Below are 134,106 nucleotides of genomic sequence, written 5' to 3' on the forward strand. Positions count from 1 at the left end.
AACAAGGTCTGTATTGCATGGGTTGATTCCTGGTGGGCCACCCTTGTTCTGGGGCCCTTGAGGGTCAGCCAGGAGAGGAGCCCCTCTGTGCCGGCCTGGTGAGACAGAGGCCTACACCAGGAAACCGGTCCCCAGCAGGTGCACCATAGCGGATGAGGCCTCCGAGGAGGGACCTTAATGGACTCAGAGGGAGCTTTCCAGGTTGAGGGGAAAGCATGTGCAAAGGCCCTGAGGCAGGGACAAGCTTGCCATTTTTGAGAAACAGAAGGAAGCAGCCCTGGGAGGAGGGGAGGCATTGAGTATCCTGAAAAGAAGTGGAGGTACAGCTGCAAGGTCCAGCCGTGAAGGGCCTGTGGCCTGGGGGCCGTGGGGACTTATTCCAGGTCAGATGAGGATGTGCTCTAGCCTCTGTGGGAGAAGGGTGGGGGGGCCGGGGCTGGGGAGGGTTGCAGGGCTGTGGTCCAGGTTGACTGCCCCCTTCTTGTCTCTATGGGTTAGAGGTCCTAGAGGGGGAGGCCAGCCCCTGTCCCCACGCTGCCTGTCACCTGAGGCTGATCGTCCCTGCGGCTTGGAAAACAGTTCAGAAAGACCACACGGCTGGTCAAAGCAGGAGCACAACTCTGGTGGCCGCCACACCCCCTCCCGGCCACGCCCACATCCTCGCCCTGCCCCCCGGGTAGACCTTCAGGGATGAGGCCAGCTGCCTCTGGTCTGGAGGGACCACCAGGCCAGGCCAGGTCGCTGAAGCACCGCCGAACCGCCTCCTTGGGGCCAGCATGACCTCACGAGCTCCTGCCTGTGATCTTGCCTGTGACCCTTGCTGGGTCCCCATGTCCACTTTAGGGTCACTGAGGAGAGGCAAGGAAGGAGGCGCACCCCTGAGCCCCTGTGCCTCCCGTCCCCGCGGCCTGCACCAGGCTGGCACCGTCTGGCCCTCTTGGTTGCCCCCACTGGGGGTGGGTCCTGGGGGGCAGGGCCTAGCAGGAGGGGCGGGGCTGGGCAGAGGGGAGGGGAGCACGAAGGCACCGGGCATTGGGCGGCAAGTGCCGTGGGTGGCAGAGCAGGGGCCACGGGAAGTGACAACCAGGGAGGGGTGGGACTGGAATTTGCAGTCCCAAGTCACCCTGGCTGAGGGCTCCCCCACCCCCACCCCCGCCCAGTGACAGCATTCACCGGTATGCTGCCCGCTGTCCCCTCTAAGGGTTCCAGGTACGTCTGGGGGAGGGAGACGGACCCACCCCCCTGCCTTCCACGTGAGTGCCGTGTGATGGCGCCTGAACTGCAGGACCTCACAGCTGGACGCAGGCGGGACCCAGGGAGCCCATCCTCTGTGGCCACAACCAGTGGCCAGGTGGGTGGCTGAGGGCAGGGCAGACAGCGAGCGGGCGCGGGCGGCCGCGGGGAGGCGGGAGTCCCCTGAGCACCTTCTGTGCACCAGGCACTGTTTCAAGCCCCGAAGCACACACGATAGTAAAATCCCACCTCTGTGCATTTTCTGCCGGTTTTCCTCCTGTTCCTGGGCTCCTCCCTGGGGTGTGCTCCCCGGGCCCAGCCCCTCCTCTCTGTGTGGGCTGCTCTGGGGGGGGGGGGCACTGAGGTGGGGGCGGGCACTGGGCCAGGCTGTAAGGAGGAGCAGAGAGCCACCAGCAGTCTACAAGGTCCCTTGGGCCCAGGAGTCCTGTTTGCTCACGGTCTTGGCCTTGAGGTCCCCACCACTAAGTGGCGTGGACCTCAAATAAGGCAAAGAAGATTGTGACCGGTGACCACATGGCCTGGCTGCATAGCCCAGCAGCTTGTGCTGAAGAGTTCACACCGGGGCAGAGGGCAGGCAAGGCAGGGTCCTGGTCTGTCCCTCACCCTGAGAGCACAAGCTGGCTGGTAGACTCAGGGTGGGCAGAGACTGACCCCTCACTCCTGAAACATGCACTGTCCCCGGCAGTGGGGAGGTCCCCGGGAGTGGGTGTGGTCCCGTCTGTGGGAGTAGGTGAGGTCCCCTGGAGTGGGTGTGGTCCCCTGGAGTGGGCGTGGTCCCCAGGAGAAGGCAAGTCCCCAGGAGTGGGCGTGGTCCTGTCCCCGGGAGTGGGTGAGGTCCCCTGGAATGGGCGTGGTCCTCTGGGTGGGCGTGGTCTCCCGGAGTGGGCGTGGTCCCCAGGAGAGGGCCTGTCCCCAGGAGTGGGCAGTTCCCGGGGCGGGGGCAGGCCAGGGTGTCTGTGGGGGTGAAGAAGGAGACAAGAAGTTGCCTCGGAGCACCAATGGCCCCAGTGTCAGGAGTCCAAGAGCCTAGGACACGCGGCATGAGGGTGTGCTTCTGGAAGCTGCTGCCAAGCATGGATAAGGAGGTGGTGTCTCCCTGCTTGAGTCCCTCCACAGATGTTCCCCTTGTCCTCTATTGTCTGGCCTGGGAGAGCCCCCTGCCTCTGCCCATGCTGCACCCCCACCTAGACTGCCCATCCCTCCTTGCCGCTGGCTTGTGGCCCTTTCCAGAGAGCCCTCAATGATGCCGCCCCTGCACATCACACGTGCCAGGTCCTAAGGCTCTAGAATGTTCTGGAATTGGCTGGTGACATATTTGTCACCCCCTTCAGATCATGGCCCCTCAAGTGGCCCCGGTGCCCAGGAATGGCACAAGGCGGACACAAATCCCCCGAGGAGGATGGGATGAACCAGCACGGGAGTGAGGGGACCAGAGAACCAGGTCAAGGGGACAGCAGACACCCCAAGAGAGGCCCCGTGCTGACTGCCCCCAGTTTCATGGGGTGACTCTGGATGGTAGAGTGAGGTCACCTTCCAGGGTGGCATCATGAGCCCCACCCACCAGCACTTCTGCACCAGGAAGTCTCAGTGCCCATCGGACGAGGCTGGAGCATAGGCCTTGGCACCTGTTTGGAATGGGGCACACTCGACTTGCCCACTCTGGTCCCACCACGTCCCCTCTGCCCACATTGCCGTGGTCACCTGGACACCGTGGCTGCTGATGGATGTTTCCATTTACCGTCTGGGCCTGGGGACCAAGGGCAGCTGATTCAGGGAGTGGGGCCAGGTCAAGTCCCTCATTGTGGCTTGGCATGCAAATGCCAGAAATTTCTGGGCTGTCTGAGGAGGTGAACAGCTCTATGGGAAGAAGTGGGTGATGACTGGCTGTGTGGATTTTTTACTAAAGACCCACACCCACCACCCCAAGGCTCCAGAGCCTTTTCTCCATCTCTGAGATTTTCTGGGCCATGATCTCTTGGTGGCCCAGGAGACGTTCAAGGGCAGTGGGTCAGCCATGGACATGACTTAGGATTTTGAAGGGCTGCCCCTGCTCCCAGTGGGTGCCCAGATGAGAGGACACAGGGCACCCGGCTCCTCTGGGCCTTAGGCTCCCCACCTGTAAAGGGGTGAGAATACTTTCATTCACTGGATGCAGCAAGATAAAGCGTGCCAGGGCCCAGCACATCCTGGTCCCCACAGGCAGCAGAGGAGAAGGCTAAGTGGAGGACATTCAAGAAGGTTCTGCACAGTCTGAGAAGAAGCCCAACACCTCAGCTGGGCTGATCTGTAGCCTGACAGCAATTTGCCCTTTCTCTCTGGGCCTCTGCTCCCATCTCTAAGGTAGGAACACCTACAAGGGGATTGTGAATGCAGGAGGTGACTGACAGGGAACACATTGTGGACTCTTGTTCTAAGTATGGGAAAGGCATGGGCCCAGTTGTTCCCAAGAGTAAAGGAGACCTAATGCAGTTAAGCTCTAGGAGTGAACAACATCACAGCAGGCTGCTCAGTGAAGGATGGACTGACGGATGGATGGATGGATGGATGGATTGATGGGTGGATGGATGTACGGATGGGTAGGTGGGTAGGTGGGTGGGTGGGCAGATGGATGGATGGATGGATGGATGGATGGATGGATGGACAGATAGGTAGGTGGGTGGGTAGGTGGGTGAGTGAATGAATTAATGTATAGGTGGTTGGCTGGGTAAGAGGCTAGATAAGTGGATAGAAGGGAGAGTAGATGATTAGGTGGATGGATGGGGGGGTTCATGGATGAGTGAATGAACGACTGACGTCAATGAATGAGAGAATGATTGTTTGCTGAGCCCAGGTGAGTGCCAGCTCTGTGGTGGACATGCTCCCACATATTATTTCACTTGGCCTCCCAGCTGTCCTGGAGGAAGACAGGTCTCAGGGCTCAGGTCCAGGGTCACATATGTGGCAGGGGTAAGACCGAGACCCAGGTCTCTGTGACTGCAAAGGCAGTGCGCTCTTGGCTGCACAAAGAGATTTATCAGGTCAAGGCCTCAAAACACCCAGGCACAAACCCGAGAAAGCAGGGCAAGACCGAGGTCCTGTCTGTGGGTGCCATGTCACTGGACAGCGGGGTCCTCACTCCTGGCTGATACCTCTTCCAGAAGGCTGCCTCTGACCCTCTTAGGCCCATGGCAAACGCGGTGAGAGCCACGGCCTCTCTCCTTGACTGTCTCCCCCTGGCCGGGAGCCCTGTGCCACAGGGGCCTGCCAGCACGCACAGCAGAGTCCCCGGGCTCTGTGCTCCCCGGGCTCCGAACATGTGATGAAAGGGACAGAGGAGGGATGTGGGGGTGGGCAGAGGCAGGCAGGCCCGGACGGCTTCCCAGAGCTCAGCCCGGGCTCACCCCGCCCAACTGGGCCGAGAGGGAGGACACGGCCCCCGGAGCCCTATCTCCCAGGGCCTCTTTCTGCTCTACCAGGGGTGGGGCAGGAGGGGTGTCTGACCTCCCAGCCCCTCCCGGTTTTTCCGGGGCCTAGACTGCCCATAGTAGGTGCTCAGTAAATGTTTGCTGACAGAAGGACTGAGCAAAAGACTCCCAGTGCTTCCCCACCGCCCCAGCCCTCCGCCCTCTGGCCGGTCCCTCCTGCGAGCTCAGCCACGTGCCCCCGTCTCTCCCAGACTTGCGTCCCTGGGAAAACAGTGGCACCGAAATCCCGACTCGGTTTCTACTCTGCTCCTCACCCCTCCTGACTCAGGGACACCCGCCCCCACCCAGTGCTGCCCAGCGGCGCCCAGAGTAGGGACAGAAAACGTGAATACTAATGAGAGAGAAGCCCGTAACAATTTATTACCTGGCAGACGGCAGGCTGAAGACAATTATGATGGTCTTTGATGGAGGTCAAGAAACAGGAAGGCTGTTTTATTAACTTAATTGTTTCAGCGGCAGTAAAACGGGCGCGGGGCCGTGAATCTCCCGTCCTTCCGGAGGTGGCGGGTGGGGAGCCGGCAATTCTCTTTGCAGGGCAGCCGGGGATGGGGGCAGCTCTCTTTGCAGGGCAGCATCCTCCACGCGGTCAGAAGCCTGTGGGTGGGCCAGAGCGGAGGGTCCTGCACAGGGCACGGCTGGCCCAGCCCAGGAGGCCACAGGGTCGGCACCTCCGAGGGCGCAGGGCGGGTGGGGTGGGGGTGGGGGTGGGGGAACGAACCGAACCCGCAGCACGTTCCCCGCAGCCCCGGGCTCCTCCCTCTGATACCTCCCCTCACCTGGAGCCCTGGCCCCACTCTGTTGTCTTAATATCTGTTTAATTAAATAATGAGGTACAGTGAGAGCCCATGACCTCATTTTTGGAGCCACAAATAAGAGATTTACGGGTGCCCTCGTTAGAGCTGCTGGCAACAGGCATCTTCCTGAGCTAAGAGGAAGCCTCACACTCTGGGCTCACAGAAAAAAAGCCGTTTATTAAAATTATTGCCCCAGAGAAAGGGCAAAATGACGTATTTGAGTGGGAAGCAGGCGCGTGCGGTGGTGGGCTTGCCAGAGGAGTGGGAGGCGGCCCCAGGGACCCACCAGCCCCCCCACCAGCCTCCTGCCGGGGAGGCCAGAGCTCCCCCAAAGACTGCGTGTCTCGCCATGTTTGTCACCCCCCTCCCCGTGTCCGGCCGGGACCCCCACCCTTGCCGCCCTGCAGCAGCGGGGCCCAAAGCAGAAAGCGGGACAGGGATGTGGCTGGCAGGGAAGGGGGAGGGAGAAGGGAAAGTGCCAGCCCACAACGACCAGGTGAGGGGGGCACTGATCCGGGGCCGATCAGTGGGCCGCCCCCACATGCTCATCTCCAGACTGGACTCCCCTCCTCCCGGCGGCCGAGTCCCTGCCTGCACAGATCAGGTCCCTCGAACTAGGTCTCGAAGTGTATCCGCCTCCCTCCGCAGCCACCTCAGTGTCACCACACACAGCACCTCCTCCACTGGCTTGGGGGCCACAGGGGCCCCCTCACTGGTGGGGGCTCACACTGACTTTGGGGGTCACGTGCTCAAAAGTCCCCTGCAGCCTCCCCGACGGGGTCTATGAGCCACTGTACCCTTCCGGACCAGCTGCAAACAGTGCCGGCCTCGGGCCCCCAGAGCAGCTGATGCCCCCACGGCAACACCATGCACCGGGCCCGCCCAGCCCAGCGAGCCCACGGTTCACGTTTCAAGGTGGACCTCGTGACGATGGTTCTCAACACACGGGCCAGGCCGAGGCTTGCCTCTGTAGCATGAGATGGCCTGGGTGCTTGACCGGGGGTGGGGGCATCACGTGAAGAGAGGGCCTCCGCGGGGTGTCCCCAGGAAATGTACTGTCCAAACTCAGACCCTGGAGAGTGAAGGGGTGTTACTGACGATTATACCCAGACAACAGGTGCCTACCAGCTCCACCCCCGGCAAACCAGGACATGGGGTCCCCTAAGGGCCCAGAAGCCTCTGAGGTGGAGGAGAGAGCCCCTCGCTGCCCGGGGCCGGCCGGAGAGGTGCTAACCCAGAAAAGCAGCAGGCAGGCTGTAGCCAGACAGGGACACCGCCTGGGACACGGCCTGGCCCACCTGGTAGCTTCCAGACGAGGGGACTGGCCCCAGCTGGGTAACCTCCCGACAAATGACAACAGCACAGTCCACCCCCTTTACTTCTCCCCTGAGCCCCCAGCCCATCACCTGTCTGCACTGGAGGGGGAGGGGGTCTGGCAGGCCCCAGACCTCTTACTTCCAACTGAACCTAAGGACCAGAGAAGGCCATGTCCGTCTTGGGTGGCCGGGCCCAGGCCGTCGGCCCTACTGTGGGGCTTCTCCCGAGCAGGCAGCCTGGTGACCTCTGTGCTCTGGTGTCCGGTTCTGGGGGGCCACGTCCACACAGGGGCCCTACATCAGTAGGTGGTCCCACAGTCAGATTCCCGAGGGCCTCGCCTTCCTGCCCAGGCTCCCTCTTGTCCATCTGAGGGTCCCTCAGTCAACTCAACTCAGGTTCCTAGGGTATCCAAAATCTCCCCGAGATTCTGCGTCTCCCAGAGATCCTGCTGCGGATCGGAGGTTTTCAGTCATCAGGAGTCACGGCCTGAAACAGTGAAGGGGTGTCACCTGCCCCCTGGACAAGGAGAGCCGCAGCACTGGGGGACGGGGGACGCGGCTCCCTGGCCGGCTGCCCTGATGGGGAGGGGCGAGGAAGGAGCCCAGACAGATGCCAGAGCAGTACTGGGAAGGGCAGGGTGGGAGGCAGCCCATGACCCCACCCGCTGGGCCTCAAGGGTCCTGTCCTGCTGGGTGGCCACCCCACCGGGGGGTCACTCCTGCCCTGCCACAGCCTCTTCACCCCTGGTCTGCCCACAGGGCACCGCTCCCAACTTCAGCGGGAGAACTCCTACACACCCTCCCAGGCCCCAGTTCTACGCCTGCCACTTCCACGAAGCCCTCTCTGTTCTCCAGGCTGCTTTCCCACAGGCCTCTCCTGCACCCCAATCCCCGCTCCGAGGCTGAGCACCCCCTGCCTCGGGCGACACCGTGGGCTCTCGGACCCCTCATCCCGATCACCTCTGTCCCAGTGGCCAGGCAGCCCCCAGGACCCGAAGAGCCTCGATAAAGACCTGAGAAATGAGTACGTGACCCACATCCTCAGCTACAGGCACTGGGAGAAGAGCCACCGTTCCCCACTTTGGGCACGTGAGACTGTCCTAGGCCCGCTGGCTCCCAAGTCCATGTTGGCTCTGTGATGCTGCCCGTCTTCTCTGCCGGGCGGTTAGCTGGGTCCCTAAACCTGGTCTGGCTCTTAGCTGTGCCCACTCGGCGTCCGCTCCTCGGAGCCGGCTCCCTCTCCCTCCTGCCACCCCGTGGGTCTCTGGGACTGGAGGGTGGGGTGCACACACAGCCTTGGGGACTGGGTGGCCAGAGCCGCACCTCCTGTCCTGTGGCTCCTAGCCAAGAACTTTCTTGGTTATGAGAACTGCTTCCCCATCCCCCCCGCCCTTGCCTCCCTGAATATCCCTCTGTGCCAGGCCCACACGGCGTCCAGTAAGAAGCTTGTCCCGGCCTCCCGGAAGTCCCCGGTCCAGATGGATAAGCACAGGTGTAGACATCCAGGACCCCAGTCCTCGAGCAGGGAGCACACCCAGCGTCAGGCTGGAGAGCGGGGAGTGGCCGGAGGAGGAGGCAATCCGCCCCTCCGGGGTCCTGCAGCACCGCGGGGAGCCACCCCACCCCGCGCCCCCTGCCCTGAAGCGCCCTTCCCTCCGTGGGAGACCGCTCATCTTGCTCCGTGTGCCTGACCCCCTGGAAACTGCTGGGGTGGGACAGAGGGGCACAGGTGGTGGGGGGCGCTGTCTGCGGAGGTGAGGACTTGGGCCCCCGCTGGGACAGGTGGCGGTAAGCGCACGCTGCCCCGTGTGGGTGCCTGCAGAACAGCAGCCTGTCTCACTCCATCACGAGACGCGCTTCGTCGCCAAAACGTAGAACACATTCTCTCAGGCGAGTTTACTGACAAAGGTCAATTTTAAATAAATCAGCGTGCCTGGAGGTTCCGCGCGGCCTGAAATGGCAGTGGCGGCACGGCGTCCTTCCTGGCTCCCAGAGGGACAAGCGGCCAGGAGCACAGCAGCGCTGGCCCTTGAGGCCACAAGCACGGCCACGGCTGGTGCACTCCGGGGCCCCCCTCTGCGGGATGACGGGTTCCAGGGGCCGCAGCAAGACCTCTGCCGTGGCGCGGACCAGCTCAGGGCCTCGACCCCTGCTCTGCACAACGGGGACCACGCTGTCACCTCAGCCAGGGCCAGGGAGGCTGGAAGGTCCCGCTGCTGAGGGTCCCGGGCCTTCCGGTCCCTCCAGCCCTCATCTGCTGCTTTTATGTTTTCTTCTAACGTAGCACTTTAATTCCTGTGATGCATCTGTCACTACTTTTGAGTTACCTCCTGGGCAGCCGCTCTCAGGCCGGCCAGAACGGACTTCAGATGTGCCCTCGCTCACTTCCTGCTGGAGACGGCAGCCCCACACCCCTTCCCGGTGTGACCATGAGACACAGCACACTGTAAACGCGATGAACTCAACAACACGGGGCCAAGACACCCACCTTGTGTGATGGCATGCTTTTAAAGAAGCTGCCAGAGGAAAGGGTAGCGGGGGGGGGGGGGGGGGCGGGCGCCCCAAACGCAGAGATGTCCGAGGGTTAACTGGACACGGTCTCCTAGGTCTCCCATCAGGACAGAACTGTCTTCCCCAAGCTTCTTTTTGTTCTGAGTGGATCTGAACTACTGTCGGGGTCACTTGCTTTGAGCCTGAGGAACTTCAGTGTTTCTCAGAAGGTGGGTCCACTGGTACCAAACTCTCTCGGGTTTTGTGTATCTGCAAACGTCGTTCTCTCTCTTTATTCGGAAAGACAGTTTTGGTGGACGCAGGAGTCTTGGCTGTGGGTTCTCTTCGAGCACTTGGACGATGCCGTCCCCGCGCCTGGGGTCAGCTGCCAGCCTCGTGGGGCGCTCTCGTGACCAGGGAGGGCTTTCCCGGACTCTGGATCGTAGCGTTGGTCCCACTGGAGCTCGCCGAGCCGGCTGGACTTGTCGGTGGACGTTTCCTGATAAATCTGGGGATTTTCAGCCACTGTTTCTTTGCGTATTCTTTCCCTTCTGTCTCCTGCCCTCCCCGTCCTGCGGCTCCGACGGTGCACCTGGGTGTCCCCGTTTCTCCGAGACTGTTTGCTCCTTTCCCGTCACTGTCTTTGCGTTGTGTGATCTGTAGGTCTCTAGGTCAAGATCGTGGATCTTCTTCTGTCAGCTCATGGCTACTGTTGAGCCCCTCTAGTGAACCTTCCATCGTGCTTGCTGTATTTTACAACTCCAGAATTTCCACTTGGTTCTTTTACTTTTTAGTTAATTCTGATCTTTTCATTGGTTCCATTAGTTGCGTCGCTGTGATGGCACCTTCCTTCACTACTTTCCCTTCCCTGTTTGATGCTGGTTTTCTTTCCTCTGACTGTATCTACGGCGGCCACTTTCAAGTCTCCTCCTGCTCAGTCTAATTCACACACTGCCAGTTCCAGGGCCTACTTTGTTTCCTGGGGTCTGGGCCACACGGGCTGTTTCCTTGCACGTCCAGGTAGGAGACTAGTCGCTTTAGGTAATGTGCTGTAGCAGTTCCGGGCACGGGTCACCCAGGCTGGATCGTGTTACCAGTCCCATCTCGGGGGCGGCGGGGCGGCCTCCCCCAACAGCTTCTGCTCCAGCCTCCCACTGCTGGCCAGGGGCGCAGCCCTGGGCTCACCCACAGTCACCCTGGGAGGACAGCGGCTCTGGCTGTCTTCCCGGCCCCTGAGCTCCTCTCCCTGCCGGCCGAGTGCTCTGCTGTCTTCATTACTGACGCCCTGGGCGTAAAGGGCTTCACTGACTAATCCAACCAAATTTGGCTCCTTTGAAAGAACAGCTCCTGAGATAGGTGTCTGAGATTGTCCCTGACCAGCCTACAGTTCAGCCTGTGTCCCCAGTCGGTCCACCGCTCCTCCCACGTGCTGTTCTCTGCGAGCTCCACTTTCCACAAGCACCCTTGAACCTCACCCTCTGTGCAAACACAGTCAGTCCTTTTGTGGAAGGCCTGGGCCCCAGGGGTGGGTGGGTGGGTGGGTGGGGACAGCAATTCCAGCCCTCTGGGCCTGCTGCAGTGCGGGGTCCCCGCCCCACGAGTGGAGGCCCACACACTGCCCGCCCCCATCCTCCACACCCCGGGCGCTCCTGACACACCAGCCCTCCATGGCCTTGGGGAGCAGGGCCGAGGCCCAGAGTGGGTGGCGGGGGTGGGGGTGGGGGTGAGGAGAACTGGCCCCGGCTTTCCCGGGCTGCTCCCCAGCATGGGCCCTGGCGTCCTCCACAGCTGCAGGCCCAGATGCCCCTGGGACCTGGCCCAAGGGACGGGAGCAGAAGGGATGCGTGCCAGCTGAGGGAATTCTTGGAGGAGGTGCTACACTTCCTGCTCCCGGCGGCTGGAAGCAGACGGAAGGACAGTCTTGACGCGAAACGGGAGCCACGTGTGACAAATGGCAGAGGAGCCTGGCTGCACGCACGCGGCCGCCTCGCTGCCCTGGATCCCCCTCCTGGACTTGCTGGGCGGGGCTGAAGCAGGCAGGACCTCTGTTCTCTTTACCGCCCTCATGGACCCCCTAAAGCCCCCACCGAGCCACCCTCCGCCCCTCACCTGTGTTCCGGCCTCCCCAACTTCCGGCCCTTCTCGGGAAACCTATGCTCTCTGAAGGCAGGGCAGGGGCCTTGTCTGATCACCCGCCGGCCCCCGGCTGAGCACGACACCCAGCACAGGGCGGGCACTTAACACACATCACGCCTGTGAATGGACCGTCAGCACACTCCCACGCCAAGAGAGCCCGCCACAGCTGGCACCCGGGGCACCTCCTCCCCAGAGATGCTCAGGAGGGCCCTCGGAGGCAGCACGGGTGGGTCCCGTTCGCCCCCAATTCTGCTTCCCCTGCGGCACGGGCTGCCGGGAAAGGACACGGTCTGCATCTCTGCGTACCCCCGCCTCCAACCCCATCCCTCCAGAACCACGTCTGACTGCCGTGGCCCCGGGCTGCCTTCTGGCCCAGGTGGGACTAAGCAGAAGAGGTGCAGGCTGGGCCAGCAGGAGAAGATGGCCAGGGCTCCGGGCCAGGGCTCGCAGGGGACGGGGAGCCCAGGCTTCCTGCCTCAGCAGAAGGAAGGGGGGACTGGTTCTACCCCGTTCCAATTTCCCATCCAGTCTCATAGGGTTCCACCCAGCAATGTTTGGGGAAAAAAGATTCTGAGGCTAAAACGTTCTGACCGCTGAGCCCGAAGCTGGGCAAGGAGGGATGGGCAAGCAGCTGGGAGGGCCCTCGGAGGACAGGTGGGCGTGGAGGCCTGTGCGAGCCCTCACACGTGGCCATGTACCTCGGTCTGCGGTCCAGGGAAGCTTGCTCGCCAGAGGCCTGCCTGTCCTGCTCCGCTCAGGACCTCTGAGCAGTGCGGCGCCGTGGGTGGTTCTGGAAGGAGCGCCTGGAGGACAGACACCCCCCCCCCCCAAAGGCCATCTGGTGACGAGCATTTATCGTTAGGTTCCAAAACGGCCAGGACGGGGGCAGGTGGTGAGGGCGCTGAGAGAATCCACGGCCTGGGGTCTAGGGTCTGACGGGGACAAGGCATCCACAGGAGACTTAGGAGGCGGCCAGGAACCCCATCTGCTCTCCCCTCCCTCACGACACCGCCCAGCAAAGTTAAGAACCACGCCAGGCTGTGCGGGGAGAGCTTCTCAGGACGTCCGTCCGCCTCTCCGCTGCCCGTCACCACCGCCGAGGGTCAGCGTTCCGGTGACTCCCGACACCTAATTTCCCTCCAGGCCGCAAGCAGCTGCGATTCGACAGCAGCGGCCCCGACACACACGAAGGAGAGGACGCGACAGCGACAGAGCCCTGCCTGGAGCCATCCGGCCCTAGGACTCGGCGACGAGACTCTTAAAAAGGCCCGTGCTTCGTTCACCATCTTCACACGTGCACAGAAAGCACGCACGGCCCACGTGCTGCCCCACGGCAGCAGCGGCCGCCTCCCGTGTTCAGAAAGATGTGACAGCACCGGTGGGACCGGCCGCACGCCAAGCACCGTTCCCGCGGCTCCCGGAGGGACACACGGCAAACGGAGGAAGGAAAACGTCGCGCCAGCTCGGCCACCAGGCCGTGAATCCAGGGGCACGGAGGTGAGGGGACACGTCGGGAGGGGAGCACGGCCGGCAAGGGGCCGCAGCGGTGCCGGCGAGGCCGGAAGCATCCGGGAGACACGGGAGGGACCGCGTCTTCCCCCGGCCAGGTGGTGCTGCCGGCTCCTGCCCGCACGCGGCACAGAGGTGGGAAGGGCCGACCGCAGGAGTTCAAGCATCGCTAGAGACCTAAGCAGCTGGTTCCAGCGCCGGGTCGCGTGTGCGCAAACCTCAGCCTCATCTCCGAGCGCCTCCTCAAGATTCGTCAGCGTGAAGGCGGGAAGCGCGGAATCCCTGGGAGCGAATGGTGAACTTGGAGCCCGGACACCAGACCTGCCGGCAGTGCGCCACGGGCCCCTCGGGGCAGCGGGCAGCCCGGAGGGACGGTCCTGTCCGCGCTGTGGGAAGTGACTCCGTCACGCCAGCGCAGCGTGCGGCCCCTACGCCCTGGGGTCCCAGGAGGAACGCGCGGGAGGCCGGGGCGGCTGAGTGAGCCCGCGGCTGAAGTAGGGACACGCGAGCAGGGTGACGACGTGTGCCTTCGAAGCCGCAGGCGAGGGCTCTGCCGACTCACGGTCAGAAGCGGAGTCCCAGGCGTCGCGCCCACCTGACGCAGGGATGGTGGCCACACGGCAGACCCGGGCCAAAGGGGACGGACGGGCAGGCCGTGGTTGACGCCGACCCGGTCCAGGGGCCGCAGGTACTGCCATCGCTTGGCCCGAGGACCGGCTTTTCTCCTCCCGGACGCACAGACGTCTCCACCCGCACACACAGCAGGGCTCAGCCAGCGCGCACGAGGCCAGAATCCGTCCGGCACGGTCCTGGGCTCCGGTCACAGGATGTTCCGCTAGGCTATCGGTCTGGCGGACCCTTCCAGAAGGGCTCCTCACGTTCACGCGCCAGAAAACACGACAGGCCCGCGACGAACCAGAACACGCGGGATGGGCCGCCCCAAGTCGCCGAGGCCCCACACCGGGCGCCCAGCCTCCTGGGCGAGCTCTGCCCGGCTCTGCAGCGCCCCCAGCCATCAGTCCTCGGCCGCCGCGGACGAGCAGGGCAGAGGGGAGAGCTCCTGGGGGGCCTCGAGCTTGACCGCGGCCCTGAGGGCCACGCGCCGCTGCTTCGCCTGCCGCTGCCTCGCGAACACCGAGCGCAGCGCGCGCAGCTGCCCCACCTCCTGCGCCGTGAAGCAGGGTTGTCCCTCGGCGAAGCGGACGACAGAGTCAAAGGCCGAGGCCGCCTGCTCCCAGGCCGCCTCGTCGCCATCCTTCTCCACCTGGTCCGGGCCCCCCGCGGACGGGGCCAGGCCCTCCCCGGCCTCGCATCCCAGCCCGTCTCCCTCGGCGGCCGCGCCCCGGTGAAGCCGGCTGCCGGGGCGGGCCGGGGCCTCTCTCCCGAGCTCCAGGATGTGCGCAAAAGTTTGGTCGTGAGGCTTCGTTGGGAGACGCTCCGGCTCCTCCTCGGAAGACGAGCCTTCGGCGAACGTGGCCGCGGGCCACAGCTTCCTCCAGGCCCGGCTGAAGACGTGGCGGGGCACCGCGCTCCAGGCGCAGGCCACGCTGACGATGGCCTCGTTCATGCTGTAACGGGGGTGACGGCCCTGCGGCGTGGCGGGGGGGTTGATGAAATTCCTCAGGAAATCTCTCCGAATGCCCTGGTCCATGGGCTGGATGGAAGCGGTGGCGCCCGCGGGCAGGAAGACGGTGAGGACGTTGTCGGAAACCAGCTGGGACTCCCGCGGGCGCGCCCGGGCGCCGTCCAGCAGGAGGATGGCCTTGCCGTCCTCGGGCAGGCCCACCGCTCGGAAGTGCTCCCTCACCGAGGGAACAAAGATGTGATGGAACCAGTCGGAAAAGATCTCCTTGTCCACCCAGGCGTTGCCCTGGGCCTTGTATGCCACCGGCAGGTGCTGGATGCCCCGGAAGGCCCTGGGGCCGCCGCGCTTCCCGATCACCAGGGGTTTGATCTTGTGCGAGCCGGTGGCGTTGGCGCACACGAGGACGGTCAGCCTGTCCTTGTTCTGCTTGACGCCGGGCGCCGTCCCGCCTTCCGGGCTGGCGGTCGGCGGGCACCGCCAGAGAAGTCCGGTCTCGTCAGCATTGTACACCTGCTCCGGGGACAGGCCGTGCTCGGCGGTCAGGCTCCGGAAAAAGCCACAGAACTGCTCTGCCGCCCGGTGGTCGGCCGCCTGCTTTTCGCCGGACGCGTCCAGCTTCTTGATGCCGTGCCTGGCCTTGAAACGCCACAGCCACCCGCCGGAGAACACGCAGGGCTCCGTCAGGCACATCTGCTCGTAGAAGTCCTTGGCCTTCTCGATGAGCATGGGGCCCGACACGGGCACGCCCTCGGCGCGCTTCCCCAGGAACCACTCGTACAGGACGCGGTCCAGGTGCTCCAGCTTGGGCGTGTGCAGGGTGCGTCGCTGCTCCAGGGCCTTGTTGGAATCCGAGTTGGCAAAGAACCGAAGCAGCTGCGCCTTGTGGGCCTTGATGTCGTACAGGGTGGACATGCCCACGTTGTACTCCTGCATCAGGACCTTCCTGCTCTCCCCCTTCTCCAGGCGCGTGCAGATGTCGATCTTCTCCTTCAGGGTCAGCACCACCCTCTTGCGCTTCTCCCCCGGGCTCCTGCCGGCAGCCTGCTTGGAGGCCATGCGGAGGCTGGCTTGTCCCCGGTGGGTGGGGAGACACTCGCCGTGGGGCCTGGCCGACTTCTTGCCCCTCCCGCCCCTTTCCTCTGCTCCCGCCCCTCTGACCCTGGGGCCACCGTGAGCCTCCGCCGCTCCTCTGTTCCTCCCTGCGGAGTCAGCTGCGCCTCGGCTTCCGGGCTCCTAGCGACGCTGGCGGCTCCCGGTGCTCTCCGCAGGAGACGACCGGTGTCACAGCGCCCCTACTCGTCCACACTGTTGGAACCTGTGGCCTTCTCTCAGGGGGACAACGGCAGCCCCTCCCTTCAAACATGGACCACAGAGTAGAGAGGGGTCCTTGGAGCCGGTTTCTGCTTAATCGAGGCTGTACCGCCTGTGCTGGGGACACCCCTCTGGGCTCATGGCACGGTCCCACATGCCTCGCTTTAGGAACTGGAAAGCAGAACAAGGGGAGAAAGAACGTTACTGACCACGCGCCTGGGCCACCTGCACACACGCCCCCGTTAGTTTAGACCCGCTGGGAAGCTGCAGCGGAAACCAAAGTGTGGTAGGGGAGACCAGCACGTGAGCTGGCCCAGGTGGGGTGGCACCGGGAAGGGCGCTGGCTCTTCCCAGCCCTACCAAGCGACAAGTGACCTCCCGGCCATCACAGCTCCTTCAGGACAGACAACTCCACTCTTTCCTAACATCTGCCCAAACACCCCAGCCCTCCCTGCCTCGCGGAGCAGACTGGCGGGGCAGAGTAGAGGCATCCCTGCTGGACCCTTCGAGATTACCCACCATACTTCACCTGCGAAGACACTGACATCCTCCAGCCTGTGAGGAGTAGAGAGCTGGTGCCCTGATACCGACCGGCCCGCTGGCTGACGCAGCGCAGTGTCTGCCGGGAGGGTCCCCTCACTTCCTTCATGACTTGGTCACGTGGCCCTCACTCCCCTCCCCAGCTACAGCCTGCTCGCTGTCCCGCGACGAAAGACAGGCAGTACTCACCACGGGCTTCTAGCAACTCCCCACCCCACCTCTCACCCAAGCCCTTATTTTGGCCGTGTCTTCCCACAGATATGCAGACCGTGAGGCCAAAGACTAGCCTATGCGGAGCATAAAAACATAGCCCTTTGAGCTCAAACTCTAGGCACATCACCAGCCAGCTCTGGGTGTGTCCCTTCCCCCTTCTGGGTCAGTCTCCTGGTCTGCAAAGTGAGGGTGCTGCTCCTTTACGGATCCTACCTTTATCCTAGTTACTGGGAATGACAGTGTCAGAGCAGATTGCTTGGACCTAGACGGGGGGAAGTAAAAGGCCACTACCCACCCCTAAGAGGGTTCCATATGACAGCACCCCAGGAAGGAGGGGCCTGGAACCTGACAGGAACTAACTCTAAGCACAGCAGGGAGAAGAGGGGGGAGGAGGAGGAGGAGGAGGAGGAGGAGGAGGGGGAGGGGGAGGAGGAGGGGGAGGAGGAGGGGGAGGAGGAGGAGGAGGAGGAGGGGGAGGGGGAGGGGGAGGGGGAGGGGGAGGGGGAGGAGGAGGGGGAGGAGGAGGGGGAGGAGGAGGGGGAGGAGGAGGAGGAGGAGGAGGAGGAGGAGGAGGAGGAGGAGCTGGGACTGTGGAAAAGGCCTCCTGGAGGAGGCTCAGCGCCTGAAATGGGGCCATTAGGGACGTTTCCTGTTGTGCACATGCAGGTGTGTGCAGAGTAACATAAGGCAGCTGAGGACACTGTGGACCAGCCTGCGAGGCAAAACTCCCTTTACAATTGAAAGGCAGATACTCCGATATTCTGAAACAACTTCTCAAACCAAAGGGTAACCTAATACGGAGAGAGAATGGGGTGGGGTGGGGGTGTAGCCTTGTGAATTCAAAGTAAGCACACGAACGTGCACGTAAACATCTTATCCTCCTGGGCCCAAAGGGTAGAGAAGAAGCTGGGGAGAGGGCATAAGGGGCCAGAGACGGGGCCGCGGGGAGGGGGGAAGCACCTGTCCTTAGAAAAGAGCCGCAGAGATTCGGGAGAAAAAGCGAGCAACCGCCTTCCCCTGGGAGCAGCCGTAGCGTGCAGGGGCAGGAAGGGCCGGGACCGCAGAAACGCGGGGCGCGGCGCGGGGTTGGGGGTGGGGGGTCTGCGCGGCGCAGGGGCCACACCCGGGGCGCCCGCGGGAACCCGGAGCCGAGGGGCAGTCGGGTCTGAGGACACGCCTGCTTTGAGAGCGTCTCTCTCCCGGGACCACGTTTGGGGTGGAAGCTCAGTCCCGGGCACGGGAACAACCCAAACAGGGAAAACCGAAAAAAGTGCAAGTCTGCGCCGGGGGGCGGGGCGCCCGTGGCCGATGCTTTCCTCGAGCGGGGTCCCGGGGATCTGCGAGGGGCGGCCCCGCGGCGGGGCTGGGACGGGAGGAGCCTCCGCCCGGGGAGCACGAACTGCGCGGCGCCCCCACCCGCCTCCCGGCCCCCCGGCCCCCCGGCCCCCGGGTCCCGCTCACCTGCAAACCCTGGCCGCCGCCACCGCCGGAAGTGCCGCCTCTCCCCGCGCCGCCGGTCCGCGCCTGGCCGCCTTCCCCCAGCCACTTCCGGGACGCTCTAGGCAGCCTGGAGGACTGACTGGGCCTCTCGCTGGCCTTGCGGGCCGGTGCGGAGCCGGTGGGTGGGGCGCGAGGCGGCCTCTCCCCGGGCACCCGTGGGGCGGGCGCGGGGGCGTTGGAGGCTCGAGTTTCGCGCGAGTGGAGCCCTGCGCTGAAGGACGTGGGGGCCCTTGCAGTCCCGGCCAGGGTTGGCAGGAGGACGGTGACGCAGCCCCCCCCTCCCTCGGTGAAATCCAGGGGCCGGCGAGGTTTCCTTCCCACTCGGCCTCTTGCTGAGCTGGCGCCTCATCCGCACCTAATTTGCAGGGGTTGCGTGTTGATGTTTGAGACTTTAGAGCTGATGAGACTCACACTTGACCTGATGCAGTCAGAGGAGTTGAGACTTTGGGGGGCCCTTGGGATGGGGTGAATGTGCTCTGCATGCGGGACAAATGTGAGCCTTTGGGGACCAGAGGGCAGCCGTGGCGGCTGAATAAAGCACCGCCCCAGCCACCACCACCCCCACCGCCGCCCCTTGCCCCACACCCTCATCCCCCACCCCATGAGCACGTGACCTCAGGGGCTTTGCTTATGCGATTAAGATTCTTGAGATGGGGAGATTATCCTGATTATCGCAGGGACTGGGGAGGGGGACTGGGGGAGGGGTGCAGTGTAATCACAGGGTCCCTATAAGAGGGAGGAAGGAGGGACAGAGTGGGGAAGACAATGTGATTCAGGAAGAAGAGGGAGAAAAGGCAATGTGACAACAGACACAGGTCGGAGTGTGTGCTTTGTAGACCCAGGAGGGGCTGCCAGCTACGGGTGCATATTCTTTCCTGGATCCTCAGGGAGGATCCAGCTGCTGACAACTTGTGTCCTATTTTAAGCCTGCGAATGTAAGGTTATTTGTCACAGCAGCCACAGCGAGCCTAGACGGATGTCCATAGCTCTCTCCGGCTTCATTCACTTTCTCCCCTGGGCTTCCAGGATGCTGTAGCCCCAGGCCCTCCTTCCTCGCCTCCCCCCCCCCCCCCAAGGATCCCTGACCTGCGGGGTTCACTCCTGGGTTCTCCCCTTCTACCCACACCCACTCCCTCCGCGATCTCCACTCCCGTGACAATACCAGCAGGGGCTGGCCGCTTCCACATCCCTGTCTCCTTGCCGGGACGCCTCTTGAGAATTCTAGACGCCTGTGCCCTTCCCGGCATCCCCACGTGGACCTCTGTGAGGACCTCATGCCCAGCATTTCTAAACCTGAGCTCCTGACGCTGCGCAGCCTTTTCCACCCACACAGTCCCCATCTCAGTGAGTGGCAGGGTCCTTTTTCCATTCACTCGGGCCAAAAATTCAGTCACGCTGGACTCGCCTGTCCCTTATGCCCCACACCCAGATAGACCAGGGGCTCTGCCTGGCTCTGCCCTCCCCATCCATGCCACGTCGGACCTCCTCACTCCCACCAACTGCTCTCTCCCTGGCCCAAGCCCCCCTGGTCCCCTCGCATCTGTCTTCGCCCCCATATCAGCCATCTACTGCTGCACGATGAAGCACCCCAAAACTCGGGCTTGAAACAGTAGCCGTTTTGCTGCACATGGTTCTGTGGGTGAGGAATTTGGGCGTGCTAGAGGCAGACGTGTTTGATAGAGGAGAAAACCGGAGCACTGAGCAGAACTCGAACGTGAGGGGGACCGAGCAGGGTCTCCTGGGGCAGCCAGGTGCCCCCCCCCCCCCCCAGGAAGGCTGGCTCCATCCCTGTGTTGTGACACTGTGCTGCCACCTCATGGACACGGGCTCACACGCAGCACACCTCCCCCCCCCCACCCCACCCCCGCCCCGGGCATGGGGCTGGCAGGGGCCTGGGTTTGATCCCCAAGATGTATGGGGTTCCCCCAGATGCTCCCACCAACACTCCGGGGCCCTCGGGGCCCATCTCAGGGACGGAGCCAACTCTGGCCGAGGAGAAAGGGTCCTAAAGAGAGGAGGGGAAAGAACTGGTGTCTCCTGGGAGCTGGCGCTGAGGGCCCCACTCCCCCGAGCACCCCCAGTGCACAGGATCGGGCCCCCAGACCACCCCCGATCACCACCGCAGCGCCCCCCCATCACCGTTCACAGCCAGAGTGGCCTCGAGAGGGTCAGTCTGAGCAGGTCACCCCCTGCCCCACCCCTGGCTTCCCAGTGGGCTCCACACAAGGGTCCCCACCAGGCCCTGCTCTCACTGCTTCCTCTGAGCCCATAGCGTTTCACCTGCATACATTGTACTCAGCCTGGAGGCTCTGGAGTCCTCGGGTGAGGAAACCAGTCAGTCCCCAGAGGGAGGGTCTTGGGGTGACAAGTCTCTTAACAGCAACAGAGGGGGGCTTTGGCTCCAGGCTGAGGGTGTTTGTGAATTCCACGCCCTCTGGCAGGGGGGCGGTGCTGCCTGAGGTGGGCCTGGTCTCCTGGGCTCATTGACTGCACTCCTGGAGGGAGAAGAGGAGAACCAGCAGGGGGCTGAGGCTGGGACAGCAGGAGGGGGCAGGTTGGGGCAGAGACACTGAGGGTGCCTAGGACACCTTTGTGAGAACCAGGAAGAGGCACCTCCCCTGGGGTGCAAGACCTTTCAGAGAATTAGAGACCGACTGGCGCCCGGGGTGGCGGGATGCCCTGGGAGCCTGGCCCTGGTGGGCTGGGGGTGAGAAGCGGGCTCCCAGGGCCCCTGATGGGACTCGGTGCCCCCAGTACACAAACACACATGCACGCACGCACACACACACACACACACACACACACACACACACACACACACGGAACTTGTGAGACATGGCCTTAATTTCCAGAACCCACAACGGGAGGCCTGGCACGGAGCATGCATCCCCCGACCGTCAGTGGCCTGGTAGCAAGTAGCATTACCCTCTCGAGTTACGGATGCATTTATCTAAAGGAAAAGGTCTATAAAAGTAGAAGGCAAAATCAACTGTGGTTTTGTAATTCACATAACATCTTAATTTTTCTAATTAATTCTGCATAGAATATAAGATTCATCCAAAAAAAAAAAAAAAAAGGCATCCATTCAAGTGTGGGACAGGGTGGCAGCCATAGGAGGTCACGGTCTGTCTGCAAAGGACTCCACAGGAGTGGGGGGGGGGGTCAGTGATCCTGTCTCCTCCCAGGGTCTGGCCCTGCTCCGGTCCCACCAGCCCCCCATCCTGGTGGTGGGGTGGGGGGCAATGCAGGCAGGCAGGATCTCCAGGGAACCCAACTGGTTGGGCAGGTAGGTGGAAAGCCAAAAGAGAACAGGAAAATCTGGAGCCCAGGGAGGTGACACCAGAACAGACGAAACGGGCTAAGGGTGAGTCATGTCAAAGCCACACCCTGACCCCCGTCCACTGCAGGGAGTCCCATCCCTTTGTGACAGGTTTTCCAGGCTCAGTCTAGGCTGAGGGGCTGTATTCAGTGTGTGCCCAAAGCATGGATGACAGGACGGGGCACAGTCAGTGACCAGGGTCAGGGCTCAGGGTACGGTCAGGGTCAGGGCTTACTCGGTGAGCAGGGTCAGGATTCAGGCTGTGACCCTAGTGAGGACTTAGTTTGGGGCTGACAGGGTCAAAGGTGGAGTCGAGGACTCTATCTAGGGCATCGTGCCATGGGCTTCAATATTCAGTCAGCTGCCCTAACACAGCACCACAGACCAGGAGCTGTAAACAACACACGTTTGTTTCTCGCAGCTCTGGAGGCTGGGAGTCTGAGAGCGGGGCGTCGGCACGGTCGGGTGAGGGGGAGGCCCCCTTCCTGGCGTGCAGACGGCCGCCTCCCCGCTGTGGGCTCAGGGGGTGGGGGGAGCTCTGGTGTCTGATCTTATGAGGGCACTTAGCCCGTCGGGGGGGACCCCACCCTCATGACCTCGTCTGAACCCAATCACCTCCCAAGAGCCCCGCCTCCAAGTACCATCCCATTGGGGTTATGGCTTCAATGTGGGAATTTGGGGGGGACAATTCAGACCGTAGCATTTGACTACGGCACCCCAAACCCGACGTCCTTCTCACAGGCAAGGTGCACTCGTTCCTTCCCGACAGCCCCGAAGTCTTAACTCATGCCAGCATCGGCTCCAACATCAGGTCTGGGGGAGACGATGATTCCTTCCAGAATGCAGCGACAAGACAGACACGGGATAGACCTTCCCACCAAGAAGGAGCAGTCGGAAGGAAGGAAGCGGGGGTGGGTCCCAGGCAAGTCCCAAGCCCAGCAGAGCTCATTGGCTCCTTAGACTCAAGGCGATCCTGTTTGGTCTAATTCTCTGCCGCCCGTACGCTGGGACAGCAGCCTCGTGCCCACGGCCCTGGGCAGGCCTCCTGCCCCCGCGGTTCTGCCGACCTCAGGCTGGAAGCATCTCTGTGGTGGGGGCGTCCTGTGCAGGATGACCCCCCTGTTGGGACAACCGACCATGTCTTCAGGCATTAGGCCAAACGTGCCCCGGGGCGCAGAAGCACCCTGCTTGAGACCACGGCCAGAGAGTAATCGCCTCGTATCAAATCAGATTAACAAACATTCATGTACCTGTCAATATTTGAGGACTGAATGTCCCAGGCTGGTGCTAGGTGCCGGGTGCCTTGAGTAAAAAGAGACAGATAAGAAGGGCTCCAGTCCGGGGCACCCCCAGTCCCGGTCAGCTGAGGGTGGGCAGACAGGCAGACGGCCAGGCGCAGTGAAGTCACAAACACTTTACCTTCCAAGGCACCTGAGCTGGTGGGATCGCGGGCTGGAGGTGGGGGGTGGGGGGGGGGTGTTCAGGGAGAAAGTTCGGAGCAGGCAGAAAGACGAGGAAGGCAGCTGGAATGGGGGGACCGCGCTCACCTCCGTGGGAAAAGCGGGGAAACTCCCGGAGAAAGCGTGCAAACTGGCGGGCGCCAGGTGGCTGGGCAGGAAAGACCCCAGAGGTGCAGCGAGTGCTGGGGAGGTGTGGGTCTCACCCTGGGCCCATGTCACTGTGTCATCTTGATCCAGGACTCAGGGTGAGAGGATGGAAGCTGTCCCCACCGGGAAGGGTCGCTCTGCTCTCGCCCCCCCACCCCCACCCCCACCCCTGTCCCTGTCCCAGAGGGCTGGGAGATGACACATCCCCGGGAGCGACCTGCCAGCACCACGGCACGGCCCCTGCTCTATCCTGGGGCTTCCTCCCAGGGAGGAGCCCAAGGGCATGAGGTCAGATGGTAAAGTGAGGTCAGAGATGCCATCTTTGGGCCAGGAGGGCATCAGGAAGTGAAAGGTCCTCTCCCCTCATGGGAGGGGCCCCTCACCGCCCCCCCCCCAGACACACTGGGGTCAGCAGGCAGTGGGCATGGCTTGTACCTGCCGGCACCTGAGGGACATTCCAAGGAGTCACAGGGAGACTGTTTACAAAGGGAGGGGCAAGTTTGGAGGGACAATGGGGACCGAGAATGGGCCCCAGGCCAACAGCAGCAGGAAGCCACTGGGCCCCTGGGCTTGGAGGGGTGAGGGCACAGAACAGTCAGCACAGGCCAGGCAGGGCTAGCAGGAGGGGAGCAGGCTGGCCCATGGGGATGCAGCCACTCACTGCACAGAGCACCCCTCGGTCAGGGCACAGCAGGAGAGATGGCCTGGCCTCTGAACCTCCCGCCCTCACGTCACTAGCCAGGGGAAGCCCTTGGGACCCTTGTGGGACCCCAGGACACAGACAGGGGGAGAGTGGGTCTGGCGTGCAGGCAATGTCCTGCCTTCTGCCACCCCCCTCCTCCTCCTACTGCGTTTCCCCGCCTCTCTTGCAGCTAAAGCTCCATGTTGTATGGGGATTAAGTAAGGTCACGAGGGGTGAGCCTGCACCCAGCCCGATGCAGCACGACAGTGCACTTTGGCCGTGCCAGCCCCCCACCCCCAAGCCTCCGGGGCACTTCCCAGAGCGGCCCTCTCCCGAGGCACTTCTTGTTTGCACCCATCCAAGGTCTGTCGCTCCTGTGGGACCAGGAGTCCTAGGAGCACCACAGGCCCAGGGAGGTCGCCCTCCACCTTGGACAAGGTGGTCACACCCTTCTCTGGCTTCACCGCTTGGTGTGAGGTGGGCAGAGGCTTAGCCTGGCACCTCGCCCTGGGGTGGCTAAGAAATGGCCACAGGTGGGGAGGGCGGCCCCTGCCCTGGGCAGGCTCTGCCTTCCGGAAGCAGACGGGAGGACAGAGGGAGTGGCGGGGTGTAGCCTGGCTGGGCGGGTGGAGATTGGGATCTACCCGTGGTGCTTGCTGGCCGCGGGGAACCCGTCCGTGTTGACAGTGGGCAGTGGAGCCTCCGCCTTGCCAGCCGAAGCGATATAAAGCCACCCCGAGGTCCACGCCACCGCTGCCCGCTGGTGACCATGAAGGCTGTCGTCCTCACCCTGCTGGCCATCGGCCTGGCCCTGCAGCCAAGTGAGAACTCCCCCAGCCCGGGACAGGGCCACGGAAACAGGGCTGGGGTGGGGGCAATCCAGGGAGACCGGGGGGCCCTCAGAGAGAGCACCCACTTGGAAGGACAGAGAGAGAGGAGGTGGAGGAGGGGGACAGGGAGCAGGGAGGTCAGGTGGAAGGAAGCGGAGGCGGCGGCAGGAAGAAGGGACTTTTGTCCTTGCCCGCGTCCCCCTCTGGGGCGGCTCGCGGTGCAGCCAGGATGGAGTAATGGCTCACCCAGAGCGGGCAGGGCACGCGGGGCTCTTCTCCTGACTGCGGTGCGCAGGGCCTGGCGCTCGGAGGGCAGATGGACAAGGGAGGCACTGAGAGCCTGGAGAGTAGAGAGGAAGCACAGGGGCAAAAAGCCTCAAGTTAGGAAGTGCCGCAGAGGCAGGAGGGAAGAGTGAACCGGGAGAGGGCTGAGGTTTGTCCTCAGAGGACCTAGGTCCCCTCCCCAGGCCCAGCCCTGGGGTCCACTGTGGGCAGCAAGGACAGGAGACACCCGGGGGGGGGGCAGGTGTGGGCCTTCGCTGCTCTGGTGTGGACTCCAGGCCTAGCTCGGTCTCTTCCCATCCTGGGTAATCGCTAAACCTCTCAGAGCCTCAGCTTCCTCTGCTAGAGAGTGGGGATCATGACAGTGGCCCGACAGGCTGCTGGAGGTCCGCTGGTGTGTGTGGTGCCCGAGCACAGGGCTGGCAGCACGGGGCCTGCTTGCAGTTGGGTGACTTGGATCCCAGCTCCACCATTGTTTTGATCGGAGGAAACATCGTGTGACAGCTGGGGCCGCTACTCCCAGGGACAGAGCAGGACCCAGCCCGGGGCCCATGCCGATCACACAGCACCAGGGAGGCCTGGGAGGCTGGGTGGGGTTTGCACAGGCTATTAGGGACAGCGATGGAAGGACGTGAGCAGGTCTGCCCACCCTGCACCCACCTGCCCCGTGCCCAGCTGGGCTGGCTGCCAAGTGGGGTGAGCCAGCTCCCACCCCGGGGTGCGTCACCCCCTTCCCTCTTGGGCCATAGGCTTTTTTTTTTTTTTAAGAAAGGTGGTTTTAGGGGCGCCTGGGTGGCGCAGTCGGTTAAGCGTCCGACTTCAGCCAGGTCACGATCTCACGGTCCGTGAGTTCGAGCCCCGCGTCGGGCTCTGGGCTGACGGCTCGGAGCCTGGAGCCTGTTTCCGATTCTGTGTCTCCCTCTCTCTCTGCCCCTCCCCCGTTCATGCTCTGTCTCTCTCTGTCCCAAAAATAAATAAAAAACATTAAAAAAAAATTAAAAAAAAAAAAAAAAGAAAGGTGGCTTAAAATTTTTTTTTTTAACGTTTATTTATTTTTGAGACAGAGAGAGACCGAGCATGAACGGGGGAGGGTCAGAGAGAGGGAAACACGGAATCTGAAACAAGCTCCAGGCTCCGAGCCATCAGCACAGAGCCCGACGCGGGGCTCGAACTCACGGACCCGCGAGATCATGACCTGAGCCGAAGTCGGCCGCCCAACCGACTGAGCCACCCAGGCGCCCCATGAACCATAGGCTTTTTAACAGGGCTTTAAAACCCGGAGGGGTGGGCTGGGGCACTACTGGTGGATTCCAGACGCCATGACAGGAAGCGGGCACTGGAGCCTTCCCGGGTGGGCTTTGATGAGCGTAGTGCCCTCCCCGTGAGGATGTCCCAGTTTGCGGCAGCCTCTTGTGCTCCTGCACGTTCCCAGCAGCCTGGAACGTGTGACAGACCAGACAAGAAAATGAGGCTCCTTCCCGCTCTGTGGGAGGGCAGCCTCTGAGCACACCCCCACCCCCCAGGCGGTGCCCTGCAGTGCTACTCCTGCGAGGCCCAGGTGAGCAACCAGAACTGCCTGCACGTGGAGAATTGCACCGGCTCTGATACCCAATGCTGGACCGAGCGCATCCGTGAGTGGCCCTGCCGCCCCCGCTCCGAGTCCTCCGCGCGGCCTTGCCCAGATTCCCTCCCACCGTCCCACCCCGCCCCGGGCTGGGTGTGGCTCTGCCCCGCCTTTTGCCCTCTCCTTCCCTGCCTTGCTAGGGACTCAAAGCACCTGGGTTTAGGTCTCCACCACTGAACTGCTCATCCTCTGTGCACCTGGCCACTTGTTCATCTATCCACCCGTGGATACAGCTGCTCTGTCTCCCATCTGTTCATCCCCCCCCACCTATCCCTTGTCTGTCTGTCCACACATCACCCTTCATCTGTCCATCTACCATCCATCCACCCATCCATCCATCCATCCATCCATCCATCCCCCTGTATCACCTACCCATCTATCATTCATCCATCCATCCATCCATCCATCCCTGCATTCATCCATCCATCATCCATCCATCCATCCATCCATCCATCCATCCCCCTGTATCACCTACCCATCCATCATCCATCCATCCATCCATCCATCCATCCATCCATCCATCCACCCATCCATCTGCCTGTATCACCTACCCATTCATCATTCATCCATCCATCCACCCATCCATCCATCCATCCATCCATCCATCCATCCATCCATCCATCAATCCATCCATCCATCCCTGCATTCACCCATTCATTAGGCATGTCTAGTGCCCAGCAGAAGGTCTGGCTGCCTTGGGCATGTGGATACAGATGAGCCCAAGCGCCTGCCCTCGCACTGCTGGTAGTCTTGAGGCAGTCACCGGGATGACTCTAGAGTTTCAGTCAGGACAGGAAGAGGGCCATGGGAGCTGAGACAAGGCCGGGTGGGTGAACACCCAGGACCCAGCCCTAGCTGAGCGGCCCCCACCCCCAGGTGCTGTTGGCTTCCTGACCGTCATTAGCAAGGGCTGCACCTCGCACTGTGTGGAGGACTCCCAGAACTACTACTTGGGCAAGAAGAACATCACGTGTTGCTCCAGTGACCTGTGCAATGCCAACGGGGCCCATGCCCTGCAGCCAACTCTTGTCACCCTGGCGCTGCTCACTGCTCTCGGTGGCCTGCTGCTCTGGGGCCCTAGCCGGATGTAGGAGGCAGGAGGACCCCACTGTGTCCCAGGGGCCTCAGGGCACTCTTCACACACACCTGGCCCAGTCGAGGCCCCTCCTGGACCCTAACTCGGGTCGGGCCATGCCCCTCTGCCCTTTCTAGCCTTCCATGGCTCCCTAGGACTCCTGCCCAGCTCCCACTGCCCAGCAGGCTGGGCTGTATTGATGCGCGACAGCCTGCACACGGCCCACACAACCCCCACATTCCAACCCACTCCTTAATCCTCGCTTAGGCATACTCTTCCTCCAGGAAGCCTTCCCTGACTGCTCCCTCCACCTCTATCTGCTGAGCCATGTCCCACTCATAGGGTCACCTGTAACCAGCAAGGAGCAGGCACTCAGGAGGGCCCCACAAAGGCTGAGATGAAATGTACTGAGTAGAATTAGGGGCAGGGAGTGAGAGGTCCTGGGAGCCCCAAGAGATGGGGTGTGGAGGGGGTTCAGCTCCCAATGTCCCTGGGAGTCCTGGAGCAGTAACCCCAGCACCCAGTAGGCCCTTAATAAAGTCCCATTGACTTAGCTGCAGAGAGCTCTGTTCTTGCGTGCCCCTGGGTGGGAGTCAGGGTTGGGGTCCAGGGGCTCTGTGGGCTGTGGCCATGTCTGCAGCCAGCCACATGGAGTGGAGCCCAAGCCTGGGCAGAAACAGATGTCAGACACCGGGAAGGGAGGACACAGCTGCAGAAGGTAGGGCGGCATCCCTGGGGACCCCGTCTCTTGCTGTGTGGCCTCACTCAGATCACTCGACCTCTCTGAGCCTCAGATACTTACCTGGGACCCCCCTCTGCTGCGAGCATTGAGGATCCACAGGACTCGGCGGTTTCTGGGTGGGAGGGGCTGCTACTGTGTGAGGCCCCCTCAGCGTCCCCGCCCTGTCCTTTCCCTCTGCCTGTTTCCTAAATGTTTTGTTTTGTCCGCTGTAAGTTCTCCACACCCACGGTGAAAAATTCAAACTATGCAAAAGGGTCCCCAGCGAAGCTGCCCCCTGCCCCCTGACCTCAGGTCCCTCCTGTCCGGGAGCAGGGGTCCTTTCACAGTGCTTGTGAGCCTAGGGTCCCCGCCTCGCCTTTTCAATTCCTGGGAAAGCCCCTTGGGAAACGCAGGGGCTGCCTCCCTGCCCCTGGGGGCTCCAGCGCCAGGACCCTGTGGGCCACGTGGGGTGGACTGTGTGAGCGCAGCCAGGGCGGGAACCTGCACAGGAGGGCACTTCTGGCCAAGACCCCTACTGAGTGGTGGGTGAAGCAGGATTAGAGCCCGGCTTCTGGAGCTCTGGGGTGGGCTGGGGCAGGGCTACACTGACCAACAAGTCCAGGCCGGAGGCCCAGACTCTCCCTGTGCGGGTCCCGAGTGACCTCCAGTGCTGGTCCTCCTCGCTTCTTCCTCGCCTCCGGGGCCCAGCTCAGGCTCGGCTCCGTGCAGGCTCTGGCCTCTCCCACGCCCTTCCCTCTGGGGCCCCAGGCACACTCAGCACATAGACCTGGCTTGGCTCCGGTCCAGGGTCCAGGGTCCAGGGTCCAGGGTCCAGGGTCCAGGGCTGGGGCTTTGTTTCCTGAGAGGGCACCATAGAACTGGGTCGGGGCGGGGGCGGGGGGGCTCAGGCAGAGCTTCAGGCCCATGAGGGTGTGGCCCGGGCTGGAGTTTGGGCTTGTCCACCTTGGCCAGGTGACCGTAGAGGACACTGGTGCATCTGTCTTGCCAGTGGTTGTGGAGCGCCTACTACGTTCCAGGCGCTGTTCCAGGCACGCCAGAATCAGCGGTCTCCCACGCTGGGATGCATTTTCCCCAACCTCCCTCCACGCCCTAGAGACACCCCCGCTCACCGAGCTTACCGGACGGGGTCGGGGGGGGGGGGTGGTCAGGTGAACAGGGTAAATACAGAAATATGTGCCATGTTAGCAGGTGGAGCTCGAAAAGGAATAAAGCACAGAGAGGATCTCAAACACCAGTGTGACCGGGGCCACGGCAGGGCCTGGAAGTCCAGAGGGACAGGCCTCCGTCCACCGAGCAGGGAAGGGAGCCCACGGCGACCCACACGTCAGCCACACCCTCAGGCAGGGGTCCTCCTCTGGGGTGAGGCTCCGGGAAGTGAGGCAGTGCCCCGGACCCCCAGACCCTGTCCCGGGCTTCTGGGTTTGAAATATTTGGGCCAGGGTGAGGGGAGAGGGACGGCGGGCCCTGAGAAGTGGGAGACCTCGCTGGGTCCTCCGTTCCCCGGACCGGGGACTCCTCTGACCTCCTGAGCCATTCCCAAGTTCGTGTGGCCTCAAACTGAGAGCCCGAGGGGGCCAGCCTTGCCCCTCCCTCACTCCAGGCAGAGGGAAGGGCAGGAGTCCCTCCGCACACGCAGCGCGTTGGGGCCTCCTCCTGCTCCCCTGGGTGGGGACGGCAGGGGGTCCACCTGCAGAGGCCCAGGGCCCCTCAGCTGCGGGCCCACGGCAGGGTCTGGCCGGGACCCCCACCTCCCTCTCCCCACACCGCCTCATCTTCTCAAACTAGGGAACGGCGAGAAAGAAGAGCGTACAGGACTCGGCTCCCCAAACCCTAGGATAACGTGGGTCACCGTTTTCCGTCTTCATGACGCGTCGCGTGCAAACACGCGCAGATGCACACTGTGAATCTGTGCCCGGGTCATGCTGCGCACGCTCCCCGGCAAACTGCTTTCTAAACATGTATCTTTCCATAGTAAGGAACGGAGACCCTCACGGCTGCACCTGTGGCTGAGGTGGTCCCCTGGACAGACAGACTTACGTTAGTTTTTAAGATGCCATTTCCCAAGGGGCGCCCGGGGAGCTCAGTTGGTTAAGCGTCTGACTTCTGCTCAGGTCATGATCTCGCGGTTCGTGGGTTCGAGCCCCGCGTCGGGCTCTGTGCCGACAGCTTGGAGCCTGGAGTCTGCTTTGGATTCTGTGTCTCCCTCTCTCTCTGCCCCTCCCCTGCTTGCACTCTCTTTCTCAAAATTAGATAAAAAACATAAAAAAAAAAAAAAGGTGCCATTTCCCGAGCACTCTCCGTGTTAGGGACACTGTCCGAGCCTTCTGCGGCTGTCACAGTAGGAGATAATATAGCACACAACCCCGTTACCAGAGGCCAGGTGTGCTCTCATGGGTCTCCCATGCAGTCACTCATTGATTCTCACCACCACCCGGTGAGGCAGGGCACAGAGACGTGAAGGAACTGACCTGAGGCCACACAGCTGGCACCTAGCCATCCTCCCCTGTGCGCTCGGTCACCTAGGTCAGGCCTCCAAGGGCGCTCCCTGAGCGGTCATCTCTGACCCTAGCAGCACACTCAGCCCCAGGCTGGAGGTGGTCTGGCGCAGCCCTCCCTTCCCCGGAAGGCCAGTCCCAGGCCCGTCTGCCTGGCCCCTCTCGGGCTGGGATTGACGCCCCCAGACCAGGTTGCTGATGTCTCCACCCTCGGCCACTCAGGTGTCCGTAAAGACAGTACTGGGTGGGCAGGGCGCGGTGTCTGTCAGCGGCCTGGGCGCTGCTCTGTGAGCCCTGCTCCTCCCTGGCTGGACTTGGGGTGCAGTAGGGGCTCTACTGGAGGGGGTGCAGGGGTCACATGTCAGACCCTCTGGCAGCGGGGGAGTGGGGGCCCCACCTTTGTCAGCTGTCTCCCAGCCCCTCCTCCCTCTTTGCCTCTCAGATACGAAGCCAGAGCAGAGGGGTTCCAGGTCTGATGCCCAGGAGTCCCTGACCTGCCCGAGACCCCCAACAATCTGCCATGACCACCACAGCACGCCCACATCTGGTGCTGATGCAGCCGGACGTGGGCGGCTAAGAAGAAGTTGGTTCCTGGGGAGCCTCTGGCTGGCATCGATTGTGCTGGCCCTGGGTTTGGGCCATCAAAGTGACCTCCTGGCCTCGGGGTCCAGCGGGGAGGTGGCAGTCCCTGCTGACATAATCGAGCGTGTGTAAAGGCACGGTGAGACCAGGGTTCTGGGCATCTAGACTGTCTGGGGGTCAGGGAAGGGGAAGATGGAAGGGGAGGGTCCCTGGCAGAGGGAGCCCCGGCTGTCAGAGGATGGGGGCAGGGGTCTTCTCTTCTGGTTGACTTCCCAAGCGGGGGGGACGCCAGCTCCCCCCCGGCCGGCATTCCTAATTTCGCACACGTCGGGTGGCTGTCCGCGAGACTGCGACCGCCCCCGCCCCCCACCAGGGGGCGCGCGTTGTAAGCATCCCCCCCCATTCTATTGTTTACCAACCTTCACTGACATTTCCAGAACAGGCTTCTAGAAGCAGGCCCCCGCTGTGGGGGTGGGACAAGGGGGTGACCAGGCTGCATTCACAGAGCAGCTGCCCAGGGGGCTTGAAGGACACCTTCATCCCGAGAAGCTGTCCCGCCTCAGGGACAGATGGTGTGGAGCTGAGCCAGGGCAGGGACAAGGCTGAACAATGCGTGGGGAAGGCCTTTCCTACCCCCAGGCTTTCCTGGGGCAGCTGGGTCCGCCCTGAGAATGAACTTCCTGTCCGCGGAGTATCCAAGCAGATCCAAGGACCCAGGAAAACCCAGATCCCATTCTGCCCAACTACTGGCCCCAGAAGCAAAGCCAGAAAAGCAAAGAATTCTGCCCTGAATGGTGCCCGAGGGAAGGGAAGCCACCTGCCATTGTGGCACTGGCGGTCGACCGGAGCCCAGCCTGGTGTGGACTGGACCAAAGTCCTTTCAGTGTGGCCGCTGGGGGGTGCTGTTCTCAGAGCCGCCTCCACCTCTCCAGGGCCCCAGTGCGGACCTAAGGAGGTGGCCTCCCAGGTCACTGGCAAGCTGGGGGCGGGCTGGGAAAGCTGGGTGGACCTCTTCCGGGCTTTCCTGCCCAGTGTTGCCGAGAAGGGGACAGAGAGGACGCTGGAGTGCCTGCTGCACACTGCTGGGTCCGCATCCCATGTGCTCGTGACACCTATGAGGCCCCTGTCGAGCCCTTTACATTTGCAGAGTCCTCTCCCCCCATTGCGGGCGTTATATGCTCCCTTTCTGAACGGGCCAAGGATGGGAATGCTTGGGAATGAGTTTGAGATTGCCAGGACCTGGGGGTGGGAGTGGTGCTGGTGGGGGTAATGAGGTTACAAGCTGGGACTGAAAAGGCTTAGGAGCCAGACTGTGATGCGCCCTGAATCGGCCGCATGCGCGCTGGGGCTGGGGCGCCCTGCAAAGGTGGAGAGCCCCCGGATGTTTTGGAGCGTCGGAGGGTCGGTTTCCAGGACAGTCTTGAAGCAGTGCCGTTGCGGACGGCTGCGTCCACTTCTTTTGCAAAGTCCTGCAACTTGGGCCGGGAGGTACTGGAGCCTTTGCCTCTGCTCAGATCAGGGACCGAATCTTCGACGGCTGGGGAGAGACAAGAGGGCTCGCAGCGAGCTGGGGGGGGGGGGGGGGCGGGGGGAGACGCGGCGGACCAGCTCGCCCCCTCCTGCGCCTGCATCGCGGGCCGCGACCGCCAGATGCCGCTGTGGCGCGGCGCGCGGCGAAAGCGAAAGCGGGGCGGGAGGCGCGCGGACATGGGGGGGGGACGGACCACTGAGGGCGCCGGGGTGGGGGGGATGCTGGCGCGGGGAGGGCGGGGCCCCGGCCTGCGGCACCAGCCGCCTCCGGCGCGTCCCTCCCCAGCCGGCTTCGCGAGGTGGTTCGCTCCGGTAGCTCGGCTCTCGCCGGTTCCGGCGAGCGGGCGAGGCGGGGCGCGGGCACCGGCGCGGCGGACTCCAGCGCAGCGCGCCCCGGTCGGCACCGGCGCCGCGGGTTCCGCCGCACCCCGCGCCTGCCGCCGCGATGCTGGGGCTGCTCGTGGCGCCGCTGGTCCTGGCGCTCGTCTACTTCGCGCTGCTGGACGGTTGGTACCTGGTGCGCGTGCCGTGCGCCGTGCTGCGCGCGCGCCTGCTGCAGCCGCGCGTCCGCGACCTGCTGGCCGAGCAGCGCTACGCGGGCCGCGTGCTGCCCTCGGACTTGGACCTGCTGCTGCACATGAACAACGCGCGCTACTTGCGCGAGGCCGACGTGGCGCGCGCCGCGCACCTGACGCGCTGCGGGGTGCTGGGGGCGCTGCGCGCGCTCGGGGCCCGCGCCGTGCTGGCCGCCTCGTGCGCGCGCTATCGCCGCTCGCTGCGCCTGTTCGAGCCCTTCGAGGTGCGCACCCGCCTGCTGGGCTGGGACGACCGAGCGTTTTACCTGGAGGCGCGCTTCATCAGCCTGCGCGATGGCTTCGTGTGCGCGCTCCTGCGCTCCCGCCAGCATGTGCTGGGCACCTCGCCGGAGCGCGTCGTGCAGCACCTGTGCAAACACAGGGTGAGCACCTTCTTCCCCCCTCCCCGGGCCCGGGTGCACACCCTCCGCGGGGACCTGAGGGTTCCTGGTCCCTGCCCCCTCCTCTAGGGAAGGCCACCCCCTTGGGGTGCTCCTGTCCCGCTGAGTGCCACACTCCAGCCCTTACTTTTGGACCCAGGGCCTCACTTCACTGATGGCCATTCTCCCTGAGAGCTCCCAGGGTCCCTGAATCCACTCCTCATACACGTTCTTAGCGTGCTCCCCGCCTGCCACTTCTTAAGCTCCCCTCTCAGGACTCCATGCCACCCCATGCGGTACCCCCCCGCTTTTCCCCCAACAGGAAAGCCCTGACCAGGCCTCTCCCGAGAATCTAAGTCCTGATGCTGCTGTGTGGCTCGGAGTGTGTAGCCACCTTCTCTCGTCCTTGGTTCTCAACAGGCGGGATGGTGTCCGTGAGAGGTTACTGGGAGTTCCCAAGGACCCGAGGACACCCCCTCCCCCGCCCTTTGCACACAGCTTGGAGCTGAGGGCTTGGGTCACCACCACCTGGGTTTGGGGTTGGGGGACTGAACTCACAGAGCTGCAAGCCCTTCTGCCTTTTCCAGTTGGCGAGAGGGCCGCAGTGCCCGTGTGGGGCCAAAGGACCCTCCCCAGGGCCTGCTCCTTCCAGCACAGCCCAGCCTGGCTACCGCGGCGTGGCAACGGGGCCCTGGGGACGACAGCCCTGGGGACGGCAGCGCGCCACCACCGGAATGGTTTCCAGGGCAGGCTCCGGCCTGAGGCGGCGTCCCGAAAACTTGCCTCAGGAGCTTCCGTGCCAAAGCCGGGGCCTGCCCCAACCCCTGGGTGCTCTAAACGAGGGCGCTGCCCTCTCTGGCTTTGAACAGGTGCCTCCTGAACAAGGGGGAACACGGTCTCATGTTAATCGTGAGAGGGTGGTCTTTCCCCCATACCGGAGGTGGGGAAACTGAGGCTCACAGAGGCCATGGGCATAACTCCCTGGTTTTCTGTCTCTGGACACCCCCCCCAAAGGTCCTGGGTGTCCCCCACCCCATAGGGACAGAGATGCTCCATACGCCCTTTCACGTGTAAGGAGGCCGGCGTGGGGAGCCTCTGGTCACGGAGGCTTTAAGTCAAGGGACTGAGAGATGGGACTAAAAGACAGAGGGAGTCTCTCCTACAACAGAGGGTGCCGGGTGGCCGGTGGGGGCTGGAAGCGACTTCCAAGAGAGCCGATAGTGCGGCTCAGCAGGTGTGCCCGAGGATGCCCAGCCACAGATGGGAGGGCCAGGGCATGGCCAGGAGGAACCCAGGTGCCTAGGCTAGGTGAGGTGGGCCCCAGGCAGAGCCTACACGGGGCAGTCTGAGCCCAGTGTCTGGGCTGAAATGCTCTGAGTCCGGTTTCGCCACCGCTGGCTGGGAGGAGAGTGTTCCCAAGAGCCTGGACATTGAGCAGAGCTCCCCTCACTCCGGGGGAGGCCAGGGCTGCCACTCTACTTGTCCCCGTTTCCCTGGGAACACCCCAAGCCCGTCCCCGAGGCCTGTGACCTCTCAGGCCTGGCCCGGCAGCCTCTTGCCTCCCCATGATGGCTGGGTGCATGGGGGTGGGGTGGGGGGGCGGGGGGATCGCAGCAGTGGGCCCAGAGCTTCTGGTCCAGCTTCTCGTGGTACGCTGGAGAAGAGAGGTTCACGGCAGCCCCCGTCCAGCACTTTCCCAGCAGAGGGTGGCTGACAGCCACCCTTCCACTCCCCTGCTCCAGACTCCTGAGGCCTCTGGCTGCTCCAGGTCACCCGTCACCCCTCTCCAGCCAGCTGGCCTCAGAGGGCTTTGCCTGGGTTCTGGGGACACACGGACGGCTCCGGTGTGGCCCTGTTGGGGAGACAGGCCTGAGGAAGGAGGATAGTGTCTCGAGACAGGAGGATGAATGGCACTGGGGGCCTCAGGGAGGGCCACCTGCAAGGGGAGGCGGAGGACACGTTCCAGGGGGAACAGCGTGAGCAGAGGCCCAGAGGTGTGAAGGCCGCACCCTGGCTGGCCACCCCTCCCTGCACCCCTGCTCGTCCCCGGGGCAGTGGGGCCGTGGGAATGTCACCCCTCCCTGCACCCCTGCTCGTCCCCGGGGCAGTGGGGCCGTGGGAATGTCACCCCTCCCTGCACCCCTGCTCGTCCCCGGGGCAGTGGGGCTGTGGGAATGTCACCCCTCCCTGCACCCCTGCTCGTCCCCGGGGCAGTGGGGCTGTGGGAATGTCACCCCTCCCTGCACCCCTGCTCGTCCCCGGGGCAGTGGGGCCGTGGGAATGTCACCCCTCCCTGCACCCCTGCTCGTTCCCGGGGCAGTGGGGGTGTGGGAATGTCACCCCTCCCTGCACCCCTGCTCGTCCCCGGGGCAGTGGGGCCGTGGGAATGTCACCCCTCCCTGCACCCCTGCTCGTCCCCGGGGCAGTGGGGCCGTGGGAATGTCACCCCTCCCTGCACCCCTGCTCGTCCCCGGGGCAGTGGGGGTGTAGGAATGTCACCCCTCCCTGCACCCCTGCTCGTCCCCGGGGCAGTGGGGCCGTGGGAATGTCACCCCTCCCTGCACCCCTGCTCGTCCCCGGGGCAGTGGGGCCGTGGGAATGTCACCCCTCCCTGCACCCCTGCTCGTTCCCGGGGCAGTGGGGCTGTGGGAATGTCACCCCTCCCTGCACCCCTGCTCGTCCCCGGGGCAGTGGAGCTGTGGGAATGTCACCCCTCCCTGCACCCCTGCTCGTCCCCGGGGCAGTGGGGCCGTAGGAATGTCACCCCTCCCTGCACCCCTGCTCGTCCCCGGGGCAGTGGGGCCGTGGGAATGTCACCCCTCCCTGCACCCCTGCTCGTCCCCGGGGCAGTGGGGCCGTGGGAATGTCACCCCTCCCTGCACCCCTGCTCGTCCCCGGGGCAGTGGGGCCGTGGGGATGTCACCCCTCCCTGCACCCCTGCTCGTTCCCGGGGCAGTGGGGGTATAGGAATGTCACCCCTCCCTGCACCCCTGCTCGTCCCCGGGGCAGTGGGGCCGTGGGGATGTCACCCCTCCCTGCACCCCTGCTTGTCCCTGGGACAGCGGGGCCATGGGAATGTCCCCCTGTCGCCCTGCAGGTGGAGCCCCCCGAGCTGCCAGAGGACCTACGGCACTGGATTGCCTACAACGAGGCCAGCAGCCAGCTGCTCAGGGCTGAGAGCGGCCTCAGTGATGTCGTCAAGGACCAATGACCACCACACCCAGCCCGCCAGCCTCAACGTGGGGGCACTTGCCTGCCGGTCCCTGCCTGCCAGGGCCAGAGGGTGCGGGATGGACCCGCCAGGCCCACGTCTCCCAGCTGGAGCGGTCCACGACCAGCCCTGTCGGCCCAGCACCGCCCCCCCCCCCTCCACCGCCCCAGCCCGCTCAGGCCTCCCCCTCCGCCCATTACTGATGTCCCCCTCCCCCATACTGTGCTGGGCACGGGATGGGGGTGACTCAGATGCCCTGACACAGCTCTGCCCTCAGAGTGGAGGTGACGGGAAAAGTGGGAGGCCCAGGACCCTTGGGACGTGGGCTGTGGGGCTGGGAGTTCGGCCCCACCCTGTAGGTGAAGCCAGTCTGGGGCCCCATGGTGTAGGTCAGAGCCACCGGGGCCCCAGAGCTGCCTCCTTCCACCCTGTCCCGGAACCCGGCCGCCAGCTGGAGCCAGGAGCGCAGGGATGCCCCCCGATTCCTTGCCTGCCCCCCACGCTGATCTCTGCCTTACAGCTGCAACGGGAAAGCTGCAATGTTTCTGTTTTATTTAAAGAAACCCCAAGATTAAAGGGTTTTTAATGTCAGTGTGCTGGGGGAAGACCTCATTTCTGAAGCCCCCACCCCCCAGGGAAGCAGCGGGCCCCCACAGGTGTTTTCTGGTGTGGGGGCTGTCTAGGCTTCTCGGGGTCCCACAAACTTAGGGACTAGGTGGGCAGGGCAGGACTGGCCCCTCTTGCACAGAGCATGGGACCAAGGCCAGGAAGGATTTGCCCCACTCCCCTTCCAGACCCTGGTGCTCTCCTTGTCCCTGGCTCTTGGGGTTTGCTGTCCCATGTCCCAGTCTGCGGATGGCTGGTGCAGGTTTCTGGTTTGGTCCCAGGGTCCAGTCCGTGATCCTCCAGAGTTTAGGAGGCTAGGCCTCAGACTCTGGGGTTGCTGGGGTGGGGAAGTGGGACAGCAGGTGGGGCAGAAGGTCAGTGGACCTTAATGGGTGGGGACAGCACAGGGGCCCTTCTGCAAGCCCCTCAAAGAGGACAGGAAGTGTGGCCACCGGGATAGAAGACAGGTGAGCGATGGCATGGGCCACGTCATGCTCTGACCACTTGCTCAGGAGGGCCCCAGTCCGGGGGCCCAGAAAAGAACGGGTAGTTGGAAAAGTTGGGTTTGCAACATGGCGTTCGGAGATGGGGGAGTGATGCGGCCCGGCTGAGGTCACGTGGCTGGCGAGGCCGGGCCTCCCACCTGCCTTGAGCAGCCGGCCTGCAGCCCGCGAGGGTGTTTGGGCTTCTGCAGGGAGTGAAGGACCAGGGACAACCCGGGGCGGGGAACTTGGGGGGTCCATACAGGTGTCAGGACAGATTCCCCACGGGAACTGTGGACGGGAAGCTGCGCACAGTAGGTCTGGGTCCCAGCAGGTCCATCCGGTGGTGGTGAGTTGCCAGCTGGCATCCCGGAGCAGGGCAGGGGCTGAGGAGGCAGGACGGGTCTGCGTGTCTGTGTGAGGTGTTCAAGGTGGTGGGGCATCTGGGCTGGACGTCCCTGTGTCCCAGGGGCGCTGTAGTTTCTTTGTCCGCTCGAGGGAAATACACCCCAGCCAGATGGGGGCGGAGGGGAGGGGAGGCTCCCTCTTGCTTTTTCTGTTTGGAGAAGGTCTGACCACAGAGGGGTCCTTGCTGACCAGGGGACACCCGTCCAGGGCACAGGGCTGGCCAAGGTGGGGCTTGGGCTGCCCCACCCTCCCCGCCTAGGAACCAGGTGACCTTGGGGGGGGGGGTATCTCTCCTCTTTCTGCGTTCTTTGTGACCCCACGCACCACCTCCTCAATCCTAAGGCCCCAAGTGTCGGCAGCTGGTGCGGCCACCCCAGGGCCAGCCCTCCCGGGGCCCCACCTGTGGCCTCCCCAGCTCCTGGGGGTGGGGGGGCGGGACGCAGGGATGTGCAGATCTGACCTCAGGTGTCCTCAGGGCTACAGACAGAGCAAGGGCTTTCCTTGGGCTCAGGTCACTTGGCAGCTCCCGCCAGGGGAGGGCAGGGTAGCCCCGTGCTTAGGTGGTGATGGGGCAGGGGTGCCCTCTGTTTGCCAGGCTGGCACTGTGTGAAGACCCCGCGGGTGCGCCTGGCCAGCCACCTGCTTCCTCCAGGGGTGAGGTGGCTGTGGAGCCGGGTGCGCAGGCTCACTCCCCCCCCCCCCGCCCCCCCGCACCTTGAAGAGCTCAGAAGCCGTATCCTTGCTGCCCCACTGGAAGCTGAGGCCAAGAAAGGGCTGTAGTGACGTCTCACTTTGTCCCCGTGGTCCCCAAGGGGCCCGGGCCCCTTGCCTCCAAATCCTGGGCCTGGTAGAGACTCTCTGGAAGCCTGGCCCTAATGCGGAGTCTGGAAAGTGCCCAAGCCAGAGGGCAGCGAGGGGAATTGGGGCCTGGAGAGGGGCAGTGACACCCTGGGGTCATTCAGGCCCCAAGGCTGCCGATGTGCAGTGTACTGGACGTGTCTCCTGCCTCCACCTCCGCACAGCGCTGCCGAGCCAGGCCGTGGCCCACGGGTGGGGGGCAGGCCTCAGGAGGGAGAAGCAGGTGTCTGAGGTTCGGCGGCGGCCGAGGCTGCTGCTGCCCGGCTGGCTGGCTGGGGGCGTGGCGGGGAGCCCAGCACTGGCCCTGGGTGTCTGGGATGAGCTGGCACGTCTTCAGTGCTCCACGGGCATGGTCTCACTGCAGCTGTCCCCCGGGGCCAAGATCATGGTACACCCAAAATCGGGGGGCAGGGTGACTGAAGCGCGTGGAGGTGTGTGGGCTTCAGCTGGCCCAGAGGTATCCCACGTGCACTTGGGAAGGCCTGGGCCGATGGGGCAGGCAGCCTGTGCCCCCCTGTGCCCTCTGCCCAGCGTCCCCTGCTGCGGCTGCAGCACCCCCGTGCCGGACATGTGGAGCGAGACATACCCACCCTTGACCTCAGCTTCCCTTCCACCCAGGGGGCAGGGGTGGGGGCGATGCCCCCCGGGGTCTCAGGGGAGATTCTGGGGGTGGGGACAGATCTGCCTTGGGCTAGGGAGCCTGTCCTGGTCTCCGGGGCCGTGGGACTGGTTTGCAGGAAGGCCGGCCCAGGATGCGTTTCTCCTCCCAAGCCTCTGTTTCCCCTTCTGTGAAATGAGGCCAAACGGCCCTGGATGAGAAAAGGGCCAGGTGCCCAGAATGGGCCCGACTCAGCTCAGCTCCCCCGGAGGCCAGCTCCGGGGGCTCTCGGCACCCGGGAAGGAAAGAGGTCGTTTCTGCCCTGACTTCGTTTATTTTCTGCAAGCGGGCAGGGAGGCCCCTGGCAAGGCTCTCACCCCTTGAGTCCCATGATTAACCGGAAGCTTCTGGAAGCGTGCGGCTACGGGTGGCCTCTGGTGGTGGCAGGCCCTTCAGGGAAGGAGTGGGGCCCCCAGCGGGGCCAGGGCCCTGACACGGAGCTTGGTGGCCTGCACGGAGTTGCACAGATCGCGGAAACAGCAGTAGACGGCGCGGGTGCTCCCCATGCTGTCGGGGTCGGTGGCAAAGCAGGAGTTGGAGCAGGACCGGGTCACCAGGGGCATCTGGTTGAAGGGGTACTCTGCCAGGGCGGGCAGGTGTCAGCGCCTGCTCCGCCACGGCCCGGTGCCCTCCCCGGCTGCCCCGACCTCCACGCCCTTGACCCTGCGGCCCCCAAAGTGATGGCTGGGCCTGGAAGCCGTCCGTGCTCCTGTCCCAGCCCTGAGGTGGGAGCCTGGGGCCCCCGGGGCCGATGCCGCCCTCGTGCGGCACCACAGAGGCAGGCCGGGGGGGCTCCGCCTCGGGGCCCCACCCCCAGTCCTGAGGGCCTTCTGGGGGAAGGTGACCACTGCGGCCCCCCGGCCTGTTGTGGGCCAGACTCACCGGCCTCCATCAGCACCAGCGTGGTCATACAGGCCGTGGCCTCCGGCTTGCAGCGAGTAACGTTCTTGCATAAATGAATGGCCGTGGGCTGCTCGCATGTAAAGCATCTGAAGGCCTCACCTGGGCGAGGGATGGGGCAGACGTCGTCGCCTGGCCTTGAGACCCATCTTGGAGGAGGCCGCGTATGGTCTAACCCCTGGGCCGTACCCCACGTGCCCCCTGGCGTGTCTCCCTCGCCATCCCTGTTGGGGGACGCGGCCCGCCTCGCCGTGACCCTGCAAGGCCCGGGGCTCCGACCCGTGGACTGGAACGCTGCATTCCTCTGTTGTGCCTTGGTTTTCCCGCCTGGAGAGTAGGGCTTCGAAGCCCGTCCCGAGCGAAGGCTCTAGGATCCAGGAGGCTCATTTAGGGGGAGGGAGAGGAGCCCAGTGGGGGGTGTCAGAGGCCCCCCTCCCCGCAGAGGAGGCATCCACTCACCAGCGTGCAGGCAGGAGGCTGCAAGCAGCAGCAGAAGCTGGAGCAGAGCCCCGCACCGGGCCATCCGCCCCATCTGCCGTGCTCGGCAGCGGGGAGCGGCCGCCTCTGCGGGCACTTATACCCTGCCCTCTCTGTGGTTCCTGCCAGGTGGTGGCGGGAGCGTGTGAGTCAGCAGGGTGGTGCGGGACAGGGCGGAGGTGGGAGGCGGCACGGCGGGTGGGCGGGCCAATCATTCACAGGCCGTGGGGACCGGGACCCCTCTTCGCTCTAGCCACCTGGTGCTGGCCCACAAGCACCACACAGGTGCTGAGCCCCCTGTGGCCCAGACTCAGGTGTATGTCACGCCCAACCAGGGCCAAGGCCAGCGTCCTTCACACCCAGGTGTCCCTCTCCCTGGCGTAGGTGCCCACCAGACCAGAGGTCCGGAGGGAGTGGGGAGTCAGGCCGCGTGCAGAGGAGGGTGAGTGCCTGCCTGGTAAGGTGTAGGGACCGTGTCAGGTCGGATGGTCTGGGCCCCCCAGGCTCCTCCCAGGCTGATGGGTGTGGGGCTCCAGAGAGGACCCTCAATCACTGCCAGCCCCTTCCCTGCAAATGACCTTTAGACTTAGCCTGGGCTTCCCTCAGTTTTAGGCCCCAGACAGCAGGGCTCTGCCCACCCCTCAGCGCCCCCGCCCCCCCTTGGCCTGCCAGCCTCCTTCACTGCCCACTCCCCACCGCAAATCTTCCCGTACCCACACCTTTGCCTGTGCTCGGCCTCTCGGCGGACACCCTCTCTGGTCTCCCAATCCCAGCCCCACATCTTCCACATGCTCTAAGGCCCACTGAGCTGCCTCGTCCATAGGTCTTCCTGGTGTTCCAGCCTCTCTGGTTTCTCAGTCCTCTGAGGACCTAATGGATGGATGGACAGGTGGATGGATGGGTGAATAGATGGCTGGGTAGACAGGTGGGTGGGTGGGTGGATGTGTAGATGGTTGAGTGAGTGGATGGATGGATGGATGGATGTGTAGACGGATGAGTGGATGGACAGGTGGATGGATGGATGAGTAGATGGGTGGGTAGATGGATGGGTGGATGTGTAGACGGATGAGTGAATGGGCAGGTGGATGGATGGGTGAGTAGATGGGAGGGTAGATGGATGGGTGGGTGGATGTGTAGACGGATGAGTGAATGGGCAGGTGGATGGATGGGTGAGTAGATGGGAGGGTAGATGGATGGATGGGTGGATGTGTAGACGGATGAGTGAATGGGCAGGTGGATGGATGGGTGAGTAGATGGGAGGGTAGATGGATGGATGGGTGGATGTGTAGACGGATGAGTGAATGGGCAGGTGGATGGATGGGTGAGTAGATGGGAGGGTAGATGGATGGGTGGGTGGATGTGTAGACGGATGAGTGAATGGGTGGGGGGTGGGTGATGTTTGAAGGAGTGGATGGGTAGAAGGCAGTGCGTGAGTGGAGGGAGGGCGATGGGGGGAGGCAGGAGGTGAGTAGATGGGGGAGTACCCGGCAGATGAAGGAGTGTGAATGTGTAGCAGGCAGAATGGCGAGGGTGGGTGAGCCCTACTGTAGGGTACGGAGTCACATCCCAGTCTCCAGAAGGGACAGCATGCTGGGAGGAGCTTTGCCTGGCACTCAGGAGGCCTGGGTTGTGGTCTTGGATTTGCTGCTGACTCCGTGTGTGGCCTTGGGGCGACTCCCTTGCCCCGCTGGACTTTGCATTCCTGTTTGTAGGATGGGCCCAAGGACCCAGGGCAGTTTCGAGGGCAGGCGTGAGCTGGCCTTGTGGACCGAGGAAACAAAGGGAGGGCGTTACTTGGGAAGGAAGAGACCACGGTTGCTGCAAACCATCAATTGGGCCACACTTGGCAGGTGCAGGCACAGGCAGCAGGAGGGGCAGCCCTTCCCCAGGGCTTGGTCCACAGTCGCGCCCAGGATGTTGCGAGAGGAGCCAGGGAGTGTCTGGTGTGGAGCCTGGCAGCCTGAGTGGGTCCCGGCTCCACCTGCGTGACCATAAGCCCCTCTGACCGCCTTTCTTTCACCTGTAAACCCGGCGGAGCGTCGTCGGCCGCGAGGGCAGCCGTAAAGACGAGGGAGTGGTGGTGGATGTGGCATGGCAGAGCCCCTGCCCAGGCAGGGAAAGCCTGGGAGGTGTGGACGGCAGAGAGGGTGCTCTCTGCCGTCCACAGAGGCGGGAGAGGGAGGAGGGGCACAGCCAGGACAGGGGCGCACAGCTTTCCCGTGTTTGGCTGGAAGGCTGTGTGTGTGTGTGTGTGTGTGTGTGTATCGAGTCTCAGCCCAGGCTGTAAGTCTCAAGTCCCCACCACTCCCCTTGCTTTTGTGAGACATGCCAGAAAAGCCAGGTGAGGGGTGTGTTGAATGGATGTGGACAGCGCCTCCTTCGTGACCAAGTCGGAGCTCAGAGTTAACCCCCAAAGGGAGACCGTTCTTGACCTCCGAGTTCCCTGCTGTTCCTGGAGTCTGCCTGGGCTCTCTGGAGGGTGGTGGTAATGCTACGTGGCCAGTCCGTGCTGGCCACTTGGGTGGGGCTTGCTGGGCTGTGGGCGTCCTGTCCCCCAGGAGCTGGCTCAGGACCACAGAGCCCCTGAGACTGCACGTCATGTCACAACAAGCAGAGGTCTGGGGGTCCTGGGGTCCTGGGGATCTGGGGCCTTCAGGCCCTGCGTCTCCTCTCTCAGAGGCGCGGGGTGTCCTTCACCCCCGGACAGACCTGCTTCAGGTCCTGGCTGCTGCCGTCCCCCATCCAAGAGCAGGGAGCCCCGGGAGGGGTGATGGCTGCTTGTGAGGGCTCTCTGGGCTCGGGGCCACGGGCCCGCCCGCGGGGAGCGCGCTGGCACACTAGATGGGGGCCTTCCTGGCCCCATCTCAGCATGGCGGGACGCTGGTGCCGTGTCCCCTCCCAGGACTGAGCCAGCTCACCAGGGGCCCAGGAGAGGCCGGTGGAACGGGGTGACTGAGGGCCCTCCCCTCCCCTTCTCACCTCCCTCAGGTGGCCCTGGGGGCAGGTCAGCACTGGGCGGGGGGGGGGGTGGTGCTGGGGCCTGCCTTCCTCAGGCACGGGGCCCTTGCCATGTGTGCCCCAGGACCGCACGTGTGCGCACAAACGTGTGTGTGTATGTGAGAGCATCGAGTCCCAACACAGGTGCAGGCCTGGGGGTCCCTGGGGACGAGAAGCCTGCCGGACAGGTGACTCCTGGGAAGATGTCTGGAGGATTCTGGGCTGGCCCGAGGCCGCGGTGGGGTGAAGGTCCCCTCCGCGTTGGAGTTGGGCCACCCCGGGCACCCAGGGAGCGGGGCCTGGCGAGCCTGGAGAAGGCAGAACGTGCCTGGTGGCCCTCTCCGCCACCCAACATAGGGGACCGTGTCAGCACGGGCAGGGAAGGGCCCTGCCCGGGGGCCAGGTGAGCGGGCGGTGGGGGCTTCGTGGACGGATCCCCGATCCCAGGTCACTCTTCCTGCCCGGGGCTTTCTTCCGCCTGGCCTGCCCTCCTCTACCCAACCAATGTCTCGGTCATCCAAAGCCTGGCCTTGAGGGCCCCTCCTCCGAGAAGCCACCGGTGACCCGGCCCTGGCAGGTAGGTGCTGCCCTGCCTGCGGGGTCCCCCTCTCTGCCCCACCCCAGTCAGGCCTCCTCCCCCACAGGGTTTGCGTGGGTGTCACAGGCCTAGTGACCGTCCTCGATTACCACGTCACGGGACGTGGAGAGGAGGCCCCTAGAGACAGCCCAGAGGCAGACCGGGAGGGGAGGGGAGGGGCTGGGGAGGGACCGCGGGGGACACAGGACAAGGCTGACGGAGCCGGAGACGCAGCTGTAGGCCCCCCGCCCCCCCGTGGGCAGGGCACCCAAAAGCAGACACAGGACGCTTGGTGCAGGGGTGGTGCTTCTTCAAGAGCGGTTGGGGCTGGCTTGCAGGGGTGTGGGGGGGGGGGAGGGCTCTAGGGTCCAAAGCTCCAGAGCAGGAGGAGCGCCAGCACGAAGGCCAGGCTGCGGCGGCCGTCCAGGGCGGACGCCCCGCCCACGTTGCACAGCTCGTTGTTACAGCAGGACACGGGCCGCGTCTGGCCGATGCCGTCCACGTCCGAGGGCACACACTTGCTGGAGCAGGACTTGGTCACCGTGGAGTCCCCCAGGAAGGGGTACACTGTGGGCCACGTTGGGTGCCCGGTCAGCTCCCGAACCCCAGGGCCCCCAGGCCTGGCCCCGTGACCCCGGGGTGGGGGTGGGGGTGGGGGGTCACTGCTGCACCTCAGTCCCCCTCCTCTTTCCTTCCGCCACCGTGGGGGTCCTACGTGCCAGGGACGCAGCGGCTGACACGGGGATTCCCGGCTGGATGAGGCAGTTCCTCTCCAGGTGCCTCGAGCAAGGCTGAAGGCGCGTTTCCGTTAAAGGAAAGAGGGGGGCAGGGGCGGGGGGGGGGCGGCGAAGGGCTTCCACCAAAAGCCCTTTTTGCACAACGGCTGGGGCCGTGGCTGCGCGCTGTGCACGGGGCCCCCACAGCTGGCCAGGGGTGACACCCGGGAGGCAGCTCTGACCCTGGGGCCCCAGCCCTGCCCCGCCCAGCCCCCCGCTGACCTATCTCCAAGGAGTAGAGGGTGGTCTTGCACATGGTTTCGTTGACACCGCAGGTGGCGATGGTGACGCAGCTGGACACACTGGTGGGCTCGTGACAGGTGTAGCATCTCAGGGCCCCCACTGGGTGAGAAGCGGCACAGGACGCGTCAGGCAGGCCCTGCGCCTCCCCAGCCCTCTGTCCCGGAGGCCCTGGTTCGAGGGGGATGACGCCCCCCGGGGGGTGCCCGCCCACCGAAACTCTGGGAGGATTCAGGAGGTTTGGGCAGGAGGTTGGGGACAAGGTGCGCTCCCAGGGGAGGCGGGCCGAGGTGGGGACCGGGCAGCTCTGGAGGCGTTGAGGGGGGGCCTGCAGGGTCAGGGAGGGCCTTGGTGCGGCAGGACACCCCCTCGGGGTCCTCATCAGCAGAGAGCAGCACCCGACCGAGGGGTGCAGTGGGGCCTCGGGAACAAGTGAGGAGGGGTGCGGGCTGCGTGCATCCACAGGCATCGGCTTCGCAGAGGCGGGGAGAGCCATGGCCCCAGGGGCCAGGCAGGTCAGGCCGGGGGGGCCCCGGGTGTGCTGCCCTCCCCTCCTCTGCTGGGTCCCGTCCCACCGCAGGAGCCCAGCTGGGCCTGGCCGCCCAGCCCAGTGAGGCCGCAGGGCCCTCTCCCCCACCGTGTGGCCCTCTGTCTTCAGGTTGACCTCAGTTTCCCCTCCGCCCAGCTCCTTTCCTGGTTGGGTGTGGGGGCCCCGAGGGGCTGGGGTGTCTCCCCTAGCCGGTCTCTCGGACCTCCCAGAGTCTTCCTGGTCTTCCCAAGACGCCTCCCAAGGCCCGCCTCCACCGTGGCCCCGGAACCAGGGAGCACGATTCTGACGGTGCCCTCTGCGGCCCGAGGCCCCCAGTGACAGGCAGGTCCCCAGCTGGCACCCGGGGCCTCTGCTGCCGCCCCAGCCCACCCAGCCAGTCCCAGCCCTGGGCGCAGGCCCTTTGGTACTGCACCCACCTCTCCCTCGCTTGGTCTGAGGGCCCTACCCTTCCCCCTGCACTCACCCCCCTCCCCGCCCCGCCTCGCCTCTGCTCGGGCCCCTCTGCCTGCACCCCTCACCGAGCTCGCCGCTGCAGGCCACCAGCACCAGCACCAGCAGCACCGGCCGTGCCCCCCTCATGGTCCGGTCCTCACGCCGCAGCCACTGCTCCCTCACCCTCGGCCTGCCCGCAGGGACAGCAGACACCGGCGCAGCCACCCGACCGGTCAGCCGAGCAGATTAGTGCGATTGGGTTTCCTGTGGGCGGCTGGGGCGTGGAGACCCACCCCCCCCCGCCCCCTGGGGCCCCTCCCGCCTCCACCCGACACCCCACTCCTCCCGCCCTCCCTGTCCCCTTCCCCACTCCTGTACCTCCCACAGCCTGGGGCCCCTCCCTACCCCGATGACCCCTCCCTGCCGTTTGGGGGCCCTCACCTCCCTGTGACTCCCTTACCTGGGCCCCCTATCTTCTCCTTCCTCCCCCATTCCTGCCTCTGCCTGGCACCCTTTCCGCCTTGGGTCCCCATGCCTATCTCCAGGGCCGAGTCTGGGTCTAGGGGCTCTGGGTTCAAATGCTACCAGGGTGCCCCGGGACGCCCCCTCGTGGGGCACAGTGATGGGGGCGGACTGCCGCCTGGACAACCAGCCACAGTGTACTCGGAGGCTTAAGGGGACAAAGACAGGAAGGTGCCGGGTCAACAGAAAGGGCCTGGACGGAGGTTGGAGGTGGGAAAGGGCCAGGGTCGCCTTGGGGACGCTAATCCCGGTGTCCACTGGAGGGGCGGGCACACCTTGATCTCTAATGGGGCCAAAGGGTCTGCCCCTCGGGCAGGGCTCACGGGGCCCCAGCGCAGGTCAGGAAGTTGATGGGAAGGGCCTTGCCTAAGGCTGGGACAGGACTCAAGTGTGGCTCCAGCCACTGCTCCTCCCGTATACTCACATGCACACATGCGTGCCAGACACATGCACACGCACACACTCGTGTGCACTCTCGCACGCGCACACATGCACTCACAAACCCGCACACGCGTGCACACTTACATACACCGTGCACACTCACTTGCACACACACTCGTGTGCACTCTCGCACGCGCACACATGCGCTCACAAACCCGCACACGCGTGCACGCTCACATACACAGTGCACACTCACGTGCACACACACGTGCCAGACACACACTCATGTGCACTCTCGCGCACACACACACGCACTCACAAACCCGCACACGTGCACACTCACATGCACCCTGCACACTCACATGCCCACACTCGTGTGCACTCTCGCACACGCACACATGCACTCACAAACCCGCACATACGTGCACACTCACATACACAGTGCACACTCACGTGCACACACACGTGCCAGACACACACACTCATGTGCACTCTCGCGCACACACACATGCACTCACAAACCCGCACACGTGCACACTCACATGCACCGTGCAGTCACATGCCCACACTCGTGTGCATGCTCGCGCACACACACATGCACACTCACAAGCCCGCACACACGTGCAAACTTGCACACATATACATACGTGCAAACTCACGCGCGTACGCACGTGCACACGTGCACCCCCGAGAGTGCCTGCACGTCAGCCTCCACAGGATGTACTCCGCCTGGGACCCCGTCACACCCTCCACCAAGCCCACAGCAGCTACGGGAACGCTGGGGTGGGGTGGGGAGGGTTGCTGACAGGTTCCTCGGCCTCTTGCCAGGCGGTGGAGGCCGTGGTGCCCAGACTCACTGGGGCCACGCTGCAACCCCACCCACCTCCTCCGTCTTCTCCCACAGGGTCCAAACCTTGGTCCCTCCTAGACTCTGCCCCTGCTCTTCTTCCTACCGCCAGAGACGCCTCTCCCTCCCCTCCCCTCCCCCCTGCTCTCCTGTGGTTGAAATTCTGTCTGGGGACTCCCCCCACCCCCACCCCACCGCCTTTCTATGGTCTCTGGACTTTCCTTTGAGATCGGCTCCAGGGAGCTGGAGGCGCTTGTGTGTCCCTGGCGGTGACTGGCGGGGCCTGAGGACGAGGCGCGCGGTGACCCTTAGCACTGGGCGCGTGTGGGCCACTTCACCTGCTGGGTCGTAGCGTCCTCGCTGCGGCCCTCCAGGCACACGCCACCACCGCCTGTACTCGGGACACAGGGTCAGGGGCTCCCGGCCTTGGCGGGAGCTGCCCTGGGCGGGTCACCTAGCGTGGGCTGGGGAAGCCGAGACGGCGACCGGGCTTGTCTGATTTGACACTTCACCACACCGCACAGCTGCAGCTCGGCGCTGATGCTGGATGTGGCTAACCGGATTAGACACCGGCCGCACACACCCTAGGCTCCTCCTGGTCTAGCCCGGTTCCTTTGCTGCAGCCACACCAGCCCAACCCCTCGGCCTCGGACCCGAGGGCCCCGCCTGTGCTCTCCCTCCTGAACACACCCGTGGCCCCCGGTATTCGCTCCTCCCGCGGTTTCCGCCTGATCCCTGGGCAGCCAGGCTGAAGCCGGCTGCGAAGTGTCAGCTGTCCACCTAGGTCGGGGAGGGATGTGACCCGGGCAGGCTCTGGGTGGGCTCTGTCTAGGATGCCAGCCAAGAGGCCTCCAGCCACCCCTCCGTTCTACCAGGAGCCTCCAGGTCAGGGCCCGGTGTGTGACCGGGGTCAGGGTTCTGGGCGTGACCAGCGTCGGGGCTCAGGGTGTGACCAGAGTTGGGGCTCAGAGCGTGACCGGGGTCAGGGTGAGCGTGTGACCGGAGTCAGGGCCCCTCTGCTGTTGCCCCATCTGCGGCATGGCCTCCCCTCCGGCCTGCCTGTGGGTGACCTCCTCTGGGCAGTGTCTTCGGGCCCCAGGAAGGCAGAGGGGTGTCCTGGCCCAGGCTCCCGCTCAGCGGTTCCCCTGTAAGCCGATGTTTCTACACCGTGAAGGGAGTGCACAGGGTGCAGTTCTCCCCAAGGCAGGCCCAGAACCCTCGGTGCCGTGCCCTTCCTGAGGCCCCCTGGGGAGGTGCCCTGACGTGTGGGCACACGTGTGCTGGTAGGCACCAGCACGCGTCCACGCCGCGGCGGGGACCTTCCACTGCAGCCACACCCTGTGGGTCGTGTGCTCGGAGGCACAGAGCTGGGAACCTTCGTGTCCCCCCCCCCAAGCCACGGGGCTCCTTGTCCCCCCAGTCAGGCTCTCTTCTCCCCGCTCTCCGTCACCACTGACCCTTCCAGGAGATTCGCAGGAAGGCAGAGCTGGCAAATGGCCACTGTCCGTTGCAGGCATCGGTGAATGGCCCATCCGCTCTCCGACGAAAACCGTTAGACGTGAGTTGTACCTCCAGACTCAGAACCCCTGCCTGGGAAGCCTGAAGGTCTTATCGGGTGCTTACCCAGCCCTCGGCGGGCCCCCACGTTGGGGCACCTGCCTTAAACCAACCACGGGAGGCAGTGGCTCTGTGGGGGCGGGCACTCCCTCCCGTCCACAGGCTTCTGGGTGACATTTCAGGGGCCTGCATTCAGCAACATTCTTGGGGCATCTTAGAGTTTCACGCACGCAGCCGACTTGCCCCGGGGAGCACCCTGCACGGCGTGCGCACGGGGCTGGCTTCCAGCCTTTCCCTCTCCTCCCGCTTCTCTCTGTTTCTCCCCTGCATTTAAAGTGCCACTTGCTTTTACGTTGTCCCTTTCTTTTTTTTGTTTTAAATTTTAAAACTTTTTTAAAATCTTTATTTTTGACAAAGAGAGAGAGAGAGAGACAGAGGGCAAGCGGGGGACGGGCAGAGAGAGAGGGAGACACAGAATCCGGAGCGGGCTCCAGGCTCCGAGCCGTCGGCACAGAGCCCGACGCGGAGCTGGATCCCATGAACCGCGAGATCGTGACCTGAGCTGAAGTCGGACGCTTGACTGACTGAGCCGCCCAGGAGCCCCTCGTGTCGTTCTGTTTAGATTTGTGTGGAATCATGACTCTTTCTCAGTCTGGATTTTCAATCTTGTTTCGATTTCAGAAATCCTCCTTCTCTTGTTAATTTGTAAGAGCTTTTAATGCACGTGCTTCTGATGGCACACGATTCACCCACCGCAAGCGTTTTCGGTGTGCTCCCAGATTTGTGCAACCGCCCCCCGTCAGGGTAAGACTTTCCTCACCTCAAAAAGGGACCCACCCGCCTCCTGGCCTACTCGCGGGCTGGCCTGCTGTGGGCATTTTGTGGAAACGGACTCACAGAGGAGGTGGTCTTTTGCATCCGGCCTCTTTCCCTCAGCCTGACGCCCTGGGGCCCGTCCCCGCCTTGGCGGTGCCTCTGGAAACATCCCTGTGCCTGGAGAGTCCAGTCTGTCTGTCCCCTCGTCCGCTGAGACGCTGGGCGCAGCTTCCCCGTCTGGCTCTTGTGACGACGCTGCCGTGAGCACGGTGTGAACGTGTGAGTGTTCATCTCTCCGGGTGTGTGCCCCGGGGATGGAGTTGCGGGGCCTGTTGTGACTGCGTGTAACTGCTCGAAGAACGCGTCTTGATTTTCTATGCTGAGCCGTCTATCGTGTGAACAATCTCTCTTTTGACATTTAAAGCTCGGGTTCAGTGGGACCGCCTCTCGATAGGAGGGGAGCGGAGGCCGGGAGCCAGCGTGGTTTTCTCCCGCGGGGTCAGCTTCCCCACCTCCGGCCTGTGACCGCCGTGGTGGCCACGGTCAGTCCCGCCTGGGGGCTCGTAGGGGCCTCTCCCGTGTGCCGAGGGCCCTCCTTGCGCCTCCGTGTGGGGTCGCTCGCTCTGCTAGGACGCCGTCGCCGCGCTGCACCGGCTTTTCCACGTCTTCTCGAGAACGTGGGAGAACGTGGCCGGGGTAGGAACAGGGAAAGGGCCGGGCGGTGAGCCCGGGGGGAGGTAGGAGAACCGTGCTCCACTTTGCGGCCCGAGGCTGGTGGGAGCCATGATTAAAAGTGTGCCAGTGTGTGTGTCTGTGTGCGTGCGTGTGTATGGGTGTGTGTGCACATGGGGGTGTGGGTTAGTGTGCGCGTGTGCACCTGTGGTGGGGGCTGATTCCAGCCTCACCCTCTCACCCGGCTGCCCTGTCCCTCCCATCCTCTCCCCTGCTTCCCCCAAAGTCCCCGCCCCCTGCCAAGGGCCCCTCCCCCTTCCTCAGACCCACGCAGTGCCACCCTTGGGTCCCCTGACCCCCCTGCGCGGGCGGGATGCTCCTGGAGCGCCCCCGGCCCCGGTGCCCCAGCTCAGCTGCGGGGGGGAGCGGGGTCTGCCTGGGGGCCAGGGCGCGGCATGGGCTCTGAGCAGGGGCAGCAGCTGCGGGTGGAGGGGCGCTCAGTCCTGGTTGCAGAGGCTGAACTGGCAACAGACAATGGACACGTGGGGGCCGAGGCCCAGGGTAGAGATGTCGGGGCAGCTGGTCTGGCACGACTTGGTCACCATAGGCAGGTCGATGAGGCTTAAGGGGACCCCTGGGATGGACGGAAGGCTCCCTGAGCCTCTGCACTGCGCGCCCCCTGCCCCACCGGCCACCAGCGCAGCCCCCCTCCCTCGGGCCCTCTCGGGGCTGAGGCCAGGGGGTGCTCCCCCCGCCCTGCTCCTGACTTGCTGGGAGCCTGGACCAGCTCCGCCCCCTCTGAGCCTGGCTCTCTTCTGGGCAAAGGGGCCACGGCTGGCCCACCCCACACGCGCCCCACTCACGGGTGGCGATGGTGACGCAGTAGTTGGAGTTCCGTGAGCATCTGAATGCACGGGTGCACCCTCCGAAGTCCTTGCACTGGTGACACATCAAGGCTTGGGCTGCAGCCACGGGCGGAGGGACAGGTGGATGGACAGACGGGGACACAGGTGTGGGCAAGTCCCGCCTAATAGCACCCGCTACTCCCACCCAGTGCCCCACTGTCATTCTCAGGGCCCTAGCCCCGCATCCTGGGGTGCCGACCCCTCAAGACCTCCCAGATGGGGGGGGCGGTGGGGGAAGGTCGCCATGTACGAAGCCTCAGCCCAGGGCCGTGCAAGGTCCCAAGGCTCCAGCCTGTGGGACCGCGCTCTTCACGGGAAGCAGGGGCCAGGCCTGGGACCACGACTGGATGGGTGCTACGACCGGAGGCCGCTCTTCTGAGTCCCCCAGCCAGGAGAGCGCTGGCCCGGGGTGGGGGCAGGATGGGGTCCTCTGGGCTTGCTCTGTGACATCCCAGGGGAGCGGAGCAGGGCCACACCCTGAGGGAGTTGAGAGTTGGGGAGTTTGGGATGGAGGGAAAGTGGTGAGGGCTCCCCAAGACACGACCATGCCCATTTTCACCTCGGGGGGGGCGGCCTGAGCAGGCCCCCTTAGGCCCACCGGCACCTTAGTTCAGGTGGCTAAAGTGACGGGGCCTTGCCGGCCTCCGTGGGGAGTGGGGACCAAGGATGTCAGGTGTGCTGGGCAGTGAAGGGCCGGAGGGAGGCGGGAGGGAGGCCAGCACGGCTCTGTTCCGTGTCCCGTTCTGTGAGGACATCACAGATTCTTCTGGAACACTGAGTTCACTCCATAAATGTCTGCCGGCTCTGCCCTCCCACGTGGGCACGGCTCGGGGCCCCACAGCTGCTCTGTCTGCCTGGCTGTCTGTCCTTCTGTCCCCCTCCTCCCCACACTTCCCGTCCCCCCCTTCCCCGCCTGTCCTTCTCTGGTTCCTGAGCTTCTGTGCAGGAGGTCGAGCCACGCGCCCGGCCCTGCCCTGGCTGCCGGCGCGTCTGGGCACAAACGCAGGGCCAGCGGGGCGAGCCGCAAGGCCCGCACTGCCCCCACTCGCCGTGTGCAGGCTCGGAGCCCCAGGACGCTCGCACCAGAGTCCAGGACAACACGCTCACCTCCCCCCTCACCCCCTGGTCAGCCCTTCCGGCCTCGCCGCCCCCCCCCCCCCCCCCCCCCCCCCCCCGCCCCTGCCGCCATCGCCCTGGCTCTGCCCTGGTCGGCACACTTTCAGGCCCGGGTCCTTGACCGTGATGGTGCACGGCACACTTGAGCCAAACCACATACGCACGGGCACTCGCACGCACACCTGGGCAGGGGCTCCCGGCCCCCTCCCGGCCTCAGCCTCTGCTTCCCCCCCCCCCCCCCCCCCGGGGGGCTGTGGGCGGCGCCCTCCCAGAGCCACAGAGCCGGAGGTGGAGACAGGACGTGTCCCCCGTGGCGGTGGTCTAGTCAGCCTAGACTCGCCCGCCAGCCTCACAGAGCAATCCGAGACCCCACATGTGACCAGGAGAGGTGACGGTTCCCGTCACAAAGCCCAGCAAAGCTGCTTGAAGCCACCCTCACATCAGGCCTGAGGACGGGGTGGTACGTTGCATCCGCCGCCACCTAGTGGACAGACAGGGGAGTGTCACCGGCAGACCCGGGCAGTCTGGGTCTCCAGGGCGTCAGCGAGAGAGAAGCAGCTCCTGCCTCCTGCTCTCCTCTGCTCACCCCCCGCCCCCAGATGCCTCCCTGCGCTGCCCATGCTGTGCCTTCTGCTCTCCGGGCAAAACAGGCCCAGCTCATTTGCCACTCCGCTAGGGAGGCCTCCTGCGGTTCCAGGCAGAGTTGATGGCTCCTTGCCTGACATGCCCACCACGATCTGCTGACGCCTCTGCCCCAGCCTGTGATGGGGTCCCTGCCCCCACGTGGTCTCACTCAGGGCTGGCTCCCCATCCCCGCTGCCTCCGACGTGATGGACACGGGCGGGGCATTTTGCCCACTCTTCCCACCCAGAGCATCCCTCACATAGCACCCCTCCTCTGTACCTAGTGGGACTGAGAACTTTGTGGAGGGAGGGAAAGAAGGAAAAAGGAAAGGAAGGAAGGAAGGAAGGGAGGGAGGGAGGGAGGGAGGAAAGGAGGGAGGAAGGAAGGAAGGAGGGAAGAAAGGGGAGAGGAAAGGAAGGAAGGAGGGAAGGAAGGAAGGAAGGAAGGAAGGAAGGAAGGAAGGAAGGAGGGAGGAAGGAAGAAGGGAGGAAGGGAGGGAGGAAGGAAGGAAGGAGGGAAGGACAGAAGAAAGGGAGGAGGGAAGGAAGGGAGGGAGGGAGGAAGGAACGAGGGAAGAAAGGGGGGAGGGAATGAAGGAAGGAGGGAAGGAAGGAAGGAAGGAGGGAAGGAGGGAAGAAAGAGAGGAGGGAAGGAAGGAAGGAAGGAAGGAAGGAAGAAAGGGGGGAGGAAAGGAAGGAAGGAGGGAAGGAAGGAAGGAAGGAAGGAAGGAAGGAAGGAAGGAGGGAGGAAGGAAGAAGGGAGGAAGGGAGGGAGGAAGGAAGGAAGGAGGGAAGGACAGAAGAAAGGGAGGAGGGAAGGAAGGGAGGGAGGGAGGAAGGAACGAGGGAAGAAAGGGGGGAGGGAATGAAGGAAGGAGGGAAGGAAGGAAGGAAGGGAGGAAGGAAGGATGGAGGGAGGAAGGAAGGAAGTGAGGGAGGGAGGAAAGAAGGAAGGAAGGAGGGGAGAAAGGAAAGAAGGAAAGGAGGGAGGAAGGAAGGAGGCAAAGAGGGAAGGAAGGAAGAAAGGAAGGTGAAGGGAGGGAGGGAGGAAGGAAAGAAGGAGGAAGGAAGGAGGGAAGGAGGGAGGAAGAAAGGAAGGAGGGAGGGAGGGAAGGGAGGGAGGAAGGAGGGGAGGAAGGAAGGGGGAAGGGAAGGAGGGAATGAAGGAAGGAGGGAAGGAAGGAAGGGGGAAGGGTGGCTAGGTGTGCAGGCTGCCTGGGCCATCGGTTGTCTCCATCGGTGCAGCAGGCAGGACACCTCCCACTCTGCCCCTGTTGGCTCTAAACCTGGACTGGCGCGCGGACTGGGGGGAGTGCACTTCCCAGGGGTAGCAGGGAGACGATGATGTGGCCTGTGGGGCTCCTGTGATCCACTGGACCTGGGCTAAGCCAGGGGAGGGAGGAGGGGCCTGTGGGTGGCCCCTCCCAGATGCCACACGACACCCCCCCACCCCACCCCGTGACCTAGTCCCGGCGGTGACAAAGACTTTCCCCGTGTTGAGCTCAGGTCCCCAAACCCCTGTCCGTCGGCACTGGTGACCCAGGAGCAGTTCTTAGGGGTCATCGTGAGACCCGGGCCCCGAGCCTCACATACGTTCCCTGCCGGACAGAGGGCTTGCACAGGGCCCGGGCATGGTCGGGAGGGTCCCAGCAGTTAGAGACGCTGGCAGACCCCAGAGGGTGGTGGGTGGAGCCCTATGCCCATGCCAGGGGCTGTCCGGACACTCCCTCTGTCCATCTCATTTAGGGCCATGGCCGCGAGGAAGGTGCCAGCCCAGATGTGGAAACAGAGGCCTGGCCAGGTGAGGGCTGGGGGCCGGGGGCCGGTCGGGGTTGGGTCAGGGGCCCAGCAGGGTTCGTCCGGGCATCTGGGTGGGTGAGCGGAGATGCCATCCACCTCGGGCGGGAGGAAAGATGATGAGGCCGGGTGTGCGCGGCCGCATTTGAGGGAGATGTCCCCAAGGAGCCCTGAGGCAGGCATCCGGTCCGAAGGGCCTGGAGCCGACCAGCCGGGGCCAGCGGTGGCGGAGGTGGGCACAGCCGAGTGCGGAAATGGCCCGAGTGAGGTGACTGGACCCAGATGGAAGCCAGAGCGAGGGAGCAGAGGCCGGGGTCCCAGCAGGAGGGACTTAGGAGGGGGCCCGGAGAGGGTGGGCCGGCCAGGGAGGAGGGCCGTCAGACTCAGTGTGGGGGGATCGCTGCTGAGTTGGAGAGGCCTGTGGGGGAGGTCGGCGGGGGAGGGGTGTCGAGCCGGGGCAGGGCACAGAGAGGCGGGCAGTTCTTACAGGGCACAAGGACAGCGCCCGGGGCTCGGCTGATGGGCCTGTGGGTCCAGGAGGGGGCCGGGGGAACTAGCGGGTGCTGCCCACGGGCAGAGGGTAGGGGCTGGCTGGTGGGGCGGGGCCGGTGCCCCAGAAAAGGGGGTCAAGGGGGCAGGAACCGGGGTCCTCTGAGGTAGGAAGCCACATCCCGGGGCTCGGTGGTGGCTGAGGCCGGGGGACCGGCTTAGAGCAATGGTGGGGGGTGGAGGCGGCACCCGGGACTCACCCAGCTCCAGGCTCAGGGCGGCAGCCAGCAGGAGCCCGAGGAGCAGCCGCATGGTGTCCCGGAGAGAGGCTGGTGCCCCGGGCAGCCAGGCTGCGACCTTATACGTGCCGCTCCCACCCTGCACCAGCCGGGCTCCGCCGTCTGACTCGCCTGCCAGCTGACTCAGCCACGGAGCCAGGCTGGGGCCCACGCGGCGCTGGGCCACCCGGCCCCCAGGCTGGAGGGCGAGCCCAGTTTACCGCATAAACCCTTCCCTGTCCACCAGGTAGGATAATCCCGGTCGTAGGGCGGGGATCACGCCAGCCCACCCCGCAAGGAGGCACAGGCAGCACGCGGCCTCTCGTGTCCCGTGGGAGGGTCACCCCTCCCCCTAGACACGCCGAGGAAGCCAAGGCGGGCCCGGCCGGAGCCCTGACCAGCGCTGCCCCCGGGGTGTCAGGTGACCAGCTTCCCTCCGAGGGGCCGGAGTATGTGCCTCCTCAGCCGGCCGCCGGTCCGGTGGGCCTCTGTCCACGAGTGGCAGCTGGGAGCCGCCCGCCTGGCTAGAGGGCTGAGGGCTCGCGTTCGCTGCCGTGGTCACGCCTCAGGGCCCAAGACCTGCGGCTGTTTTCCCCCGCGGTGGGGGGAGAGCAGAAAGGTATTTGAAAGGGTCCCGTGACGGGTGACACCCGACAGCAGCCAGACATGCCAGGGTGACCCACGAGCCACACCGCTCTGCTAAGAGCTGTCGGGGCTGGGGCACCACGGGGGCAGTGCAGGTGGCTGTCGGTGGGGAGCCGGCCCCACCGTCCGGGGATCCCCGTGTGTCTGCTCTGGCTCCCGGGTGGCTTCTGTCCACCCCTCTAGCTGGTGGGCTCCTTAGGGCTGGGGGCTGGAGGGCTGGAGAAGGAGCCAGAAGACTGGGGTGCTAGGTGGGTTCCTGGGGTCCCGCCTCCCCCCACCAGCGTTCTCTAGGGGCCCCTCTCAAAGGGTGGGCTGGGTGAGTTGGTGGGCCCGCCTCCTTCCCGTCCTGCTTGGTCCCCTCCCGCGGGTCGTCCCCTTGCCTGCGCCCGTCCGGGCTCCGACGTCGACTGGATGAGCCAGGGTGAACAGGAGTCTGGGACAGACAGAGCCGGCGTCACCAGCCATGCCAGACCCAAAAGGTGGACCTGAGCTCAGACCAAGGTGGCTGGTGAGGACAGAGAGCAGGGCAGACACATTTATTCATCCATTTATTCACTCACTCCGTGAGATACGGAGCAGACCCCTCAGGTGCAGAGTGTAAGCAGAGGAGGGAGCTCTGGGGTGAAGGCGGGTGCTTGTGCCGGTCAGGGTCAGGGTCAGGGTCCAGGTCAGGGCTAGGAGTTAGCATTAGCGTCTGACAGGGACACGGCCCGGGGAAGTGTGACGAAGGGAAGGGAGGCCGCCCGTCAGTCCATCCGTCTGTCCATCTGAGGCCTCCTGTGTGCCGGTCACTTACACCCACAGCCTCGTTAACCCCCACGAGGCCTCAGCTCGGCGGGGACGGTCGTTCCCATTTTATCAGTGAGACAACGGAGGCTCCGAGATGTGAACGGGGAACTCCCGGCAAGTTCAGTGGTGGGGGCTAACAAAACGCAGAGAGGGCATGAGACAGAAAGAGGCCTCTCCCTTTCTTTGTACCCTTTCCAGAGGTTTAGAAGCAAGAACAACACACACGCTCGTGGAACAAACCAGCCGCTGTAAAGGGGATGACGACGCGGTTGGTGCTGCCCCCTGCCCCCCGCCCAGCAGGGCACCTCAGCCCTGGTCGCACTCCTTCCTGACGCCTTCTCTCCGCGCAGGGCCGGCGTCTCTAGGGGGGCGCCCACAGCCCCAGCTTCTCAGCTGTGCCCCAGGACAAGGCACAAAACAGCCACAGGAGGGGGCACAGCACAGCCAGCACGAGGGACCCCCAGGCCGCTTTGAGACGCCACAAAGACCTCTGAGGAGCCCGAGCATCTATTCACATCCAGGGGGGGTGCTCGATTCTGTCGGAAGGATCCTGGAGTCACGTTGGCGCCCCTGCGCCCTCCCCCGTCGGCGACGCCAGCCCACGGCCCGGGACACAGACGACGGCGGGCCGGTCGCCCTGCCGCTGGTCCTCACGGCTTCTCAGATCTCTGGTTCCACTTTTCTCCTGCGAAGCTTTCCTGACCCTAAGCTCTTGTAATTACTTCACAGGCTAAGATTGTTTTCCGTTTACAAACCCACCTCCTGGGCTTCGCCCTCTCAAGCTCCCAGCTGCTGGGAGAAGACAGTGCGCAGTGGCGCAGGCCTGTGGGGGTCGGGCGAGGTGGCCAGCCAGCCTGCCGGGCGGGCTGCCACATCATTGCTCCGTGCCTCAGTTTCCTCACCTGCAAAGGGAGCACGATAATGGCTTCCACCTTGCAGGGTGGTCGTGGAGTGCTCAGAGCCACGACCACAGGGAAACCAGACAGATGTGGGTTACCATATGCTCGTCGGCGACATCCCTACTGGCATTTCCCACTGGGGGCCTGGCCCGGTATTGGTTGAGGGCCTTCCGGGGGCTCTGTGCTGGGTTTCAGAGACATCCGGGCCAGGCAGAGCCCTGTCTGTGGGGGTGGAGGGGGTGGCACGGTCCTGGGGGACCTGGTGCAATGTTGTGGGTGTTGGCCTTGGACCAGGTCACGGTGGAGCACGGGCAGAGGGGTGCAGAGGGCAGGTGTGGGCACCCCCATACCATGGCAAGCCCAGCTCGCTGGATCCCTGCTCGCAGTGACCCCGGAGCCCACAGGGGGACACGCGAGGCTCTAACTTCATCCCCCCTGTGATGGAGGAGGGAGGACTGATCCCGTGCCCCTCCCAGCTCTGGCCTACGATGCCAGCTGGCCCAGGACGAAGGTCTTACACAAGCGATTTAATGACGGCTCCCAAGCCTCTCCCACTGAGTCAGGAGGTCAAGGCTGGCTAGGGCTGGAGGCCCATGTCCACCCCTTCCACATCCAGAGGCCTGTGCTGGCCGTCCAGCCAGCTCTGTGGGGGCAGTGCTGTCACTTCCAGGAGGCTGACCACTCCCGGGGGTTCGTTGGATCTGTGGGAGCTCAGGGCGGGGGTCTGGCTTACTCCCAGCCTCCCCAGGGAAGGGCTCACACAGGATCGGTCCTTGGGGGGAGGAGACACCCAAGTCTCCTGTGGGGGCTGAGCTCTTGACCTCACACTCCTTGGGGTACAGCTCCTTCCTGCCTCTTGGCCCAGGATGAGACCCATCTTCCCAGACCTTCTGGGAGGTCCAACCAGGTCGGCCTGAGGACCCCTACCCGGGCTGGCCCAGGCTCTCCTAGGGTATCCTGATCCCTTGAGATCTGGAATCACAGCTTGGGCTCTCCAGGCTGAATCTTTAGCACAGGCTCCCCGATCAGGGCCATGCTTCGGGGCAAGGGCTTCTGAGTCCCGGGGACTGTCCTACCACATTCCGAGTCCCGGGGACTGTCCCACCACACAGGCATTTGTTGTAATGCTGCCAACTTGAGCCCAGCCAGCTTTGAAGGGACTCCTGGGCCCCTCCAGAGATGCTGAGCTGGGGACACTGGTTAGGTAAGGACGCTCAGGCCCTGTGTGACCTGGGCCACAATGTCACATGTCCGGTCTGACTTCACTGGAAGGAGGGCCAGTGTTTCCTGGGCCACCCTTATCCAGGATTGTTGTTGCTGGGTGACTCTTGTTTCCTAAACCAGGCCAGGGATGGGGTTCACCTAGGCTGGGTACCCTTTAAATAATGCCAATTCTTGGGCCCCTGAGAGCCCCCAATACCCCACTGGGTTGGGGGCACCTGGAGACCATTCCCCAAATCAAGGAGGGAGCTCTTTGGCCGGGGGAGGACTTCTCTTTCTCTCCTTGGGCAGAGTCAGAGGGTGAAGGGTCCCATGGAGACCCTCAGGCTGGTGGGCTCAGCCTCTGGGCCGGGGCAGGCTCACCGGCTCTCATTCAGCCAGGCCCGCGGGCCAAAGCAGGTGGGGACCAGCCACGAGTGGGTGTGGACAGTGGTGCTTTGGATTGGAAGGTGCAGAGGGACTTCCGGGATTCTGGAGGGAGCCTGGTCATCTGAATCTCAGACCCTGCCTCCTCCAGCCTCTGTCCCCAGACCTCCTCTTTCTCTTCTTAGGAACATGCCGCCCACCCCCTGCCCCGCCCCAGTCACCCCTCCACCCCAGGCCAACCCACTCCGTGAGGGGGCAGGCAGGGCTGAAAGACCAAGCTGTTTGGCCCCACCTTCTCCCTGCCAAAAATAGCCCCCGGTCAGCTCTCAGGCTCCACCAAATATAGCCGGCCTGCCCTGCCCCCAAGTGCCTGCAGTGTCAGGCCAGGGTGGGGCATGCAGCAGGTCAAGGGTTTGGCCTGGCAAGAAGGGGAAGAACCTCTCACCAGGCTTCTGGGGCTGGGGGCCTCGGGGCTCTCTTCAGGACGGGCCCGCCCCCTCCCCCGCCCAGGGCCGCCTGGAGACACAGGACTTCCCTGCACTACTACCTGGGACGGCTGACAGGGACCAAGGCCTTCCTCACATGCCCACAGAGACAGCCCCCGTGCGCCTCCAGAAAGCCCTTCTTCCCAGGGTGTCCCCCACCCATCCTGGGTCCCTCCTGTCCCCCACCCCTCCACACCCTTACTGGGCAGACTGCGGCAGCTGCCAGGAAGGTGGGCCAGGTCTCCCCTCAAATCAGTGTTCCTCAGCCGACTGAGAACCCCAACTGAGCAGCACACTTTGCCAGACACCCCCCTCCTTGGGCAGAGGAGGGGCGAGCTCTCCCACCAAGGCCAGACAATTTTGGGAGGGCTGGTCCCACATCAACCTTTTGAGAATCAAAGTCCTGGTCTGGGAGGAGGCCCCAGGCCGCGAGCCCCCCGAGTCCTGAAGCTGCCGGTCCTGGGTGTGGCTGGGGGAGGGCACGAGGTGGGTGGGGGATGCAGGGTGAAACGGTAGGGCTGTGCCTCTCAGAACCCGGTCCTTGAGTGGGTCTTGGTGGGGGGCAGGGATTTAGAGCAGACCCCAGACAGTAGCCAGGAGGATGGGGGCCAGGGCCAGGGCCCCCGGCACGGCGAGGCCAGCGCTGTTGCAGAGGTCATACTGGCAGCAAGAAGTGGTGGAGGCGTGTTTGGAGTAACCGTCGTACACGGTCTCGAAGCAGCTGGGCACACACGACTTGCTCACCTTCATCCTGGTCGGCGTGTAGTCTGCACGGGGGAGCTGGGCTAGGACCCCGCGTGGCCCGACTCTGACATGCAGGGCCTTTAGGGCAGGCTCTCCCTCAGCCAGGTGCTCCCAGAAAGAACCCCAGGGCCGGTGGGGCCTCCCTCCTCAGTCCTCCCCCCCCCCCCCGCCCCGCCGCTCCTAGGGGCAGGCAGAACACCCCCTCCTGCTCCCCGGGGGCACCCCAGTGACTCACAAGTGCGTGTGGTCATGCAGTAGGTGACCATGGCCGGGCAGCGCATGGGATTGAAGCAGTTCTCGCCGTTGTAGGCGCACACGTGGCAGTCCAGAGCCTGGGCTGGGGGCCGGGGGGATGGGGTGGGAGCTGGATGGGGGTCGCACAACAGGGGGGGGAGGCCCCTCCTCCAGCCCGGCAGGCCCCAGGTCCCATCCCCTCCCCCCGGCACAGCTGGAGGCAGAGGTGGTTTTGAGGAAGCCTGGCCTCCCTCCCCACTCCCAGCGGTCCTGCCCCCCAACAAGGGTCTGTCCATCCGTCTGTTCTCCATCCGTCTTACCCAGAGGGAGGCCCACCAGGGCCACAAGGAACAGGGTGAGCAGGGGCGCCATGGATGGAGGCGAGAGGACAGAGTGGCAGTGGGGAGTTGAATGGCAGCTGGTCCTTGATTTCAACTCAGGCAGGGTCAGGGGCGGGGCACAGAGCGGGTCAGACAGCCCCCTGCCCTCCCCGGCTCCTGGTTTACTGGAGGCACTGCAGCCCTGCACAGAGGAGGACAAAAGAGGGTGGTCACCCAAGGGGACCCGGGCAGGGGTGCTGGTGGGAAGGTTTCCTGAAGAAGGGGACACAAAAAGAGAAGGAGGCGGGGGGCGGGGGGGACAGTCCAAGTGGAGAGACTGGTGTCTACAAACAGATCTGTCCTGCGGTCGAAGGGGTGGTGCGGGGAGGAGGGTTCATGCAGGGGCCCCACGGAGCCTGCCACACAGCTCCTCCTCACCGAGGGCCCTGAGTACAGGTGAGCGGCCAGGGCACCACTAGGCCCCAGGGTGGGCCTCTCCTCACTGCTTCCCCTCTGCTTTGCCCCTGGGGTGTCCTTGCGTGGGTCCCCCACTTCCGCTACTTTCAGGGCCGAGGTGGGGGCCGCTCTCCCGGGAAGACCTCCGGAGCCCAGTCTTACTTGGGCTTCAGGTCTGAGTCCTGGCCCGGCGGGAGCTCCTGGCAGGAACAGGCTCTGATCAGCCTGTGGGGAAATGCGCTTGGAGCGTCCACGCGGGCAGGAGACCAGGAGGAACTTCCCGGTCCCTACATGGTGCTCGGGATGGACACGTCCAACCTCTGGCTGGGGGTGGGGGGAGTCTGGACTACGACTTCCCTCCCCTCCCCCTGCGGGGATTCTCGGGGCCCAGCGTCCCGTCCCAGGGGACCAAGCCTCCGCCCCTCCGGAGAACAGCAAACCAACCCGTCAACCCAGTTCCCAAGAGTCACCCTCAGGGTGCGGAAGGCCGGAGTGAGGACTGGCCTGGCTGCTCCGCTTCCCGCCCCTTGCCCGCGAGCCCCGCCCCGAAGACTGCGGTCCCAAGCAGAGTGGGGGAGGTTTCGGGATAACCTAAACCGTGACCTTCAGCACGCTGAGCCTCCGCTGCGCCCAGGACTCACCCGCGGCCGCTCGCCAGCTCTTCCCTGGGTCTGAAGGCGCGACCGGACGGGCGCCCCGCAGGGACCACGCCAGAATGCCCCTCCGCGGCCTCCAGAAGCTGCCAGCCAGGCCTGACATCGCCGCAGGAGGCCCCGCCCCAGCCCGCCCCCGGCCTGCTTTGGACCGGCCCCAGCCCCGCCCCGGTCCGCCCCAACTCTATTTCATCTAGGCCCCGCCCCGGCTCCGCCCATCTCCCCCTCCCCCGCGCCCTAGGTCCGCCCAGGCTCCGCCTATCCCCTTTCCTGCCCCGCCTTAGCCCCGCCTCGATCCCGCCCTCAGCCCCGCCCAGTCCCGATCCAGCCCTAGGCCCGCCGCCTCTCCGCCCAGGCTCCGTCCAAGGTCCTGTCCAGCTTCGTCCCTCCCGCCGCCTCCGGGTTCCTCTTTCCCCGTGGACTCGAACCCCACCCAGCCCTGGCATCGCGGAGAGCCAGGCACGCCCAGACATGTATGCTGTCCCCCAGTGACATCCACGCGATCCCCTCAGATGCACGCGCACCGCTCCATGGGATCTGGCCGCTGTCATCCACCCAAATCTTGGGTTTCTCCCTGCTTCTGTCAGCTTGTCTTCACCTGCTCCCCCCCGCCATCACCGGGCCCCTCATTCCTTGAGCCCAGTTCAACAGAGCTGCTGCGTGGAACAACGCCCCCCCCCCCACCCGCCCCAGGCGCGCAGTGACCCCTGGACCCGGCTCCCTATTCAGTCTGCCTGCGTTCCCACCTGGCCCTGCCTTCCCCGTTGACTGACTTCTGCGTTTTACCTAGTATTTCTGGGCTTCCGTCCCCACACCTGGTCCCATCTAGAAAAGTGAAAAATCAAGCCTTGAAAGGATCCCATTATTTCACGGACCCCTCCCACCATAATAATATCAGTATTAAATAATTGTGGTTTTTTTTTTTTTAATATTCAACTTTCTCAACATTTAGTTTTCTTCTGTTTTGGGCAAAATTTAGGATTTTCATGGGCCCTAAACTTTTCATTTTTTTCTTTAATTTTTGTTCTGTTTTGTTTTCGTGTTTATTTATTTTGAGATAGAGAGAGACAGAGCACGAGCAGGGGAGGTGCAGAGAGAGAAGGAGACAGAGAATCCCAAGTAGACTCCACGGTGTCAGTGCAGAGCCCAACACGGGGCTCAACCTCATGAACCATGAGATCGTGACCTGAGCCGAAATCAAGAGACACAGGCATAACCGACTGAGCCACCCAGGCGCCCTTTTCCATTTTTTTTCTAATGTGAAACACACACACACACACACACACACGGTTTTTTTGACCATAAAAGTTTTTTTTTTTTTTCTTTCTTCATTTGAAGGAGATGGAGTACCTCTGGATCCAAGCAGGCCACCTCTCTGGGCAGATTGGGTGTTTGGTCCCCCTATTTGCCAATAGTCTCTGAGAGGCCCCATGTCCCATAAATATTCTCATCCTCACGAGGCTCACACTCTAACACGGTAAAGAATAAACACATGGGTCAAAACCAGAGCATGTCACTGGCTTCAGCATGAGGCCGTGATGAATTGATAAGAACGGGTTTATGGCCCCGCCTTAAACGACTAAAACACGGAGTGTAAACAAAGCACTGCTTTTCGGACATGGTGTGACAGGCAGACAGACGGGGTGATTCTGGAGGAAAGGGACTCCGGTGAAGGGAGGGGCTGCAGGCCGCAGCACTGGGGGAACCAAAGAGAGCCCACGGTCTCCCTGATGGAGGAAACAAGTGGAGAGGCGGGGAGGCCGAGGCAGCTGGAATTTCCAGGGCAGAGCCCGGATGGAGAACTGCCCAGGAGAGAGCTAGGAGGTGGGCAGAGGGTCCCGTGCACACATTTGAAGAACTTAAGAAGAGGCAGAAGAAGCCGCTGAGAGGGGGCGGGCAAACCAGTCCCCAGAGTCACACAGGCCCTGGGGGTCACCTGCGTGAGTGGGGAGCAGAGACCTTGAAATTTGGGGCCACCGGACAGAGTGCTCAGAAGGAAACTGCCCTAATCGTGGGGCCTGCTTGGGCCTAGATTACAGATCACACTGAGTTCCACATGACCGAGCATAAGAGCAAGTCTTGAAAGGGTCCAATCGTCTCCACTAACTTGATTCATCCTGAGACAGAACCCAACATTATTTAAAAGAGAAAATAAGCCAGCATCTTACAATGTAAATTTCATCTAATTAAATACCTGACACTCAATTGAAAACCCCAGCAGGCATGCCAGAAAGGAGGGAAAGATGACCCGTGGTGGGGAGAAGACAGTCCTTAGAGCCATGAGCGCCACTGCTGGTCATGTCCATGGGCAAGCACATGAAAAGAGACACTGTATTTCCCATATTCAAGCAGACAGAGGAGGGCGCGGCTGTGTCGAAAAACACAAACGGAGCTTCTAAAGATGGAAAAATAGCCGGGTGGAGTTAACAGCCCACTTGGGTCTGCGGGGCAAAGATCAGCGGACTTGAAGACTAAGCATGAGGAAGAGGGTCCCAGGACACAAAGAATGAAAAGGGACAGCACAGTGGGGGCCTGTGTGTCGCTGGAGTCCCAGGAGAGGCGAGGAAGAGAAAAAGGTTTTCAAAGAAACAATGGCCAAATTTTTCTGAATTCGTTAAAAACTGTACACCCAGGGGCGCCTGGGTGGCGCAGTCGGTTAAGCGTCCGGCTTCAGCCAGGTCACGATCTCGCGGTCCGTGAGTTCGAGCCCCGCGTCAGGCTCTGGGCTGATGGCTCGGAGCCTGGAGCCTGTTTCCGATTCTGTGTCTCCCTCTCTCTCTGCCCCTCCCCCGTTCATGCTCTGTCTCTCTCTGTCCCAAAAATAAATAAAAAATGTTGAAAAAAAAAATTAAAAAAAAAAAAAAACAAAAAAACTGTACACCCATGGAACCCAGAAACTCAATGAACCCCCAGCACAGGAAATATGAAGAAAACTAGGCCAAAGCATCCCGTGTGCAGGTGCCGTGGCAGCGACAAAGAGGAAACGCTGAGGGCCCGGCAGACTGCGCGCAACGGCCAGGGTGACCAGCTCTCGAGCGAAGAAGGCAGAAAACCCAAAGCAGACAGGGCAGCATCGCCCACCTGGAAATGCCAGAGGGGTGGCTGCAGAGCCCTCCTGCAGGGCAGTGGAGCGGTGGGGGGGGGGGGGGGGTCCCGCAGGCAGAGGGAAATCATGCGGCGCCCACACACATCCACACGGAGGAATGGAGAACACCAGAAATGGGAAAAAGAAGGTACTCGTCTTATTTTTAAATGACTTTATCATTATTATTATTATTATTATTATTAATGTTTATTATTTTTGAGAGAGACACAGAGCGTGAGTGGGGGAGGGGCAGAGACCGAGGGAGACACAGAATCCGCAGCAGGTTCCAGGCTCTGAGCTGTCAGCACAGAGCCTGATGTGGGGCTCGAACCCATGAATGGCGAGATCATGGCCTCAGCTGAAATTGGACACTCAACCGACTGAGCCACCCAGGTGCCCCTGTCTTATTTTTAAATGACTTCAGAAGATAATTGGCTGCTTAGAGCACAAGTAGTAACAACATATTAAGAGATCTTTAGCAAATGTTGAAGTAAATTGCGTGACAGTGGTAGCACTCACAGCCCCAGACAGGAGAAGGAAGTGCACCGTTGTGAGTTTATTGCCTGCATGTGAAACGGCACAGTTCTTGAACACAGACTGTAATAAATTAAAGATGTGCACTATGAACACTAAAGCAACTGCAGAGAGAGAGAGAGAGAGAGAGAGAGAGAGAACAAGGAGATAAAATGGAATCCGAAAAAAGTAACCTGTTCGTCAAAGAGAAGGCAGAGGAAGGGGGAGAGAGAAAAAGCATGGGGCCAAGGAGAAGACAATGGGAGAAGAGACTCAAAGCCACCTGCACCCGAACCCCACTCTGTGGTCGAAACTCTCAGTGAGGAACAGAGACAGAGTCACGTATGTGCTGTCCTCAAGGAGCCCACTATACGTATACAGACACGAACAGGCTGAAGTCAAAGAGAAAGAGACACCATGTTAACTCTGATTAAAAGAAAGCAAGAGTGGCCATATTGATATCAAAGTGGGTTTTGGAGTGGAGGATATAACCAGCAAGGAATGGGGACACTACATAACCTTGATGGGTTATGTAGGGGACAGAGCAACCCTAAGTGTTTATGCCCCTAACAATTGAACTTCAAATGCATGAAGTATGGTAGCCTGGCAGAACTGAAGAGAGCAGAGGAAGGTTGGGATTACAGAGGTTTCAACACTCCTTTCTCAACGTCCCAGGGCAGAAGTGGACACAATCCTAAGGACAGAAGGGAAGTGAGCAGCACTACCGCCCAGCGTGGCCTGGTTGATGTCCTGCTGGGGGTACACACCTTTTGGAGTATGCACAGAACATTTGCCGGGATGACCTGTGCTCTGGGCCGTGAGACACAGCTCAATGCATTTACAAGGACTGAAACCATACGAACAGTTTCTTTAGACAACAGTGGGATTCAATTAGATCCTGAGAACAGAAAAATATTTGTAAGCTCCCTCAAATATTTAGAAATTGGGCAACACATTTCTAACTAATCTATGGGGTTGCTGGGAGAACTGGACAGCAAAGTGCAGAGGAATGAAACTAGACCACCTTCTTACACCATACACAAAAATAAACTCAAAATGGATGAAAGACCTAAACCTAAGACAGGAAACTATCAAAACCCTAGAGGAGAAAGCAGACAACAACCTCTTTGACCTCAGCCACAGCAATTTCTTACTCGACAGATCTCCAAAGGCAAGGGAAACCAAAGCAAAAACGAACTATTGACCTCATCAAGATAAAAACCTTCTGCACAGAGAAGGAAACAACCAGCAAAACTAAAAGGCAACCGACAGAATGGGAGAAGATATTTGCAAATGACATATCGGATAAAGGGCTAGTATCCAAAATCTATAAAGAACTTACCAAACTCAACACCCAAAAAACAAATAATCCAGTGAGGAAATGGGCTGAAGACACGAATAGACACTTTTCCAAAGAAGACATCCAGATGGCCAACAGACACACGAAAAGATGCTCAACGTCACTCATCATCAGGGAAATAAATAATCAAAGCCACACTGAGATACCACCTCACACAAATCAAAGTGGCTAAAATGAACAAATCAGGAAACAACAGATGCTGGCGAGGATGTGGAGAAGCGGGAACCCTCTTGACCTGCTGATGGGAATGCAAACTGGTGCAACTGCTCTGGGAAACAGAGTGGAGCTTTCTCAAAAAATTAAAAATAGAACTACCCTATGACCCACCAATAACGCTGCTAGGAATCTACCCGAGGGATACAGGAGTGCTGATGCCTAGGGACACATGTACCCCAATGTTTATAACAGCGCTTTCAACAATAGCCAAATACAGAAAGAGCCTAAGTGTCCATCAACTGATGAATGGATAAAGAAGATGTGGTTTATATATACAATGGAATACTACTTGGCCATGACAAAGAATGAAATCCTGCCAGCAGCAACATGGATGGAACTGGAGGGTATTATGCTAAGTGAAATAAGTTAGTCAGAGAAGGACAGATATCATAGGTTTTCACTGATATGGGAACTTGAGAAACTTAACAGAAGACCATGGGGGAAGGGGAAGGGGAAGGGGAAAAAATAGATATGAACAGAGAAGGAGGAGGCAAACCACAAGAGACTATTAAATATAGAGAACAAACTAAGGGTGGATGGGGGGTGGGTGGGGGAGAAGGGAAAATGGGTGATGGGCATTGAAGAGGGCACTTGGGATGACCACTGGGTGTTGTATGTAAGCCAATTTGACAATAAATTATGTTCATTAAATAAATAAAGAAATAAATAACCTGTGGGTCGAAGGAAAAATTTGAAAGGAAATTAGAAAATTTTCCAGTCCGACAAAAGTGAAAACACAATACAGCAAAGTCGGGTGCAGCTACAGCAGATTCGGAAGGGAAGTGTCAGCACCAGCGCTCACATTAGAAAACCAGAAAGGTCCCAACAGGACGACCTCCACCCCACCTTCAGAAACCAGAATGAGAAGAGCAAAGCAAAGCCCAAGGAAGCAAAATAAAGGAAATAACAACAGTAAGAGCCCACACACACAAATCGATGACACAGAGAAAGAAAAACTATGGGGAAGATCAAGCAAACCCAAAGCTGATTATCTGAGGATATCACTACAATTTTTAAACCTCTGGCCAGACTGATCAAAAAGAAAGAGATGAGGCCAAGCACAGAGCAGGAATGAGAAAGGGGGCATCGTGACAAGTCATAACCACATTATACCAATACACCTTACAGCTTAGGTGACATGGGACAGCCCCCTCACAGACACAAGCCATCAGTGCTCACTCAAGAGGAAAGACATAACTTATTATCCCTCTATCTTTTGAAGAAATGGGATTTGTAGTTTAAAAGCTCCCTCCCCCAACAAAACTCCAGTGAATTCTACAAAGCATTTAAAGGAAGAATAATACTGATTCTCCACAACCGTTTCTGGAAAATCAGGACCCACTGATTAGGAGGCCACCATGGCCCTGATAACCAAACCTGACACAGACATTATAAGAAAAAAAAACTATAGACCGGTATCTCTCACAGACATAGCTGTAAAAGTTATGAACAAAAGTATGGCAAATGAATCCAATAATAGAGAAAAGTAAATACAAAATGACAAAGCACAATGCTGGTTTAACATCTGAATATCGATGAGTGTGATTCACGATATCCACAAGTCGACCATCTGCATAGATTTGGGAAAAACATTTGACAAAATCTAACATCCATTTCTGATTCAACAAACCAACCTCTCAACAAACTAGGAATAGGAAGGAACTGCCCTAGCCTGATAAAGGCATCTACGGAAATCCTACAGCTAATATATTCAGTTTGGAAAGACTGAACTTTATCCTCCAACAGCAGGAGCAGAGTGGGGGCCTCTGATGGTTCTTATTCAGCTGCGTACTGGAAGCCCATCCGTGAAATGAGGCAAGACAAAGAGATAAAAAACACAAAGATTTGAAGGGAAATAAAACTGCCCCTATTTTTCAGATGACACGCCTGTTCAACATAGAAAATTTTAGGGACCCAGTTTTTCAAGATGGCGGAGCAGCATAGACGTTTTCAGCTTGTCTGGTCCCTGAAACACAGCTAGATCAGCACCAAACCATTTTGCACACTTAGGAAATTGATCTGAGGGTTAACACAACACTCCGCATAACTTGAGCCACAGAACTCAGCAGGGACACGGCACAGAGAGGTGAACTGGGGGAGAGAGAAGCCCTGGAGGGTAGGGAGCTGTATTTGTGGAGAGAGGACAGAAAAATGGGGGAGAGCACAGGAAAAGCACTCCCCCCAAAAGTAGCTGGGGAGAAAGAGAAAGAGTGGAAACACCCACAAGTGACTGAAGAATAAAGGGAGAAAGGAGAGGGTTTTAATACTGTTAAACTCCATAAACATATACCATTCTTTCTTGATAAAAACCCTCAAGAAAGTATGGATAGAAGGATCTAGAGTCAGAAATTCCACAGCTCAATACCTGAGGGTGCTCTGGTGGGAAGGCCGAAACCCCAGGAGCAGGCAGCAAGGTCCTTGAGGTCCTCAGGGTCCTTGGGCCACATGGGGAGAAGAGGTTCCCTGCTTGGAGGGCATTTGGTAGAGGCCATACAGCCTCCCCACAGGCAAGGGTCCCAGTGGACTCGGAGAACAGCCACCTTTGCTGGTACTGGCACAAAGACGCCAGGGTGCAGTGAAACCTGGTGCCTGCCGTGTGTTGTGGTTACCATCACCTCTGAACCTCTGCACAAACGTTCTCTGGGGCAAGCTGGCACCTGGCCATTGCTCAATGAGAGGGTTGGACCAGGTCCAAGCTGCAGGGTTCTCAGAAGTGGGGGATTGGGAAACACAGCCCCATCTGAGATAAAATTCAGGAGAGAGGTGCCACCTAGCAGGCTGATGGCTTGGACGTGGACAGAATAGAAGTGAGGAGTAGACGGAAGCCAAAGACAAAAGAGGGGTGCTTGATTGAGGGTCAGTGAGAGCACAGAGTTACTGTGCCAGAGACTAGGAAGCTGGGTGAAGCCATTTCCACCTCTCCAGCCCATGCACATATGCTTCCACAACCTGATCCACCCCAGTAAGCTAAGCAGTGCCACCTAGTGGAGAATGGAGCCATTACACCAAGTCCCACCCAAATGCGACCTCCAAGCACATGCCCTAGAGGACCAGAACGAGTCTCTCCACCTGCTTAGTGTACGGACTATAGAGTGTTTCATGGTTTCAGTTCTAGGGGAAACTGGATACAACATCATTTGGGGTTCATTCTATTTGCTGGTTCATCTATCTGTTTTTGTTTGTTTTTTGTTTCTGTCTTTGTTTAAATTGGGTTTTTTCTTTGTCTTTTCTTTTTCTTGGATATAGAAAGAGAAAAATCATTTTTTGTTTTCTTTAATTTTTTTTAAATTCTTTTTACTGTTTTTAATTTTTTGTAAATTTTTTATTCTATTTCACTTTCTTCATTTCATTTTATTCTATTTTATTATATACTTTTAAAATTTTAAACATTTTCTTACATGTTTCTTTCTTTTTGTTCTTTTCTTTCCTTTTTTCTCTATTCTAACAAGCTTCTTTCAACAACCAGACCAAAACACACCTAGGATCTAACTTACTTTATTTGATTTTTTGTGTAGTTTTTAATTTTTTTATTTTGATTTTTTATTTTATTACTTCTTTCTCTTCTGCCAAAATGACAAAATGAAGGAATTCACCCCAAAAGAAAGAACAGGAAGAAATGACAGCCAGGGGCTTAATCAACACAGATATAAGCAAGATGTCTGAACTAGAATTTAGAACCATGATAATAAGAATACTAGCTGAGGTTGAAACAGGCATAGAATCCCTTTCTGTGGAGATAAGAGAAATAAAATCTAGTCAGGAAGAAACTAAAAATGCTATAACTGAGATGCAATCTTGAATGGATACCACAGCGGCAAGTATGGATGAAGCAGAACAGCAAATCTGCAATATAGAAGACAAAATTATGGAGAATAATGAAGCAGAAAAAAAAGAGGAAAACTAAGGCAAAAAAGCACAATAAAAGAATTAGAGAACCCAGTGACTCATTAAAAAGGAATAACATCCAGGGGCACCTGGGTGGCTCAGTAGGTTAAACTTCCAACCTCGACTCAGGTCATGATCTCCTGGTTCATGAGTTCAAACCCCACATCTGGCTCTGTGCTGTGTCTCCCTCTCTCTCTGCTCCTCTCCCCCGTCTCTCAAAAATAAATGAACGTTAAAAATAAAATAAAAAAGATTCTGTCTCTTTCTCCCTCTGCCGTCTCCTAGCTTATGTGCTTGTTCTCTCTCTCTCTCTCTCTCTCTCTCCTAAAAAAAAAGGAATGACATACAAATCATAGGAGTCACAGAAGATGAAGAGAGAGAAAAAGGGGCAGAAGGTTTATGTGAGCAAATTGTAGCAGAAAACTTTCCTAATCTGGGGAAAGACACAGACATCAAAAAGGACAGAGAACTCCTATTAGATTCAACAAAAACTGACAATCATCAAAGCACATCATAGTCAAAGTCACAAAATACATAGACAAGGAAAGAATTATGAAAGCAGCAAGGGAAAAAAAAGTCCTTAACCTATAATGGAAGACAGGTTAGGTTTGCAGCAGACCTATCCACAGAAACTTGGCAGGCCAGAAAGGAGTGGCAGGTACATTCAATGTGTTGAATTGGAAAAATATACGGCCAAGAATTCTTCGTCCACAAAGGGCTCTCATTCAAAATAGAAGGAGAGAGAAAGTGTTTCCCAGACAAACAAAACTAAAGGAAATCTAAACCAGTCCTGCAAGAAATTTTAAGGGGAATTTGCTGGGTGGAGAAAAGACAAAACAAAAAAGACCGAAATCAACAAAGACTAGAAAGGACCAGAGAACATCTCCAGAAACTCCAACTCTACAGGCAATACAATGACACTACATTCATATCTCTCAGTAATCACTCTAAATGTCAATGGACTAAGTGCTCCAATCAAAAGACATAGGGTATCAGAATGGATAAGAAATCAAGACCCATCTATAAGCTGCTTACAAGAGCACATTTTATTTATTTATTATTATTTTTTTAAAGACACATTTATTCAGCGTCATGATCAGACTATTACATTTAGCAATCAACAGCATGGGTGCAAAAAAAAAAAAAAAAACTACATTAAAGGCCTTTGTTGGAATGCTTTACACTTTCCACAGAACAGAAACTAAAATAACCTGTTATACAATTAGTCACAAATACAGTCCTCGAGTTTTTTGCCCATACACATGAGTGTTGTCTAAAACGTGTCTTCTTTGTAGCAGCTAGGCCCTGCCACCACTGTGCTTGGCTGAGTTCACAAATCTGTTGTAACCTGTAGCTTCCCTGTCACTCCTCTGGCTCTCCTCTCCTGCTAAGCTTTGTTTCCTGGCAGTAATTAAAACCTTCTGCCACTGCCATAGCTGCTGCTGCTGCTGGAACCTCCATAGATACCTTGGTTTTGTGGTTTGGCAAAGTATTGGCCTCCACCACCATAGGGGCCAGAGCTTCTGCCTCCAAAATTTCCTCCTTTCATGGGCCCAAAACTTGAAGGTTGATTGTCGTAGTTGCCAAAATCATTACAGCTTCCACCACCTCCAAAGCTGCTTTCATTGTTACCAAATCCATTATAGCCATCCCCACTGCCACCATATCCACCACCATCTCGACTGCCACCAAAGCCACCTCGCCCACTGAAGTTTCCTCCACAGCCAAAGTTGTCACTCCCACCAAAATCACCTCCACGACCACCACCGAAGTTCCATGTACTGGAACATGGCTGGAGGAAGCACGAGCCATCTCTTGCTTAGATAAAGCTTTCCTTACTTCACAGTTGTGGCCATTCACAGTACGGTATTTCTGAATGACAGTCTTGTCTACAGAGTCATGGTCGTCAAATGTTACAAAAGCAAAGCCTCTCTTTTTGCCACTGCCTCGGTCAGTCATGATTTCAATCACTTCCATTTTCCCATACTGTTCAAAATAATCTCTTAGATGACGTTCTTCAGTGTCTTCTTTAATGCCACTGACATAAATCTTTTTCACAGTGAAGTGGGCACCAGGTCTTTGAGAATCTTCTCTCGAGATGAGACAGTCTCTTTGGTTCTACAACTCTTCCATCCACCTTGTGTGGCCCTGCATTCATGGCTGCATCCACCTCTTCCACAGTGGCATAGGTGACAAAGCCAACCCCAACCCTAACCCTAACCCTAACCCTAACCCTAACCCAACACTACCCAAAGCAATCTACATATTCATGCAATCCTTATCAAAATAACACCAGCATTCTTCATGGAGCTAGAACAAACAATCCTAAGATTTGTATGGAACCACAAAAGACCCTGAAGAGCCAAAGCAATCCTGAAAAAGAAAACCAAAGCTGGAGGCGTCACAATCCCGGACTTCGAGCTGTACTACAAAGCTGTCATCATCAAGATAGTATGGTACCGGCACAAGAACAGACACTCAGACCAGTGGAACAGAATAAAGAGAACCCAGAGATGGACCCACAAACATATGACCAACTAATCTTTGACAAAGCAGGAAAGAATATCCGATGGAATAAAGACAGTCTCTTCAGCAAGTGGTGTTGAGAAAACTGGGCAGCAACATGCAGAAGAACGAACCTGGACCACTTTCTTTTTTTTTAATTTTTTTTTTCAACGTTTTTTATTTATTTTTTGGGACAGAGAGAGACAGAGCATGAATGGGGGAGGGGCAGAGAGAGAGGGAGACACAGAATCGGAAACAGGCTCCAGGCTCCAGGCTCCGAGCCATCAGCCCAGAGCCCGACGCGGGGCTCGAACTCACGGACCGCGAGATCGTGACCTGGCTGAAGTCGGACGCTTAACCGACTGCGCCACCCAGGCGCCCCAAACCTGGACCACTTTCTTACAGCAGACACAAAAATAAACTCAAAATGGATGAAAGGCTTAAATGTAAGACAGGAAGCCATCAAAATCCTCAAGGAGAAGCCAGGCAAAAACCTCTTTGACTGGGGCCGCAGCAACTTCTTACTCAACACGTCTCCAGAGGCAAGGGAAACAAAAGCAAAAATGAACTACTGGGACCTCATCAAAATAAAAACCTTCTGCGCGGCAAAGGAAACAATTAGCAAAACTAAAAGGCAACCGACAGAATGGGAGAAGATATTTGCAAATGACTTATCAGATAAAGAGTTAGTATCCAAAATCTATAAAGAACTTATCAAACTCAACACCCCCCCCAAACCCAAATAATCCAGTGAAGAAATGGGCAAAATACATGAATAGACTCTTTTCCAAAGAAAACATCCAGATGGCCAAAAGACACATCAAAAAATAATCAACATCATTCATCATCAGGGAAATACAAATCAAAACCACATTGAGATAGCACCTCACACCTGTCAGAACGTCTAAAATTAACAACTCAGGACACAACAGATGTTGGCAAGGATGCAGAGAAAGAGGATGTCTTTTGCACTGCTGGTGGGAATACAAACTGGTATAGCCACTCTGGAAAAGAGTATGGAGGCTCCTCAAGAAATTAAAAATAGAACTACCCTATGACCCAGCAATTGCACTACTAGGCATTTATCCAAGGGATACAGGTGTGCTGTTTCGAAGGGACGCATGCACCCCAGTGTTTATAGCAGCACTATCAACAGTAGCCAAAGTATGGAAAGAGCCCAAATGTCCATCGATGGATGAATGGATAAAGAAGATGTGGTTTATATATACAATGGAGTATTACTCGGCAATCAAAATGAATGAAATCTTGCCATTTGCAACTACGTGGATGGAACTGGAGGGTATTATGCCAAGTGAAATTAGTCAGAGAAAGACAAAAACCCTATGACTTCACTCATAGGTGGAATTTAAGATACAAAACAGATGAACATAAGGAAAAGGAAGCAAAAATAATATAAAATCAGGGAGGGGAACAAACCATAAGAGACTCTTAAATACAGAAAACAAACTGAGGGTTGCTGGAGGGGTTGTGGGAGGGGGGATGGGCTAAATGGGTGAGGGGCATTATGGCGGACACTTTTGGGGATGAGCACTGGGTGTTACACACAGGGGATAGATCACTGGAATCTACTCCTGAAATCATTTTATACTCTATGCTAACTCACTTGGATGTAAATTTTAAAACAATAAATAATTTAAAATATTTAAAAAAAACAACTCAAGAAAACCCTTCTAAAATTATGTTGGTTTAGCAAGGTTGCAGAATAAAAGGTTAATGAGCAAAAAATTCATTGTATTTCTGTATTCTTGCAACCACCAGTTGATCATTGAAAATACCATTTATAAAGAGCATCCCGTGCAATACTTAGGCATGATGTTGACAAAAGATGTGTAAAGCCTGTTTGCTCTGAAAGCTGCAAAACACCGAAATACATTGCTAAGGGCGTCAGCAGATGGAGAGGTACGCCGTCCTCACTGATGAGCAGACGTAATAACAACATGTAGGGGTGCCTGGGGGCTCAGTTGGTGGAGTGTCCAGCTTTGGCTCAGGTCATGATCTCACGGATTGTGAGTTCAAGCCCCCCATCGGAGTCTCTGCTGTCAGCATGGAACCTGCTTTGGATCCTCTGTCCTCCCCTCTTTTCTCTGCCCCTCCCCCATGCGTGCTCGTGCGCGGTCTCTCTCTCTGTCTCAAAAATAAACATTAAAAAATAATGAGATGTAAATGCTCCCTGAACTGATCTACGGATTAGGTGCAGTCCCAGCCCATATCCCAAGGGCATTGTTCATGAGGAAACTAGGAGGCTAACCCTGAAATGCATATGGAAATGCGAAGGATCTAAAATCGCTAAGACCATTTTGAAAATGAAGGTGAAAGGTAGAGGTGTCACACGACCCGAGTTTCGGCCTTAATACACTCACAACAGTGTGGTAAGGGCGTCAAGACGGACATACAGACGGACGCACCCGTCGGAGTGTCCACGGTTAAGGACCCCCAGCACCTTGTGTCGGCGAGCGTGTTAGAGTGGCGGGAGCCCTCCTCCGCTGCCGGTGGGGATGGGGGAGAGCAGCCTCTTTGGAGAGCAGTTTGGTGGCCCCTCCGATGGAAGAATCCCCCTATCACCTGCCCCCGGATTCCACTCCTGGGTTGTACCCAAGAGAGGTGCAAACATCTGTCCACGCAAAGACCGGAGGCGATTGCCCACAGCGACATTCCTCATGAGGCCTCAGGCCTGGGAACCTCCCAGATGTCCATCGACAGGTGCGTGGATGGAGGGACCACGATGTGACCGTACAGCGGAGTCCTGTCGGCAGCAGGAGTGAATGACAGAGACCCCCCCGCAGCAGGGATGTGTCTCTGGATCCTGCTGAGGAAAGAAACCCGAGACCAAAGAGTACGTGCTGTGAGATTCCATTTTATCCAATTCTAGAAAACGTGGGCTGATGCACATGGGGCGTTTCCAGGCTTGAGCGGGAGGGGGCGGGGCGGCGAATAGCTCTGTTACAAACAGCGCACGCGGTGGTTGCCGGGGGCGGGGCGTGCAGGGGAGGACGGAGGGGGCGCGCAAAGGGGTTGCAGGCAGCTTTGCGGGTGATGGGCTGCTCACTGTCTTGGTCGTAGTGGTGACTTCAGGGGCACAGAGCGTGTAAGTCCCATCACGGTGTGCACCCTGGGTGTGTCCACTTGATCGTTACTTCAGGTGTGCCCTGGCCGAGCTGAGCAAAGACAGAGGATGTTGGGTGGTGAGGAAGCCATGGGGGTCGGGGCGGGACACACGTGGGCAAAGCTGGGGACGTGGGTGTAGCTGATGGTGGCACCCGTGTGAAGCTCCTAATTTAGGTGATGTGATGGAGACACAGAGGCAGGCCAAGCGGGCGTTGCCCCCCCAGTAGGTCTGGGCGCCAGGGCCCTCCGGCTCCCCGGGCCCTGCTCCTGCTCCCGCTGGTCCCTCAGCCAAGCACCCTGCGGGGGGGCCCCGCCAGCCAGGGCTCCTCCTTGCCGGCGCCCGAGTCGGGGCTCTGTCCAGCCCAAGGTGAGGCCTCAGAAGGTGGTGGCCGCCCGGCAGGGGGTGCAGGCCTCTGAAGCCTCCGGTCCTCCTAGGAAGGGGCAGGCTGCTTGCTTGGGCATCTGCGCGGGTGCTGAGAACTCACAGGGACACAATGATCCAGTTGCCCAGATCCGGGCAGCAGACCTGGAACCCGGGCAGCGGGGCCCAGATCCAGGCAGTTGGGCCAAGGTAAGTTTACCCACATTGGGCTGACCCCATCCAGGTGAGCTCAACAGCCCCCTTTGCCAGCCTCCCTAGGGTGGAGGGGTGTGTGTGTGTGTGTGTGTGTGTGTGTGTGTGTTCTGACCATTTGGGTCACAGGCCTTCTGCCCTGTGCCCCCCACCCAAGCCTCCCCCAGGAGCGTCCTCTCCTGGGGCTGCAGAGAAGATGCCTGGGGAGGGTTGTGTCTCTGAGGGGAGGGGGGGGGTGTGTGTGTGTGTGTGACACTGGTATTTCAGGAGTCCTGCACGAGGCCAAGACGGGCCCTGGGTGACAAGTCCCAGGCCCTGGGATGGCCTCCTCCCGCCCCCCTGCACTCCTGAAATAGGAAGACACAACCACGCTGGTTTTCGATCATTTATTCCTGTGCAGAGGTTCAAGTAGAAAAATGGAAACCCAACAGAATGAATGTAAAGTCAGAAGGGACACGTGCATCCTCTCTGGGGGGCGGGGCTCCAGGCCAGCGGCTCGCTGGCTGCGGCTCCAGACCCTCCGAGGGGGCCCCCAGCCCAGGACGCGGGAACCTCCCCGTCGTGGTGAGGGAGGGGCTGCGCAATCTCCCAGTCCAGGAGAGGAAGCGACGGGGGGGGGGGGGGGGGGGGGGCCTGGAAGTCCCCGGGGGGAAGGGGATGGGCAGGTCACAGGCTGGGGGCTGAGAGGAGGGCGGCGAGGAGGAGGCCGAGGGCCAGCGCCAGGCCGGGGGCGGGGCCGCTGAGCCGGCTGCGGGCGGGGGCGCTGCTCTGCAGGCTCTTGTTGCACAGGTCGCCCTGACAGCACCGGGTGGCCGTCGCGCCACTGCTGACCTGGCCCTGAAAGTTGTGCGTGGGCGTGCACGACTCCACGCAGTCCTTCTCCACCAGGTTCCCCAGCAGGGGCTCCACTGGAACGGATGGGCACAGTCAGACTGGGCAGCTGCCTCTGAGCCCCCCGCACTCCCCCCCCGCGTCTGGCCTCCCCAGCACCCCAAGTCCCAGCTCCCGGCCCCCACCGCCCCCCCGGCCGACCCATCACCGACCCGTCCCCACCAGCCTGCCGGCGTCGGGGCCCCTGAGCGGAGCTCTGGGGTGCCCTGCGGGGCCCCCTTCCCTGGCTCCGTGCTCCCGGGTCACTCACGCTTGGTTATGGTCCTGCAGTAGCGTGCACTGGCCGCACAGTCCTGAGCTTTCTCGCAGTTGGTGGAGCTGGAGCACACGTGACAGCGGAGAGCAAGGGCTGGGGGGCGAGGGGCACAGGGGTCACTGTCTGGACCGAGCCCTCTGCCGCCCCTGACCGCGCCAGGCCCCTCCTACACCCCAGGCCCTGCCAGGGCTCCTGTGTCCCCGGAGGCAGGAGGCGACAGTCCTTGGCTGCCCAGAGCCTGGGACGCCGGGACCCCTTGTGCCGGGAGGAGGGGCTGTGCTGGGCCTGTCTAGAGAGCTGGCGGTGCTGGGTACACGGGGGACCCTTCCCCAGGGACATCACAGAGCTCTGAGACTTGCTGAGAGCAGCTCACAAGACACGACTGCTGCCCCCCACCCCCTGCCGCCAGAGGCTGCCCCCAGCGGGCGGAAGTGGCCGTGAGGACCTGAGTCAAGGCCCAGGGCTTCAGCCGGACCACGCTGAGCCTGTGGGAGGAGGGGCTCCCCGGGGACCAGACAGTCAGGGGCTGGGCGACCCGAACATTGGTCTTTCCCCAGGGGAGGCATCTCAGCACCGCTCCCAGCCTCTCTCCCTCTGCGTGTCTGATCTCATGGGCTGATTCGAAGATGCTGCGATATTTTAAGTCTGATTCCACTAAGACATGGGTTCATTTTGTTTGAAATTCAGTCCAGGATTCCCTGAGCCCAAAGGCCGGTAACCTCAGGCTTCCAGAGCGTGTCCCACAGACCCAAGCTGCCCACCCGCCCCAGCCCTGCACCCTGCCCCTCACCCACCTGGCCCCGCGGCTACCGCCAGTGCGACGAGGAGCAGCAGACCTGGCTTCATCTTGGGGTGTCTCCGGGAGCAGTGGGGGCCCCTCCTCTCTGGAGGCCTTATAGCTGGGGCAGGTGCTGGTGGGAGGGACCAAGGCGGGCAGGTGGCCAGGCAGTAGCGTTCCACCCGCCCCACCCTGGCTGGCCCACACCCACCCGCCCAGTGCGGCCTCCCCTGCCACCTGGAGGGACCTCTGCCCCTGGCTGCCTGCCCCCCAGAGCGGGGGGCTTCCCTCCCCCCACCTCCGGGCGAGGGACAGAGGCCTCCGCTGGCTCTGCAGCTCACTGCGTCCTCTTCCTCTCTCCGGCTCTCTGTCCGACCCCCGGATCATTTTGTCTCAGACCTGTCACCTCCTCCCTTGCGACCCCCACCCTCAGATAAGGTCAACAGGGTCACAAGCCTATGCAGGTGCCCTGTGGGCGCCCAGGGCTGTGCTCCCCGCACTGGCCCTGCCTTCCTGGGCTCGGGGCTCAGGATCGCCAGGCCCACCCATGGAACCCCGGGCAGAGGACCCCACCGAACGAAGGCACCTTGTTGAGATGCCAGGACCTCGGGGTAGTGAGAGGAAGAGGAGCAGGGTGGGCCCTGGGCTCGGCGTGTGGAGGCTGGATGTGCCTGCAGAGAGGTGAGCGTGGGACCAGGGGCAGGACCTGGGGCACTGGGGGAGGGGCAGGGGCAGGGCTGATGGGGGAGGGGACAGTGCCGAGGCAGAGATTCAACTGGCTCTCCAACTTGGAGAAACCGAGGGCTCCTCAAGTCTCCAACAGCCCTTCCTTCCACCCTCCCACCAAGGACTCTGTCCACCGTGCCCTGGGCCCCGGCCCTCCCGGAGGAGCCCCAGCCTTCACCCTGCTCCGGGACCTGTGGCTGTCCGTCTCTTGCTCTGGTCCCGAGGTCAGTGAGCTCTTCCAGGCCAGGGGCTGTGGGTGCCCGGCAGATCCCCCTAACTTCACCTCACAGTGCTCGCGGGGACGGGGGGTGGAGGGGCTTGGCCCTAAGCACAGGGGCCGCCCTCCCCCCGCCCCGTAGGTCTCCTTGCCGGCCCTGGGCCCCCGCTGCTGCTCTGCTAGGCCAGCTGGACCCTGCTGGGTGGCGAGGGTGGGCCCTCCGAGGCCTCACCCTGTCCCTGCCCTGGCAGGCCGAGCCGACTGTGGGTGCGGGTAGGGCCAGAGCACAGGCGGAGGTGAGCCCTCCCCCTGCCGCAGCCCCCATCCGGCGAGGACTGGAGGGCCTGCTTCAGGGAGGGGAGGCGAGGCTGGAGGGAGGACAGGGTTCAGGCTGGGGAGGTCTGGGACCCCTTGGCCCTTCCCCCCAGCGTGGCCCTGGGCGGGCCAGCTCCGGAGCTGGGCCTCCCGTCTCCCCTGCCACGTGGGGTAAAGTCGGGGCTACATCCGGTGCCAGGGGTCCAAGGACGCACCGCCTGACACTCTGTGCTGTGCTCCCTAAAGAAGTTACTGGACCTGGTGGGAGTGGCCAAGGGTGGGGGGTGGTGTGGCTTCCTTCCAGGACCCTGGGGGAAGCCGGGAGGCCCCTGACGCGGTCCCACAGGCTGGTCCCAACCTCCCTGAGCCTTGTTTAGTGCAGCTGGGGTGTCCCCTGACAAGGCAGGTGATGCGGGGGGCCCCATGCCCACATCCCGAGAGAGAAAGTCACGCCAAGCTCTGAGGCCTTCCCGAATTCATTCCACAGCCATTCATGGGCAGATGGAAGGCAGGGTCCTGGGAAGCAGGATATAGGGCTTGGGGAGGGGGTGGTGACTGGCAGATGGGGAGGGGTGACTCACTGAGGCCAAGGGGCATGGAAGCTACTGGAAAAACAAGTTTGGGGGCTTGGATTTCCTGTAGGGCCTGGTGGAGCTACGGGGTCCAGGGGTGTCGGGCAGACCAGGACTGGAAGTTTGGATGTGAGGCCCGTGGGCAGCAGGGTCCCCTCCCCTGGGGCTGGAGGGGACCCAGCACACCTGGCCCATCCGCACAGGGCACCTCAGGTTTCACTGTGGCCGTGTGCTCTGGAGGCAGGGACAGACACCTATGGGAGCAGATGTGGCAGCTAGGCCCTGGTTCCACGGGGAGAAAGCCTTTGTCTCTGACGAGGCGTCCAGTGAGGACAGGGGCTGCCCACCAGGGTGTGAGCCGCCTGTCCTGGGGGCCTCCTAGCAGAACCATCAACAGCAGCCTCAGACACAGTTTGCTTGGGGGAGAAAGTGGGCAGTTCCCATGGCAGGAGCTTTCTGAGAACTGGGAGTCATTGGAAGTGCAGTCAGGGAGGACTTCCTGCAGGTGGTGACCTGATTGCCCTGATCTTGGAGGCAGATTTCAGGGGAGAGAGGAGTCGTCATGGCCCTTTAAGTTGGCCCCCTTCCAGCATCCTTCTGCTGGTGAGGAAGTGAGGTCCCAAGAGGGCCCTGCGGGCTCCAGCCAGGTCACCCTGGCAGTGGCGTGAAACTGGACACTCCTGTGTGCATGGCCTCTCCTCCTGTCCCCCTCATCCTCTGGAGAAAACTGCTACTTTCCAGAACTCAAGCCCTCTCAGCCAGTCCCTGGAGGCAACAGCAACAACGGCTGGAAGAGGTCGTGGAGGGGCACAGGTGGAGGGTGCTACCAGCCCCCACCCTCAGCCCTGCCTGCTTCCTGAACACAGCGGGCCAGGAGGCCAGGCGCCAGGACAAGCCCAGACCTACGCCTGCAGTGTGCCTTTCCTGCTCACGCCCCCGGCCCCACAGGCCCCACACCCTGCCTTCCACTGCTCCCCACGTCTCAGCCTTGGAGTGGGGGGAAGGACAGGAATCAAGGCCTAGACCACCAGGCCATGGGGGTCCCTGGGGTCGCACAAAGGGGTGAGTGGCCCAGAGAGGGAAGCAGCGCGGCACAGGGGCCACTCCAGGCGTTCTGAAAATGCAGCCGGGGAGGCCCTGGGGCCCTGCCTTGGGCTGAAGGTGAGCTTCTGCGTGGGCAAGTCAGGTTCCCCCACTGGGTGCACCCCCAAGCCTTGGGGCCTGGGGACAAGCCTCCTTCCGTTTCAAGCTGCATTACAGGCGGGTCCCATGGCTGCACGCAGGGCGACACTGCACCTACCCACTCACTCCCTTGGCTAGCAGTGCCCATCATAGGCCCTGCACTCTGGGCACGACAGGGACAGACAGGAGAGACAGGGCCAGCCCTTGGGACCCCAGGATGAGCTGGGGAGATGGTGCATAGACAAGCGTACCCCATGTGAGTGGGAGGCCAAGGAGGCCAAGGGAGGGGGGTCTCCTGAGGATAGAGCAAGGACAAGGGGGTCAGGGCCTGAATCTGGTCCCCGGTGGCCTCTGGCACGCCATAGCCCTTTCCTGTCTCTGCCCCTTCCTCCCCAGTAGGGCTGAAGTGACTCCCTTGTGAATCAGCCAGTGGAGGGATACGGTGCCCCCTGAGGCCTTTGTGCCTCCTTCACACGCCTGCACACACGCATGGGGCCTCCCTCGGATGACACAGAGAGGGCCTTGTCCGTGGTCACCCAGTCAGCAAGTGGGAACCAAAACTGGGCCCACCCTCCACTCTGTCCCTGCTGGCCTGGGGCTCTTACCCCACACCCAGGCCTCCCTGCCCCTCCCTCATGTGCAGGAGACTCACCCTTACACACAGGGCCACAGGCCTAGACATGGGTCCCTCTCACCTGCTTCCCAGGGCCTGGCATGGCCCCGCCTGTTCTTCGTCATCTCCTGGGACCATGGCCACCAGTGTGGGGCCTCCCTTTCCCGCTCTGCCAGAGTGCAAATCCAGGGAGCAGCCACATGGGCAGCCCTTCCCTGCCTTGGGGTGCAGCCTGTCCCCCAGGAATGCCTGGACTGGAGCCCTAGGCTCCCGTAGACCAGGAGAGACACGCCAGTTCTCAGGCCTGGTGGGCCACTCCCCTGCAAGAGGCCCTGCACGGCTCCTAGGACCAGCCCCGGGTCCCCCAGCAGAGGTCTGACGTGGGCCCTGCCTATCGGCGTCTCCGGCTGTGTCTGTGAGAGGCACTGGGATTCAGGGGACCGGGTGATGGGGGAAGCTCTCAGAGTGGGGAGTGAGGGCTGTGTCCTTCCATGAAGTAGAGGAAGAGAGCTTGCCGAAGGGCACGGGCACCGAGCCACAGAGCCACAGCAACCTGGGGACCTCGGAGTTCCATGGCTGCAGGCTCTTAGCAGTGCGGGCTTGCAGAACACGCAAACCTGGAATTGCAGAAGCTAAAGCACCTGAGATCCAGGTGCCCTGGAGGGGGTTTATTGTCTGCATGTTAGGATAAGCTCCCTCTAGGGTTTAAGAAAAAGAAAATGTGCTCATGTTCTACCCCTAGGTTCTCCCTTCTGCTGTGCCACTGCTCGCCGCTCCTCCTGCTATAGCCTGAGCTTGCGGCCTTAAACCCTTGAGCTCCATGATGGCATTGGGTGTAAGCTCCAGGGTAGTGAACACCTACCACCTACATAATCCACACACCTGTAGCTTATCCATCCATCCATCCATCCATCCATCCACTATCCATTCATCCATCCATCCATCCATCATATACCCATCATCCATCCATCCACCATCCATCCATCCATCCACCATCCATTCATCCATCCATCCATCCATCATATACCCATCATCCATCCATCCACCATCCATCCATCCATCCACTATCCATTCATCCATCCATCCATCCATCCATCATATACCCATCATCCATCCTTCCACCATCCATCCATCCATCCACCATCCATTCATCCATCCATCCATCCATCATATACCCATCATCCATCCATCCACCATCCATCCATCCATCCATCCATCCATTCATCCGTTCATCCATTCCTCCATCATCCACCCATTATCTGTCCATCCATCTACTCACCCACTCCTACAACTTATGTATCCTGTAGGAGATAGTTACAGTGATGTCTCTTTCTCCTGTCCCCTCGTCCCTTTCTCGTTCACATACACACCTACCCCCTGACAAGAGAAAACAGTAATTCTCAAAGACTGTGGAGTGAAACCCAGTGGGGCCTCTGAGAGGCCCTAGATCTACAACTGGTTGGCAGGCAGCTCTGGGATTTGTGACACCCAACATGCACACACGTTCCTTTTACTTAAGATTATATATGATTTGGGGGTGGCTTTGAGAGGACATCATTGATCCTAACACTTAAGAGAGAAATAAACATCTTACGTGGGTCATGTGCCCTGTCAGTTTGTCTGTGTGTCTTTGGCCCTGGTACCTCTTACACAGAGCAGTGTAAGTTCCTTTCCTTAACAACCCCCCCCCCCGCCGCCCATTTGTCCCTTGTCCCTTGGGAACAGGAAATGGACCCCTGTTGGACCCTGCCACCCTTTAAGCCACACTAAACCCCTGCCAGGACAACCAGATTTAAAAAAAAAAAAAAAGATTTTGGGGGAGTGCCTGGGGGGCTCAGTTGGTTGAGTGTCCAACTCTTGATCTTCACTCAGGTCATGATCTTACAGTTCATGGGATCCGGCCCTGCATCAGGTTCTGTGCTAGGTGTGGAGACTGCTTGGGATTATCTTTCTCCCCCTCTCTCTCTTCCCCTCCCCCATGCTCTCAGTCTCTCTCTCTCTCTCTCAAAATAAATACATAAACCTTTAAAAAACAGATTTTTGGCAACAGCGGATGAAGTTCTCGGATGGGGACTACTGTCCTCCCCAGTGCGTGTGGGGGAGGGCTTCAATCTTCCAGTGAGACCCAGATTTCAGAGGCGGACAGCCTCTTTCCAACTCCGCACTTTATAGACGAGGTTCCGGACACTTGTTGGGTACAAGATAACAGGAGCTGGCAGCACCACATCTGCATCAGCAGGTGGCCTGGGAGCGAGGGGGGCATTGTCCTCACACGGCCTAGATGCCGAGGACACGCAGTCCCTGCTCCTCTGGGCCTCAGGCAGCTGCTGAGCTTTGAATCTGGAGCAGCCCAGCTCAGCCACTCCCTGCTCAGCCTGGCGGCCTCGGGGGCTCAGCTTTGGCACCCGGCCCTGGTGCAGGGGGTTTGCATGCTGTTGCAACGGCTCTGGGTGTGGGGACAGGCTCCTCAGGGCAGGGAGTGGGGCCCCAGCTGGGCCTGGCAGGGAGCTGGGTGCTCAGCCTACAAGAACTTGGGGGATCAGAGGCCCGTGTCATCTTTACATGGGAAAATTGCGTAAGATTGGACAAGTGCTGCTACTTGGGGAGGAGGAGAGGCCGGGTGGAAGGAAGGTGACACAGGGAGACCCAGGACCCCCCAGGGCTGAGCGCAGGGCAGAGGCCCAGCTTCCGACTGTGACCCTGGGGGACGCAGAACCGGGAGAAAGGCCACAGCTGTGCTGTGCTCCGAGTATCAGCCAAGCTCTCTGAGCTCCAGCGGCCTCCCTGCCTTCCTGCCAGGGGGAACAGGTCAAAGCCTGTGGCCTGGCTGTGGCCCCATGCCCACACAGCCCCAGAATGCTCCTCCCTGAGGATCAAGCCCAGCTTCCCACAAACCCTGCTCAGCTGACCCACCTTTAGTGTTCCCCCACTGCCTGGGTCTCCGTGCAGCCCCTCCGGCCCTTTCTTACCTCTGGGCCTTTGCACTTGTTGTCCTCACTGCCTTCCCAGGGGTGGGATCGCAGCCCTCTGAGAGTCCGGTGAGCCCTCCAGCACCCCACCCTACCCCCCACAGCCCTACAGGTCTGTGGTGCCCCAGGGCCCACATGATCCTGGTATGTGGTGGGCGGTCTCTGAGAGTCCCCTGACTTAATGACTGTGGGGAAGCGGTGGGGGGCAGGGAGGAGGCAGAGAGAATTCAGGCTTTGGGGCAGACCGCTCTGCCAGCCAGGGATTAAATCCAAAAAGCAGTTTGTGCCTCAGCGTCCTCATCTGTAGCAAGGGCAATTAACGTCCTCATTGGAAATGTCTCTTGGCCGCACCTCGACTTCTGAATGTCGAAGTCTCGCAGCAGACCACCGGTCGTCGCGTGACACCCAATGTGGCCTTCCCTTGGGACTTGTACAAGTAGGGCCTGCCCTAGCGGGGAAGCTGGTCGGGCAGGAGTCAAGAGAGGGAATTTCCACTCTCTTTGAGAAAGAAACCCCAAACTTCAAAGGCTGGGTGGGGTGGCCCAACCCTGAGCCCCAAGTTTGTTCCCAAGAAGGCCACTTCACGTGGACTTTGTGCCAACCTGCTCCTGGGCCCCCGGAGCCCAGCAGGCCTGGCCATGAAGGGAGCTGTACTAGTGACTCAGAGGGGCCCCAAGGGAATCCTGACATCCGTGTTTCGAGGCAGGGCCCCCTCAGCCCACCTCGTCCTCCAGGGTGTGGACAGAACCACAGAAAGCCTGCGAGAACACAAGTCCCTGCCCCTGACCCGCTTCCCCACACGCTTCAGGAGCACTCCCGGGTAGAATGGCCGCCACGGCAGCGTCACAGGCACGGGGGACAGACAGCAGGCTGGGCTTGCAGGCACTGGGTGGGAGGTGGTGGCCCTGTGAGGCCAGAGAGGTGGCTGCTGGGAACGGGAGGACCTGTGTCCCTTTTGGGTACTCTGGGAACTCCGGGGACGCTAGTGTCCGGCCGAGTTGCGGAGGTGGAGGCTGACAGGAAGGCAGTGGGAGACCGGCTGTCCTGGCTGCAATCTGTCCCTTGGTTCCCAGAATCGAGGCCCAGGCCCCACCAGGGAAGGTCCCGGCCATCACAGCGTCCTGTCGCCTTGGCACTTGGGCTGTGGGAGCCGAGCTCTGCCAGGCAGGCAGGACGTTGGCCTCTGGGGCCCCCGGAAGGGATGTGAGGGACAGCGATGTCGGGGGAGGGAAATTACCAGGGCCTGCGAGGGGAGGAGGCAGGTGGGCCAGGGCAGGGCCCGGGGGCTAGGAGCAGGGAGGCCCCGAGAGAGCTGTGGGCCGGGGACCTGCATGCGGTCCCGGGGAGAGGTCCCGGGCAGAGGTGAGGGAGGAGAGCTGGAGCCTCCAGCTGGGCACCCCCCAAGAAGAGCCCCGGGTGCCCGGCTGGGCCCTGACTGGGGGTGCAGGGCGGTAGGAGTTGTGGGGCACACTGCAGGGCCGACCACAGATGCTGGGGAACCCCACGGGAGCCCCCAGGCTGAGGGCTGGGAAGGGGTGCTGGCTTTTTGGATTCCGAGGAGAGTGCCTCCTGCTCTCTGAGTTTATGCCTGGAGAATGTCACCGCCCTCCGTAAAGTGCCCCCTGCCTGGCCCCGAGGTACGGGGGACCCCCCAAAATTTCAACATCTCAGACAATGGGGACAGGATGTACAGCTTTATTCTCCTCCACGAGCTCCTAGGGGGAGGCCTTGCCGTGGGCACCTCTGGTGGGGGGCGGGCCAGCCCCCGTGCCCAGTGAGAACACAGGCCCCACACGGATTCCGCCCCCACAGCGGCAGCCAGGGGACCATGAACAGGCTTGCCTTCGCTGGCAGGGACTGGGGGTGGGGGCGAGGCGGCCTCCTGGAAGCCCTCATCCCATGTGCTGACCTGGGGTGGCCCTGTGGGCTCTCTCGGGGTGCCTGGCTCCCAGGAGGCCCGGGGGTGGGTGCTTGTGCGGAGTGAATTCGCCCCTGAGGTGTGAGCGAGCCGTGGAAGGAGTGGCGGGTCGGTGCGCAGGGGAGCACAGGCGTGGCTGGTGCAGGGGACGCCCAGACCTCTGACCCGCCTGCCCCGTGCGTGGTGGATCCGGGCACTCGAGGCCAGAGTGGGAGGAGCCCTCGTGGGAGGCCCCGCAATGGGGTGGAGGGTGTCGGGGAGGACCGGGTGGCCGGGACCCCGGGAGAGGGCCGAGGGTCCCTCAGAGGCGGGTTCCCTGAGGTAGGGGGGCTTCCCGCCCCGGGGTGGGAGCCCGAGGAGGGGGCCGGCGGCCCCGGGGGAAGCAGGGAGGAGCACAGGAGAGACAGGGACTCTTCCCGCCTGCGTGGCTGAGTGCGGGGAGCGGGGCAGGCTGGCGACGGCCTGCGAGGGGCCGGGTGAGAGCGGGGGGCCCGCCCGTGGAGCGTGGGCTCAGCAGGCCGCCCGGAGCAGCGCCCACAGCAGGCTGACGGAGGCACTGAGCCACAGAGCCCCGTGGCTGCCCGCCAAGCCCGCGGCCGCGTTGCGGTTGCACTGGCTGCCTTGGCAGCAGGAGACAGAAAGGGTGCGGCCGTCCGAGGACATTGTGCTGTTGGGGCACACCGGGGAGCAGGACTTCATGACCAGGATGCCACCAGGGTTTGCTGTGGAGAGAGGGGCGAGGGCCGTGGGTGGAGGGCTCTGTGCGTCCCCCGCCCGGCCCGCCGCGGCCCGGGGCTGCCGGCACCGCAGGCCCCGTCCGCTTCCAGGGCTCCCGGGGGCTCCGTTGTAGTGGGAGGTGGTTAGAGCAGGGGTGGGGTGGCCGGGTGACGGTAGCCAGCCCGGGCAGAGCAGAGGGACAGGCAGGCTGCAGCGGGACGAGGAGGGTGTCGGGGGCCGGTCCCCACCTGCTCAGGACCCACCTCTGTGCACAGTCCCCCCGCCCGCACGTGGGCCCATGGGGGGGGGGGGACACCAGACGCCCCAGGAGCAAATTCTCCGGTCACACGTGATGAGTGGTCACGACCGCGCTCAGCTATTACAGAACAGGGCAGTGTCCACGAACCCTGTCCTGAGTTATTGCCGAGGAGACGGGAAGGATGGGGGCAGGTGCTGCCGGGGACATTGACCCAGTGTGGCCGCCTCCTCCCTGGCTGAGCCCCGGCCCCTTCCCCTGAGACACGGGTATTAGGTGGGCCGTTGGGGGGCCGAATCGAAGGGCCCACCGGTGCACTGGGCGTGGCACTCCGCGGGAGCCACAGCAGCCCTGACATTTACCTTTGTCACAGGCAAGACCCCTTGGCCCTCGGCGCTTTGCTGTAAGGACAGCGGCGAGGTACTCCCCCGCCCCTCCCCCAGCGGCGAGGTACTCCCCCGCCCCTCCCCCAGGATTGCCAGCAGGGGGGTCAGGAGACACCTCCACCTGCTGGTGATGCTGGGAGCACACGGGCGTGACCACCGACCGGCCTCTCGGTGGCCGCGGGTCCCGTCCCCCAGTTCCTGCTCCGGGATCCCTCCTGTTCCCCCTCACGCATCAGCACCTTCCCCACTCGGGGGGCCTCTGCTCACGGCTCCCTCTGAGGAGCACCGCCCCCATTGTCATCCAGGGCCATGACCGCTCGGGGAGCACCGCCTGGCAAGACACATGGGTGGACAGACAGACTCCGCAGATGGGCAGTGAGGAGCAAACAGGAGGTGGGGTAAGGGGGGGGGGGATGGGGGTCTAAAGGAAGCCCCCACACCGGGGAGGGAACGGGGGCCCTCAGGGTGTCTGGTCCTGTGTGGGTGTAAGAACTCATGCTTCAGCAGCAAAAGGCACCCATGGCGCGGGGGTCCCGGCATGGGGGGGACCACCGGGACCAGCTCCTCCCCAGCCCTCCCACCCACCCCTCCTTGTGCCACAGCCAGAGCCGCAGAGCACAGCGGGTGCTCAGGGGCCATCGGCCAGGTGACTGAAAGAGAACACGACCTGCCTGTGCCCCACACACCCAGGACTTGGCCAGAAGTGGGGGAGCGTCCCCTAGGCCCTGAGAAAGTGACCTGGTCCTTGGGCAGGGTCCTTCTCCGCCTGACGGGAGCAGGTCCGGGAGGCATCGAGGGGTTTGTGCTGCCTCCTCACAGCGTCCCTGCACCAAGGAGGGGTGGGGTCCAGCCAGACACCCCGTCTCCCCGTAATAAGGGGGCTCTGCGTCCCATGTGGGAGGGCCTTTGTAATCATCGAGGTTCACAGGGAGCTGGGGCCCCAGCGAGGCTGCCTGGCTCATCCAGGGCATGTGACGTGCTGCCGGGACCTCCACAGACAGGACACCAACGGGGACAGGGATCGGTGGGGGGAGGGGGCTCCTCACCCCCTCCCAGAAGCAGTCGCTCCTGCCTCCTGGACCCCACACGGCCACCTGCGGCCAAACCTCAGCACACATGCCTCCCCCCTCTCTCGGGCCGCTCAGGGACCCAGTGTCTCTGCAGCATCTTCCAACCCCACCCCCCACCCCTCACTTCAGGGTCCCACCCTGTGCCTGCTGCCCCTGCAGGCCAACTTCCCCACTGCCCTGTCTAGTGACCTGGTCAGGCTTCCCACCCCTCGGGGCCACCACAGCGACCGGGCCCCTCACCTCCCTGCCTTGCTCAAACTCCCACCATGTGACCTTCTGTGGCCCCTCCTCGCACCCTGACCCCGCCTGCCAAGGTCACCATCAAGCACGGGGCCCCAGCCCAGCCCTTGACAGCTCAGGGAAGAACCAGACCCACAGAGGGACTTGGGAGGTCAGAGGAAAGAGTGAGCCTGTCCTGGGGGTCCGGGCACGGGGGCGGGGGGTCGTCTGTTGGAGGCAGGCTACAGGAGCGGCCGGGAAAGGCAGGGTGATGGTGACGGGCCTCGGGGCCGAGGCCGTGGGTCCGGTCATGATGTCATGGGCCGGGCTGCCCCCGCAGCCCTGTACCCCACCCTGTCCTCCAGGCGCCGGCCTCCCTCCAGGCCCAGTCTTGCCGAATCCCTGTGCGGCCTGCTTCCTCCCGCATCTCTCACGCGGGCTCCCTCTGACTCGAGCAGGAAGGCCACATCTGGCCTTGCTCTGCGGTGTCGTGTCGTGTCGGGGTGTCGCTGGGCTGCTCCTAGCCCACCTCCCACCAACACGGAGGCGGGCTCCGGCAGAGTGGGCGGGTCCCTACCCCCTCCGGCACCGCAGGGGGGCCCCTGGCTGGGCTGTGGGGGTGCGTGCGGGGTACTCACTGGCCTGGGTGATCACACAGTACTTGTCAGTTGGGGCGCACTCCACCAGAGACTCGCAGTCCTTGTGGCCACAGCACACGTGACAGTGAAGGGCCCGGGCTGGGGGGAGGAAGCAGGGACCCCTGTCAGCGTGGGCTGGGGAGAGCCTGGGGGCCATGTCTGGTCCTCTCTGAGCCTCCGCCACCCCCCCTTCCCTCCGGAGGTGCTCCCGGTCCCCAGGGACGGGGCTAGAGACTCAGCAGGCCAGTCAGCAGGAGCGAGGGGGCCCTGGGACGGAGGAGGGTTAACTTCGGGGGGGATCTGGGCTCTGCTTCTCACTCTGAGCGACAGATGGGACCGAGCACAGCCTGAGGCTGCCCGGATGACAAGTCACAGGCTCTTGGCCCCTGCCCCACCCTCCTGTGCTGGGGCTCCCGGCCTGCACCGCGGCCTGGACCCGAGGACAGCGGGGGCTGGGAGGGTTTTGCACACCGTTGGCACCAAGGGCTGCTTAGTTAACGGGAGGGAACAGCCCTGCCCTCCCTGCCCGGGGCCTGCCAGCGGCCCCTACCCCAGACTGATCAGTGGACAGTCCACAGCAAAAGGCCCTGGTGACCCCCCGCCCCGTGCACTGTGACCGGCCCCAGGCCCCGACCACAAGGATGCAGGACAAGGCTCCTGGCCTGGAGGAGCCTGCAGGCTGCCCGGGGGTTGGGGGCGGCCAGCTGAGGTTGGGATGGAGTGGGGTGAGTGAGATAGAGTGACACTTTGCGGGACACCTGGCCCAGGTGTCTTCATAGAGGGCAGGGGCCAGCTGGGAGGGCTTCCTGGAAGGGGTGCCCCTGGAACTGCGGAGGGGCCATTGGGCAGGTGGGAGAGCCAGCGTGGAGGGGCACGTGCTGCGAGAAAGGGCACGTCTGTGCCAGGCCTGGGGGGCTGTGGTGTGCCCGCTCCGACGTCAGAGCCGGCACCTGTGGAGTGGGGTGACAGCATCTTCCACACACGGCTCAGCGGACATCAGGGACCCCTTTCCCTGGGGAAGTGGGGACACTTGTGGCTGAACCACGGGTGATGAGGTCAAGCTCAGACAGACCCCAGGCTCAGAGGCTTTCTTCCCAGGTTAGGGCTCTGGAACACCCCCAGGAAAAAGAGGCAACTCTGGGGGTGACCCCTGGCTGTTCCTATGCTCCTGTCTGCAACCGAGTCTGGTCAGGTGGGGGGGGACACTCCCAGCTTCCTCTGAACTAGAAACTCACATTGCCTCTGTTTCCCCCTCAGGGGTCGGAGAGTCCCTGTGTAGGGGGATCTCCACACTGGGGAGGCCTCACTGGGGCCTCCGGGCAGCCGCCCCTCACCGTTATGCCAGCCTCTCTTCTGACAAACACCTTGTCCCCTGCCCCGTCCCCAGAGCCAGCCTCGAACCTCTGCCCAAGTGTCCCCTCCATCTGTGTTTCCGGCCTCCTCGGGATGGGCCTGGTCTCCGAGGCGCCTCTGTCTCTGCCTTCCCCGCAGGCGGTTCCCCAGACAGGCCGGAGGCCCCAGCTCTCCCACCTCCACTCGGGGCATGTGGAGGGGGCTATTATCCCTGGGTGGTAATTATTCAGCTGCTAATCACAGGCTGGATCACCCCCTCCCCGGGGCCCCATTTCCGGTGGCCCCAAAGCAGCAGGTGCTCTGGTTCAAGGTCACACAGCCAGCAAGAGGGGGTGGGAGTGACCAACTCATTTCCCTGATTCCAGCACCGAGAGTCCTGCCTCCCAAGAAGCCCCTTTGTCCAGGAAAAGAGGACACTGGCCTCCTGGCTGGTAGCTGGTCCCCCTGGAGGCCCAGAGCTCTGCAGACTCAGGCCTGTCACCGGCTCTTTCACCCACGAGAGGCAGATATACTAGAAACTATGCCCAAAGGGACACAAAGGTCTCCAGGTCTCCCCCCACCACACACACACACTCCTCAGGGGGAAGCCACGCCCAGCAGCTGTCCGTCCCCAACCCTCCCACCCGGGTCAGTGGTTCTTACCCAGGTCAGTGCACAGAGCGGCCAGAAGCAGAAAGAGCAGGAGTGGCCTCATCGTGGGGCATCCACCGGCTGGGACTGGGGAGCGGCCGGCACCAGGTGCCTTTATATGACTGGCCTCTTTGCCGGGTCAGACCTAGTAATTTAGCTGGAGCTGAACTTGGGACGGCAGGGCCAGCCTGACTCACGCTGCCTGGGCTCCCCTCTGCCCCACCCCCAGGGCTCCGGGGGCTCTCAGGTCACCTGTGCCCTCTCTCTGCCTGCCTCCCTGTCCTGAGCCTTTGGCCTCCCGGTCCCTCGAGGTATCATGAGGCCCCAGGCCCGGCTGGGGAGAAGGGAAGGTCTCGATGGTCTATGGGTGACAGCCCACGCTTGGGGCCTGGGGGACACAGCCCTGCCTGGGTCTTCCCGGTAAGCACAGCCATTTCTCCTGTGTCTCTCCCCTGGCCAGGCCAGGCCAATCAGGGAGGCGCCAAGCCCATTTGAGTGGGGACACTGAGACAGTGCAGGCTGAAACCTGGCTTTGGACCAGCGCATCTCCATTTTTGTGCGTGCACACATCACAGGGACCCTGGTAAAATGCTGAGTCTGAGGCCCTGGACCCTGCATCCCTGACAAGCTCCTGGAGAGGCCGGTGCTGCTGGGCTGCAGGGATGACCGAGCAGGGGTGGGCAGGGCCAGAGGGGCCCAGCATCTCAGATGGCACTGAGTCACTGCCCACTGGCCTCCAGGCCGGGCTTGGGGGACCCTGAATGACAAGGGTGCCCCGAGAGAATGCAGGGACCAGCCTGGGCACAGTGGGCTGCCCCCAGTTGCTGTTTTGGGGTCTGGCTAGGGTTCCAGAGGCCGAAGGTTGGAGCTCACACCTCCTGGTGTTTCCACTGCGTCCCTTCCGAGGGCCACCCGCCTCTCTCTTCTGGCGGCCGGAGTCCCCTCCCCAGCGACCAGAGCCTCCCTTCCAGAAACAGTTCCGACCGTGTCACCGTCCGCCGAGAGCTCTGCAGGCACACACTGTCCACATAAGCCCGCCTCGCCTGGCCTCCCCTGTGTCCTCCAGCCTCCCCGCCCTCCCCTCGGCCTCCAGAGTGAAGCCACGTGCCTCCATGCCCTCACCCGGGCCCGGCCCGATGCCCGGAACACCCTTCCCTCCTCTCCTTCCCCGGCAGAATCATTATCTTTGTCCGGAACATTCTTAGACCCACTATTCCTGCCTGTGCCCTGGCGGCGCCTGCCTGGAGCCCGTGTCCTTCGCCAGGTCCCCCCCAGGGCCTCTGCTCCGTCACCCACGGAGGCTGGGCCAGCTGCTCACCCCTAGAACCAGGTGCACAGGCCGGGAGCCACGTGCATGGACGTGGGGCCCTGGCGGTGCAGCAGGGGTCAGACCCGCACTGGGACAAGCTTTCTCCACACCGTCGCCGCCTAGCAAAGCGTCAAGGAGCCTGGAACACTGATATTTCATATTGGCTGTTTTTAAACTTTGTGTAGAACTTTCTCAATTTTAGATGTATGGTGTGTGGGGTCCCATCTGCCACGGTCCCCAAAAGACCGGGTCGGGCTCACCCTTATCAGGAACCTGCTGAGAGTGTCGCGAGGGCGCAGCAAACGCACGAGCTGCAGTCGCCGCGTCCGGAACGAAGGCACATCAGTGTGCTGAGAAGGGAGGGGTAAGGCCTGCGCAATCCCGGGGTTGACTCCGTGCATCTCGCCCCGTCTACTCTACCCCATCCACGCCTCCCAAGCCCTCTCATACGCTGCACGGCATCTACCGAACTCCTCCCACCTTCATCTGCCATCAGAGCTGGGTCACTTTCTGTGGCCATGGACCGTGACGGTTAGCTGGGCTTTGCCCAGCAGCACCTGGCTTCCTTGGTCTGAACCCCTGCCCTGCATGCAGCGGTCATGAGATAGAGACCGGACTCCGAGGACTGAGCTCCTTGCCAGATTTCACCTCATCCTGACCTCAGGCCTGAGAAAGTTCTCTCCTCTGCTGAGAGGGTTACAGGACTGGGAAGGGTGCGATAGAGCCCAGACTGGTGCCAGGATATTAGAGCGTAAGGCAGGTGGCTGGCCCTAGATCCAGCTCAGAGGTCAGCGGGGAGAGGCCAGGTGAGCGCCCAACGGCCAATAGCATCCTTTAGTTTTCCAGCAGGGCCCAGTCTGGGTTCCAGGGAGGGGGATCCCCTCCCTACAAGTGCCAGCTGCCAGCGCTCTTTGGGTGACGCCGACCACGGCCAGCCCCTCCTCTCACTGAACTCAGACCTGCTTGTCACCTTTGTGGCACCCCCAGGCCCCAGGTAACCCTGCCTGGGCCTCTGTGCTTGTCTGAGCGTGCAGCTGGACAGCTGTGGGTGGGGAGGGAGCCTGGGACTCTGGGATCCCCCTGCCCCAGGTCACAGACGATCGTTGGTTCCACGGCTCCGATTCCTACTGAGGGTCAGGCTCGGGCCCTTGGTGCAGGGGTACAGAAGTGCGGGGCCGAGCGTGGGCTGGTGGACCCACGCTAAGAGAGATCAGCCAGCTCAGGAGGTGGGCACCCCGTGCCCGGCCTGGTTCTATCAATGCCAGTGGCCGCTGCCTGGAGAGGTACCAGGTGAGAATTGCATTTTGAAGTAGGGCTGAAGGGAGGGGACCCTTGAAACTACAGGAAAAGCCAATGCAGAGGAGCCGGCTGAGCCAGGGTGCCAGGGCCCCAAACTCTCCGCGCAAGCAAAGTGGGCTGCACCCTCCCCAGTGGGCACGGCGTGGCTCAAACTGGGGTCCGTATTCCTGGGGATCTGTGAGCACTTTCCCCTCTCATAGGGCCACTTGGGGAACCCGGAACTTCGTGCGTCTCAAAAAGCCTTTCGGGCAGAGGTTCTGCAGCTCAAGGGGTGGGAGACCTGGGAAGGGCCTGCCTATCTGGGGAGCCATCCTTCAAGGACAGAGCGAGGGGTGCGGGGTGGACCTACCCCCTCATTGAACTAATTGGGCTCCTGAAACTTTACAAGCTGGGTGTTCTCCAATTAAGGTCCAGACTCCCGCCCCCGATGGCAGGGACGCATGGCTTCCCTCGCCTGGCGTAGAACTCCACTCCTCAGAGTGGCTGAGAGAGAGACGTGGGGCTTCCTGTCCCACAGGTGCGTAGGCAGGTGAGGGAACTGGGGCAGCAGGTGAGGCCGTGGACTTGCCAGCACAGAAGAACTTCATCCCACCTTCCAGGGAGACACTTTGGCCCCCGTTAGGAACCCCCAGACCTCCCCGCGAACCAGAGGCAGAGTCCTGCCCCTGCCGCCCCCTCCCTCTCTCCTACCCCGCCCTTGGCTCCTTCTTTCTACCCTGCCTCTGACCCCTCTTCCCTCCCGTGCTGGGAAGGAAGTGAAGAAGACCCAGAATTCGAACGGAGGCCCCTTCCTGTTGGGCAGGGGCCGGGAAAGGGGGGCTCGTGTGCCTCCATTAGCCAAAGGGGACTCCTGTGCTCTGACCCTGGTCACACCCTAAGCCCTCATCATGTTCATGCCCTGAGCCCTGACCCTGACGAAGGGGTTCAGGACAGTCCCCACCCCCTCCTCCCCAGCCATTCGTATCACCCTGGCCCCTGGATTATTTTGAGCTGAAGGAACTTGAGACCCTGAGGGCTCAGGAGCACTTTTGCCCCTCCCTTAACTACGTAGAGGAATGTAAATTGGGCGTCTTTCCCAAAATAAGGGTTACTAGCAGACATAGGTTTTATCTGAGCGACCCATCTGGATGGTAAGGCAAACATCTAATTACCAAACATCACCCTGTGAAACGCATTCTTTCCTTCTGAAATCCCAGACCCCCTCCTCAGGTCAGAGTGACATCTGTCCCTCGTTTCCCCCGCCCCCCCCCCCCCCCCCGCCTTTGGAATTTCCGTGTCTTTGTGGATTCTCCCTATGAAATTCGATTTTCTCCTGTTCATCTGTCTCAGGTAGATTTGATTCCCAATGCAGCTAAAAGGATCCTGAAGGGAACAGGAGTTCTTGCCCTCCGTGAAGGGGTGAGGCATTCTCGCTCCCTGACGCTGGTCACATACTGAGAGAACCTGGCCACACTCTGAGCCTTGAGCCCCTTCACGGGCTGAGCCCTGGCCCTGGCCACAGAGAGGAGAAGCTTCTCTGGTCTTGGGACCGGCAACCAGGGCATGGGAAGGAGCAAAGAAAGGCCGGTTTGTCTGGGGCGGAGAGGGCCCCACAAACGCCTTTAACAGCAGCTGGAGGGACCTGGCTGGTGAGACTCTTTGAGTGCTCTGAGCAGAAAGTTTGGTGTTTTGAGTCATTCTGGCCTCTGCCCTCCCTGGCCCTGGCCCGCTGCCTTCCACTTTCCTACAGCAGGGAGAATACCAGCTTCTCTGTATCTACCCTGAGGGATCCCAGCCTCAGGGTTTGGGGTGCTCTGAGACTGCACGCACAAGCACAATGGGCTGCTTGTCCGGACATGCCCCAGATGGCCTCTCTGAAAGGTCAGATTGTGACGGGGAGCGGGGAGGTGGCTGGGGGTGGAAATTCCCTCTGGGTGCCCGGGGGTGGGGTGTCTGCTGCTCCAGTTCTGGTCCGTCTGGACAGCAAGGAGCCAGGATGCAGGGATGCCCAATGCCAGCCCGGGCAGCTGGTACTTCCCAGGAGCCACAAGATGGCAAACTGGATAAACAAGGATGTGCCCCCTGCTGGCACTCTGCGGGGCACACCTAATGGCCCGGCCTGCCCTCCCCTGCAGGTGGGGCCCCACAGCCAGCTTCCCAGAAGAAAGGCACTGGCAGTGAGCCAGGAAGGGTGCACGGGCGCTCGCTGGCCGGGGCAGGGGCCGAGGCGGACCAGGAGGCCGTCTCAGGGAGCGTGTGCCTCTCCCTCTCAGGGTGCTCTTGAGTTCTGTCCCAGCAACTTGATTCGGAAGTCACGGCACTCTCTGGGCAGAGGCTGGCCGTGGAATTCTATGTTCCATCATCCTGGTGCCCAGGGATCGTGTCATGAGCACGCTGTGGAGGCGCACACACGGGTTGTGTCTTTCCACAATGACGGCTTTATTCAGTCACCCAACAAGGCTGACACCATCATAGAGCAGGTTCTGGGTTCCAAACGCAGGGACATTTCGCCACGTGATTAACTTGGCTTCTTCCACGGCACCCGGAGCAGAACACGAGACAGGCCACACGACAGACAAGGCAACGGAAGGGGGTCAAACGCCAAGTCAGTCTGCGGGCGCACAGTGGAGAGGAAGCCTCGGTCCCGTCCGAGCCAGCTCTCAGCACTCACTGCTCATCACGTTCAAGCCCTTGAAGGATCTCGGGGCTGTTCGGAGACCAGTCGGGCAGAGGCCTCGGCCGCAGCTGCCCTTTTGAGGTGGTCACACATAGAGGGGTCGTGTCTGAAGAGTCTGACGGTTTGCTGCAAAAGTCTGCCCCTTTTGAGGGGGTTTAGTTGGTCCCGGGGCCCCAGCGGACCTCCTCTGCTTCTGCTTGTCGTCAGTTCCGGGGTGTCCGCTGATGCTGGTCTGGCCGAGATCTCGTGGCGGCGGTGTCCTTCACTGCCTGTGTCGCTGCTTGACACAGGCCCCCGCTGGACCCGAGTGACTCCACCTTGCTGTCTGCACACGGCCAGCAGCAGGAACAGCTCCTGCCCCCGGGGAATCCAGCTCCATCTAGCGCCTCCTACTGGCAACGCAGAGAGGCAGCGGGAAGCCGGGCAGAGGCCGGCGGCTCGGACCTGAGCCCTGACTTCGCCAGCACCCTCCCGCCACTGAGGCCGCACCCCCAGGCCTCCTTCAAGCCCCAGAGAGCAGAGTGGACGATGCTCCAGCCAAGGGCGACGAGTGGGAAGCCGGGGCCTCCCCGGCATCTCACAGCATCCTCCGCCCTCCCGGCTGCACGAGGGCAGCCTCGGCCGCTCCGACTCCCTCCCACCACCCTTTCGGGCCTCAGCCGGGTGTGAACTCACGCACCGAGAAGCGGCCCACGCCCCTGCCTGCCCCGCGCTGCCCTGCCGCGCACGCACTCGGGCTCACACGCACACGTGCGCGTGTGCCCTGACCCACGCCACTCACACGCATGTGCACACGTGCTCACAGGCCCCCGGCCTGGCCCAGCTTCTCGGCCGTCACGGGGCGTCGCTGGGCAGGGCCTCGGCCTGTCACGGGGCTGGCTCTCCTTCCCAGCTGGCGGGGCCTGGGCGCACCGGGGCTTCGCACAGGACTGGCTGAGAGCGCCACGGGAGGGCCGGAGAGAGGACGCGCCGGGGAGCCCAGGGGGCTGCGGTCCCTTCCCCGCAGAGGCTGCTGCGCTGTGTCGGGGCGGCCGGGCTCTGGGGTCTGCGGACCGGCTGGTCTGGTCTTGGCTGGGTGGCCTCTCCTTCTGCAGCTTGACATCCTGTCGTAAGCTGGTGGTAATGGTGTCCTCCCCTGGGGTGAAAATGGAAGGGGATAAAGTGTGTGACGCGTCCGGTACGGCCCGGAATCAGGAGACGATGTGCCGGTGAAGAGGAGGGTGGTAAGGTCGGGGCTCCAAGGTGTGGGGTTTGCTTCAAGCCATTGGGAAGACGGGGGTGAAAGGGGACAGACCGCAGAAGGGCCGGGAGGGCCCCGTGCAACAGAAGGGACCCAGGAAGCTTCTAGGGCTCCAGAGAGCGAGGCTGCCAGACGGCCGTGGAGCAGGGTGACTTCGGGGCCACTCTCCTCACCGGGAGACAGCAGGGGACGGCCGAGGCCACGCTGACTGGGGAGCCTGGGCCTTCCTCGCCGGGTCCGGACCTCGAGCTCACACCCTTTTGCCAGGTAGGTCAGGGTCCGGCGGGGCGGCCACGGCCACCTTTCCCCAGCCGGGCGGGCACCAGGCGAGGTGGCTTTGAAGGGGAACGTCGCGTCCCCAGCGCTGCTCCGCGGCCCTCCATTCCCGAAGCCCTGCGCAGACGAGCCCAGGTTCCCCCTTACCTCATTCTCCACGCTACCCTGTTTGTGCGTCCGCCGAGGCCCCTCTACAGGAAGGGAGCATCTGCCGGGCCCAGCTTGGCACCTGCCACCTGGAAGGCCCTGTGTCGCTGTGGCAGGATCGTGTCTGGGACCCAGAGAGGCCAGCTGGCTGGCCTGGGGGCTGGGACCCCCTGCTGGTGGCACCACCTTGTTGGCCGTGCTCCAGAAGCCCGGCCGGTGGGCAGACAGGGGCTTGGTGCCTCAGCCACCTGGACCCTCGGTCTGCAAACAGGAGCCAGGTGAGAGAGGACTTGTCCAGATGGAGATGGGAGGGCCCCCCCCGCCCCCCGCACTGGTCATGCAGTCATTCGTTCAGGCCACAAACACCTATCGTGCCTCCCACGTCTTGGGCACCATGCCTGGCTTTGGCCCACGCGGCCTCGGCTGGGAGTGGGAGGGCCAGTGGTTTTCACAGGAAGGAGGGCCCCGGGGGCATCGGGGGCGTCGAGTGCCGGCGAGGCTCCCACACCTGGCTGGGTCCTCCCGGCAGCGAGGCCTCGGGCAAGCTTCCTGCCTCGCTTCCCTCGTCTTCACCACAGGGACCTCCATGTGGCCAACCGTGAAAGGCACTGATGCGCATCTAATGAGATGATGCCAACGGGCACCATCCGTGCTCACCTGTACCCTCTGCCTCGTGCGCGGTTCCCAGGGCTGACACTAGACTTCCTGGCCTGGGGCTCACTCTTGGCCTCCATCCCTGGATCTTAGCAACGCCAGCAAATTGGTGCCCCCCTTCAGTCCCCAAGGCCCCCAGCAATGACAGCTGGGGTTGAGGAGTCTGTCCACCTCACTCCTTCACCCGGGTGGGACGGCTCCGGGGTGAGGGTTCTACACAAACACCAGGCGATTCCCCTGGGATGAAGCCCGTGGCCTGCAGGGGTGACTGGCTGGATGACGCCTTCTCTCTCTCGTGTCCCCTAGAGATGGCCCTTCGTGGCCTGAATGAGTCACTTGCTCTCCGATCCTCAGCTCAGGGGCTGCTTCTAGGGGAGCTCAAACCTGGCACCCTCGGTAGCCAGCCTGTGGTCGATCAACCAGCAGCCGTGGCAATGATAATGAGGACCTCAGTTGTCGCGGGAACCCTTGGACAGGCTGCAGGCATCCGCACAGTAGACCAGACTTCTATCTGCGTCTGTGGTTTGATGTTCCCTGGGCTACTGAGTCCAGGAACACATTCCCAAGTGGTAGCTGAACGGGATGTCTCCCCACCAAGGGAGCCCTGTCTCTGGCAGCAGCCGTGGGGAGGCAGGACTGGGCCGAGAACCACAGGCGCTGGGCCAGAGTCTGGCTCCGCGTTGTAGCTGGGGCGGTGGAGGGGTGGGGCGTGCCTGGCACCGAGGCTTAGAGCCTCGGTCTCCCGAGTTGGGTTTGGGGGCCTTCCTCCAGGCTGGCCCTGAGAGTCAGACAGGGGTAGAGTGCTCCGTTACCTGCAAAGCCCGGCCATCCTCCTAGACTCCTCGGAGCCCAGACGGTCCAGGAAAGGCGTGTCTACACAGGCATCGTGCGTGACCTCCGAGGAGGGTCGAAATGTGACAAAGATTGTGATCTCAGATGCTGTTAATTGGAAGGACCGATCCAAGGGTAGGGAGAGGGATTCTTACGGAGGGGAGACGAGAGAGAGAGAGAGAGAGAGAGAGAGAGAGAGAGAGAGAGAGAGAAAGGGGGAAGAAGGGAGAGGCAGAGACAAGACAAAGAGAGACGCGGGGGCAGGGAGGAAGCCCCTCGGGGGTGCGCGGGGAAGGTTCAGCAAGCAGCTCACCCACAAAACTGTGCGGCTGTATCTGGGCCTAAGTTTACTCCCGGTTATACGCTCATGAAAGATACGTGGCGCACCAGTCACAGAGGAGAAGGAAATACACCGGACTGTCTGTGGGGCGTCCCACGCGGCCAGCAGACGCGTTTGCTCGCAGCCGAAGCGAGGCGCCCATTCTGCCTGGGCGGCTGACTGAGAGTTGTGTCCGTGTTGGACGGCAAGAGGCACTTGCCTCCGCAGAGGTGCCACCTGGGGGCTCCCGATCGCGGTTGTCAAACCCCCGGTCTTGGGCCGCTCACAAGGCTAACGGCTACGATCGCTTCCGCGTGGGCAACGGTCTCTCTCATTTTCTGAAGTCCAAGCAATCGACAACACGATAAACCCAGACGCGACTTTGTCTCCTGCCGCTTTCCGTCCGCCGAAGGGGTGCACAGTGAGCGGGGAAGGGGCGCACAGTAGCCCCGCCACGGCACGTGTCTGCCGTCGCCACCGGCTAGGAACAGCAGGCAGAGTGGGGAGAAGGGAAGAAAGGACGCGGAGAGAAAGCATTAAGTAGGAAAGTGAGGCGGGAGCAAAGGGAGGGAGAGGGGCTGTGCGGTGGGCTGGGCCCAGACCCAGAGCGGTCAGTGGAAAGGGCAGGCAGGGCAGGTGGCGCTGGGGCCACAGCAGGGAGCCTAGGGCTGTTTGTACGCTGGGGCCCCCGACCAGCAGCCCCCCAAGCACATCGCAGCCGCCGAGGCTGTAAATTAGAGAACATTTAAAATTCAGCTTCTCTGGGGCGCCTGGGGGGCTCAGTCGGTTAAGCGTCCGACTTCGGCTCAGGTCACGATCTCACGGTCTGTGAGTTCGAGCCCCGCGTTGGGCTCTGGGCTGACAGCCCAGAGCCTGGAGCCTGCCTCAGATTCTGTGTCTCCCTCTCTCTCCCTGTCCCCCCGCTGCTCATGCTCTGTCTCTCTCTGTCACAAAAATTAAAAAAAAAAAACATTAAAAAAAAATAAAATAAAATTCGGCTCCCCACACTCACAGCCTCTTAAGCACTCAGCGGCCACCTAGGGCGAGGGACTGGTGGCATCTTAACCGGCCCCGTGTGGAGTGCGGTGCCCAGTAAAGTCTGAGAAGTGTGTCTTTGGATCACAAAAGTTTTCCTCGTCCCGTTTCCCCAACTCCACGCAGACCAACGTTATTTAGATTATCTGGATTTCTCAGGGAAAGTGGTTCGTCTGCCTGAAAACCAGATGTGTCTCGTAAGTTCCACTTGTCTAAGTGGCCCCGTGGGGATGACCCCATCCCCGTCTCCCTCCGTTTGCCATAGAGAAGAAACCAGAGCCAGCCGTGAGGCTCTGACAGAGGAGCCAGCACTGACCTGCCACAGAACGTTCTACCCGGTCCCGCCTGCTTTCTCTGCTCCTTCTGGAGCACCGCACGCGCCTCCCGTGCACCCGACGAGACCAGGAGCTTCCCAGCAGGAAGAGCTGGGATCCGAAGCAGGCTCCAGGCTCCGAGCTGTCGGCACAGAGCCCGACGCCGGGCTCGATCCCGTGTCTCCCTCTCTCTCTGCCCCTCTCCCACTCCCACTCTGTCCCCCTCCTCGAAAATAAAAATAAACATTAAAAATAAAATTTAAAAAAAGATGGCGTGAGTGAGGAATGAGAGCTCACCACATATCATTCTTTCCTTCGCTCATTCATTCATCATCATCATCAGCTGCCACAGAGAAGCCGCTGCCTTTCCCCCCCTCAGGGGTCCGCCGTAAGGGTTCCCCACAAAAAGCTCTGGGTTTTTCTGGATGGTGTGACAAAGCCTGTGCCGTTTGGGGGCATATTATACACATGGAACGCTGTCGTATGAAGGGAGGCTTGACTTCTTCTCACTCGGCCTGATTCCCTCGGGTTTCGTTCAGGCTGTTGCCCGTGTCACTAGTTGGTCCCTTTGATTGCTGAGAAGTGTTCCACGGCGTGGACGGAGCACGGCCGGTGTCCGCGTTCGCCCGCCCAAGGGCATCTAGGTTGTTTCCAGCCCTGACTGTTTTGAACGAGGCTGCGGGGGTGTTTGCACGGGCACATGTCTTCGTCGCCGGGAGAAGCGCCCTCGAGCGACGGCTGGGCCATGCGGAGCTTGCGTGTTCGGTTTTAGAAGAAGCTGCCGGACCGTGTTCCTTTGTGACTGACCGTTCGACATCCTTGCCAGCCACGTGTGGGCAGCCCAGTTTCTCTGCGTCCTCGCCGGCATGTGGTGTGGTCTCTATTTTTTTATTGTGGTCTTTCTGACAGGTGACATCTCATTGTGACTAACACTCAGTTCGCATTTCCACTACGGACGGTGATGTTGAGCATCTTTTTTTTTTTAATGTTTATTCATTTTTGAGAGAGAGAGAGAGAGAGAGAGAGAGAGAGAGAGACAGCGTGACTGGGGGAGGGGCAGAGAGAGAGGGAGACACAGAATCCGAAGCAGGCTCCAGGCTCCGAGCTGTCGGCACAGAGCCCGATGCGGGGCTTGAACCCACAAGCCTTCGAGCCGTGAGATCATGACCTGAGCCAAAGTCGGACGCTCAACCAACTGAGCCACCCGGGCGCCCCCAGATGTCCCAGATGTTGAGCATCTCTGAGTGCTTGTTGGTGAAGTGTCTGTTCGTGTGTTCTGGTCCACTTTCTAATTGCATTTTCGTCTTTCGAATGCAGAGTTTTGAGAGTTCTCTAGACTGTAGACGATACTTCTTTGTAGGATTCTGTGGCCTGCAGGGACGGCCTCCACGTCTGTGCCTCATCTTCCCATCGTCTTCACAGGGTCTTTAGCAAAGCAAAACATTTTAATTGTGGGGAAGTCCAGTTTATCCATTGTTCCTGCCACGGGTTGTGCCATAGTGTCAAGCTGCGAGCACTTGGCCTGGGCCCTGGATGGTATCCTTTCCCAAATCTTTCTAATGTTTGTAGGGTCAGTGGACATATCATCTTTTTCATTCCCAGTATGGACCATGTGGGGCGTGTGCTGACAGCTCGGAGCCTGGAGCCTGCCTCGGATTCTGTGTCTCCCTCTGTCTCTGTCCCTCCCTTACTTGTGCACTCTCTCTCTCTCTCAAAAATAAATAAACATTAAAAACTTTTTTTAATTAAAAAAAGGAGGGCTTATTTGAGAAGAGCAAAAAATTGCAACCCAGGACAAGCAAGCTAGGTCAAAAGCATTGGAAGGCTCTTTTATGGAGGAAAGGGGGAGCTGGGGGAGGGGGGGCTCCCCAAAACAGAAGTCCATTGGACTAAACTGGAGCTGAATGCCTAGTGGCTGCTCATTGGCTGGGCCGTTCGTGAGGGAACTTTCTGTCTCACCTGGCGGAGTGAAGCTATATCCGCCTGCAAGATGTGGGTTCCTCTGCTGGAGAATCTGCAGTTGACGAGGAGGGGGAGGTGGTGAGCGAGCACTGCAAGCTGGCCTTCCCCCCCCCCCGCCCCGCATTCTAAATAAAGTTTCCCTTTTTCCACTTTCACATAATGTACACATTGAATTTAATATAAATATGTTCTAACTTCCATCGTGATTTTTCTTTCTTTCTTTCTTTCTTTCTTTCTTTCTTTCTTTCTTTCTTTCATCTTAGGATATTTAGAAATTTACTGCTTCATTTCCAAAGACTTGGGGATATTTTGATTTTCGTTATTAGTTTTCTTTACTCAATTTCACTATGGTGGAAAAGCCACTCAAGATGCTTTCAATCCACTGAAATTGTTGAGAATTGCTTAACACCCAACATAGGGGACAAAAACTGGGTAAACATTTCATGCCCACTTGGAAAACAAACTTTTCAGCTGTTGGATGCAGGGCTCTCTATGGCATTCCACTGACATTGTTAATCCTGATGTTCAGAGGGTCTATTAATTTGCTGGCTTGTTTTTTTGTTTTTTTTTTTTTTAATTTATTTTTGGGACAGAGAGAGACAGAGCACGAACGGGGGAGGGGCAGAGAGAGAGGGAGACACAGAATCGGAAACAGGCTCCAGGCTCCGAGCCATCAGCCCAGAGCCCGACGCGGGGCTCGAACTCACGGACCGCGAGATCGTGACCTGACTGAAGTCGGACGCTTAACCGACTGCGCCACCCAGGCGCCCCTGCTGGCTTGTTTTATCATACACAGGGAGGAGCCCTGAAATCGACCACCGCATCTTTTCCTTCCGTTACTGTTCGCTTCAGAGATGTTGAGGCCATGTGAACAGATGCCTACAAATTTAGAGTTCTGGCTGCCCGTTGGAGCCGCCCTTCCCAGTTGGGAAAAGCTCTCCATTATAGCAATGCTTCTTGGGTTGGCATCACCTCGGATACGAGAAGCTCTACCAGCCTTCCTTTGTTTACTGTTCGCACCGTGTGCCAATTACTAAAAACAGCTCAGCCCCACGAGCTCCCAAACGCGCCCCACCCCCCGACCCCGCACACCCGGCTTCCCCTCCCCGGTGCCGCCACGCGAGGCTCCGCCGCTAGGGGCGCCGGACGCGGCAGGCTCCTTCCGGTGCACTTCCGGCTTGCTCTTCGCGACTTCCGGTTCGGTGGCTTCCGGGTCGGGGGAGCTGTTTCGCTGGGCGGAGGCCACCTCTCCGCCACTGCCGTCCTGTTTTGCCGTTCTTCCGGCGTCGCGACTAGTGTAATCGCGCCCTCCACCCCCAGACCCCAGCCAGAGACACCCCTCACGGGGTGTGGGCCCGGCCCGGCCCCAGATTTCGGCCCTTCCCCGGGAATCTTTGTAGGAGCTCCATAGGGCCACCCACTCCCTGGAGCTTTTAATTTGTATTCACCCCAACTTCATTGTAACTCCAGCGCTAGGAGTGGAAGCTCCCCGCCTAACCCTAATCCTGTTTCCCTCCTGTAGGGGTTGGCGGCCTGAAGGCCAATCTGGCAGCTTGTTTTAATAGGATCTTGTATATACTTAAACGTTGGCGGCGGGGGTCTTTTGTAAAAATTGTATGAACTTCGTCTAAATTCTATCGAGACCTCTGACCTGTTGGTAAATTATGCAAAAACCAAATTAAACACGTCAGCTTTTATCACTTCCCTCCCGCCGTTTATGCCGTTTGTATCCAGTTGTCTCTGTCTTATTTTCTTTAACCTTCCAAAGAAGGGATTATTGCCGTGCCGTCTCATCAAAGGTTGCGCTGATTTATCCACGTGTTTTAGTCCTCTCGTGTTGCTGCAACAAAATGAAGACGGAGTGGCTCGAACAACAGAGATTTGTTTCTCACAGATCTGGAGGCTGGAGTCTGAAGTCCTGTGCCAGCAAATTCGAGTTCTGGTTTGCGGGAGACAGCGGTCTGCTGTCTTCTCTTCTAAGGATGCTAATGCTTTTGGATCAGGGCCCCACCTCATGTAGCCTTAATTACGTCCTTAATCCAAATAGAGTCACATTTGACATGAGGACGTCAATGTATAAATTTTCCAGGCACGAACGTCAGTCCACAGCACCACATATTAATATCATTCTTTGTTGATGATTCTACCTTTGTGTCAGGTATTATTATCACACCACCACCACCCTGCCCCTTAAAGAATGTTTCTTGCTGGGGCGCCTGGGTGACTCAGTCGGTTGAGCGTCTGACTTCAGCTCAGGTCATGATCTCACAGTCTGTGAGTTCGAGCCCCGCGTCAGGCTCTGTGCTGACAGATCAGAGCCTGGAGCCTGTTTCAGATTCTGTGTCTCCCTCTCTCTCTGCCCCTCCCCTGTTCATGCTCTGTCTCTCTCTGTCTCAAAAATAAATTTTAAAAAAACATTTAAAAAATTAAAAAAAAAAAAAGAATGTTTCTTGGGGGTTCCTTTAGTAATGATTGATCAGTGGTGAACCATTTCAGGATTGTTGTTGTCGTTGTTTTATCATAAAATATCTTTGGGGTGCCTGGATGGCTCAGTCGATTAAGCGTCCACCTTCGACTCGGTCATGATCTCACAGTCAGTGAGTTCAAGCCCCGAGTTGGGCTCTGTGCTGATGGCTCGGAGCCTGGAGCCTGCTTCAGATTCTGTGTCTCCCTCACTCACTGCCCCTCCCTCAATCACGCTCTGTCTCTCTCTCTCAAAAAGGAATAAATGTTAAAAATTTTTTAAAAACCAGGAAATATCTTCAACTATTCAATTCCACACTAATTTCTAGTTATTTTCTTTCCTTCGAGGTAATAATGCCTCATCTTCCGTCTTCCATACTGAAGTTGGGGTCTACATAAGTGGATTGCTCTTCTTTTTTGGGCCTTTTCTCCCTGGCAGCTTTTAATCCTTCACCTTGGCTTTGAAATCCTCAAGTTTTACCCTGAATGTGTCTCGGTGCAGATCAGTTGGGATCGATTGCAGCATGTCTGTTACATCACTGTTGAAAACTCACCTGTTTCTCTTTCTTTGAATATTGCCTGTGTCCCGTTCTCTACAACCCTTTCTTGAGATCTGCCTACTTCTGTATTAGACACTCTCCTCTTTCCCACATCTTCTAGGCTTTTCTTTGTATCTTTGATCTCTTCATCTCTGGACTGCATTGTGATCATTTGTTAGCTGATTTCCACTGGTTGATTCTGTCTTCATTATGTGTGATCTGTTGCTGATCCCTCAAGGTTTTGTATTCTGTGGTTAGATTTCTCATTTCTAGAAGTTCTCTTTAGTTTCTTTCTTTCCTCCTTCCTTCTCTTTCTCGTGTGAGTGTGAGGCCCACTGATGTTTTTTCCCTGTATCTTGTTCTTTCCTCATGTTTTTTAGTGCTTTTATAGCTTTTTTTTTTTTAATGCTCTTTTGTATCTTTAAGCAAATTTGTATTATAGTCTAGATTATACCCAGTGTTTGGTGGGCTACTATTGTTTCTTGTTTTTTTGTGTGTGTGTTTTTGGGAACTTTTGATATTTTAGCAGATAATGATGAGGTAATACCTGGGAGATTCCTTTTTTTTTTTTCTTTAATGTTTTATTATTTTTGAGAGAGAGAGAGTGGTATGTGTGTGTGAGCGTGAGCAGGGGAGGGGCAGAGAGAGATGGGGACAGAGGATCCAAAGCAGGCTCTGGACTCACAGCATTGAGCCAATGAGGGGCTTGAATTCACGAAATGCAACATCATGACCTGAGCCAAAGTCGGATGCTCAACCAATGGAGCCACCCAGGCACCCCCACCTAAGAGATCCTATGGCTCCTGAGTTGAGGGCTGCTGACCTTCAAAATAAAAGTTAAAAAATGGCGCATATTCAGAGTATTGCATCTCAAGATACAGCAAAACCACAGGCGAGTCCCATAAACGAAGGGGAAGGAATGTTATTTTATGGTGAAGAAGGAGGAAGTGGGTGGGTTGTTCTGAAGGAGGGTCCACCGGAGAACAGCAGGGATTCAGGATGACGGAGGATGCTCATGGGCTGAGTTGCAGGGATGGTGGGTTTCTTGTAGGAGCCGCAGTGGCCACCTTTCCCTGCCGGGCCGGGAACTGATGATTCCCTCCCATCGAGGATGTTTCTGTCGGGACCGTAACTGAAACTTCTTCACCTGCAGTAGTGGGCATAAATGCATATTAGCGAGGTTTCCTTGATTAGTTTTCAGAGGGTATATGCCTTCGGGGAGCATCTTCCTTTGTTTTTCCAGCTCTCTACAGGGTAAAAACAATCTATTACTGCTGAACATTTCTTTCTTGTATTGGACTTTGCTGGAATAAACCAGTAGTGGAAATATAAACCCCAAAGTCGTAAGAGAGTCTCTAATTCTGAGGAGAAACTTCTCTTTATATGTTTTTCTCCATGCAGACCCAATACTGACACACACACGATTTCTTGTGCAGAGTGGATCTGTTTTCCTAGTTCTAGATTTCCTTGGGGGTATCTCTCTTCTGAAGCTCCTCATTTGAGTCCTATCTTCCGGAGACCCAGTGCCTTGTCTCCTCCCTGACATGTGGCTCTAGGGTGACTCGAGAGAAGCGCGTAATCTGAAGGCAGCTGCCAGCTTCAGCACTTATTGATTATATATTTTCATGACCCAGATTCTTTTTCCTCTCCTCTTTCTTCCTTAATTTTGCCACTGAAATGTTCAGATCGGCATGGCATACGCTTGAAAAGCATTTAAAATATTTCTGAGTCAACATTTTGAAGTGTTTTACAATGGGAGGGACAGGGGCATCTGGGTGGCACCGTTGGTTAAACGTGCAACTTCAGCTCATGGTCTCAGGGCCTGTGGGTTCGAGCCCCGCCTCCAGCTCTGTGCTGGCAGCTTGGAGCCTAGAGCCTGCTTCGAATTCTGTGTCTCCCTCTCTCTCTGCCCCTCCCCTGCTCATGCTCTGACTCTCTCTCTCTCTCTCTCTCTCTCTCAAACTAAAAAAACATGAAATTTTTTTTTTATAGTGGGAGAAATTTAACCTAAATACGGAGGCATAGTGCCAGGTAAAAACATTTCTATACTGCTTGTTTTTCTCCTTTTAGTACAAGGCTAAGCCCTCTACTTCAACGTCTGATTGTGATCATGAGAGTGTAGTGTATGTGCTTACCGTGGTTTTGAGTGTACATGGAAACACGTCCAATGTGCCACCATGAAGTATGATATTTGTATTAGGTTTGGGGTAGGTTACTCTTATTAAATTTTTGAAATTTCATATTTTACGTTAAAAATACTAAGGGAGCAGTGATGATCATAAGGCTATTACCGTTCATTCTCGAATTATAGCGATAGACATCGTTGCGTAAGATTGAACCATTCTTACATTTCTGGGGAAAACTGTACTTGCGCGGAACCTATCGCTACTTCATTCACTTGGGTTTAGCAGCTAATGGTATTTTTGGTTCACCATTCGTTGGCCTCCAACTTTCTTGGACCATTTTTGTCTCGTGGTCCTATCCATCCCGTAAAGGGAATGAGCTGGTAGGCGCTATCTAAGTGCTTGGGACAGAATGACATTTGAGACAGACGGACATGCTTGTTCGAAGCGCAGAGGCCTCAGAGGGCCTGTGGGTTCAGGGATGTGCCAGCAGCTCCGTGGGCATCAGGGGAGGCGGCCCCGGCCGTGTCCGCAGCGCAAGATCTGGACTCCACACTCCCCAGCTGCTCCCGTGAGCCTCTGTGTGACCCATGGCGTCCGGCCACCGGAGGACGGGGACTGGCAGCTTGTGGCGCTTCAGAGACTCGTTCCCCTTGGAAGAGCACTGCCTAGACTCCACGGGGACCCTCGACGTCGCCTTCGTGTGTGTTTGCAGGGCCTACGCACAGGCGCTGGATTTTCCACGCAGGCGCATCTGGGCGTGTATACATTTGCCAGCGGGACAGCGGGGGCATTGACGCACCGGCCCCCAGGCGCAGGCGCACTCAGCGGGGGGACCTGCGGGCCCAGGGGCTCTCCGCAGAGCGCGCCTCCCTGTGACCACACAGTCTGGGCGCGGACCTCTGCACGCCCTTCACGTGAACAAGAAACGACACCCGTCCCCCTCGTTGCAGCCACCGTGCTTGGGGGCTCCGTGTCGCCTACACCACACGCGTTCTGGGGCCCGGCGGCCCCCCGCAGCAGAGCCATTTGGTGACCACCCGTCCCCTCCCCGTGAGGTGAGCCCTCACCTCTTGCCCGTGCCCGTGGACCCCTTCCCCTCGTGCTCCGCCTCCGATCACGGCCAATACACGGCTCTGCGCCTGCACGGGGTCGCCACCGCCTGGCCCTGGGCCGGTCACTTTGCTCCGCCCTCCTCCTTTAGCCGGCGGGTGTCCACGGGGCATTACTCAGCCGCTCTCCCGAGACCACCCGCACTTCGCTTGGCCCGAGGCCTGGGGGATTAGCTCCCACCCACGTGTCACCGGCCACGCGCGCGCGGCCCTCCCTCCTCTAGGGGGAGGGCTCCCGGGGAAACCCACCAGCAGGCGCTTCCGGGTCTCAGCCACCACCCCGCCTGTTCCCGCCTCTTCAGGCCTCCCATCCGGGGCTCTGACGCCCTCGTGTTTACCTTCTGACCCTGGCACCTGTGTTGACCCTGGATCTCTTTTTCTGAGCAACCTGTGCATCGCCTCCCTTCCGCACTCTCCCAGACGACAATCTACCACACTGGGGACAATATATCCTCAACTCACCGTCCCCCGTCCCCCTCCCTCCTCCCCCGTCCCCTCCTCTTCCTCTCCACTCCTCCCCTTCTCCCTCCTCCCCTTCCCCATCCTCTCCCCCCTCCTCCCCTCCCCATCCCCCTCCTCCCCCACCTCCTCCCTCTCCTCCCCCTCCTCTAAGAGCTTCATGCCTCACCCACCAGCACCATCAGGTCACTGAAAGCTGTCCCCATCGGCTCACCAAACCCCTGCCAGTTCCAGCTGTAGGGCTTCCCCAGACGCCCACTTCTGGGCTCCCTGCCGTCTTACACAGCGTGTTCCTGGCCTGTCTTTGAAGACACTCCACCATCAGGTGGCCGGGCCAAGTCTTGCGTGGGGGTGACGTCCCGCCTCTCTTGCTCTTTGTGGGGAGGCGCCCACTTTTGCCTGGCCTTACAGAACAGGGGCCCCCCAGCTCCAGTCCCAGGCTGTGAGTTCGGGGCAGCTGGGGGACGCTGTTCCTGGGGACGAGCGTGAGCGGCAGGACGCGAGCACACAGCCTGTGCCGGGGAAAGGGACCTGCACACGGTAGGAGGTGACAGACGCTGTTTGAAATCCTCTCCACTCCTGGAGTTGCGGGTCAATCCTCGGGGGGCCGCCCTCTGCACCGGCCCCCAGGATGCATTTAGGCCTCTGCCATGGAGGGTTCAGACGTGACAGAGACGGGCCTCGTCCGTGCCTCAGGGATGGCCCAGAAACCATCCATGCCCTGCCCCATGCTGCCCCCTTCTGGGGCCACGGAGACTCTTTCTGGAAGGTTCCCAGGGTGCCACACCCCTGGGCCAGCCGTGTCCCTGGGTCAGCCCTGTTAGAGCAGGTGGGGAGGGGGCGAGGAGAGGAAGGTGAAGGAGGGAGGTGCTCAGTGCAGCCCCCACAGGGAGTCAACCCGCGGGCAGGAGAAGAAAGCCCTTGTCTTCTGCAGACGGGGAGTGTGACCCTCAGGCCTCTTTGGCGGCTGCACCTCAGCTGAGAAATGAAAAGCGGACCCTGCTGCCCAATCCCTGGCCCGAGGCTCACGTGTTGGTCGAAGGCACGTGGGCGAACCTGTGAGCCCAGGCACCTGTGCCAGTCCCTGGGTGAAGTCCGAGTTCATCCACAAGATCCCTGATGTGGGAGGAGCTGAGCCAGAGCAGCCATGGTGCCGCCCCCATCAGAGGAGGGCCTTCCCTGGGACCACGTCCCCGCACCCCGTGCCCTGCCCAGGAGCCCTTCCCTGCTGGCGTCTCCCGCCCACTGCATCCTGTCTTCCCACCGACCCCGATCCTGCAAAGGCCGGGAGCCTCCGAGCGCTTCCCTTGGCGGGTGACACTCAGGCCCCCCGGCAGTGCTGAAACCCTCGGAGACGGACAGAAGGAGAGAGCTTCGGCCACGAACAGTTACAAGGCTTGCGCTCAGAGACGAACACTAGTACTCGAGATTCCCAACCCCCCCCCCCCCGACCCGCCCCCTGGGCCGGACTTGCTCAGAAGGGAGCTGCGGGCTGGGCCGACTGGATTTGGTCCCCCCCACCTGTTCTCCGGCCCCTCGAGAGGCAGACCACGCGTTAACCAGCGGAAAACAGGTTTAATGCTGAGGTTCCCAGCACCTGCGGCGAGCCCGGGTCATCGGTGCCGCGCTCCCAAGGCACCGCCCGAGGCCCCTCACCCAGAGGACAGAGTCAGGGAGGCGGCCAGCCAGGCCCCGCTGCTCCTCAAGCGGCTTGCTCGTCCGCCTTCTCTGAATTCCGGCTCGCGGATATTCGGTTCCTGCGTATTGCACAAGAACTCCGAACAGCAGTGCGCGTACAGGAAGGGCATAGGCTCGACGAGGACAAAGGACTTGAGTCCCGGAGCAAACGGAGCACTTACTGGACAATACCTGGAGCACTGCTTCGAAACACAGAAGAAACGCGGATAGATTCCTGACAGGAAGTGAAGAAGAGAAAGGCACCACGCGAACTGAGAGCAGCGACACCAAAGCGCTTGGGGCCTGTGCCCGTCCCAGCCCGACCTTCCGGTGCCCCCGCTCAGAGGCCACGGTTGAAGAGGCCCCTCGTCTACGGGGCGGTCGGGAGCCACCGCCCAGGACAGGGTCCGGCCTCTGTGTTCACGGCTGCTTCTGGGGCGGGGGTGGCTTGCGTGCGGTGTGACCACGAGATGCGCCCTGCCCCGCCCCTCCCCGGCTGGCCTGTCCACGTGCACGGGGAGCCCGGGTCTGGGGCTCTCCGCCCGGGGACGTACAGGCTCCCAGGCCTCACCGCTCACCACCAGGTCGCTCTGGACTTTGTAACCACGGGACAGGCAGGGGAGCGAGGGGCTCTTGCCCATCCTGGCCACTGCCCGGGGCTCGGCGCCGGCCTCCCCTTGGGCCGGCGCTGTCACCGCGAGCCTGCTGTACACGGCCCGGCTCCGCCCGGGCCGCGGGGCCACGCTGCTGGCTTCGCCTCATCTGTGGTTCACGGTGACAATCGCTTTTCCCTAGGCGGTGATGACGTTCACGCGGGGCTGGCGCGAGTCCCAAGCACCCCCTCGGCACCCCGCGTGTTTCCGGGAACGCGGACCCGCCGGAAGGGGCTGACCCTCTGCCTCCGAGCGCTGGGCGCTGCTGGGCCTCCGCACTCCCCTTCGGGGGCTTCATGCGGCCTGGAGCTCCCGGGTGACATACGCGAAACAGAGAGGTGGTCTCCACCCGTCCTAAAGCACACAACACTCCTTCCAGAACATAGCGTAAGCCCCACCCCTCATCACGTACCCCTCTCGTAACAGCACTTCTCCGTGGGGCGGTTGAAATGAAGGCTTTCGTTGTTCATTTAAAATGAATACACAACCCCTACGCTTTTCTTCCTGCACCCCAATATTCCATCGCGTCCAGTCCTGGCGCCCCGCCCCCCGTCGGCACTGCTCTCACGCAAGCTGGCCTGTCACCTGCCTGTGTTCTGACGTCTCAGGACTTTCCTCCGTTTCTCTTGAACGAACGTGATTACATTAGTTACTCTCTGTTGAGAAAACCTACACAGACCCCAAGTGCTGAAAGGATTTACCGACTTTCCTGTGAACCCGGGATGGACGGAGATACTCACTCACGGCGACGGAAGTACAAAAGTGAAAATCCCTAGGACAGTTTGATGGATTTGTGCAACCGAAACTATTCTCTATCTCGCAGACGTGACACTTCAGGGTTGCAGCTGAAAGGGGAAGAAAACCAGAGTGAAATAGTACCGCTCTCCAGGCTGATCGGGTGAGCACCGCCCCTTCCTCCATCTCTCTTTCCTCCAGGGAGCACAAAACCAAGGGTCCCGAGTCCTTGTATTCTCCCCTGGGCTACCCTCACCCTACCTCTCAACACACGCACCCACACACACATACACACACGCACACACGGCACCTCAAGTTCAATGGCTCAAGAGATTTGCAATCTGCCTTCCAGGGCCCTTCCCACTCACCTTCCCCACTCCTCCCTCCCCCGCCCCAGGCCCTGCATCCCCTCCCCTGGGTGTGGCCCGCTGCCTGGTCCGCATTAGGGCAGGACTCGCTTCCCGCTTCCCGGGGACAAGCGGGTCACCCTTCTGCGGCTGCTCCAGTTCTCTGACACAGCCCTGGATGGTCCTGTGAGGGCCGGGCCACGCGAGGCGCCCAGCCTGATGTCTCCCAGGAAGGCAGGGACACTGAGGGGACAGCGCGGTGCTGGGGAATAAGCCAGGATCCCGGCCACTCCTGCCGGCCCTCGGCAGGGGCGCCCCAAATCAAGAGGCTCCCCCATCGGGTGTCCAAATCCACAGGCTGCCCTCCTGACGCTCTCTCGCTCCCTGACCCCTGTGCCTGCCACTGCCCTGGGGCCCCCGCGGGGTCCAGACATGGGTGGCCACCCCGTGTCTGCAGAGGCATTCTGGCCCTCTTCCTTCTCCCAGCCCAGGGGGTCGAGGGGCCCAGACTTACCTTGTTTTCCAGACACGGTGACGTTTGTCTCCACCCGCGGCAGGTCCGTGACCAGGAGCAAAGCAAAGAGAATCATCGTTTCCGTGGTGCCTGGCCCTGGACACGGGGAGTGAGGCCACGCGGTCAGCTCTGTGGCTCCAGGGTCAGACCTGGCCGCCTGGGAGGCCACCCCGTGGGCCCAGGGAAGGCAGGGCGCTCCCTTGAAGAGTGTGGACGGCTACTGGCCATTCCCTAGTCCTGTGACCCAGTTTAGGCCCAAGCATACACGCCCACCAGATCCCAGTTCTGGCACCGTCACCCTTTGCTCCCACCCCAGCCCCCCAGGACGGTCTCCTGAACCCACCCTGCGCGGGCCCCACCCCTCCCTTGACAGCAAAACATGCCAGGGGTGGCCCTATAAGGCCTTCCCAGCAGATGAGAAGTAAGTGCAGCCATGGACGCTCACTCAGGGACTGGTGTGTTTGGCTTGAACGCCCTCCGAGACGCTCTCTGCGCGAAGATTATTAGGTATGTCGATCATTATACGCGCAGCTGGTCGTGTCTTTAAGTGACGCGTACACGCTTCTTTTTAAGGTTTCTCTCGGTAGCCCCATGTTGTATGTTTGTTTGAGTTTTACCTTAATACTTACATCTCTGTCTTTTCTTTAACGTTTATTTATCTTTGATGGAGAGAGAGCGAGACAGGGCACGAGCGGGGAAGAGCAGAGAGAGGGGGAGACGCAGATTCCGAAGCAGGCTCCAGGCTCCGGGCTGTCAGCACGGAGTCTGACGTGGGGCCCGAACTCACAGACCTGAGATCACGACCCGAGCCGAAGTCGGATGCTTAACCCGCTGAGCCACCCAGGCGCCCCTATGCTTACATCTCTTGAAACAACTCTCTTTCTCCTGTTTTGTCGTGTAATATTTGCTCCCCGGGGTGTCACTTTTCAACGGCACCCCACCCTTCCCACCATCACCCTGGGTCACAACGGACCGCTTCCGAAGCAGTGAGCCCGTGCTCCTGTCCTTCCCTTCGTGGCCCGGTTTCGGTCGCATCATTGCTGCCTCATCAGATCAGACAGAGGAAAGCAGAAGTAGTCGGTCCTATGGATAAAGAACCATCATTCCCCAAAGCAAACACTGGCCACACCGAAAATCAACAACACGTCTTGCGCCCGTCAGAGAACTGAGGTCACAGAACTGGCGCTCCCAAGTCTGGCGAGCCGGGTATGCCCCGCGAGGCAACCCTACATAGACTCACCCGGAGCAGAAGCTGCGGGAACCACGGGCCGGTGGGAGCACTTCACTGTGATTTTGACAGAGGGCTGGAGGCTGAGTGCCGGAGCAGGAAGAGCCGTCCCCGGGCTGGGGGGGGGGGGGGGTCTCCCGAGCGCACAGAGTCTCCATCCAGCCCCCAGCACTTCGTCTCCGAGCCCTTTCTTTCTTTGAGTGGGTGACAGCCGACAGTGCCACACAACACGCCCTCCCTCCAAGGAGCAACGCGTGAGGAAGATTCGAGGCTAAAGCGGGAGACGAAAACAAGGACACTCAAGAGTGTACAACCTAAGGCGACGACAGCTACAGCAAACTGGGCACAGAGTCCAGGCCCCGGGGCCGTAAGGTGAGTGCTCGCTCTCAGGGCCTGCTTACCGCGCTTCCTCTCAACCCACAATACACGACCAACCGGCAGCCGGACACACAAGGCATGCCCGGAGCCAAGATAAACCGTCCACAGAGGAAAAGCCAGCACGAGGATGTGACACAGGTGACGGACGCGTCACCGTCGTCAGAGAGGGGATGTGAAATGACTAGGACCAGGACACTAAAAGCGCCGGTGGAGAAGGCAGACCACACGTGAGAACAGATACGCAATGTGAGCTTAGGACGGAAAACTCTGAGAGTCACATGGGAATGCTAGGAAGCAAAACCACGTGTTTTTTTTTTTTTTAATTTTGTTTTGTTTATTTATTTTTGAGACAAAGAGAGACAGAGCATGAACGGGGGAGGGTCAGAGAGAGGGAGACACAGAATCCGAAACAGGCTCCAGGCTCTGAGCTGTCAGCCTGACACACAGAGCCCAACGTGGGGCTCGAACTCAAAAACCACGTCTTTTTTGATGAAAATGAGGAATGTGTCGGGTGGGTCACCACTGCTCTCGACACAGCCGCAGAGAGACTCCGCGAACTTGAAGATGGGTCGGTAGAAATCTCCTTGCCTGAAACGCCAGGACAAACACAACAAGAAAACGGAACAGGATGTCCAAGAACCGTGGGACGAGCTTATTTTCGGTAACGCCCAGCTCCCCGAAAGACCAAAAGGAGGAGGAGGGATGGCACGGAAGCATCCCTGAAACCATACTGGCTAAGGGCTTTCCAGCGGTCCTGACAGACATCGCTGTGGAGACTCGGGCAGCTTAGAGAACAGGACGGGCACAACCCCCGAAACAAACAAATACACACACACAAAACCACCTCTACCGAGGCGTGTTCGAAGCACGGAAAATCACAGAGAAAGCTTTCCGGAACCCGGAGGAAGAAACAACGCACGTGATGTGCCAAGAAACAAGAAGAGGGCTTTCCGTGCACTTCACATCGAACCACCCAAGCGAAAGAGCGTAAAAACCATTTCAGGTGTCGGAAGACGACGTCTGCCAACCTCGAACCCGGTGGCTGGAGGAGCTCCCCTTCGAAGCACAGCAGACTGCAGTTTTTTTGTTTTTTTTTGTTTTTTTTTTTTAAATTTTTTTTTTCAACATTTTTAAATTTATTTTTGGGACAGAGAGAGACAGAGCATGAACGGGGGAGGGGCAGAGAGAGAGGGAGACACAGAATCGGAAACAGGCTCCAGGCTCCGAGCCATCGGCCCAGAGCCTGACGCGGGGCTCGAACTCACGGACCGCGAGATCGTGACCTGGCTGAAGTCGGACGCTTAACCGACTGCGCCACCCAGGCGCCCCAGACTGCAGTTTTTTAACGCCCATGACACCCGCCACACAGTGTGGTCTCTGTTGACTTCATCTCTCTTCCAGCGTTGAGTCCACGATAAAATATAGCAATACGTTTGGAGTGGAAATCCCATCACGTTTCAAACATCGCAGTAAATAAAAACTCAAACACACGCTAAAAAAAAAAAAACCAAAAAAAAACTGCGAGGAAGCTCTCTTGACACATTTATCTGCGATTTCTGTACGTCCACACCTTTTCCGCCACATGCACTGAGCACAGAGGCTCGGTGCACATCAGCAGAGTGCAAGGCAGCTCCCGGAGGGTCAGCATCCAGCAGCCCCCTGCACAGGCCCCCCCGCTCCCCTCCCCACCTGCACCTCCCCTCCGGGCTCCTCTCCCCACCCACACCTCCCCTGCACCTCCCCTCCTGGCTCCTCTCCCCACCAGCTCCTCCCCTGCACCTCCCCTCCTGGCTCCTCTCCCCACCCGCACCTCCCCTGCACCTCCCCTCCTGGCTCCTCTCCCCACCAGCACCTCCCCTGCACCTCCCCTTCTGACTCCTCTCCCCACCCACACGTCCCCTGCACCTCCCCTCCTGGCTCCTCTCCCCACCCACACCTCCCCTGCACCTCCCCTCCAGGCTCCTCTCCCCACCTGCACCTCCCCTACACCTCCCCTTCTGGCTCCTCTCCCCACCCGCACCTCCCCTGCACCTCCCCTCCTGACTCCTCTCCCCACCCACACGTCCCCTGCATCTCCCCTCCTGGCTCCTCTCCCCACCAGCTCCTCCCCTGCACCTCCCCTCCTGACTCCTCTACCCACCTAAGCCTCCTCTGCACCTCCCCTCCTGGCGCCTCTCCCCACCCACACCTCCCCTGCATCTCCCCTCCAGGCTCCTCTCCCCACGGGCACCTCCCTGCCCAGCAGGTCCCAGGCTCCCCCACCGGGCACTGCCAGGAGCAGGCAGGTCTTTCCACACACCCCTCAGGCCTCCTCTTGCAGGAAGTCATCTGGGGCTGCCTCCACCCGGAGCTCAGCCGAGGTCCCCATGCCCCCCCCAACAATGCTTGTCCTGATGTACTCCCTGACCCCGACCTCAAGAGCAGCTGGGGAAAAGTGCTGGGACATTATCCACGCAGACGTTTCCTGCTCCTACAGATGATGGGCAAACGTGCCCCTCCGCCACCCCCGCCCTCCCCTCCCTCGGCGGCCCTGAACGCAGACCCTGGCCCTCTCCTCCAGGATGGCCCCCCAGGCACCTGGCAGGGCCCGCTCCAGCCGGAGGGTCTGGCGGGGAGGCGGGGAGATTTCCGTCCCTGGAACTGGCGGGACCCAGCCAGAGACCTTTCCAGAGCACAGCGGCACCAGCAGGGAGGCCCGGAAGGACAGGCAGGAAAAGGTGGCCTTGCGGAGTAAGAAGGCTCTTCCAACCGGGACCCGCCCCCGTCGGTCCCCGCGGAAAAGACACGCGAGGGACAGCCACGCGAGGGACGAGTGACAAAACCAAGCCCGACGGGACCGGCCCCAGCGCCGGGAAGGAAGCGCACGCTCTGCAGGCGGAGGTCAGAGAAGGTTCCAGGAGGCTGAGGGTCGCAGTCAAGGAGCCGCTTTTCCTTCTCGAAACTAAACACACGACATCAAACTGGGCCCCGCACAAAGGGCCTGGAAGAAGAAAGCGCAGAAACTGCGGGGAGAAGAGGTCCAGGCGGTGCGGGCCGGGCGGGGCGGGGACTCCAGGGGCCCAGGGACCCCCGGGCAGCGGCAGTGGCAGTGGCAGCGCCGGTTGTGCCCGTGGGACTGAGGGGCGCCGGCAGGACCCCGCCCTCCGCGCCCCCCGCCGTTGCAAGCACCCCCCACGCCAGCCCTGGGCCACGCCCCGAACCTCCTGGACCCTATATCGACGCCCCTCCCGTCACCCTTCACCCTACTGAGACTCGCCAGGCCTTCTGGAACCTTCCAGCCCCCCCCCCCCCCCCCCCCCAGGACGCGTCCAACCTTCTGCCAATTAACTTCCACGCTGCCCGCCTGTGAGGTGAGCCCCGAACCTTCCGGAACCTCTGGCGCCGCCGGACTCTCTGAGAGTGGGGCCTTCAGGGCTTGTGGAACCTTGTGGAACCCGAGTGTGCGCGTGCGCATGCGTGGGCGCGGGGCCTGCCGGGAGTCCCGCGCGCAGCGACGGAGACCCCTCCCTTGCGGACGCGCCCCGGCCGTGGGAAGCGCGGCTGCGGCCCGGAGAGTCTTCGCGCTCACACTGCTGAGCCCGCCGGTTGGAGGCCTTGCCCGCCCAGGGTTCCAGAAGGTTCTCTGCGGTCGCCGTGGGGACGCGTGGGGACGGAGGGCGCAGGGAGCCTGCGGGGCGGCGTTCGAAAGGGCGGTGGGGGGCGGGGGGCACCGTGGGCGCCTGTCCCGGGCCCTCAGCGGGGGTCTGCTGGGCTGCCCGGGTCCTCTCGGGGTGGGGACACGGCGGGTGAGGCGGCACCGCCCACACGGGCGCCACCCCAAGCCCCAGTCAGGCGCTCCCCCAGACCGGCGTCCCCCCTCAGGCAGGTGCTCCCCCAGAGAAGTGTCCCCCCCCCAGGCAGGTGCTCCCCAGACAGGCGTCTCCCCTCAGGCAGGTACGCCCCCAGAGAGGTGTCCCCCCCCAGGTAGGTGCTCCCCAGACAGGAGTCCCCCGTCAGGCAGGTGTCCCTCCAGTCAGGTGTCCCCCCTCAGTCAGGGGCTCCCCCAAGGAAGTGTCCTCCCCAGGTAGGTGCTCCCAAGACAGGAGTCCCACTCAGGTGGTGCTCCCGAAGAGAGGTGTTCCCCCCCCCCCCAGGCCGGTGAACCCCAGACAGGAGTCCCTCAAGGCAGGTGCTCCCCTAGACAGCACTCCCCCCTCAGGCAGGAGCTCCCCCAGACCGGTGTCCCCTTCGGGCAGGTGCTCCCGCCCAGGTGTTGGGGGGGGGGCGGGAAGCAGTTTTCCCTCAGGATCCCGGGCTCGCAGACTTGGGGGTGCAGATGGGCCCCCACGGGAACACTGTGCGGAAGCGGGCACTGCCTGGGGGGATCCTGGAGCATGGAGCATGGGCCAGGGTCAGGGCTCAGGTGTGGGGCCCCCCGGGCCCTCCCCCGCCCGCGCTTCAGGGCCACCCGATTCCGCGGGAGGGGTGGGGGGCAGCGGAACGTTCTGGCGCACACTATGGCCACTGCGCAAGTCAGGCCGCCGGCCTCCAAGGGAGCCGGGTGGTCACCGCGTGCTGCCCCGCATTTGTCCATCGCCTGTAGGAGCTGGAAACGCCTCGTGGACAGTGTCCCAGCACTTTTCCCCAGCTGCTCCTGAGGTCGGGGTCAGCGAGTACATCCGGACAAGCATTGTTGGGGGGGGGGGGCATGGGGACCTCGGCTGAGCTCCCAGTGGAGGCAGCCCCAGGTGACATCCTGCAGGAGGAGGCCTGAGGGGTGTATGGAAAGGCCTGCCTGCTGCCTGTAGAGCCCGGTGGAGCTGGCAGAGCCCTGCCTGCTGAGCAGCGAGGTGCGGGTGGGGAGAGGAGCCAGGAGGGGAGGTGCAGGGGAGGTGTGGGTGGGGGGAGGAGCCAGGAGGGGAGGTGCAGGGGAGGAGCGGGTGGGGAGAGGAGCTGGGAGGGGCTGGTGGACGCTGGTGGACCCCAAAGCCTCCCTCCAGGATCCCCGCACCCTGCTCACGTGGGTCCTGCAGACACGCATCCTGTGAGGTGGCCTCTGTGACATGCAGGCTGCTGACGTGTGTCCCGGTCTCTTCACCTATAGGTTCAAGTTCCTCCAGGAGATGATGCTCCTCTGGGCCTTTCTCCTTGTCATCTGGTTGCCTCAGGTCACCCTGGCTAAAGCTTGTTAAGTATCAATTCCTCTCACTGTCTTCCCAGTGATGAGACTTTACTGTTATCCAGGGTCAGAGAAAGGGTCTGGGTGGGATTCCGTCACCTTAGGCAGCCGGGACCCCCGATGTCAGTGCAGTTGGTGGGCACAGGGTGGGTTTGGAAGGGTCCCCGAGCTACGTGAGGGTCGGGAGGGCGTTTCTAGCTCGGCCCTCCCTCACCTGGGAAGGGCAGCGTTGGAGACTCCAGGGAAGTCTGGGAGGGCGCTGGCCTTTTCTGACTGCCAGGCTCTCTTGGGCACAGGGGCCGTCATCTGCGGGGCAGAGGGTCCCCTCAGCCGGCTCCCTGGCGGTGCTCGCCGGCGTCTGTCTCTGGGAACAGGGACGACTCCCGCGTGGACCTGGTCTCTGCCCGGAAGCTACCCTGGCCAGAGCGGAGCCCGTCGAGGGCCGGGCGGTGGAGGCCTCCAGAAGTCCTTCAAGGCAGGGGGAGGGCACAGCCAGCGGGTAACGGTGGTCGGTGCTCGTGGCACTGGAGCCAGATGCTGCTTACTGTTTCCTCAGGGACCTATAATCTGAAATGCTACGATTGTTGGACCATCAACAGCTTCTTTTGTACAAGTATGACATTGTGTCCAACAGACCTCAGGCGCTGTATGACCATCTCTGTTCGTAAGTACCTGTTTGTCTTCCTTGCACGTTGTGAATTAGGCACCCCACCTGAGCACTTTCAGGGAGCTGTCTGATCTGCTCTGTCTTGGACCCAGCCCCGTGGCCCTTGGCCTGCTCTGTCCCCATCCTGAGAGCCCACCCCAGCCTCTAGGCTCAGCCCCAGGAGAGGCCGGCGTGCACCATCCTGGAGAGCCAGGCACCCCGCAAGGTGGGGCTGTCAGGGTCCACGTGCACCGTGGGGGGTTGCCAGACCCTAGGCCTCCGCTCCGTGTCAGTCCTTGGTGGCGGTGCTGACGCCCCCGAGTCGCCCGGGCGGTCCCTCGTTGCCCATTTGATTCGGGCTGGTGGGGGGAGGGCTTCCAGCTAAGCAGGCCCGAAAAGCGGGCATCCTGCGGACTTCTCAGGACAAGGACTACTGCACACGGAGGGCAAGGCCAAGTGTGGGCTCAGGGCTAGCGTGACTTTTCAGGGTGCTCTTGGCTCTTACTCAGAGGCTCAGGTGCCCTGAGAAAGGCGTCCCGCTCGCCAGGGCCCTAAGCTGACGCACAGGGTCGGCCAGAGGCCGGTGACCATTCGATGAGCCTGGGAGGCTGCAGCCAGTGCAGGGCCTGGCAGGGAGGCAGTGGCCCCGTGTGGGGCCCTGCCGGGGGCCTGTCCTCTGGCCCCTGGCCTTCCGCAGTGTCTCTTTGCACCTTAACGTGCCATTCTGTGTTCCAAGCTCCCCGCAACACGGTCTTCTTTCGGCCTCCTCTCGGTGGTACCGGCTGGCCTACCCTGTGGGCATCTGGGGCTTTGGAACTCAGGAAGGAGCTGGAATCTGTCCCGGGTTCCTGCAGCGGGCACCTGTTGTGTGCAGGTCTCGGCCTGTCGACGTGCAACGATATGGCGGGACTGGCCCTCGTGGTTCTTGTGATGCCTGAGGACGCCCTCGGCGCGGCCGTCAGGAACTGGGAACCCACAGGGCTGTGGCTCACGAGTCCTGGAGCTTCCAAGGCACACGGCCAAGTCGTGGTGGGACGAGAGATGCACGGGCTGGGAGTGCCGTTTCTGGGCTCAAGGGGGGCATCTGGGTTTTCCCGGGCCCGTCTTCATTGGTGAGTTTACAACACGAGGGCAGGACTCTAAAACGCGAGAAGAAGAGAAACCAGCGACCCCGTGGTCAGCTCTGGAGCCCCACCAAGAGCCCTGGGACGAAGGAGCCTCGGGCGGTAGCGGTGCGGGGGTGCGGGCTCTGTATCTAGTCCAGCGGCTGGTGGTGTTTCCCCCAGAGAGCCGTCCTTGAGGTGGGTGCCTTGGCAGTCAAAGCTCCTCAGGCACTTGCACCACAGGAGGAACAGAAGCCGCCATCAGAGCTCCGCTGCTGCCCCTCTGGGAGACCCCGGTGGGTGGCGGGTTGCCGCGCTGGGACGGCTGCTTCTGAAGGGGGCGTTGGGCTCTGTTTCCCAGCCTCTCTCCCTGTGTGGCTCTGAGCTATACTTGGCCCTGGGAGAGCCCGCGTGAGGTCTGCAGGGCTGAGGTGAAGCAGACGGTGGGTCTCGAAGGTCGTGATGGTTCTGCGGTGATGGACGCCAGGGGACCCCATCCAGCGTCTCCACACTTCATCCTGCTTCACGTCCATCCCATCAGCCCCGTTGCCCACGAGCAGTTCCTAGGAAGGTAGCAGTTGCGTGGCCGCTGGCCTGCACAGGCGACAGGTGTGTGGGTGAACACCTCAGACATCTTCACGAGAGTCTCCTGTGCGTGAGCCGAGACAGGGGGTCGGGGGCAGAGAAGCATGGCATCCATATTTTCCTGCCAACTGGGCTCGTCCCCCTGGCCCCGCCCCGCCTCGCCTCAGCGTCAAATGGACCTGGTTTTGGACTGTCCCTCTGATCGCCAGCCGGCACCGATAAGCAGGTAAGCCTCTAAGAGATGGTCGACATCTTTGGTCATTAGGGAAATTAAAATTGAAAACACGATTAGGTATGTCTAATCAGAGTGACCGAAGTCAAAAACAGTGGCCACACCAAAGGCTGGCCAGGACGGTAAAGAAATCAGATTTTCGTATTTGGCCAGTGACAGTGAAAAATGGGACCACAAATTATGGCAAACGCGGTCCGGTTTCTTAAAAACACAACATGTAGGGGCGCCTGGGTGGCGCAGTCGGTTAAGCATCCGACTTCAGCCAGGTCACGATCTCGCGGTCCGTGAGTTCGAGCCCCGCGTCAGGCTCTGGGCTGATGGCTCGGAGCCTGGAGCCTGTTTCCGATTCTGTGTCTCCCTCTCTCTCTGCCCCTCCCCCGTTCATGCTCTGTCTCTCTCTGTCCCAAAAATAAATAAAAAACATTGGGAAAAAAAAATTAAAAAAAAAAAAAACACAACATGCAGCTACCGTCGATCCCCGAATTGCATTTCTGGGGGTTTTCCCAGAAGAGTTGAAACTTCGCCTGTGCGAAACCATGCATGGATGTTTGTCCCGGAGTGGTTTGTAGCACCTCGATCCCTGAAGCAACCCAGACATCCTGGAGCACCTGAACGGTAAAGACACCGTGGTGAGTCCGCCATGGGCGTTACTCGGCAGTAAGCAGGGCAGCCACTGCTCCGTTATCCTGAATGAGTGTCCTGGGAAACACGGGGAACGAGAAAGGGCCAGCTCCAGAGGTAACTGTCCATGTTTCCTCTTATAGACATCCTAGAAATGACCAACTTCTAGATGCAGACCCCAGAATCGTTTTGTGGGAGTCAATGGCCAGGCATTTGTGTGGGAAAGGGGTGGGTGTGTCCCTATGAGGGATGACTGTGGTGTAAGCCTGGTGTTCCCTGTCACCGCTTTGAGAGCCGTTGCCCTAGTCGCGCTGCTGCACTGCTGTCTGGTCACGAGGTACCGTTGGAAGTGACTGAGTCCAGGTGCACGGGAGCTTTCGTATTTCCTGAAAACGTTTTGAAGGTACAATTATCGGAAGTAAGACACCGAACATCAGAAAAGCAATTTAAGATCTAACGGATCGTTAGTGACACTAATATTAAAATGGCTACAAGTAGGAACCCATGATTTTCAAACAAACAAAATTCATATGTGTTGCTTCATAGAGGCACGCTTTGAAATGAGAACATAAAAACTCTGAGAATAAAATACAGAACATGGTATACAACGTAAATACCGACTCCCAAGCTCTTAGTCACGCAGTGAGGCAAAGCTAACGTGAACTCAAGGGCGTTGCTTGTGTGAAGAGCAGAACAGCACTGGATGGAGACGAAAGGGTGAGACAGCCGGGAAGACACCAGCATCGAAGTGCACACACGCCCGATGATGCAGGAGGAAGGGCCCCACCGAAAAATGGCCCCAGAGCTTAGGAACTGTAGGTAGGGCATGGTCACAGCGTTGTCGTTAACATACCGCTGCCCATGGCTTCCAGGTGCTAGAGCAAGGACCCCAAACTTACCAGAGCCATTCAGCCAGGCTGGACCAACTCTTTCTATAAAGGATCAGAAGCAACCCTGCCTAGTAGTAGGCCACCTAGACTCATAGCAAGTGCCCCGCACTGCCTGTGTGGGGGTAGGAGAAGCCACGGAGGTGGGTAAACAGAGTGATCGTTCCTATGTCCCAACAGATCTTTACCCATAGACACAGCTGGTGGACTGGGACTGCCCCGCGGGCTCTTGTTTGCCACCCTCTGCTACAGAAGGTCTGAAGGACACTGGTTACGAAGGAGGAATACTCATGATGTGTGACAGCAGAGCTACCCATGACCCAATACACACTTTTTTACAAGGTTGCTAATGATGTTTGCAATACTGAGTTCATGCCAGGACCTAATGCAAGCATCTACACGTGTCAAAGGAAGGCATTTCTGCAGAGTTCCTTATCTGTTACGGTGGACTTAAGCTAGAAATCGTGACGCCAAAGGGAACTGGGAAAACCTCCACTGCTTATAATCACACAGAGCAGTTCTGAATAACCAAAGACCCAAAGAGAAGCCACATGGAAGTTAGGAAAGAAGAAGGACTCCATGATTCTAAAGCTAGGACGTGGGGAAAATGAGTGCAGTGCAGCGAAAGCAGAGTCGAGAGTGCAAATAGACACTCTCGGCCTCTCGTAGAAGAGAGAACGCGTGCAAAGGCCCCAAGCTTCCACTCAGGAAGACAGAAGAATAGGAAATCCACCCAAAGAAATGAGGTAGGGAATGTCAGGAAGACAGCAGAAATCCTTGTAATGGGAAGACGAAAACCCAGAAAGAATCCCCAGAAAGCCAACAGTTGGTTTTTGGAGGGATTCATAGTATGGGTAAAATGGGGTAGGGGAGCTCAAAGGCAGAAATGTAAAATTCACACTTTCGTTATCAGAAATGCAAAGGAGGGGCATCCATCAGAGGCCACTTTTTTCTTTCCCTTGTAAAGAAAACAAGAGGCCACTATGATAGCCTTCCTGTGACACATTGGAGAGTCGTGATGAAATGAATCACACCTTGAAAAACACAGTTGAATTGGCTCTGACCCACAATGAGATTGTAAAGCTGAAGTGCCCTGAATCCTTTCTGGAAAACCTAGAAATGGAAAACCTGGAGAACCCGGAAATCCTTTCTGGAAAACCAACTAGAGATAGCGTCTCTGGCAAAGTCCACTAGCTTCGTAGGAGAAATCACCCTACCTTACACAAACTCTTCCAGATAATAAAGGAGGAGGATTGCTCCCCAACACATTCATGATGACAGTCTGACTCCAACACAAAGCCTAGGAAGGACGTTGGAAGGATGGAAACCACAGACGAACCTCTCCTGTGACTAGAGCTGCAGCGGTACTAGCCAGATCCGAACCAAGAGAATCCTACTGTGGAGAAGCTATACCACACCCAAAGGAATGTTGTATCCTGCATGCCATCCTGGAACAGGAAAAGAACATTAAGGGGAGAAGAATGAAATCTGAATAAAGTGTGGGAAAATGTGCGATAGGATGGCAAATGATGAGAGACAAGAGGGGCCTGGGTGTAGGTGTTTAGAACACACAGACACACACACACACTGCAGTGTGGCTTACAATTGAAACCCACTAGTTCAGTTCACCATCTTAGCAAAGAAAATGGGAAACATCACAGCCACAGATGCTGAAAACTGATGAAATCCAGTATCCTTTCCAAATTAAACAAAAAAACTGAGGAAATGGAAGACGAGAGGACATTTTCTGTCCCAAGGAAAATACTGGAACACTTTTCCCTTGAGGTGAAAGTGGGGTCAGAGGCCTCTTGTCACGACCTCCACTCCCATGAAGCAGAATTATGGGTGGCACAGGAATTAATAGGTCACGGGAAGAAATGATACACACAGTGGCTGGGAAATAGGAAGCAAGCAGCTACTATTCACCAAAGATGATGAACTTTGGACATAAGCAGTGCCTTGGGCAATGGCCCGAAATACAAGGTCAGTACTCAAAAATCAAATTAAAAAACCCATGGTGTATTTATACAACAACAATGAACACGTGGAAAATGAAATGTGCAAAAACACACATAGCATTTGAAAACCACCACATACCTGGAAACAAACGCAGGCAGATTTCTGCAAGACTTCCATATCGAAGCTGTGAACAGGTGAAATGGAAGGACTTAAACCAACGGTTCTGGATGGAGCAACCCAGCAGAGGTAGGACAGCTGTTCTCCTCAAGTTCATCCTCAGATTCCATGAAATCCCAGTCAGAGTCTCACCAGGTTAGTGTGTGTGTGTTGGGGTGGGGGTGGGGGCAAGCTGATTCAAAATATTCAAATGTGTATGGAACTTTAGGGGCTAGGAATGTCCAAGGCAATCTCGTGGAAGAAGAGAGGAACAGAGAACTTGGACTCTTACACAAGATTCTTTCGTCTCGTCAATGCACATGGTCTGGTGTTGGTGTTGGGATTGAAAAATAGACCGACGGTAGAGAAAAGAGGTCTCAGAAAAAGCCACGTGCTTTCTGACAATGTTGACCCGGAAGGTTGTGGGGAAAGACAGTCATTGGCACTAACCAGTGGTGGGTGGAGGAGATCTTATACACGTGATTTACAGAACAGAAATAGTTTCAGGTGCTTTCTAGATCTCCATGTAAATAGTAAAAGAACAAAGCATGAGCTTTATTTTTTTGGAAGGGAAATGTAGAAGAATGTGTCCCTGGGATAATTAAGAATTTGAGACACCTGAACAATATAGTGCTGATCACTGATGAGGAAAATCGGTAAATGGGATTACATAAAAATTCACAACTTCTGCCCCCGAGAGGATACTGGTAAGTGTACAGATGCCACAGATGAAGAGAAGACCCTTTAAGACACTGTCTGCTCAAGGGCTTATATTCCGTATATGGAATGAACTTCTTCTACGAATCACTACTTGAGCAAGCAGACCATCCAATAGAAATTGGAGCCAAAGGCTTGAGGCTGTTTACCAAAAATGATATCCAAGTGGGTACTAAATATAAGAAAAGTCATCCAACGTGAACGTTTCTCGTGGAAATGAAACTCAGAACTATGGTATGGTAACACCAAAAGGAATGACTAAACATTCACAAATGGCTACTTGTGTGGTGGCAAGATGTTGAGCTGGACACGATCCTTTGGAGTATAAATAGGTTCACCCGTTCTGGAAACCTCTTCAGCAGCTTCTGCTAAAGCCATATGTATGCATCTTAAGGACTCAGCATTTACCACCATGTCAAGAACTCACACACGCTCACCTCGTGTGAGGACGAGAATATTCACTGCAGAGCTCGTTGGGGGAGGTGACAGGCAGAAACAATGCTAACGCCCATCAGCAGTCAACCATGGAATGTTCATCAGTGGAAAAGTGTACAAAGGGGAGAGTAAACCATACACAGCACTGGGCCACATCAGGGATAGGTTTCCCAAACACAAAGCAGAGAAAAGAAGCCAGACCCCAAAACAGACAGTACAGGAGTTCATATTCACAAAGTGCAAAAACAGACAAAACTAACACATAGGCTTGGAAATCCAGACATTTCTTATCTTTAGCCTTGGCTGCTTTTAGTGCCTGATGGCAGAACAGAGGCGGGAATTCGGTAGTTTTTAATCCAGTTCTGTTTCTGGAGCTCGTGCCGGTTCCATGGGTATGAGCACTTCCTGAAATCCAGTCAGCTGTCGGCTGGCTTATGAGTGTGCACTCTTGCGTAGAACGTTGGACTTCCAGAAACCCTTCATGTGGCAAATAGAGACAAGCAAGTGACGGGAGCTTAGCTGGGAGTTCCTTCCTTTGACCTCAGAGCCATGAGTGGAAACGTCAACGGTGGCAAGTTCCAGGGAGAAAGTATCGGGTAAACACCGGGGTCACAAGGGAGCAGAAGTGGTGAGTGAGCGCCGAAGAATTTAACTCAGGGACTCTCTAAGGAGGCCTCAGATGGCGCCTTGCTCACATGGCCAAGATACACATGCTTGTGCATCTTAAGGACTCAGCCTTGGTGGTTGGCCAAGGCTGTTGGGTGAGCCTACCAGTGAAGGTAATCACAGTAGTTGTGGGACCCTGCTTGCGGTGGAGCACCCTGTCCGTGCTGGGGCGCAGGTTGGCATTAAGGGTGCATCGAGGTTTATATGTTGGGCCAGGAGCTGGGAACACCTGGCCGAGGGTTCCAGGCGGGAGCTCGTCCTAGAGGGGCCACACTGAGTCTCAGAAAATCAGCTGAGGGCCACATGGACTCCACTTCAGGGTCTGTGTGATCCTGTGAGACATGAGTGAAACATTTCTTTGGCCTCTGTTCTCTTTCTAGAGCCCTGAGATTCTTAGGACAAATAATGAACAGGACATTTCGTCTGTGCAGCCATGTGCCAAGGCACCTTGATACTATTTAGAGACAGCCAGAGGCAGAGATGAGATGGCCGTGTAGACAGAAAACCATCTCCAGGAGAAGTTGTCCATGGAGGAAACAGACCCTCTGGTGGCCTTTCTTGGGTGTTCTTTATCTGTGAAAATTCGAGGCAACGTAGTCACATCTGGGGATGTATAACACTAGTTACTGGGTGAACTGTGCTTTGTTGTTTGTGAGCAGAAAACCTGAAATCAATGATTTTCATCTCTACTTTTTAAGGTTTGAACAGTCGGGAGCTACTTGTTTACAAGAACTGTACGAGCAACTGCACGTTTGTGTATCCAAGCGAAGTGCCTGCTGAAGCACCAAGATCACAGTTTTTTAAAACTAATAGTTCCTATTTTGTTCGTTGTTGTGGTAGTATTAATTGCAATGAAGGAGGTCCTATTTCTCTTGAAAAGGATATTGTACATGAGGATATAATTGAGGAGCGTGTAGTAGCAATGGCACACGTGGGGGAGTCACCATTTTCCCTGAGCATTGCCTCCATCCTGGTCAGCCATACACTGACATGAGAAGCCCTCTGGGAGGGTCTGATCCCTTCCCTCATTCCTCAGGGCAAGTTCACTCTCCTTTCCTCCCTTGTGAGCCAAGGATACTGACCCACAGGGCCCCAGGTGGACCAGTAACCCTTTCCCAGCTTATTTCAAGAGAGAAATAAAGAACATTATTGCTTGGGTACTGCTTACCTAGAGATTTGTTTGTGGTTTTAGCATTTGATCTGTTTCTTCCTCTTTAGACATCATCTTGCAAATAGACCAAAACATCTTGTTGCTTTAGCATGCAGAGATGGAGTATTTTTTTAAGTTTATTTTTCAGAGAGAGAGAGAGAGAGAGAGAGAGAGAGAACATGCATGGGAATGTGAGCAGGGAGGGGCAGAGAGAGGGAGACAGAGCCCCATGCTGGGCTCAAACCCAGGAACCATGAGATCACGACCTGAGCCTAAGTCAGACGCGCAACCGCTCAACCAACTGAGCCACTCAGGTACCCCAAGAGACTAAGTATTTTAATTAAAGGCAAACAGTCATGGGGGAGAGTGTACGAGTTCACTCAGAGAGGTCCCAGCTATGCTCGGACCACGGGCACCCGAGGCCACCTGAGACTCTGTGCTTTAGTTCTAAGGCAGGGACGATGGAAGCCGAGAGGGAGCTGGGCAAGAGGTGGCACGTGGATATCACAGCCTGACGTTAGAGACTTTGCCCAGTGCCCAGTGTGGGCCAATCAGACAAGTTGTGCACGAGCCGCAGTCCTCCCTCAAAGTTGGGCCTATCCTCCCACCAGGGCTAGAAGGTCTCCCAGGTGCTGACATTTGAGCAGGGGGAGAGGCTGGGAGTCTGCTGGTGACCACCTTGAAATGGCATGGAGACTTCTGTGCTGAGGTTGTCATTCTCCTTGCACG

At 60.2% G+C, this 134,106-nt stretch overlaps 10 protein-coding genes, 3 long non-coding RNA genes and 1 pseudogene across 20 annotated transcripts; 3 read left to right on the plus strand and 11 right to left on the minus strand.

The window, feature by feature from the left end:
• Window positions 1-5,053: 5,053 nt before the first annotated feature.
• LOC131494723 (uncharacterized) lies at window positions 5,054-11,228 on the minus strand. Its single transcript, XR_009253573.1, has 2 exons — window positions 7,040-11,228; window positions 5,054-6,584 (listed from the first exon to the last, which is right to left on the minus strand). It is a non-coding gene; the product is annotated as an uncharacterized LOC131494723 (long non-coding RNA).
• A 1,500-nt stretch (window positions 11,229-12,728) lies between these two features.
• On the minus strand, window positions 12,729-15,695 carry JRK (Jrk helix-turn-helix protein). The gene has a single exon (XM_058699270.1). The coding sequence runs from the start codon at window positions 15,602-15,604 to the stop codon at window positions 13,979-13,981; it is 1,626 nt and encodes a 541-aa protein (XP_058555253.1). The 5' UTR covers window positions 15,605-15,695; the 3' UTR covers window positions 12,729-13,978.
• Window positions 15,696-15,907: 212 nt separating this feature from the next.
• Window positions 15,908-18,176, minus strand: LOC131494722 (uncharacterized). Its single transcript, XR_009253572.1, has 2 exons — window positions 18,074-18,176; window positions 15,908-16,030 (listed from the first exon to the last, which is right to left on the minus strand). It is a non-coding gene; the product is annotated as an uncharacterized LOC131494722 (long non-coding RNA).
• A 6,136-nt stretch (window positions 18,177-24,312) lies between these two features.
• Window positions 24,313-28,090, plus strand: PSCA (prostate stem cell antigen). The gene is made up of 3 exons (XM_058699961.1): window positions 24,313-24,541; window positions 26,356-26,463; window positions 27,333-28,090. Exons 1-3 carry the CDS (start codon window positions 24,490-24,492, stop codon window positions 27,545-27,547), a joined length of 375 nt encoding a protein of 124 aa, XP_058555944.1. The 5' UTR covers window positions 24,313-24,489; the 3' UTR covers window positions 27,548-28,090.
• A 5,067-nt stretch (window positions 28,091-33,157) lies between these two features.
• Window positions 33,158-37,637, plus strand: THEM6 (thioesterase superfamily member 6). Its single transcript, XM_058699272.1, has 2 exons — window positions 33,158-33,838; window positions 36,933-37,637. The coding sequence occupies exons 1-2, from the start codon at window positions 33,326-33,328 to the stop codon at window positions 37,044-37,046; spliced, it is 627 nt and encodes a 208-aa protein (XP_058555255.1). The 5' UTR covers window positions 33,158-33,325; the 3' UTR covers window positions 37,047-37,637.
• Window positions 37,638-40,349: 2,712 nt separating this feature from the next.
• Window positions 40,350-41,543, minus strand: SLURP1 (secreted LY6/PLAUR domain containing 1). The gene is made up of 3 exons (XM_058699962.1): window positions 41,418-41,543; window positions 40,941-41,060; window positions 40,350-40,638 (listed from the first exon to the last, which is right to left on the minus strand). The coding sequence occupies exons 1-3, from the start codon at window positions 41,488-41,490 to the stop codon at window positions 40,451-40,453; spliced, it is 381 nt and encodes a 126-aa protein (XP_058555945.1). The 5' UTR covers window positions 41,491-41,543; the 3' UTR covers window positions 40,350-40,450.
• A 3,759-nt stretch (window positions 41,544-45,302) lies between these two features.
• Window positions 45,303-47,266, minus strand: LYPD2 (LY6/PLAUR domain containing 2). The gene is made up of 3 exons (XM_058699963.1): window positions 47,094-47,266; window positions 46,008-46,127; window positions 45,303-45,576 (listed from the first exon to the last, which is right to left on the minus strand). Exons 1-3 carry the CDS (start codon window positions 47,152-47,154, stop codon window positions 45,371-45,373), a joined length of 387 nt encoding a protein of 128 aa, XP_058555946.1. The 5' UTR covers window positions 47,155-47,266; the 3' UTR covers window positions 45,303-45,370.
• Window positions 47,267-50,738: 3,472 nt separating this feature from the next.
• On the minus strand, window positions 50,739-57,151 carry SLURP2 (secreted LY6/PLAUR domain containing 2). The gene is made up of 3 exons (XM_058699276.1): window positions 56,993-57,151; window positions 52,666-52,764; window positions 50,739-52,436 (listed from the first exon to the last, which is right to left on the minus strand). The coding sequence occupies exons 1-3, from the start codon at window positions 57,042-57,044 to the stop codon at window positions 52,300-52,302; spliced, it is 288 nt and encodes a 95-aa protein (XP_058555259.1). The 5' UTR covers window positions 57,045-57,151; the 3' UTR covers window positions 50,739-52,299.
• A 1,035-nt stretch (window positions 57,152-58,186) lies between these two features.
• On the minus strand, window positions 58,187-63,925 carry LYNX1 (Ly6/neurotoxin 1). 3 transcript variants are annotated; one of them, XM_058699274.1, is made up of 4 exons: window positions 63,811-63,925; window positions 62,714-62,915; window positions 62,395-62,496; window positions 58,187-62,182 (listed from the first exon to the last, which is right to left on the minus strand). In XM_058699274.1, exons 2-4 carry the CDS (start codon window positions 62,763-62,765, stop codon window positions 61,986-61,988), a joined length of 351 nt encoding a protein of 116 aa, XP_058555257.1. In that variant the 5' UTR covers window positions 62,766-62,915; window positions 63,811-63,925; the 3' UTR covers window positions 58,187-61,985. The 3 variants fall into 3 exon arrangements, with proteins under 3 accessions (XP_058555257.1, XP_058555256.1, XP_058555258.1); XM_058699273.1 differs by lacking the exon at window positions 63,811-63,925 and adding an exon at window positions 63,332-63,369; XM_058699275.1 differs by lacking the exon at window positions 63,811-63,925 and adding an exon at window positions 63,152-63,258.
• Window positions 63,926-73,986: 10,061 nt separating this feature from the next.
• Window positions 73,987-78,066, minus strand: LOC131494552 (heterogeneous nuclear ribonucleoprotein A1-like 3; annotated as a pseudogene).
• A 1,636-nt stretch (window positions 78,067-79,702) lies between these two features.
• On the minus strand, window positions 79,703-81,160 carry LY6D (lymphocyte antigen 6 family member D). Its single transcript, XM_058699277.1, has 3 exons — window positions 81,028-81,160; window positions 80,228-80,326; window positions 79,703-79,994 (listed from the first exon to the last, which is right to left on the minus strand). Exons 1-3 carry the CDS (start codon window positions 81,077-81,079, stop codon window positions 79,753-79,755), a joined length of 393 nt encoding a protein of 130 aa, XP_058555260.1. The 5' UTR covers window positions 81,080-81,160; the 3' UTR covers window positions 79,703-79,752.
• An 8,124-nt stretch (window positions 81,161-89,284) lies between these two features.
• LOC131495156 (lymphocyte antigen 6E-like) lies at window positions 89,285-94,942 on the minus strand. The gene is made up of 3 exons (XM_058699964.1): window positions 94,805-94,942; window positions 92,810-92,908; window positions 89,285-90,245 (listed from the first exon to the last, which is right to left on the minus strand). The coding sequence occupies exons 1-3, from the start codon at window positions 94,854-94,856 to the stop codon at window positions 90,034-90,036; spliced, it is 363 nt and encodes a 120-aa protein (XP_058555947.1). The 5' UTR covers window positions 94,857-94,942; the 3' UTR covers window positions 89,285-90,033.
• A 20,143-nt stretch (window positions 94,943-115,085) lies between these two features.
• LOC131494730 (lymphocyte antigen 6K-like) lies at window positions 115,086-122,600 on the minus strand. Of its 5 annotated transcripts, XM_058699281.1 has the most exons (5): window positions 122,426-122,600; window positions 117,457-117,552; window positions 116,601-116,705; window positions 115,390-115,442; window positions 115,086-115,287 (listed from the first exon to the last, which is right to left on the minus strand). In XM_058699281.1, the coding sequence occupies exons 1-5, from the start codon at window positions 122,514-122,516 to the stop codon at window positions 115,183-115,185; spliced, it is 450 nt and encodes a 149-aa protein (XP_058555264.1). In that variant the 5' UTR covers window positions 122,517-122,600; the 3' UTR covers window positions 115,086-115,182. The 5 variants fall into 5 exon arrangements, with proteins under 5 accessions (XP_058555264.1, XP_058555262.1, XP_058555265.1 ...); XM_058699279.1 differs by having other exon boundaries at window positions 115,086-115,442; window positions 122,426-122,579; XM_058699282.1 differs by having other exon boundaries at window positions 115,086-115,442; window positions 122,376-122,515.
• On the plus strand, window positions 122,563-133,394 carry LOC131494731 (uncharacterized). 2 transcript variants are annotated; one of them, XR_009253578.1, is made up of 4 exons: window positions 122,563-122,646; window positions 124,146-124,228; window positions 124,777-124,884; window positions 132,926-133,394. It is a non-coding gene; the product is annotated as an uncharacterized LOC131494731 (long non-coding RNA). The 2 variants fall into 2 exon arrangements; XR_009253577.1 differs by having other exon boundaries at window positions 122,570-122,679.
• The last annotated feature ends 712 nt before the right edge of the window (window positions 133,395-134,106 follow it).

Source organism: Neofelis nebulosa, chromosome 14, assembly GCF_028018385.1.
Source record: "Neofelis nebulosa isolate mNeoNeb1 chromosome 14, mNeoNeb1.pri, whole genome shotgun sequence".
Lineage (NCBI taxonomy): Eukaryota > Metazoa > Chordata > Mammalia > Carnivora > Felidae > Neofelis > Neofelis nebulosa.

Excerpts from the sequence above, each read along its gene's own strand:
- JRK (XM_058699270.1), bottom strand. The coding sequence starts at position 15,604 with ATGGCCTCCAAGCAGGCTGCCGGCAGGAGCCCGGGGGAGAAGCGCAAG.
- PSCA (XM_058699961.1), top strand. The coding sequence starts at position 24,490 with ATGAAGGCTGTCGTCCTCACCCTGCTGGCCATCGGCCTGGCCCTGCAG. Across the intron at positions 24,542-26,355 it reads CGGCCTGGCCCTGCAGCCAA|GCGGTGCCCTGCAGTGCTAC; the intron begins GTGAGAACTCCC and ends CCCACCCCCCAG. Across the intron at positions 26,464-27,332 it reads ATGCTGGACCGAGCGCATCC|GTGCTGTTGGCTTCCTGACC; the intron begins GTGAGTGGCCCT and ends CCCCACCCCCAG.
- THEM6 (XM_058699272.1), top strand. The coding sequence starts at position 33,326 with ATGCTGGGGCTGCTCGTGGCGCCGCTGGTCCTGGCGCTCGTCTACTTC. Across the intron at positions 33,839-36,932 it reads AGCACCTGTGCAAACACAGG|GTGGAGCCCCCCGAGCTGCC; the intron begins GTGAGCACCTTC and ends GTCGCCCTGCAG.
- SLURP1 (XM_058699962.1), bottom strand. The coding sequence starts at position 41,490 with ATGGGGCGGATGGCCCGGTGCGGGGCTCTGCTCCAGCTTCTGCTGCTG. Across the intron at positions 41,061-41,417 it reads AGCCTCCTGCCTGCACGCTG|GTGAGGCCTTCAGATGCTTT; the intron begins GTGAGTGGATGC and ends TCCCTCGCCCAG. Across the intron at positions 40,639-40,940 it reads GCTGGTGCTGATGGAGGCCG|AGTACCCCTTCAACCAGATG; the intron begins GTGAGTCTGGCC and ends CCGCCCTGGCAG.
- LYPD2 (XM_058699963.1), bottom strand. The coding sequence starts at position 47,154 with ATGAGGGGGGCACGGCCGGTGCTGCTGGTGCTGGTGCTGGTGGCCTGC. Across the intron at positions 46,128-47,093 it reads GGCCTGCAGCGGCGAGCTCG|TGGGGGCCCTGAGATGCTAC; the intron begins GTGAGGGGTGCA and ends CTTCTCACCCAG. Across the intron at positions 45,577-46,007 it reads CCTCTACTCCTTGGAGATAG|TGTACCCCTTCCTGGGGGAC; the intron begins GTCAGCGGGGGG and ends CGTGGCCCACAG.
- SLURP2 (XM_058699276.1), bottom strand. The coding sequence starts at position 57,044 with ATGCGGCTGCTCCTCGGGCTCCTGCTGGCTGCCGCCCTGAGCCTGGAG. Across the intron at positions 52,765-56,992 it reads CGCCCTGAGCCTGGAGCTGG|CCCAAGCCTTGATGTGTCAC; the intron begins GTGAGTCCCGGG and ends CCGTGGCTGCAG. Across the intron at positions 52,437-52,665 it reads CTGCGTCACCATCGCCACCC|GGGTCCCCTTAAGCCTCATC; the intron begins GTGAGTGGGGCG and ends CGTCCATCCCAG.
- LYNX1 (XM_058699274.1), bottom strand. The coding sequence starts at position 62,765 with ATGGCGCCCCTGCTCACCCTGTTCCTTGTGGCCCTGGTGGGCCTCCCT. Across the intron at positions 62,497-62,713 it reads CCTGGTGGGCCTCCCTCTGG|CCCAGGCTCTGGACTGCCAC; the intron begins GTAAGACGGATG and ends CCCGGCCCCCAG. Across the intron at positions 62,183-62,394 it reads CTGCATGACCACACGCACTT|ACTACACGCCGACCAGGATG; the intron begins GTGAGTCACTGG and ends TCCCCCGTGCAG.
- LY6D (XM_058699277.1), bottom strand. The coding sequence starts at position 81,079 with ATGAAGCCAGGTCTGCTGCTCCTCGTCGCACTGGCGGTAGCCGCGGGG. Across the intron at positions 80,327-81,027 it reads GGCGGTAGCCGCGGGGCCAG|CCCTTGCTCTCCGCTGTCAC; the intron begins GTGGGTGAGGGG and ends CTCGCCCCCCAG. Across the intron at positions 79,995-80,227 it reads CTGCAGGACCATAACCAAGC|TGGAGCCCCTGCTGGGGAAC; the intron begins GTGAGTGACCCG and ends CATCCGTTCCAG.
- LOC131495156 (XM_058699964.1), bottom strand. The coding sequence starts at position 94,856 with ATGAGGCCACTCCTGCTCTTTCTGCTTCTGGCCGCTCTGTGCACTGAC. Across the intron at positions 92,909-94,804 it reads CGCTCTGTGCACTGACCTGG|CCCGGGCCCTTCACTGTCAC; the intron begins GTAAGAACCACT and ends TCCTCCCCCCAG. Across the intron at positions 90,246-92,809 it reads CTGTGTGATCACCCAGGCCA|CAAACCCTGGTGGCATCCTG; the intron begins GTGAGTACCCCG and ends CTCTCTCCACAG.
- LOC131494730 (XM_058699278.1), bottom strand. The coding sequence starts at position 116,158 with ATGAAGCCCCCGAAGGGGAGTGCGGAGGCCCAGCAGCGCCCAGCGCTC. Across the intron at positions 115,443-115,785 it reads AAGTCCAGAGCGACCTGGTG|GAATCTATCCGCGTTTCTTC; the intron begins GTGAGCGGTGAG and ends ACTTCCTGTCAG.